Raw genomic sequence first — 144,179 nt, 5'->3', positions numbered from 1 at the left:
ACTGCCCCTATTTCTCCAATCCAGAAATAAATGTAGAATCGGCTTCCTATTTCGCAACAAAGCCTCCTTCACTCACGCTGCCAAGCATACCCTCGTAAAACTGACTATCCTATCGATCCTCGACTTTGGCGATGTCATTTACAAGATAGCCTCCAACACTCTACTCAGCAAACTGAATGCAGTCTATCACCATGCCATCCGTTTTGTCACCAAAGTCCCATGTACCACCCACCACTGTGACCTGAACGCTGTCGTCGGCTGTCCCTTGCTACATATTCGCTGCAGACCCACTGGCTCCAGGTCATCTATAAGTCTTTGCTGGGTAAAGCTCCGCCTTATCTCAGCTCACTGGTCACCATAATAACACCCACCCGTAGCACACACTCCAACAGGTATATCTCAGTGGTCTTCCCCAAAGCTAACACCTGTTTTGGCTGCCTTTCCTTACAGTTCTCTGCTGCCAATGACTGGAACGAATTGCAAAAATTGCTGATGTTGGAGACTTTTATCTCCCTCACTAACTTTAAGCATCAGTTATCTGTGTAGCATACCGATCGCTGCAGCTGTACACAGCCCATCTGTAAATAGCCCATCCAACTATCTACCTCATCCCCATATTGTTTTATTTACCTTTTTTGGTCTTTTGCACACCAGTATTTCCAATATTTCCATTTGCACATCATCATCTGCTCATCTATCACTCCAGTGTTAACTTGCTAAATTGTAATTACTTCGCTACTATGGCCTACTTATTGCCTTACCTCCTTATGCCATTTGCACACACTGTATATAGAATTTTTTATTGTGTTATTGACTGACTGGTTGTTTATTCCATGTGTTACTCTGTGTTGCTGTTTGTGTCGCCCTGCTTTGCATTATCTTGGCCAGGTCGCAGTTGTAAATGAGAACTTGTTCTCAACTGGCCTACCTGGTTAAATAAAGGTGAAATAAAAAAATAAAAAATAAAATACTCCTAGCATGAAACAACATACTGTTAGCTATCATACTCCTAACACAGTACTTGGATCCTGGCCTCAAATTATTGCTGTAATATAATCATATAATCGAAAACTAAAACATAATTTCCATAACCTGCAGCTAACAATAAGCATTGCTGTGTGATATTCCGCTGTCGGCAATTACATTTTTGTAAACTTGGCAGAATTTGACTGTTTCCACACAGTGATCATATCATATCATATATACAGTAAGTAGGATTACCTTCTTCCTTCATTTAATCAACTATTTCAAGCATGCTGTTGGATCATTCAGCAGTTTCTTCACATCACATCCATTAGGTCCTGCTGGAGTAAAACATCGATATGCCGTATGGACATCTTATTCCTACCAGTACATCAAAACATTATAGAGAAAGTACTTACCACAGCATTGCTTGACTCCAGAGGATCTGTCTTGTAGACTATCAAACAACCATACTAACCCATTATCTAGTCAAAGCCATTCAGACTCATGTCTTGTTCCCTCATGTCGGAAACCGATGAGTAGCGCTCCTCAGGACTTCTAATGTACAGACAATCTTGGCTAACAATGCTATTGCATATTTCCCTCTTTCTTTATTTGCCTGTTTTGTCTACTGAGATCAAATAAACAAATACATTTGTTTCCATATGCATCATGTTCTATATCCCTGTGTGCTCTTATTTTTGTTTTTAGCATTTCTAACTTTCAAGTCTGGAGAAAGCTCTCTTCCCATTGTTGCCAGGTCTGTTTCTTCCAGCAACCGTCTCAGAGCAATAATTATCTCTATGATAGAGGGAGTCTTAAGAAGTTCAACAAAGTTGGCAATGGGAGACTCTGTTATGCAGTAACATTACAGATTCAATGATCATGTACAGTACATAATATAGGTTACTATACAATCAATCCCATGCTACCAAAGACATTGTCTCCTTTTGAAATAAAAATAAGAGTACTATAGTTGTTTATGTATATTCTCATGCAATGGAAAATAAGTCATCCTGGAGGAGAGGACATCACATTTCAATTCAGTTATGAGAATCCCATTACGTGGGGTTTTAGGCTGGGTTTCTGTATAAGCACTTTGTGACATCTGCTGATGTAAAAAGGGCTTTATAAATACATTTGATTTGTTTTATCGCATTGTGCTAACACTTCTCCCCAAATCAGGCAAAAGTGAAAGTTTCGAAATATAACGTCCTTTGCTGCACACGCTAATGTTAACAATAGACAATAACTTGTTTCGTCTCTTAGACGATGGAAACATGCATTCCTCTGTCCTCTTCAACAAAGTGTTGAGACCTGCAGAGCCCCAGACTCCAGCCTCGTGGCAGCTTCATGAGAAGCGTTATTTCTAGACGTCAAACAACAGGAAGGAAAAATTGGGCCAATTCTACCTGGCAAGATGTGCAGGAGTGAAGACACACGCTCAGTAGAGTGTAAACAGAGCAAGAGGAATGGCCAGAAAGAGTGTTATGAGAGAGAGGGAAATAGAGGGAGAATGGGGTCTCAGTGTTATAGTCCAAAACATTTCCTTAGCCCTGAGCCAGTGAGAGTGCCCTATATGCCTCCCGATGTCTAAGGCAAGGGGAGAGTAGAGAGGGGATTCAATGAGATTTACTATGTAGGTCAGCCCTTCTATCTTACAAGTAGAAAGTCTGGGATAGCGGTTCTGTGGAGCTCTCTAGCATGGAAAATGTGCACCTCTGTGAATTGTTACAGTTTGCTGTTTACAGTTTAACTGGAAAGAAAAAGAGGCATAACATCACGTTACGAACAAAATGAGTGTTGGATTCAGGTCATTTAATACGTTTCATTGAGTGCAAAGAAGTCAAATTGCAATTCCGATTTTATTGTTTTGATTTGATTTATTTGACTATTTTGAAACAACCACACGTGGATACAGTACGATGTCTTTAACATCATAGAGGATGACACAAAAACAGTTTGAAAAATGTATTTCAACTATGTCTACACAAGGTTATAACATGAAAACAAAATACATCATAAATTCATCTCATCTATAGGGAGGAAACCGTAAAAGGAATACAATAGATTACGTTAATTGAAAGCAATTATACTTTCTTTAAGCCTGTGCAGTTGTAAAGCATTGCCTATAAACCTTTCCTTAACGTTTATCTTAAAACTCCCTAGTGGATTTTATATGATTGAACATGATTCCTAAGGTTAAAGACACATGAGGCTTGTCCTGCAACTCGTTCAGTTTTCATTTTCATGGTATTTGTAGTTAGTATAATCCGGCATTGGGAGATATTTGTTTGGTCTCCTAAAACCTCTGTGTCAAACCTTTTTCATCTCTCTAACCTCTCTGGTAGACTTCCAATATTATACCCACCCTGAGAAATACTACCATTAAAATGCAAGTATCATGGAGGCATCCAAACAGAGGCATATTTAGGGGGCGATATCTGTATATAGAGATTATTGAATCATTTATTTGGCAAATCCAATCTTGAGACTGCAGGGGACGCCTGCAAGCCGTGTGATGAGACCATGACTTAACAGGCTTAGGAAGCGATGCTGTGGAGAAGGCCTCTGCTGCTTCTCATTAGACCAGGGTATTGAGAAACGGATCTGGCTCTGAGTTCATTAGCGTACACACACCACAATGATTGTTACACATGGACCCTATAATAACCTCACCTTCACACACGGAAGTATTTATCAAGCGAAGAAGGGAAATGAATGGTCCGTCTCATATACACCTTTGATTTCAGTCCTCTGATTATGAAGGCCATTAGAAGGAAATAGTATTTTGTGCAATTAAATAAATGGTTCAGAGATAATCACCTGGTCCCTTGAGCTATCTCCCATTGATGTGGGTGAAATATGCATATGGGGAAGGTGGAGGCTCTGGATGAGGTTACCCCCTCTATAATTAAAGGAACATGTCCACAGTGAATCTGCTGTCATGGCAACCACATGATAGTGGAAATATAGTGAATTTAAAGGTCCAGTCAGAAACCTATAAAGGATTCTCATGGATATGACATGAAATAATACAGTAGGCCTTGACAGAAACAAAAACAACAAAGAAATAGAAAACATAGATTCTCCCACCCAGGTCACACCCTGACCTAACCAAACATAGAGAATAAATAAGGATCTCTAAGGTCAGGGCGTGACATTACCCCCCCTCCCCAAAGGTGCGGACTCCGGCCGCAAACCTGAACCTATAGGGGAGGATCCGGGTGGGCATCTACTCTCGGTGGGTGGCTCCCCCCACTTTGGTGGCGCCTCCGATGCAGGGATCGTCACCGGGACCTTTGGACCATAGATCATCGCCAGAGGCTCTGGACTGAAGACTGCCGCTGGGGGCTCTGGACTGCAGACCGCCGCTGGGGGCTCTGGACTGCAGACCGCCGCTGAGGGCTCTGGACTGCAGACCACCGCTGAGGGCTCTGGACTGCAGACCGCCGCTGGGGGCTCTGGACTGCAGACCACCGCTGGGGGCTCTGGACTGCAGACCACCGCTGGGGGCTCTGGACTGCAGACCACCGCTGAGGGCTCTGGACTGCAGACCACCGCTGGGGCTTTGGACTGCAGACCACCGCTGAGGGCTCTGGACTGCAGACCACCGCTGGGGGCTCTGGACTGCAGACCACCGCTGGGGGCTCTGGACTGCAGACCACCGCTGGGGGCTCTGGACTGCAGACCACCGCTGGGGGCTCTGGACTGCAGACCACCGCTGAGGGCTCTGGACTGCAGACCGCCGCTGGGGGCTCGGGACTGCGGATCGCCGCTGGAGGCTCCGGACTGGGGACCGTCGCTGGAGGCTCCGGACTGTGGACCGTCGCTGGAGGCTCCGGACTGTGGACCGTCACTGCAGGCTCCGTGCCATGGATCATCACTGGGCGTGACACACTGTCCTTTGTGAATATTTTTCTTACATTTCTCCTGAAACAGCTTTGTTACTAGTCTAAAATTCCACAGTAAGTAAGTTACAAGCATCAGATCTAGATGTCCCACAACTCTCCCACACTGGTTTATTTTTCTTGTTGCAAAATTATATCAATAAATAATTCCAGCGATATCAGCGAGTGTGACAGAAATGGAAATGAGATTTGGGTTCCCGCTGCCTGCCACATATCGCTGTGGGTTGGGTCTTCCAGGAAGTTATTTTTGAAGCAAATTTGGGTCACGACTTGCAAGGTGTTATTTTTAAGTATCGTCCTGTTTAGCTAACGTCTGCGAGCTACAATAAATGTAACCGTGCTTTGCGTGATTTGCATGTATAAAGGAAAGCAGAGGAGGGAGAATCAATGTGCTCTTTTGCTCTTATCTTTCCTTCTCATGTTTCACCGAAATGCTCCTCATTTCTAGGACAGCGGCTGGAGCAAGCCAGACATCTCCAGTCTCGGCTAGATCCTCTCTGTGATGGGATGAAGCATACAGTATTAAAAGCTATTCTGTATCTCTGTACTAACCCTCTCTCTCCCTGGCCTGCAGACTGAACTAGATTGGTTGACTGGATGTTTCTATTGCATTGTGCTTCACACCATCATGCTGTTATTGATTTCTAAGCTCCCTGGTGCACCTCCTGTTGTCTGCTTAATGTCGATACTCACTCTCATGCTAAAACCATTGTCTGGCGCACCACACTTAAGAAGAAGGCAGCTGTATTCCATGTTATAAACTGGGTGATTCGAGCTCTAACCAAGGCTTGGACATCTCATTTTTGGATTTCGGTTTCATTATGGAGTTACAGAGTCCAATTACTGACTTTTATTGGATTATGAGACTGCATTCTCAATCCTTTTGGAGGAATTATCACAGATATTTGTGAGAGAACTAAACAAAATTTTGTCTGTCATACATTATAGTGGGTAATAATGAGAAAAGCACAAAATGAAATGTAGTAATTGTTGGGCTTACATTATAATTTACTTCCCAAAATCCTAACTGAAAACACTGACATATTTAACAATTCAGCTCAACCTGTTCTGACACCCCTATCCAAGTCTGCCATTCGATTCTCACTGTTTATTGGCCTCATACACCACATCTTTCTATCCTAATATTTTATCCCAGTTTGTTTCTAGATGCTGTCAGACTTTACCATGGTAACACTGTTAGAGTGAAAAATGTCATCCAATCACAGTCCAAACTCGATTGGTAAATTGTAAATTCCATTTACACTGAGATCAAATATTTATAAACAGTATTGCTTTCCTATTGCCAAGAAAAATATCAAATTAGAAACCATATTGGCAAGGACTGCCAATATTTGTTTTTCATGCTATAGTAGATTTCATTTGTGGCATTTGAATGATATATTAATGAGCGTTAACAGCAGCCTTTGTTGGAGTCCCATTCCTGATGTGCATGGATGTCTCACCTTTCTTTTGCGTCATACGTTCAATAATTTGCTCACCGAATCACACATAGCCACTCTCAGTTCAATGAACATCCCTTAGGTTCAGTGAGAAAAATGTGCTCCTTGGAGCACGACTTTCAAGTTCACACAATGTTCCAACAATTCCTTGTTTTATTTTTTTATTTTGCAAGCTGGAGGAACAACGATTTGTGAATTCACCAATCACAAACAGCATGTGACAGTGGATATTCCAGCACAGTGGCCAGATATGTAAAAAATCTGGGAATGATTTGCTGGCTCCTCTATGCCAAGCAGAGTGATCTGCAAGTATAATGGTTCATTTCTATCCAAAGAAGGGAACAATTGAATGAATTTAAAGAACCCATTTAGTACTAAAGCGTTTGGATGGGAGCATCCATCATTCGGCGGACTATTCCTGATGGTCTTGTCTGTTTGACCATGATGCTGCTATAGTGTTGTCTGAAATGGATGCAATTAGAATAATCTCATTGGAAGGCGAAGCGTTTTGTTGGCCATGCATGTGATTCTTTCCTAAGGCGTGAACGTGCTCCTTATAGTCAAACAAGCTCAAGGTGAATCTCACTCCCAGTAGTGTTTCATGGTGCAGTTGAAAGTGATTCATGTTTGCTCTGGACAAGCAGTATTTCACTGTGCCCTCCTCCCACTCAATCCCTGTCTGTTGAAGCTCATTAAACATCACTGTTTTCCCCGTCGGCTCGGGAACCGTACAGACTGCATACGTCCTGCAGGAGCCGTGTGTGTTGTGTTCCAAAGGCATCACTGTAGCTGAGGAGGCACTTCCTCAGGGCACATTGGTCTGTTTGCTGTGGCCATGAGCTGTGTGTGTGTGTGTGTGTGTGTGTGTGTGTGTGTGTGTGTGTGTGTGTGTGTGTGTGTGTGTGTGTGTGTGTGTGTGTGTGTGTGTGTGTGTGTGTTGTGTGTGTGTGTGTGTGTGTGTGTGTGTGTGTGTGTGTGTGTGTGTGTTTACTATTATTATGGGAAACTGCCCAAAGGAACAGGAGAAAGGCAGGGAGGGCAGCTATTTTTACCAGCTCGTGCTCTGCCTTGATCCTCACTCCTCCCTTCCTCCTCTCCTCCTTCCCTCCCCTCATCCTTTCCTCCTTCCTCTCCTCCTTCCCCTCCTCCTCCCTCCCATCCTCCTCCCTCCGACACCTCCTTTTTAAAGCAAGGTGTGCCCGTGCCCTGTGGTGCCATGTGCTGGCCAGGCATGCCTGCAACATCTATCTCTCTACCCCCTGTTGTCTCTGCATCCATGTCCACTCCAGGTTTGATGTAATGCTAAAGCACCAGGTGCCAGCGTCCCTGCCTTTCCTCTTTCATTTTCCTCATCAGCCAGTATGGACGGGAACATAAAAGGCTAGGGGAATCACTGTTCTACGCGATACGAGCTATTTTAGGACAGCACTTTTAATCAGATCAAATCAATGTTATTGGTCACATACACATGGTTAGCAGATGTTATTATGAGTTTAGCGAAATGCTTGTGCTTCTAGTTCCGACAGTGCAGCAATACCTAACAAGTAATCTAACAATTCCACCTAATACACACAAATCTAAGTAAAGGAATGGAATATACACATGTAAATATATGGATGAGCAATTACCGAGAGGCATTGGCAAGATGCAGCACACAGTATAAAATACAGTTTATACATATGAGATGAGTAATGCAAGATATGTAAACATTATTAAAGTGGTATTATTAAAGTGACTAGTGATCCATTTACTAAAGTGGCCTCTTCAGCCTCTCTTTGTTAATGATGGCTGTTTGACAGTCTGATGGCCTTGAGATAGAATTCCTTTTTCAGTCTCTTGGTCCCAGCTTTGACGCACCTGTACTGACCTCACCTTCTGGATGGTAGTGGGGTGAACAGGCAGTTGCTCAGGTGGTTGTTGTCCTTGATGATCTTTTTAGCCTTCCTGTGACATCGGGTGGTGTAGGTGTCCTGGAGGGCAGGTTGTTTTCCCTCGGTGATGCAATGTGCAGACTGCACCACCCTCTGAAGAGCCCTGCGGTTGTTGGCGATGCAGTTGCCGTATCCGGCCGTGATACAGCACGACAGGATGCTCTCAATTGTTTTAGGTGACAAGCCAAATTTCTTCAGCCCCCTGAGGTTGAAGAGGTGCTGTTGCGCCTTCTTCACCACACTGTCTGTGTAGATGGACCATTTCAGTTTGTCCGTGATGTGTACGCAGAGGAACTTAAAACTTTACACCTTCTCCACTGCTGTCCTGTCGATGTGGATAGGGGTTGCTCCCTCTGCTGTTTCCTGAAGTCCACAATCATCTTCTTTGTTTTGTTGATGTTGAGTGAGATGTTGTTTTCCTGACACCACATTCCGAGTGCCCTCAGCTCCTCCCTATAGGCTGTCTCGTCGTTGTTAGTAATCAAGCCTACTACTCCCGTGTTGTCTGCAAACTTGATGTTTGAGTTGGAGGCGCGCATGGCCACGCAGTCATGGGTGAACAGGGAGTACAAGAGGGGGCTGAGCACGCACCCTTGTGGGGCCCCAGTGTTGAAGATCAGCGAAGTGGAGATGTAGGGCAGCCCGTCAGGAAGTCCAGGACCCAATTGCACAGGGTGGGGTTGAGACCTAGGGCCTCAAGCTTAATTATGAGCTTGGAGGGTACTATGGTGTTGAATGCTGAGCTGTAGTCAATGAACAGCATTCTTACATAGGTATTCTTCTTGTCCAGATGGGATAGGACAGTGTGATGGTGATGGCATCGTCTGTGGACCTATTGGGGCAGTACGCAAATTGAAGTGGGTCTAGGGTGACAAGTAAGGTGGAGGTGATATAATCCTTGACTAGTCTCTCAAAGCACTTCATGATGACAGAAGTGAGTGCTACGGGGCGATAGTCATTTAGTTCAGTTACCTTTACCTTCTTGGGTAGAGGAACAATGGTGGTCATCTTGAAGCATGTGGGGACAGCAGACTGGGATAGGGAGAGATTGAATATGTCCGTAAACACACCAACCAGCTGGTCTGTGAATGCTCTGAGGACATAGCTAGGGATGCCTTATGGGCCGGCAGCCTTGCGAGGGTTAACAGGTTTAAATGTCTTACTCACGTCGGCCACGGAGAAAGAGAGCCAACAGTCCTTGGTAGCGGGCCGCGCAATAGATGGTATAAAATACAGTATATACAGTTGAAGTAGGAAGTTTACATACACTTAGGTTGGAGTCATTAAAACTCGTTTTTCAACCACTTTTTTCAACCACACAAATTTCTTGTTAATGTAATATTTCAGTTTTTTATATTTAATAAATTTGCGAAATTCTTTAAAACCTGTTTTTGCTTTGCCATTATGGGGTAATGTTTGTAGATTGATGAGGGGAAAAAACAATGTAATACATTTTAGACTAAGGCTGTAACGTAACAAAATTTGGAAAAAGTCAAGGGGTCTGAGTACTTTCCGAATGTACTGTATATATGCTCCAGATGCTCTTGTTTAAATGTATGGGTATGCAGTAGATGGAGATGAGGAGAGCAGTTTGATGTTCATGGGAAATCCTTCTTAAGGCTCATGCACTGTCACTTGATTAAGGCAGAGTTTGGAGATAACACAAGGCATCACCCAAGGTCAACTCAATAATTGCAAGAGTGGAAACAAATTATGTTATCATCTGTCCCTTGCTAAATTGGAAAAACCACTGCATTTTTTATTGGAAGGGATGAAGAGGTGTTTTCATCATTAAAAGCGAACATAATCTACCATGTGGAGGACATTTACGATTAGTACTCTTAAGTAAAACCTCCACATTCCAATACAGAGTCAATGCCTCTCACAATATAAAAAAGGGGACACACAGAGCCGAAGGATAAATGTACCGTACATTTTTGGAACAATCAAAAAAAAAGAAAAGATATGGGATTACGATGGTAATGCTTTGGGGCCGAATAACCTTCCAAATCAGAAAATAAAAAATATATTTTCAACAAGGGAGAATTTATTGGTCAGAGAAAATTCCTTGCCTCTAGCCGCAAACTAATCTAAAGTCCCGGCTATTTTCCAGAGCAACTATGGACTGAGGCGTAATTGACGCAGTGTCCGGCCAAGCAAGATCATTTCTTTGACAAGCCCCTACCAAAGAAGAATGACAAGACATGAAAAATGTAGCACAAAGATGATACCCTTTGTCCTGACAATGTAACACTGGAACCTAGAAAATCCTGCATGCAGGGATTCTTTTTTGATATGGATGATCATATGCCTTCCTTCACATGTTCCTTAATGCACTTAATGCACATACAAAGGCTATAGCTCCATGCCTCAGTGAGCCTGGTTTACTCTAAAATATCAGCAGAGCTCTAAAAATAGACTCTGTTCTCATCAGAGGTTAAAGGAGCCATGGATTTCTCTGTGCTGTGACATTGTCTCTTGGAATGTAGCTATTGGACAATTATACGCATTGGCTTTTAGATAAATACCAAAGGTTGCTTGGCTCTAGTTTCCTCCCCCCAGTCAAAGCTGTGAGGCGTATGTGTTAGCACTGTGTAACATTGTCCACGGGTGTCTGTAAATCATGCTGGGGGCACAGCAGACATCAACATGCAACTACCATCCAGGCATTTAAACAAATCAATCAATTGATCCTTTCATTCATGAAGTCACCAAACCTCCTGGTTTTGTCCCCCTCTCTCCGCTGTATCCCCAAGGCCCAGCAGGACTAACATTACCCAAACTATTTAAGGTGTGTCTTATTCAAAGGCAATGGATTACAGTAGGATGGTCACAGTTTTGTTTTATTTTGGTCTCCACTTATACGAAACAAAAATAGATATTGTTTTTTTAGCTGTGTAATAAATAATGTCATATTATTTATTTTTTATTTATTTTTTATTTCACCTTTATTTAACCAGGTAGGCTAGTTGAGAACAAGTTCTCATTTGCAACTGCGACCTGGCCAAGATAAAGCATAGCAGTGTGAACAGACAACACAGAGTTACACATGGAGTAAACAATTAACAAGTCAATAACACAGTAGAAAAAAAGGGAGTCTATATACATTGTGTGCAAAAGGCATGAGGAGGTAGGCGAATAATTACAATTTTGCAGATTAACACTGGAGTGATAAATGATCAGATGGTCATGTACAGGTAGAGATATTGGTGTGCAAAAGAGCAGAAAAGTAAATAAATAAAAACAGTATGGGGATGATGTAGGTAAAAATGGGTGGGCTATTTACCGATAGACTATGTACAGCTGCATCGATCGGTTAGCTGCTCAGATAGCAGATGTTTGAAGTTGGTGAGGGAGATAAAAGTCTCCAACTTCAGCGATTTTTGCAATTCGTTCCAGTCACAGGCAGCAGAGAACTGGAACAAAAGGCGGCCAAATGAGGTGTTGGCTTTAGGGATGATCAGTGAGATACACCTGCTGGAGCGCGTGCTACGGGTGGGTGTTGCCATCGTGACCAGTGAACTGAGATAAGGCGGAGCTTTACCTAGCATGGACTTGTAGATGACCTGGAGCCAGTGGGTCTGGCGAGGAATATGTAGCGAGGGCCAGCCGACTAGAGCATACAGGTCGCAGTGGTGGGTGGTATAAGGTGCTTTAGTGACAAAACGGATGGCACTGTGATAAACTGCATCCAGTTTGCTGAGTAGAGTGTTGGAAGCAACTTTGTAGATGACATCGCCGAAGTCGAGGATCGGTAGGATAGTCAGTTTTACTAGGGTAAGTTTGGCGGCGTGAGTGAAGGACGCTTTGTTGCGGAATAGAAAGCCGACTCTAGATTTGATTTTCGATGGGAGATGTTTGATATGAGTCTGGAAGGAGAGTTTACAGTCTAGCCAGACACCTAGGTACTTATAGATGTCCACATATTCAAGGTCGGAACCATCCAGGGTGGTGATGGTCAGGCGTGCAGGCAGCGTGCAGGCAGCGTGCAGGCAGCGAACGGTTGAAAAGCATGCATTTGGTTTTACTAGCGTTTAAGAGCAGTTGGAGGCCACGGAAGGAGTGTTGTATGACATTGAAGCTCGTTTGGAGGTTAGATAGCACAGTGACCAAGGACGGGCCGGAAGTATATAGAATGGTGTCGTCTGCGTAGAGGTGGATCAGGGAATCTCCCGCAGCAAGAGCAACATCATTGATATATACAGAGAAAAGAGTCGGCCCGAGAATTGAACCCTGTGGCACCCCCATAGAGACTGCCAGAGGACCGGACAGCATGCCCTCCGATTTGACACACTGAACTCTGTCTGCAAAGTAGTTGGTGAACCAGGCAAGGCAGTCATCAGAAAAACCCAGGCTACTGAGTCTGCCGATAAGAATATGGTGATTGACAGAGTCGAAAGCCTTGGCAAGGTCGATGAAGACGGCTGCACAGTACTGTCTTTTATCGATGGCGGTTATGATATCATTTAGTACCTTGAGCGTGGCTGAGGTGCACCCGTGACCGGCTCAGAAACCAGATTGCACAGCGGAGAAGGTACGGTGGGATTCGAGATGGTCAGTGACCTGTTTGTTGACTTGGCTTTCGAAGACCTTAGATAGGCAGGGCAGGATGGATATAGGTCTGTAACAGTTTGGGTCCAAGGTGTCTCCCCCTTTGAAGAGGGGGATGACTGCGGCAGCTTTCCAATCCTTGGGGATCTCAGACGATATGAAAGAGAGGTTGAACAGGCTGGTAATAGGGGTTGCGACAATGGCGGAGGATAGTTTCAGAAATAGAGGGTCCAGATTGTCAAGCCCAGCTGATTTGTACGGGTCCAGGTTTTGCAGCTCTTTCAGAACATTTGCTATCTGGATTTGGGTAAAGGAGATCCTGGAGAGGCTTGGGCGAGTAGCTGCGGGGGGGCGGAGCTGTTGGCCGAGGTTGGAGTAGCCAGGCGGAAGGCATGGCCAGCCGTTGAGAAATGCTTGTTGAAGTTTCGATAATCATGGATTTATCGGTGGTGACCGTGTTACCTAGCCTCAGTGCAGTGGGCAGCTGGGAGGAGGTGCTCTTGTTCTCCATGGACTTCACAGTGTCCCAGAACTTTTTGGAGTTGGAGCTACAGGATGCAAATTTCTGCCTGAAGAAGCTGGCCTTAGCTTTCCTGACTGACTGCGTGTATTGGTTCCTGACTTCCCTGAACAGTTGCATTTCGCGGGGACTATTCGATGCTATTGCAGTCCGCCACAGGATGTTTTTGTGCTGGTCGAGGGCAGTCAGGTCTGGAGTGAACCAAGGGCTATATCTGTTCTTAGTTCTGCATTTTTTGAACGGAGCATGCTTATCTAAAATGGTGAGGAAGTTACTTTTAAAGAATGACCAGGCATCCTCAACTGACGGTATGAGGTCAATGTCCTTCCAGGATACCCGGGCCAGGTCGATTAGAAAGGCCTGCTCACAGAAGTGTTTTAGGGAGCGTTTGACAGTGATGAGGGGTGGTCGTTTGACTGTGGCTCCGTAGCGGATACAGGCAATGAGGCAGTGATCGCTGAGATCCTGGTTGAAGCCACGGAGGTGTATTTGGAGGGCCAGTTAGTCAGGATGACGTCTATGAGGGTGCCCTTGTTTACAGATTTAGGGTTGTACCTGGTGGGTTCCTTGATGATTTGTGTGAGATTGAGGGCATCTAGCTTAGATTGTAGGACTGCCGGGGTGTTAATAACCTCTTAGAGCCACTGAGACGCCAGCGTCTCACCTAGCCAACAGGAAATGGAAATGTGCAACGCCAAATGCTAATAGTACTCGATAAAACTCAAACCTTCATTAAAACACACATGCAGGGTACTCAATTAAAGCTACACTCGTTGTGAATCTAGCCAACATGTCAGATTTTTAAAATGTTTTTTGGCGAAAGCATGAGAAGCTATTATCTGATAGCATGCACCCCCCAAAATACCGGAACCAGACGTAAACAAAATAATTAGCGTAGCCGGCGCTACACAAAACACAGAAATAAAATATAAAACATTCATTACCTTTGGCGAGCTTCTTTGTTGGCACTCCAATATGTCCCATAAACATCACAATTGGGTCTTTTTTTCGATTAAATCCGTCCATGTATACCCAAAATGTCCATTTATGAAGCCCGTCTGATCCAGGAAAAAACAGCTTTCCAAAACGCAACGTCATTTTCTAAAATTAAAAAAGTTGCCTATAAACTTTGCCAAAACACTTCAAACTACTTTTGTAATCCAACTTTAGGTATTTTTAAACGTTAATAATCGATCAAATTGATCACGGGGCGATCTGTATTCAATAGCAGCAAGTCTTGAAATCAGGGTCGATATTCTCTCTTTCATAACTTCCCCCGGTGTACCCGATGACAGGAAGTGCCTATTCCTCATTTCACCAAGGATTAACTTTAACCCAATTCCCAACACTGGCGACATTGTGTGGAAGCTGTAGAAACTGTAAACTGGGCGCTATCTATTTTCCCTTGCCATAGACAATACAGAGAACTGGCGGAGGGATACTTTTTTTTGTGAACAGTTTTTCCTTGGGGTTTTGCCTGCTACACACGTTCTGTTATAGTCACAGACATGTTTTAGAAACCTCAGAGTGTTTTCTATCCACACATACTAATCATATGCATATACTATATTCCTGGCATGAGTAGCAGGACGTTGAAATTTTGCACGATTTTTAACAAAAAGTTGAAAAAATTCACCCGATCTTTAAGAGGTTTTTAAGCATATCTCAGTTTAGGTCACCTAACAGAACAAACTCTGAAGCTAGATGGGGGGCGATCAATTCACAAATGGTGTCCAGGGCACAGCTGGGAGCTGAGGGGGGTCGGTAGCAGGCGGCAACAGTGAGAGACTTATTTCTGGAGAGAGTCATTTTCAAAATTAGTAGTTCGAACTGTTTGGGTATGGACCTGGAAAGTATGACATTACTTTGCAGGCTATCTCTGCAGTAGACTGCAACTCCTCCCCCTTTGGCAGTTCTATCTTGACGGAGAATGTTATAGTTGGGTATGGAAATCTCAGAATTTTTGGTGGCTTTCCTGAGCCAGGATTCAGACACGGCAAGGACATCAGGGTTAGCAGAGTGTGCTAAAGCAGTGAGTAAAACAAACTTAGGGAGGAGGCTTCTGATGTTGACATGCATGAAACCAAGGCTTTTTCGATCACAGAAGTCAACAAATGAGGGTGCCTGGGGACATGCAGGGCCTGGGTTTACCTCCACATCACCCGCGGAACAGAGGAGGAGTAGTATGAGGGTGCGGCTAAAGGCTATCAAAACTGGTTGCCTAGAGCGTTGGGGACAGAGAATAAAAGGAGCAGATTTCTGGGCATGGTAGAATATATTCAGGGCATAATGCGCAGACAGGGGTATGGTGGGGTGCGGGTACAGCGGAGGTAAGCCCAGGCACTGGGTGATGATGAGAGAGGTTGTATCTCTGGACATGCTGGTTGTAATGGGTGAGGTCACCGCATGTGTGGGAGGTGGGACAAAGGAGGTATCAGGGGTATGAAGAGTGGAACTAGGGGCTCCATTGTAAACTAAAACAATGATAACTAACCTGAACAACAGTATACAAGGCATATTGACTTTTGAGAGAGACATACAGCGAGGCATACAGTTATCAATTAATTATCTGATTCTGTGTGTCGTTGATTATGAGTAAAACGGTGTCCTGTTTCATATTTCCAAAAGGGAGCAGCCGACTTTAACTGCATATGGATTATAAAATTGATCTCAGATGATCATCGTTTTGATTTACAGTCCATGGCCAGAGACACAAATCCCCCTCCATCTCAGCCAGCTCTGACCTTTGGGCTGTGTACAGGTTTCATTTATAACTAAAGTAAAAATAGAAATCTCTATAGATTTTCCACCCTGAAGAAATCAAGACGTTTAGCAGCAATACCCTGGTGGTATCTTGCTGGATGCTGGAGTAAATCCAATAACTTCAGTCCAAGGCATTTGAGGTGTCAGTCTGGTGCCATCCTGACTTTCAACCTCCCTTTTCACACCCCAGTTTATTCATGAGGTTCCTGATCTTTCCTGATGGAACTTCTCCATGTAGGCTGCACGTACCCTGAAAGCTTCTATTCTACCATTCATAATGATTTGATGTCTGTTCTTGGGAAGAATAGCCAGGCAGAAGGAGTGAGGCTAACCTCTTGCCTCTGGGGAATTGCTTGCTGACTTGGAGATGGAGAAGTAAACTTGGTATGCATGTATTCAAATACCACAAGTAATAAATATGATAATGGCAGCTTGGTCCTTCCATAAGTCAATCACGTTTAATTCAGGAAGAGCAGGAAAGAGCTTTTGGAACTAGCTACCACTAATCTTATTGAGGAAAGGAATCTTGAGACCCGGATTGAAGGACAAGTAGATAAAGTGCAAATAATCGGAATCTATAGGGGTGATGCCAGTCGCGTTCATCTTTGTTACAACTGAGAAGTAAAGGTGTGATAATATGGAATTACAAATCATATTTTTATGCAGAACCATTGAATGCACTGCGCACATACATAGTACAGCTATTACGTTGTAATCATGTTGTAATGCCTTGAACTGGCTTGTCCATTGATAAAGGACATGTGAACTAGACAGCATTGCTATTTGTCGCAGAGGTGATTCATGATGCACACTGTATACAGCACAAGGTGGGCTGTACGCATTCGCTAAAACACATTACATTTACTACCCAATTAATTATGGTACATGATATATTCAAACATCTAATTTGGTTAGACATTGAACTCGAGTTTCTTAACAAGGAAATTACAACGTAGCATGCAACCTGTCACAAAGCTTTAGTCAGGAGGGCCACCCACCAAATATCACACAGCTCATTATTGTGCCTTGAGCCACGGTTGCTGCACACTTGATGAACATAGCAGCTCAACATCACACAGGGAGACAGGTAACAAGCATACTTTATGACATACCTTGAATACGTCCTGTACTCCACCCACTGAATGAATCCCACACCACACTAGATCCACAGGATGAGAAATATAGGTACATTCATTTTGTATTGACTGGAACTCTTGACCTGGTAATGATTGTCATTGATGTGTGATTGAACTGTATCTCAGTATCATGTCATGGATAAGCTGTTGATACTCAGTGCTAAGGATTTATTTAACAAACTTTACATTATCTGTTAGCAACCAGTTGATTACGTTTCCTCAGTTGGGTGTGTTCAATTTCCCTCTAATCTTTGGGTTCCAACCTTATGACTACTGCTGTTTTATTTCAAGGCAGGTTCTGGAATCTGAACCACTGGTACAAACTGATTTGTGAGCCCACAAGACGGATTTCTTGGCACGATGCCAGCTCTGCAGTCCCCCCTCCTCTCTTTCTCTCTCTTTCCATCCTCCCCTCTGTGGAGACATCCTCTGTTACCGTCTAGATAATATCTGCCTGCCACTCCTCATGCCACCAGGCTTGGGAGAGTGTTTGGCAAACGGCACTGCAGAAGTTGCTGCCATGGGGGATCGGAGAATACTTATTTTGATCACTTGGCAATGCAGTATGGAGGAGTCACCGAATAAATTATATTAAGTTGAAAAGATTAGTCAAAATACAACTGCTTGCTCCTATATTGCTTTTCGTAGGGTGATTGTGAGTTCAGAGCCATAAACAATGCTTTACCATGTCGAAGGGAATGGTCCACATTAAGGCCCAGGCTGTGGCTGGCAAAACAACAAACATAGAAAATGATGTGCAATGCACCAAGTTCACAGTCTTCATGTGGTAGCCTTGACAACACAGTTAACTTGAACCACTGAACATATTTAGCGCAATGACCTCTCTGCTCCCATCAAAGCACAAATAAGAAAATAGCATATGGGTGGCATAATTATACCTGTCACATCCAACACTAAAAATAATACACTGGTTGAAGAACAAGCTCAGTCATATCATTCCCAAGTCATTGTTTATTTCAGAAACACACCCAAAACAGTTTGATCAAGGTAATAATGACATTACGTTATCTGCAGATTTCTAAGATAATAACTTTAAGTCTCAGGGAGAGGGCTGAAATGGGGTAGAAGAGAGATCAGGGCTTTAGATCAGAGCTTTAGAACAAGGTTTTTGCCTCTTTTCTGGGCTGCGAGAAAGGACATGGTTGGTAGAGAGAGAAAGAGGAGAGCAAATAAAGACATAAAGCAAGAGGGAGAAAGGAGGCATAGGATAGATAAACCCAAGTAAAGCAAATGAATGAAAGAGCGAGAGCGAGACAGAGAGCGAGAGAGAGACAGAGAGATGGTGCGAGAGCGAGACAGAGAGCGAGAGAGAGACAGATAGAGAGATGGAGAGAGAGCGAGAGAGAGACAGATAGAGAGATGGAAAGAGAGCGAGAGAGAGAGAAAGCTAAGCTCAAGTTCTCAGTCAACCACACTACCTTTTGGCTCCTGCAGAGGAGGGGAGAAATGTCTCTCCCCTGCATTAGCACTGCAATGTCAATGAGGACTATATGTCACTGACTGTATGAATGGATTTTTGCATATTCTGTCCAAGAAGCTATTTAAAAGCCAAGAAACAGCGTCCATTTGCTGAACAGTGTTACAGCCTGAGCTGAATTAAAGGACATGATAAATAGCTTCGATCTCAAGGCCATCAGACTGTTAAACAGCAACCACTAACACAGAGGCTGGCTGCTGCCTACATACAGACTTGAAATCATTGTAAACTTTAATAAAATGATCAATAGTCACTTTAATAATGTTTACATATCTTGCATTACTCATCTCATATGTACTGCTGAAGTCGGAAGTTTACATACACTTTAGCCAAATACATTTAAACTCAGTTTTTCACAATTCCTGACATTTAATCCAAGTAACAATTCCCTGTTTTATGTTAGTTAGGATCACCACTTTATTTTAAGAAACTGAAATGTCAGAATAATAGTAGAGAGAAGGATTTATTTCAGCTTTTATTTCTTTCATCACATTCCCAGTGGGTCAGAAGTTTACATACACTCAATTAGTATTTGGTAGCATTGCCTTTAACTTGGGTCAAACGTTTCAGGTAGCCTTCCACAAGCTTCCCAGAATAAGTTGGGTGATTTTTGGCCCACTCCTCCTGACAGAGCTGGTGTAACTGAGTCAGGTTGATAGGCCTCGTTGCTTGCACATGCTTTTTCAGTTCTGCCCAGTTCTATAGGATTGACATCAGGGCTTTGCGATGGCCACTCCAATACCTTGACTTTGTTGTCCTTAAGCCATTTTGCCACAATTCTGGAAGTATGCTTGTGGTCATTGTCCATTTGGAAGACCCATTTACGACCAAGCTTTAACTTGACTGATGTCTTGAGATGTTGCTTCAATATATCCACATAATTTTCCTACCTCATGATGCCATCTATTTTGTGAAGTGCACCAGTCCCTTCTGCAGCAAAGCACCCCCACAACATGATGCTGCCACCCCAGTGCTTCACCATTGGGATGGTGTTCTTCGGCTTGCAAGTTTCCCTCTTTTCCTCCAAACATAACGATGGTTATTATGGCCAAACAGTTCTATTTTTGATTCATCAGACCAGAGGACATTTCTCCAGAAAGTATGATCTTTGTCCCCATGTTCAGTTGCAAACCGTAGTCTGGCTTTTTTATGGCGGTTTTTGAGCATTGGCGTCTTCCGTGCTGAGCGGCCTTTCAGGTTATGTCGATGTAGGACTGTGGATATATATACTTTTGTACCTGTTTCTTCCAGAATCTTCACAAGGTCCTTTGCTGTTGTTCTGGGATTGATTTGCACTTTTCGCACCAAAGTATGTTCATCTCTAGGAGACAGAACGCGTCTCCTTCCTGAGCGCTATGCCGGCTGCGAGATCCCATGGTATTTATACTTGCGTACTATTGTTTGTACAGATGAACGTGGTACCTTCAGGCATTTGGAAATTGCTCCCAAGGATGAACCAGACTTCTGGAGGGCTACAGTTTTTTTCTGAGGTCTTGGCTGATTTCTTTTGATTTCCCCATGATAACAAGCAAAGAGGCACTGAGTTTGAAGGTAGGCCTTGAAATACATTGTAACGGGTGTCGTCCGAAGGATGAGACCAAGGAGCAGCGTTCTTTGAGTTCCACATAATTTAATAATGAAGTGAAACATTTTAGAAAAAACAAAACAATAAAGAATACAACGACCGAACAGCTTCGTTGAGCCAACTACCTGCACACAACCGAAAGAACAAGATCACACACAGAAGGAGGGAAAAAAGCTACCTAAGTATGATTCCCAATCAGAGACAACGATAGACAGCTGTCCCTGATTGAGAACCATACCTAGCCAAACACAAAGAAATAGAAAACATAGAAACATGAACATAGAATGCCCACCCTAGTTACACCCTGGCCTAACCAAAGTAGAGAATAAAAAGCCACAGGTACACCTCCAATTGACTCAAATGATGTCAATTAGCCTATCAGAAGCTTCTAAAGCCATGACATCATTTTCTGGAATTGTCCAAGCTGTTTAAAGGCACAGTCAACTTACTATATGTAAACTTCTGAACCACTGGAATTGTGATACAGTGAATTATAAGTGAAATTATCTGTCTGTAAACAATTGTAAACAATTACAAAAGTAGATGTCCTAACCGACTTGCCAAAACGATATTTTGTTAACATAAGTATTCAGACCCTTTACTCAGCACTTTGTTGATTCACCGTTGGCAGCTATTACATCCTTGAGTCTTCTTGCGTATGACGCTACAAGCTTGGCACACCTGTATTTGGGGAGTTTCTCCTATTTCCTCTGCAGATCCTCTCAAGCTCTGTCAGGTAGGATGGGGAGCGTCGCTGCACAGCTTAATTCAGGTCTCTCCAGTCTGAGTTTGCCACAGTCTGAGGTCCTGAGAGCTCTGGAGCAGGTTTTCTCTGTACTTTGCGCCGTACATCTTTCCGTCGATCCTGACTAGTCTTCAAGTCCCTGCCGCTGAAAATCATTCACATAACAGATATCAAAGGGACATTCACCTTTACCAGGCTTAGTGCTGTGGTGAACAAACAGTTATATTTATCATCAGCAGAGTTAGGTGCCCTCATTTAGCAGCATGATTGATGTAGACCTGTGGAGAACTGATGTGTTCCCCCCCACCTGACATATGATGCAATTTAATTTTAAAATGTTTAATTTCACCTTTATTTAACCAGGTAGGCCAGTTGAAAACAAGATCTCATTTACAACTGTGAGGTGTCCAAGATAAAGCAAAGCAGTGTTACAAAAAACAACACAGTTACACATGGGATAAACAAAAGTACAGTCAATAACACAATTGAAAAATCTATATACAGTGTGTGCAAAGGGACTAAGGAGGTACGGCAATAAATAGGCTATAGTAGCGAAGTAATTACAATTTAGCAAATTAACACTGGAGTGATAGATGTGCAGATGATGATGTGCAAGTAGTCATACTGGTGTGCAAAAGAGCAAAAAAAGTAAATAAAAACAATATGGGGATGAGGTAGGTAGTTTGATGGGCTATTTACAGATGGGCTATTTACAGATGGGCAGTGTACAGCTGCAGCGATCGGTAAGCTGCTCAGATAGCTGATGCTTAAAGTTAGTGAGGGAGATAAAAGTCTCCAACTTCAGCGATTTTTGCAATTTGTTCCAGTCATTGGCAGCAGAGAACTGGAAGGAAAGGCGGCCAAAGGAGGTTTTAGCTTTGGGGATGACCAGTGAGACATACCTGCTGGAGCGCGTGCTACGGGTGGGTGTTGTTATGGTGACCAGTGAGCTGAGATAAGGCGGAGCTTTATCTAGCAAAGACTTATAGATGACCTGGAGCCAGTGGGTCTGGCGACGAATATCTAGCGAGGGTCAGCCGAAGAGAGCATACAGGTCACAGTGGTGGGTGGTACATGGGGCTTTGGTGACAAAACGGATTGCACGGTGATAGACTGCATCCAGTTTGCTGGAGTAGAGTGTTGGAGGCTATCTTGTAAATGACATCGCTGAAGTCGAGGACCAATAGGATAGTCCGTTTTACGAAGATATGTTTGGCAGTGTGAGTGAAGGAGGCTTTGATGTGAAATAGGAAGCCGATTCTAGATTTAATTCTGGATTGGAGATGGTTAATATGAGTCTGTAAGGAGAGTTACAGTCTAGCCAGACACCTAGGTATTTGTAGTTGTCCACATATTCAGTCAGAACTGTCCAGAGTAGTGATGTTAGTCGGGCGGGCGGGTGCGGGCAGCGATCGGTTGAAGAGCATGCATTTAATTTCACTAGCGTTTAAGAGCAGTTGGAGGCCACTGAAGGAGTATTGTATGGCATTGAAGATCATTTGGAGGTTTGTTAACACAGTGTCCAAAGAAGGGCCAGATGTATACAGAATGGTGTTGTCTGCGTAGAGGTGGATAAGAGAATCACCAGTAGCAAGAGAGACATCATTGATATGTACAGAGAAAAGAGAGCCTGAGAATTGAACCCTGTGGTACCCCTATAGAGACTGCCAGATGTCCAGATAACAGGCCCTCCAATTTGACACACTGAACTCTATCTGAGAAGTAGTTGGTGAACCAGGCGAGGCAGTCATTTGAGAAACCAGTTGAGTCTGCCGATAAGAATACGGTGATTGACAGAGTCGAAAGCCTTGGCCAGGTCGAGGAAGACGGCTGCAAAATACTGTCTTTTATCGATGGTGGTTATGATATTGTTTAGTACCTTGAGCGTTGCTGAGCTGCACCTGTGACCAGCTCGGAAGCCGAATTGCACAGAGGAGAAGTTACGGTGGGATTCTAAATGGTCAGTGATCTGTTTGTTAACTTGGCCTTTGAAGACTTTAGAAAGGCAGGGCAGGATGGATATAGGTCTGTAACAGTTTGGGTCTATAGTGTCACCCCGTTTGAAGAGGGGATGACCGCTGCAGCTTTCCAATCTTTAGGAATCCCGGACAATACGAAAGAAAGGTTGAAGAGACTAGTAATAGGGGTTGCAATAATGGAGGCGGATAATTTCAGAAAGAGAGGGTCCAGATCGTCTAGCCCAGCTGATTTGTACGGGTCCAGGTTTTGCAGCTCTTTCAGAACATCTGCTATCTGGATTTGGGTGAATGAGAAGCTGGGGAGGCTTGGGCAAGTATCTGGGGGGGGGTGCGTAGCTGTTGGCCGGGTTCGGGGTAGCCAGGAGGAAAGCATGGCCAGCTGTAGAGAAATGCTTATTGAAATTCTCGATTATCGTGGATTTATCAGTGGGGACAGTGTTTCCTCACCTCAGTGCAGTGGGCAACTTCTCCATGGGCTTTACAGTGTCCCAGAACTTTTTGGAGTTAGAGCTATTGACGCAAATTTCTGTTTGAAAGAGCTAGCCTTTGCTTTCCTAGCTGACTGTGTGTATTGGTTCCTGACTTCCCTAAAAAGTTGCATATCGCAGGGACTATTCGATGCTAGTGCAGTACGCCACATGATGTTTTTGTGCTGGTCGAGGGCAGTCAGGTTTGAAGTGAACCCAGGGCTATATCTGTTCGTAGTTCTACATTTTTTGAAAGGGGCATGCATATTTAAGATGGTGAGGAAATTACTTTTAAAAAACAACCAGCATCCTCCCTTCCAGGATACCCAGGCCAGGTCGATAAGAAAGGCCTGCTCGCATAAGTGTTTTAGGGAGCGTTTGACAGTGATGAGGGGTGGTTGTTTGACCGGGGACCCATAAAGGATGCAGGCAATGAGGCAGTGATCACTGAGATCCTGACTGAAAACAGCAGAGGTGTATTTGGAGGGCAAGTTGGTCAGGATAATATCTATGAGAGTGCCCATGTTTACGGATTTAGGGTTGTACCTGGTGGGTTCCTTGATAATTTATGTGAGATTGAGGGCATCTAGCTTAGATTGTAGGACGGCTGGGGTGTTAAGCATATCCAAGTTTAGGTCACCTAACAGAACGAACTCCGAAAATAGATGGGTGGCAATCAATTCACATATGGTGTCCAGGGCACAGCTGTGAGCTGAGGGGGGCCTATAACAGGCGGCAACAGTGATAGGCTTTTTTCTGGAGATATTCATTTTTTAAATTAGAAGCTCGAACTGTTTGGTCATTGACCTGGAAAGTATGACAGAACTTTGCAGGCTATCTCTGCAGTAGATTGCAATTTCTCCCCCTTTGGCAGTTCTATCTTGACAGAAAATTTTGTAGTTGGGGATGGAAATCTCAGAATTTTTGGTGGCCTTCCTAAGCCAGAATTCAGACAAGGCAAGGACATCAGGGTTGGCGGAGTGTGCTAAAGCAATGAGTAAAACAAACTTAGGGAGGAGGCTTCTGATGTTAACCTCTTGCACATAGCTATCCCGGATCCGGGATCGTGAATACAGCCTCAAGCTCATTACCATAACGCAACGTTAACTATTCATGAAAATCGCAAATGAAATGAAATAAATATGCTAGCTCTCAAGCTTAGCCTTTTGTTAACAACACTGTCATCTCAGATTTTCAAAATATGCTTCTCAACCATAGGAAAACAATCATTTGTGTAACAGTAGCTAGCTAGCGTAGCATTTAGCGTTAGCATTAGCGTTAGCATTCAGCAGGCAACATTTTCACAAAAACCAGAAAAGCATTCAAATAAAATAATTTACCTTTGAAGAACTTTAGATGTGTTCAATGAGGAGACTGTTAGATAGCAAATGTTCAGTTTTTCCTGAAAGGTTATTTGTTTAGGAGAAATCGCTCCGTTTGGTGCGTCATGTTTGGCTACCAAAAAAAAACGAAAATCCAGTCATAAAAACGCCTAATTTTTTTCTAAATTAACTCCATAATATCGACTGAAACATGGCAAACGTTGTTTAGAACCAATCCTTAAGGTGTTTTTCACATATCTCTTCGATGATACATCGTACGTGGAAGTGTGCTTTCTGTCCTGAATCCCAGGAGAAAATGCCCGCAACTGAAGATTACGCACCAATTTAGACAAAGGACACCGGGCGGACCCCTGGAAAATGTAGTCTCTTATGGCCAATCTTCCAATGATATGCCTACAAATACGTCACAATGCTGCAGACATCTTGAAGAAATGACAGAAAGCGCAGGCTCGTTCCTGGTGCATTCACAGCCATATAAGGAGACATTGGAAAACAGAGCTTCAAAAATTCTGCCCATTTCCTGGTTGAAGTTTCATCTTGGTTTCGCCTGTAGCATGAGTTCTGTGGCACTCACAGATAATATCTTTGCAGTTTTGGAAACCTTAGAGTGTTTTCTTTCCAAAGCCAAATATATGCATAGTCAAGCATCTTTTCGTGACAAAATATTGCGCTTAAAACGGGCACGTTTTTTTATCCATAAATTAAAAGAGCGCCCCCTATATCCAAGAAGTTAACATGCATGAAACCAACCCTTTTACAGTTACAGCAGTCAACAAATGAGAGCCTCTGGTGACACACAGGGCCTGGGGTAACCTCTACATCACCCGAGGAACAGAGGAGGAGTAGGATGAGGGTACGGCTAAAGGCTATCAAAACTGGTCGTCTAGTGCATTGGGGACAGAGAAGAAAAGGAGCAGATTTCTGGGTGTGGTAGAATAGATTCAGGGTATAATGTACAGACAGGGGTATGGTAGGGTGCGGGTACAGTGAAGGTAGACCTAGGCATTGAGTGATGATAAGAGAGGTATCTGAGGCATGTTGAGTGGTGCTAGGGGCTCCACAGTAAAATAAAACAATGATAACTACCCTAAACAACAGTGTACAAGGTGTATTGACATAAGAGAGAGACATAAAGCGAGGCATAAAGCAATCACAGGTGTTGATTGGGAGAGCTAGCTCAGACAATAACGGGTAGGACAACAACAGTTAATCAGCTCAGACAACAACAACAGATAAAATGGCAATGAATGGGCAGAGAAGATCAGTTAACTACACACAGGGCCTGAGTTCGAGGCTGGGGCCGACAGATAAACAAAATAAACAAAATGGAGTACCGTGATTAATGAACAGTCCAGCAGGCATCAGCTATGTAACCAGGTGATCATAGGGTCCAGTGAACAGCAATAGATGAAACAAGGAAGCCGTTGGGTAGTTGTTACACCACTAGCAAGCGGGAGACACAGCGTTCATAAAGTTAGCAGGCCGGGGCTAGCAGAAGCATCTTCACTGACGTCCGGCAAAGGCCGGTTGAGGGCACATCGGACGGAATTACGTCGGCAGACCAGTCGTGATGGATCGGTGGGGCTTCGTGTCAACAAAGGGTCCAGGCCAATTGGCAAAAGAGGTATTGTAGCTGGAGTCATTTTGTTTGCTAGCCGGGAGATGCGCCTGGCTCGAGGTTAACTGGAGCTAGTTTCGGAACAAGGGCGTTAACCACTATAGCCACTCGGTAGCAGCTAGCTAGTTGCAATGATCCGATGCAAAGGTCCAGAGCTTACGACAAGAATCCGGTGATGTAGTGGCTTCTAGTCGTGTTAGTGAAGAGTCCGGGAGGCATCAGCTGTGTAGCCGAGTGATAATAGGGTCCACTGAGTAGGCCGGAAGATGGGCCTGGCTCAAGGCTAGCTTCTGGGCTGGGCCGGGGCTGGGCAACTCAGTAGCAGCTAGCTAGGTGCAATGATCTGGAGTAATGGTCCAGATCTTACGGCAGGAATCTGGTGACGTATTGGACAAAAGCAGTCCGGTATGCTCAGGGTTGATATCGCGCTGTGCAGACTGGTATTATCCAGGCTAAAAGTGGCTGGTGTCTGAGCTAAAGGTAAAGGCTTCTAGCAGTGGCTAACAATGACTAAATAGCTAGTATCTAATTAGCTGGTTAGCATCTTGTGGCTAGCTTCTGATGGCGGTTCTAGCTATAAGGTCTGAAAACAGCAGATCTGTATCACATTGGGTGAGGCGGGTTGCCGGACGGTATATTTAATTTAAAAATCGAAAAAGAGATTGAAATATATACAAAAAAACTCAATCCACACGGGACAACGACAAACATGTCTGCACTGCTACGCCATCTTGGATAAAGCGCCTGTTGATTTACAATGGCTCTCCTAGCTGTGGCATGCGCCTCGGAAAGCCTCACATCCCTCACTTCCCATTCCCTAGATAGGGAACACTTCATCAAGGGAGGGGTGGTGGGATTGGAGAAGGAGAGGGGAGGTGGCATGACATCAGCTACTCTTCCTGGGATCTACATTATCATCCATGACCAGCATTCACATGAATAGGCCTTAAAATGCAATGGAATCAATGCCAAGGAACGCATTCAAAGTGGGTTTAAATCCCAGGCTAATCAGCTAATTCATGGGGTTAAAGAAAGTATCCCAATTGGTGTCTGAGGATCCTCAAATGTCTTAATAGATACATAAAGATTGTTTTCTCTTTTCCCATTAACCACTTTTGCAGGGGGAAGGGTATGGGACAGGGTTGCAATCTGGTACAGTTTCTCTTTGGGAGAAACTTCCTTCCATCAAAAGAGGCTGCCCCTGTGGAATAGAGATGAAATTAAAAACAACAAAAAACAACAGTGGCACTTTGGGGAGTGGAGAGGAGATACTGAGCCAGGCGAGAATTCATAAGCACCCATTTGCATCTCTTAGTGTTGTAAACGGGCTATGCTAACATAGTAACATAGTTTGCAGTATATCAGTCGATATCTCTGAATTAATGGTTCACAAAAAATTAAGGACAACTTCCTAATATTGAGTTGCAACCCTAGCTTTTGCCATCACAACAGCCTCAATTCATCAGGGCATGGGACTCTACAAGGTGTCGAAAGCGTTCCACAGGGATGCTGGCCTATGTTGACTCCAATGACTCCCACAGTTGTGTCAAGTTGGCTGGATGTCCTTTGGGTGGTATACAATTCTTGACACACACGGGAAACTGTTGAGCATGAAAAACCCAGCAGCATTGCAGTTCTTGACACAAACCAGTGTGCCTGGCACATACTACCATACCCCGTTCAAAGGCACTTAAATCTTGCCCATTCACCCTCTAAATGGCACAGATACACAATCCAGGTCTCAATTCTCTCACGGCTTAAAAAATCCTTCTTTAACCTGTCTCCTCCCCTTAATCTACAGTGATTGAAGTGGATTTAACAAGTAACATCAATAAAGGATCTTAGCTTTCACCTGGATTCATGGAAAGAGCCGGTGTCCTTAATGTTTCATACACTCAGTGTATATCCAAACAATCCGTTCCCCAGGTAGGCTGTCATTGTAAATAAGAATTTGTTCTTAACTGACTTGCCTAGTTAAATAAAGGTTAAATGTAAAATGCTTAAAAAATGCAGCATTAGTATAAGCAGTATCACACAACACCTTTGAGAGGTATTTTTTGCACACACAAACATCCACACAAAGGTAAAAACAAAAAAACAATCAAATTAGGCTAAATGTATTTATTTGAGTAATTATGAATATTTTTGATTAAGTTATGCTTTCTGGCTATAAGAGATTGCATTTTCCTGTGCCTAGTGGTGCTGAAAATACCAAGCAATGTTGGGGGGAAAAAAACTTAATGTTGTGTGCAATGTAGTGGAAATTATTTTGAAAGAGATTGATCTGTTTACCTTGAATGCACCAGGCATTATACCACCCAGTGCAGAGGAGGCTGGTGGGAGGAGCTTTACGAAGACAGGCTCATTGTAATGGCTGGAATGGAATTAATAGAATGGAGTCAAACTTGGTTTCCATTATATGTTTGATGTGCTTGATACGGTTCCATTTATTCCACTCCAGCCACTACAATGAGCCTGTCTTCCTAAAGCTCCTCCCACCAGCCTCCTCTGACACAGTGGTATATTTTACCTCTCAAAGATACAACCATGAGATTCATCATAAACAGTGATCAAATTCGGCCTTTTTGATGATAATCTTCTGACTGATCCCTTTTGATCCATTCAAGCAGCTTACGAATGCAAAACAAAACATTGGTTCCAAGTTTGGCTCTTGATTCTGATTCAGTCATTTCCCTTGTCTTTAATCAGTGCATGATAAACATGTTCCGATTTTTCGCTCCCTCTCTGATTCTCTACCATGATGAAAGCTTCATGAATAAATTGAAAAGCAGACTCAGAGTAACATCTGCTTTTGAAGTCATTGGTCCTTTAACTGCAAGGAGTGTGCACTGTTCCCCAAATAAGATATGGGAATAACAAATGACAGAGAGAGAGAGTGAGTGAGTGAGTGAGTGAGTGAGTGAGTGAGTGAGTGAGTGAGTGAGTGAGTGGTGAGTGAGTGAGTGAGTGAGTGAGTGAGTGAGTGAGTGAGTGAGTGAGTGAGTGAGTGAGTGAGTGAGTGAGTGAGTGAGTGAGTGAGAGAGAGAGAGAGAGAGAGAGAGAGAGACTGCCAAACATTCACTAACCCTACATAGCAGTAATTGTGGAGCAGTGAACATGCATCTGAACAATCACTTTTCCTCTTGCCATGACTACATCATGTTGAGAGAGGCAGTAACAAAGGACCTTTTGGAAGAGAATACATTCATGTGATTGGATTAAAATATGCTGCCTGCATGTGGATGTGAGCATCACTAAAGGCCTGGCTGTGTTCTAGTACACAGGAGGGAATGCGCTTTACTGAGCTATAAACGAACATTCAACGTGGATCAATAGGCCGAGTGGCCAATGCTGACTCGGGATGCTGACCATAAATCTCCCAGGGCCACCCTCTCCCTCATTAAATTATAAAAGTTCTATGAGCCGTGAAACACTGACGGTGAAGGATCCCAGCAGTGCCTAAAAATAGAGACCAACAAAAGAGATTTTCAGTCCATATTGTTACTCAAGAATCCTTTTAAGTTTGTCTACAGAGCTCATGTACATCTGTGGTGCGTCAGCTTGTCAAGAAAATGCTTACACCTCTGTGTGATGTCAAGACCACGGAAATACGGTGTAAGAGCGACCAGAGGAACACTCGACAGGTACGTTCCTGAGGTCCGAGCTGCAGCTCAATGCTTGTTATATTCAAATTGAAAATCCACTGCAGTACATAAGTTAGGAGTGCTCGGAACTAAAACGGAAGCCATGTTGTGTCTGAAGCTTTTTAAAAAATCATGGACCTTGCACTTATGGAGATTACATTTTCATGTGGTAAAATAAAAAGAGTCCCAACACATCACCATCATAATTTTTAAAGGGGGTCTGTTCCCACAAATGGAATCCTAATGTCAAAAGTTATGCCTCATACAATACCGGCTCTGGGGGAATGAACGCAAGGACAGAACGTGGCACATTGTAATGCTAGCTCACCAATCAGTGTTGACAAGGACCTGTTTCCACACTAGTGAGTTTTCAGGGCCTGTATAAATATCAGCCATCTGCGAGACCATCTGCATTAGGGTGCTATATCATGCACTAAGGCTAAGCCACCAAACATAGACAAGTTTGCTTCCATGGCGAGGTCTGCTCCCCATTTGTGATGGATGACCTGCTGCATGACCATTAGTGTCTACCTCGCAATGTTTCATCTAACTGCATTACATTTTACTATTACAGGAGCAATTAGGGTTAACTGCCTTGCTTAAGGGCACATTGACAGATTTTTCACCTAGTTTGCTCAGGGATTCGAATTATGTCTAAATAGGACACATTTATGAATACAAAAACCGTATCCGTTTGTTTAAAATATGACAAAACTGCACATGCTATAGCACATGGACAGAGTGAGACAAAGAAAAGCACTTCTTCATACCTCTCCTGGCACATTGGCTTGATGTAGATGAAGGGGAAGGGGGCATTGTTTCAAGCTATCTAGATATTGTGATGGGAATGAATGGGGGTCTTGTGCTCAGAGATCCACTTCAGAGAGAATCAGCAGTGAGGGGAGGGGAGTGGAGGGCTGGCCTGGTGGCCACTGGAGACCCCAGACCTGTGTGTTATTTAAATAGATTGTTCAGAGACAGAAGAGGGGATTAATCTCAATGGGACACTTTGCTCCTTTGTTTATTTACCTCATGGGATGCACAGTCATACATTCCACATCCAGGGAAACCATGAATGGTTACATAAATATTATCTGGATGTGAACTATGCCTCAGGGATAATGGACACTACAAGCCGATAGTTATGTAGACAGAAAAACATTAGAATGTTGTGTTGAGTAGTGACATTTGTTGCAATTGTTTATAAATGCAAACATACAGTACATTGAATATACAGTACCAGTCAAAAGTTTGGACACGCCTACTCATTCAAGGGTTTTTCTTTGTTTTTACTATTTTCAACATTGTAGAATAATAGTGAAGACATCAAAAATATGAAATAACACATGGAATCATGAAGTAACCTATTTTTTTCTAAACAAATCCAAAATATATTTTAGATTTTTCAAAGTAGCCACCCTTTGCCTTGATGACAGCTTGGCACACTCTTGGCATTCTCTCAAACCAGCTTCACCTGGAACACTTTTCCAACAGTCTTGAAGGAGTTCCCACATATTCTGAGCCCTTGCTGGCTGCTTTTCCTTCACTCTGCAGTCCAACTCATCCCAAACTATCTCAATTGGGTTCAGGTCGGGTGATTGTGGAGTCATCTCTCCTTTCATCTGATGCAGCACTCCATCACTCTCCTTCTTGGTCAAATAGCCTTAACACAGCCTGGAGGTGTGTTTTGGGTCTTTGTCCTGTTGAAAAACAAATGATAGTCCCACTAAGCACAAACCAGATGGGATGGCATATCGCTGGAGAATTCTGTGGTATCCATGCTGGTTAAGTGTGCCTTGAATTCGAAATAAATCACTGACAGTGTCACCAGCAAAGCACCCCCACACCATCACACCTCCTCCTCCATGCTTCACAGTGGGACTCACACATGTGGAGATCATCCATTCACCTTCTCTGCATCTCACAAAGACACGGCAGTTGGAACAAAACATCTCAAATTTGGACTCATCTGACCATAGGACAGATTTTCACTGGTCTAATGTCCATTGCTCGTGTTTCTTGGCCCAAGCAAGTCTCTTCTTATTATTGGTGTTCTTTGGTAGTGGTTTCTTTGCAGCAATTCGACCATAAAGGCCTGATTCATGCAGTCTCCTCTGAACAGTTGATGTTGAGATGTGTCTGTTACTTGAACTCTGTGAAGCATGTATTTGGGCTACAATCTGAGGTGCAGTTAACTGTAAAGAATGTATCCTCTGCAGCAAAGGTAACTCTGGGTCTTCCTTTCCTGTGGCGGTCCTCATGAGAACCAGTTTCATCATAACACCTGATGGTTTTTGCGACTGCTCTTGAAGAAACTTTCAAAGTACTTGAAATGGATTTACTACCTTCATGTCTTAAAGTAATGATGGACTGTCGTTTCTCTTTGCTTATTTGAGCTGTTCTTGCCATAATAGGGACGTGGTATTTTACCAAATAGGGCTATCCTCTGTATACAACCCCTATCTTGTCACAACACAACTGATTGGCTCAAATGCAAAAAGAAGGAAGAAATTAACAATGCACACCTGTTAATTGAAATTCATTCCAGTTGACTACCTCATGAAGCTGGTTGAGATAATGCCAAAAGTGTTCAAAGTAGGCAAAGGGTGGCTACTTTGAACAATATAAAATAAAACATATATTTTGATTTGTTTAACACTTTTTTGGTTACTACATGATTCCATATGTGTTATTTATTCGTTTTGATGTCTTCACTATTATTCTACAATGTAGACAATAGTAAAAATGAGTAGAATGAGTGAATGAGTAGGTATGTCAAAACATTTTACTGGTACTGTATATATTGAAAGAAATAAGGAATTCCAGTCATTTATTATCCATTTCAATCTTTCCCAACATGTGTTACTTTTTCACTGCGCTGTCTCCCAATTTATTCCATACAGTATACACTATTGTAAAAATAATGCAAGAACTTAACATTTTCTTTAAAGCACTGAAAAATAGTAACCTATTACATAAACATTTTCATGGAGACATCTGTAGGGGGAAACATTGTTAACCTTTTTTTGCACTGCTAACGAAGTGGCCACCAAGTAGCCACCTCACAGTCAGACCAGCCCAAGATGCCTTTGTGGTTATACGAGGCGATGTGAGCACTTCAGACTCTAGAGGTCTCCGTCCATTATGCAGCAACATCCACCTATCCAGATTCTGCCCCTCACGTTCTAGTGCAGCGGACAACGGTATAGGAGAAGACCGCTCAGAGCCACGGAGACAGAGGGAACCTGAGGGATGCACGCTTCCCGAACGAGACAGAAAGAACGGGAACTTTGATTTGACGCGAGGCTGATAAAATTACGATAATATAGAGCTGCATTCCTTAGTGAAGGGATGCATTGACATGTTGAGTGTTCAAAAATGATGTCCTTGGTTCCCTGCTCATTGTAGATTATATTTAATGTATCTCTCCTATTTCTGATGTGCTACTTCATTGTGACTGTACACTTGGGTCACCCGCATGAATTTTAAGGCAACCGGAGCGCATTGTTTCCAGCTTCGTTTCATGGGATTTCCAGTCGTGTCGGGTGCCGTGATGTCTGCAACATTTCGCTCTTTGTTTCTGGGTAAGTGAGTTCCCAATCGCAAATATGTACTTATTTAATAGGAGAGTATCAATGTGACGATAAGTATTTAATCAGGTTTTTGTTATGAATTATTATGATTTATATAGAGACGTTATATAAATGTGTATTGTTCACAAAAAATGTACCATAGCTAACAGCGCTCTATTGTCCGTAATTTTATCCAGAATTATATCAAAATTAGCCTAACAATTATGTAACAAACTATTCATAATTGTTTATCTCACGTTCTTTTTGAGTAGCCTAGATCACTTTGACAAATTAGTCATTTTATCATGTAAAATCAAAAGTAAATGAGATGAGACTTAATTGCGATAAATTGGCTAATTCAAGTGAAGAATTAGTGTTAAGAAAAAAAGTTCACTTCGTTTAAAAAAAGAAACCCTTACAATGTGAATTGAAAGCTGTGTTAATGATCACTGTACAAAGGCTACACTTCAGGCATTCACTTGACTGGTGCTGGACAAAGACTGTATGTAGTCTGAGTGTATTCTAGGCTATTCATTAGGCTATTCATTGTCTGTTAATGGCAGATTAAACACAACTGCTTCTTATCAGAAAGCACAAAGACAGGGCACGCCACATATAATCCGAATCACAAACTAATGTGCTGTGACACCGATTGGCAAACAGATATTTCTAATAGACCACGGCGGGTGGTGAGCGAGCAGCTCGGCTGGTGCCCTTAAGAGGAATGAGGAAGCTGGATATCGCATGCCCGCGTGTGCCGGGGTCAGAGCTCGCAAGAGTGGTGCAAAGCAAACGTTGAAGATTCTCGGGCTTGTCTCCTTTGGTTAAATTCCAACAATTCCGTCCATCGTTGTGATGGTGCATTCCAGAACAATTGTTATGTCTATTGACAGTTTGTTAGCTATAGCCTTCTGTGTGTAGCCTAATGTGTCCAGCAAACTTAGACCTGTAATATACTGTGTATTTGATTTGCAATAGCACATTAAATGCAAATATATTTGGATGTTAAATTGGGCCCTAAAGTCTTCTTTTGTCCAAATTCAATGCAACGTCCACAATTCTTGCAGTAACCTCACAATGTCTAAATTGCACTGTGAGGTTTCTAAAAATTCAGGAAATACCATAGCTAGAGCTTTACATGTTCAAAGTACAGTAGCTATGCCTGAATGAGGTCTCAGTAGCCTGCCCTGCAAGTATGGGCGTATGAGTGAGGCAGACAAATGATGTGGGTTGTCGTCCATTGACCGACTTAAATAGTTGGACTGAGGATGGGACACGCCATAGCACATTAAGCCACTCTGTCACTGGGATAATGAGGATCATCATATAACCACTGTGTTCATTTTCTATAGCCTATAGGCTGGGGATCACTGGGTTGGCAGTCTAGACATGCAATAATAGCTTTAGTGTACTGTATTATCAGCTATTCATTTTGTTAGCTGGTGGTGATGATGGTGGTGGTGGTGATGATAGTGATGATGATGATGGTTATGGTGATGATGACGATGATAGTGGTGATGATGATGATGGTGGTGGTGGTGAGGATGATGATTATGGTGTGGGGGTTTTGGTGGTGGTGATGTTGATGTTGAGTATGATGGAATTGGTACACTATATATACAAAAGTATGTGGACACCCCTTCATATTAGTGGATTCGGCTATTTCAGCCACACCCGTTGCTGACAGGTGTATAAAATCGTGCACACAGCCATGCACTCTCAATAGACGGACATTGGCAGTAGAATGGCCTTACTAAAGAGCTCAGTGACTTTCAACATGGCACCGTCACAGGATGCCAGCTTTCCAACAATTCAGTTCATAAAATTTCTGCCCTGCTAGAGCTTCCCCGGTCAACTGTGAGTGCTGTTATTGTGAAATGGAAACATCTAGGATCAACAACGGCCCAGCTGCAAAGAGGTAGGCCACACATGCTCACAGAATGGGCCGAATGCTGAAGCATGTAGCGCATAAAAATCATCTGTCCTCGTTTGCAACACTCACTACCGAGTTCCAAACTGCCTCATGAAGCAACGTCAGCACAATAACTGTTCATCGGGAGCTTCATGAAATGGGTTTCCATGGAAGAGCAGCCTCACACAAGCCTAAGATCACCATGCTCAATGCCATGCATCGGCTGGAGTGGTGTAAAGCTCGCTGCCATTGGAACCGGAGCAGTGGAAAGCTATTTTTCATGGTTCAGGCCCCTTAGTTCCAGGGAAGGGAAATCTTAACGCTACAGCATACAATAACTTTCTAGATGATTCGGTGCTTCCAACTTTGTGGCAACAGTTTGTGGAAGGCCATTTTCCTGTTTCAGCATGACAATGCCCCTGCGCACAAAGCGAGGTGCATACAGAAATGGTTTGTAGAGATCAGTGTGGAAGAACTTAACTGGCCTGTACAGAGACCTAACCTCAACCCCATCAACACCTTTGGGATGATTTGGAATTAGACTGCAATGAATTAGACTGCAGGCCAGGCCTAATCACCCTAAATCAGTACCCGACCTCACTAACGCTCTTGTGGCTAAATGGAAGCAAGTCCCCGCAACAATGTTCCAAAATCTAGTGGAAAGCCTTCTGTTATAGCAGGAAAGAGAGACCAACTCCATTATTTTGGAATGAGATGTTCGACAAGCAGATGTCCACATACTTTTGTTCATGTAGTGTATTATTGTTTGTATTTGGCAGATTAGTGTAGTGCTGATGTTATCGTCAGATGGCATACATGTGGTTACATATCCCTCTGTATGGTCTTTAATAATGTAAAACCAGGTTGAAGGACATTTCCCTTATAATTATGAACAGATCAACACAGAGGCTGAGCTAAGAGAGAAGAGCTTATTCTATTATGGAATGATCAATACTCATTAATAGAGCTCATTTCCTTTTAATTTGTCTTTGGCCTTGGAAGTCCTGAGACATTCTTAATTTAATATCTGTGGGAGATGTAATATCCAGTGTTCCCTTTATAGATAAGTACCACAATTAAACACCACAGAAAACCTTAACTGCCTTTATCAAGGCATACATCACGAAATGAACAGAATAGTAGAAGGTCAAATAATGTGGTAAAGCCCTTAAAACTGCTGGAAGTAGAACCAGAGTAACCAAACCAAAGTAGTGGAGCTTAATGATGGATTGCCTGCCTGTCCTTCCCTCTGCAAAATATGGTATTGAATGGAAAATGTTAAATTACTGTCCATGAAGTAATAACAGATTGTAATTCACTTGACAGAAATGTAATGGGAAAAACGAGTAGCCTTTCTGTTCGAGTTATTCATTTCCAACCCCCAAACGCCCTCATTTCAAATGGAGCTTATGCGCTATGATATTTAGCAGTCTTGCATCTATGCTGCACTATTTGAGTTACATCCTCACGTCTAATCACTGTTCATCTGATCCACTATGTATGGAGATAGATACTAGGTTTAAAATGGGTTTCTGTTCCCATTCTATATTTAGCAAGTCTCCAGGGGTGGACAAAGGATCTCTCAAATGTGGAGATGACAGGAGCCTCCAGAGCCAGAGGTTATGAAGTGACATCTTGATGTGTTTGCTCCTAAATCACACTCCCACACATACTAACCCCCCCATATCTCACACTAATACAAACACACAGCCATTTAAAAAAAATCAGATGACCATAGAAAGCATTAAGGCTGTAGTTCTAGTTATTGCATATTTAGTCAGTATTCATCGACTAGGGGCTGTATTCAATCAAATCAGATGTTATTAGTCACATGCACCGATTACAACAGGTGTAGACCTTACAGTGAAATGCTTACTTACGAGCCCCTAACCAACAATGCAGGTTAAAAAAAAGAAATAATAATAATATTAAGAAGAAGAAATAAAAGTAACAAGTAGTTAAAGAGCAGCAGTAAAATAGCAATAGCGAGACTATATATAGGAGGGGGACCGGTACAGAGTCAATGTGCGGGGGCACCGGTTAGTCAATGTATCAAATTTATTTATAAAGCCCTTCTTACATCAGCTGATGTCACAAAGTGATATAAAGAAACCCAGCCTAAAACCCCAAACAGCAAGCAATGTAGGTGTAGAAACACGGTGGCTAGGAAAAACTCCCTAGAAAGGCCAGAACCTAGGAAGAAACCTAGAGAGGAACCAGGCTATAAGGGGTGGCCAGTCCTCTTCTGGCTGCGCCGGGTGTAGATTATAACAGAACATGGCCAAAATGTTCAAATGTTCATAGATGACCAGCACGGTCAAATAATAATAATCACAGTAACAGCACCTCAGGAGTAAATGTCAGTTGGCTTTTCATAGCCGATCATTCAGAGTATCTCTACCACTCTTGCTGTCTCTAGAGAGTTGAAAACAGCAGGTCTGGGACACGTTAGCACGTCCAGTGAACGGGTCAGGGTTCCATAGACCCAGGCAGGACAGTTGAAACTGGAGCAGCAGCATAACCAGGTGGACTGGGGACAGCAAGGAGTTATCAGGCCAGGTAGTCCTGAGGCATGGTCCTAGGGCTCAGGTCCTCAGAGAGAAAAAATAGAGAAAGAAAGAAAGAGAGAGAGAGAGAGAGAAAAAGCGAGAGAGAGAGAAAAGGAGAGGGAGAGAATTAGAAAGAGCATACTTACATTCACACAGGACACTGGATAAGACAGGAGAAATACTCCAGTTATAACAGACTGACCCTAGCCCCCGACACATAAACTACTGCAGCATAAATACTGGAGGCTGAGACAGGAGGGGTCAGGAGACACTGTGGCCCCATCCGACGATGCCCCCGGACAGGGCAAAACAGGTAGGATATAACCCCACCCACTTTACCAAAGCAAAGCCCCCACACCAGAGGGGTATCTTCAACGATCAACTTACTATCCTGAGACAAGGCCGAGTATAGCCCACGAAGATCTCCCCCACGGCACGAACCCAAGGGGGGGCGCCAACCCTGACAGGAAGATCACATCAGTGACTCAATCCACTCAAGTGACGCACCCCTCCTAGGCACAGCATGGAAGAGCACCAGTAAGCCAGTGACTCTGCTCCTGTAATAGGGTTTGAGGCAGAAATCCCATTGGAGAGAGGGGAGTCGGCCAGGCAGAGACAGCAAGGGTGGTTCGTTGCTCCAGTGCCTTTCCGTTCACCTTCACACTCCTGGGCCAGACTACACTCAATCATAGGACCTACTGAAGAGATGAGTCTTCAATAAAGACTTAAAGGTTGAGGCCGAGTCTGCATCGCTCACATGGATAGGCAGACCATTCCATAAAAATGGAGCTCTATAGGAGAAGGCTCTGCCTCTAGCTGTTTGCTTAGAAATTCTAGGGACAGTAAAGGAGGCCTGCGTCTTGTGACCCTAGCGTACGTGTAGGTATGTACGGCAGGACCAAATCGGAAAGATAGGTAGGAACAAACCCATGTAATGCTTTGTAGGTTAACAGTAAGCCAGTGTAGAGAGGTTAGCATTGGATAAATATTATCATATTTTTTGGTTCTAGACAAGATTCTAGCAGCCGTGTTTAGCACTAACTGAAGTTTATTTAGTGCTTTATCCAGGTAGCCGGAAACTAGAGCATTGCTGTAGTCTAACCTAGATGTGACAAAAGCATGCATACATTTTTCTGTATCATTTTTGGGCAGAAAGTTTCAGATTTTTGCAATGTTACGTAGTTGGAAAAAAGCTATCCTTGAAATATTCTTGATGTTCATCAAAAGCGAGATCAGGGTCCAGAGTAATGCTGGTCCTTCATGGTTTTATTTGAGACAACTGTACAACCATCAAGATTAATTGTCAGATTCAACAGAAGAGCTCTTTGTTTCTTTGCACCTAGAACTAGTGTCTCTGTTTTGAGATGTTCTAAAAGTAGAACATTTGCCACCATACACTTCCTTATGTCTGAAATACAGGCTTCCAGGGAGGGCAATTTTGGCGCTTCACCATGTTTCAACGAAATGTACAGCTGTGTATCGTCCGCATAGCAGTGAAAGTTAACATTATGTTTCCGAATGACATCCCCAAGAGGTAAAATATATAGTGAAAACAATAGTGGTTCTAAAACGTAGCCTTGAGGAACACAGTTGATTTGTCGTAGGACAAACCATCTACAGAGACATACGGATATCTTTCCGACAGATAAGATCTAAACCAGGCCAGAGCTTGTCCGTGTAGACCAATTTGGGATCCAATCTCTCCAAAAGAATGTGGTGATCGATAGTATCAAAAACAGCACTAAGGTCTAGGAGCACGAGGACAGATGCAGAGCCTCGGTCTGACGCCATTAAAAGGTCATTTAGCACCTTCACAAGTGCATTCTCAGTGCTATGATGGGTCTAAAACCATTGTTTCATATACATTGTTTGTCTTCAGGAAGGCAGTGAGTTGATGCGCAACAGCTTTTCTAAAATTTCTGAGAGGAATGGGAGATTCAATATAGGCCAATAGTTTGTTATATTTTCTGGGTCACGTTTTGGCTTTTTCAAGAGAAGCTTTATTACAGCCACTTTTAGTGAGTTCGGTACACATCCGGTGGATAGAGAGCCATTTATTATGTTCAACATAGGATTGCCAAGCACAGGAAGTAGCTCTTTCAGTAGTTTAGTTGGAATAGGGTCCAGTATGCAGCTTGAAGGTTTAGAGGCCATGATTATTTTCGTCAAGGTGTCAAGAGATATAGTATTAAAAAACTTGAGTGTCTCCCTTGATCCTAGGTCCTGACAATGTTGTGCAGACTCAGAACAACTGTGCTTTGGAGGAATTTTCAGATTTAAAGAGGAATCCGTAATTTTCTTTCTAATGATCATGATCTTTTCGTCAAAGAAGTTCATGAATTTATCACTGCTGAAGTGAAAGCTATCCTCCCTTGGGGAATGCTGCTTTTTAGTTAGCTTTGCGACAGTATCAAAAATACATTTTGGATTGTTCTTATTTTCCTCAATTAAGTTGGAAATATAGGATGATCGAGCAGCAGGGCTCTTCGACACTGCACGGTACTGTCTTTCCAGTTTGGTGTAGCACCATTACGTTCCAATTTTCTGGAAGCTTGCTTCAGAGCTCGGGTACTTTCCCTATACCAGGGAGCCTGTTTCTTATGAGAAATGTTTTTTGTTTTTAGGGTGCGACTGCATCTAGGGTATTATGCAAGGTTAAATTGAGTTCCTCAGTTAGATGGTTAACTGATTTTTGTACTCTGACGTCCTTGGGGAGGTGGAGGGAGTCTGGAAGAGCATCTAGGAATCTTTAGGTTGTCCGAGAATTTATAGCACAACTTTTGATGATAATTGTTTGGGGTCTAAGCAGATTATTTGTTGCGATTGCAACATAACAAAATGGTGGTCCGATAGTCCAGGATTATGAAGGAAAACATTAAGATCCACAACATTTATTCCATGGGACAAAACTAGGTCCAGAGTATGACTGTGGCAGTGAGTAGGTCCAGAGACATATTGGACAAAACCCACTGAGTCGATGATGACTCCAAAAGCCTTTTGGAGTGGGTCTGTGGACTTTTCCATGTGAATATTAAAGTCATCAATAATGTGAATATTATCTGCCATGATTACAAGGTCCGATAGGAATTCAGGGAACTCAGTGAGGAATGCTGTATATGGCCCAGGAGGTCTGTAAACAGTAGCTATAAAGTGATTGAGTAGGCTGCATAGATTTCATAACTTGAAGCTCAAAAGATGAAAACGCAGTCGTTTTTTTTGTCAATTGAAATTTGCTGTCGTAAATGATAGCAACACCTCCGCCTTTGTGGGATACGCAGGGGATGTGGTCACTAGTGTAACCAGGAGGTGAGGCCTCGTTTAACACAGTAAATTCATCAGGCTTGAGCAGTGGTTTCAGTCAGGCCAATCACATCAATATTATGATCCGTGATTAGTTAATTGACTATAACTGCCTTGGAAGTGAGGGATCTAACATTAAGTAGCCCTATTTTGAGGCGTGAGATATCACAATCTCTTTCAATAATGACAGGAATGGAGGAGGTCGTTATTCCAGTGAGATTGCTAAGGCGACCACCGCCATCTTTAGTTTTGCCCAACCTAGATCGAGGCACAGACATGGTCTCAATGGGGATAGCTGAGCTGACTACACTGACTGTGCTAGTGGCAGACACCACTAAGCTGGCAGGCTGACTAACAGCCTGCTGCCTGGCCTGCACCCTATTTCTTCATGAAGCTAGGGGAGTTAGAGCCCTGTCTATGTTCGTAGTTGAGATGAGAGCACCCCTCCAGCTAGGATGAAGTCCGTCACTCGTCAGCATGCCAGGCTTGGTCCTGTTTGTGGGTGAGTCCCAGAAAGAGGGCCAATTATCTACAAATTATATATTTTTGGGAGGGGCAGAGAACAGATTTCAACCAGTGATTTAGTTGTGAGACTGATCACTAGAGCTCATCACTCCCCCTAACTGGGAGGGGGCCATAGACAATTACTTGATGCCAACATATTTCTAGCTGATTTACACGCTGAAGCTATGTTGCGCTTGGTGACGTCTGACAGTTTCATCCTAACATCGTTGGTGCTGACATGGATAACAATATCCCTATACTCTCTACACTTGCCAGTTTTAGCCTTAGCCAGCACCATCTTCAGATTAGCCTTAACGTCAGTAGCCCTGCCCCCTGGTAAACAGTGTATGATCGCTGGATGATTCGTCAAAGTCTAATATTGCGGGTAATGGAGTCGCCAATGACTTGGGTTTTCAATTTGTCAAAGCTAATGGTGGGAGGCTTCGGCGTCTCAGACCCCTTAACGGGAGGAGGAGAGACCAGAGAAGGCTCGGCCTCTAACTCCGACCCGTTGCTTAATGGGGAGAACTGGTTGAAAGTTTCTGTCGGCCGAATGAGTGTCACCGGTTGAGCATTCCTTCAGTTTTTCCTTCCAGAAGCCATGAGAAAATTGTCCGGCTGCGGGGACTGTGCGAGGGGATTTATACTACTATCTGTACTTATTGGTGGCACAGATGCTGTTTCATCCTTTCCTACACACAAATTACCCTTGCCTAACGATTGCGTCTGAAGCTGGGCTTGCAACACAGCTATCCTCGCCATAAGGCGATCATTCTCCTGTATATTATCAGTACAGCGACTGCAATTAGAAGGCATAATGTTAATGTTACTATTTAGCTTCGGCTGGTGGAGGTCCTGACGAACCATGTCCAGATAAAGCATCCGGACTGAAAAAATTGAATGAAAAAGTTGTAAAAGAAGTGTAATATAAATGTTAATTAGAAAGTAAAAACCGTAGGTAGCAGGTAGCAAAGTAAGATTAGCAACAAACTGCACAACAGCACGTAAACAAGTCTACAAGTTGTGACTGGAAATGATGCCAAAAAACAAGTCAACTAATCCTCCGAGGTAACTGAGGTAATATGTACATGTAGGTAGATCATTAGTGTCTATGCATAGATGATAACAACAGAGAGTAGCAGCAGAGTAAAAGAGGGGGGGAGCAATACAAATAGTCTGGGTAGGCATTTGATTAGATGTTCAGGAGTCTTAGGCTTGGGGGTAAAAGCTGTTTAGAAGCCTCTTGGACCTAGACTTGGCGCTCCGGTATCACTTGCCTTGCGGTAGCAGAGAGAACAGTCTATGACTAGGATGGCTTGAGTCCTTGACAATTTTTAGGGCCTTCCTCAGACACTGCTTGATATAGAGGTCCTGGATGGCTGGAAGCTTTGCCCCAGTGATGCACTGGGCTGTACGCACAACCCTCTGTAGTGCCTTGCGATTGGAGGCCGAGCAGTAGCCATATCAAGCAGTGAGTGATGCAACCAGTCAGGATGCTCTCAATGGTGCAGCTGTAGAACCTTTTGAGAATCTGAGGACCCATGCCAAATGTTTTCAGTCTCCTGAGGGGGAATAGGCTTTGTCATGCCCTCTTCACAACTGCCTTGATGTGCTTGGACCGTGTTAGTTTGTTGGTGATGTGGACACCAAGGAACTTGAAGCTCTCAACCTGCTCCACTACAGCCCTGTTGATGAGAATGGGGGCGTGCTCGGTCCTCTTTTTCCTGTAGCCCACAATCATCTCCTTTGTCTTGATCACGTTGAGGGAGAGGTTGTTGTCCTGGCACCACACGGCCAGGTCTCTGACCTCCTCCCTATAGGCTGTCTCGTCGTTGTTGGTGATCAGGCCTACCACTGTTGTGTCATCGGCAACCTTAATAATGGTGTTGGAGTCGTACTTGGCCGTGCAGGATGTGACTGAACACGCACCCCTTAGGGGCCCCTGTGTTGAGGATCAGTGTGGCGGATGTGTTGTTACCTACACTTACCACCTGGGGGCGGCCCATCAGGAAGTCCAGGATCCAGTTGCTTAGGGAGGTCTTTAGTCCCAGGGTCCTTAGCTTATTGATGAGCTTTGAGGGCACTATGGTGTTGAATGCTGAGCTGTAGTCAATGAATAGCATTCTCACATAGATGCTCCTTTTGTCCAGGTGGGAAAGGGCAGTGTGGAGTGCAATAGAGATTGCATCATCTGTGGATCTGTTAGGGTGGTATGCAAATCAGAGTGGGTCTAGGGTTTCTGGGATAATGGTGTTGATGTGAGCCATGACCGCCTTTTAAAGCACTTCATGGCTACAGACATGAGTGCTGCGGGTTGGTAGCAATTTAAGCAGGTTACCTTAGTGTTCTTGGGCACAGGGACTATGGTGGTCTGCTTGAAACATGTTGGTATTACAGACTCAGACAGGGAGAGGTTGAAAATGTCAGTGAAGACACTTGCAAGTTGGTCAGCGCTGGCTCGCAGTACACGTCTTGGTAATCCATCTGGCCCTGCGGCCTTGTGAATGTTGACCTGCTTTATGGTCTTACTGACATCGGCTACGGAGAGCGTGATCACACAGTCTTCCGGAACAGCTAGTGCTCTCATGCATGTTTCAGTGTTATTTTCCTTGAAGCGAGCATAGAAGTAGTTTAGCTCGTCTGGTAGGCTCGTGTCACTGGGAAGCTCTCGGCTGTGCTTCCCTTTGTAGTCTGAAATGGCGAGAGTCAGAGCCGGTGTAGTACAATTCGATCTTAGTCCTGTATTGACGCTTTGCCTGTTTGATGGTTCTTCGGAGGGCATAGCGGGATTTCTTATAAGCTTCCGGGTTAGAGTCCCGCTCCTTGAAAGCGGCAGCTCTAGCCTTTAGCTCAATACGGATGTTGCCTGTAATCCATGGCTTCTGGTTTGGGTATGTACGTACAGTGGTTCCTTCTTTAAAAGTTGCAGCGTACAGCGGCGCAGCTTGCATGGTGCGGTAGAATTCTATGGCACGTTATTTATGTGTAAACCACTGGTTCCATTAATGCTAGTTAGTGCTAGTTTGACCACCAAATAATATATTTGAGAGGCATTTGATAGCCTTCAATAATGGCTGTACTAGAGAATGCGGGCAAGCGGGAGACCGGGGTTCAATTTCCCGACGGGGAGGAAGGAGTAGGCTGTCCTTGTAACTTATGAATTTGTTCTTAATTGATTCCATATGTGTTATTTCATAGTTGTGGTACAATGTAGAAAATAGTGAAAATAAAGAAAATCCCTGGAATGAGTAGGTGTGTCCAAACTTTTGACTGGTACTTGCTTAATTCATTTGATTAATATTATAGTGTTTTTATTCCAAGAATAACGAAAACCCTCTGGGTTTCTTTTTGGATGGAACAGAAAATATGGCGCTGTACAACGTGATGTCGGGAGTACAGTACTGAATCCCCATGTAGCCCACGGGGGGGGAAGGAATAGGCTGTCCTTGTAAATAAGAATTTGTTCTTAACTGACTTGCCTAGTTAAATAAAGGTTGCACTAAGAGCATCAAATTTCTGCACTCTAATTCTAGTCTAAACAATACCCAAGCGGAGATTAAGTGAAAATAAAAATCTCAATAATTTATCAAGACCAGTCCCCATGCTTGTCTCAGAGCAGTGTGAAACGGTGCTAAAATAGTTGTAGGCTTTTGCTTCAAATCCTATTGCCTCTAACTTCAATATGCTCTTCAAATAAATAAGACCTGCGCCACTTTTAACAGCACATTACTCAACATTAGTGAGACTCATGTCGCCTACGGTGGGCCTACAGTATATCGAAAAATATGACGTGACTCTCCACCAATAATTACATATAAAGGATTGGAAGATTGGAGCATATTTCTGTAATTCAGTGATATTTATTCCCATAGTAATTTGTTATGAATCCATAACTAAATAAACATTATACATCTGAAAGAGTATTTTTGTAATTATTTTATTAATGAAGGCATAAAGATGCCATTATTAGTTACATTGTTTGAACGTGCAGACTGGCACTAAGAACAGAACCCCTTCCTCCCTTCCCTATGGCTAGGTCAGTCTTCTGTGTGTGGCTCTGCGGCCCATCCCGTGCCCCCTGCCCTTGTGTGTTGCGTGCTTTCAGTGGATACAGCTGAAGAACTGCAAGGCAGTCCCATTGTGCGCCACTTGTCCTGCTAATAACAGGGTTAATAATATATCTATGAGAATTTCCAACAAGCTTTGTTTAAAAAATAACAATATTTTGGAGATTATTTTGTTTTCCAAAAACGTAAAATGAGCGAGAAAAAGGCCATTCTTGAACATGGGGTGAGACAATGTTACTAATTTGTAAATAAAGCCTGTTTGTTATTTATAATTATTTATTTCATGGGTCTCCCAGTCAACAGTATTGAACCAGCATCTGCAGCAACACAGCTTGCACTGCCATGCAGTGTCTTAGACCATTGCGCCACACAGGTACTGTACAATGTCACTGGTTGGGAGTGGGCTACAGTACTACAGTAAGAGAAATATAAGACATTAGTGTAACAACAGTTTTAGTAAGTAATACTGAAGTCGTGCACAATTATCAGTCTCTATTTAGGTTTATGTCGCCCATTCATTGTCAGTTAGAGACACAGTAGGACCCAAAAGCATAATCAGAGCTCTAACTGCTCCTTGCGCTGGTCTGGAGCAATGAACTGGTGACGCAGGGTACTGTACTAAACCACAAATTACCTCTAAGTCCTGCGGTGTAAACTCACAATTTTTAAAGGAGGAACCCCTGTGGGGTCACTGTGGGGACATCATCATCGATGCACTTATTGATGAAGCCAATGACTGATGTGATGTACTCCTCAATGCAATCAGAGGAATTCCAGAATATACTCCAGTCTGTGCTAGCAAAACAGTTCTGTAGCTTAGCATCTGCTTCATCTGACCACTTTTTTATTGATTGTCGAGTCACTGGTGCTTCCTGCTTTAATTTCTGCAAGTAAGCAGGAATCAGGAGGATAGAATTATGGTCAGATTTGCCAAATGTAAGGCGAGGGAGAGCTTTGTATGCGTCTCTGTGTGTGGAGTAAAGGTGGTCCAGAGTTTCTTTCCCACTGGTTGCACATGCTGATAGAAATTTTGGTAAGACTGATTTAAGTTTCCCTGCAATCAAGTCCCCGGCCACTAGGAGCACCGCCTCTGGGTGAGCATTTTCCTGTTTGCTTATGGCCCAATACAGCTCAATGAGTGTGGTCTTAGTGTCAGCATCAGTCTGTGGTGGTATGTAGAGAGCTACGAAAAATACAGATGAAAACTAGAGGTAGATAGTGTGGTCTACAGCTTATCATGAGATACTCTAACTCGGGCGAGCAAAACCTATAGACTTTCTTAGATATCGTGCACAAGCTGTTATTTACAAAAATACATAGTCCGCCTCCCCTTGTCTTACCAGACGCCGCTGTTCTATCCTGCCGATACAGCGTATAACCAGCCAGCTGTATGTTTATAATGTCGTCATTCAGCCACAACTTCGTGAAGCATAAGATATTACAGTTGTGAATGTCCGGTTGGTAGTTTAATCTTCCGCATAGGTCATCGACTTTATTTCCCAAAGATTGCACGTTTGCTAGCAGAATGGAAGGCAGTGGGGGTTTATTCGATTGCCTACGAATTCTCAGAAGGCACCCCGCCCTCCGGCCCCATTTCCTCCACCTTCTCTTCACGCAAATGACGGGGATCTGGGTGTGTTCCCGGGAAAGCAGTATTCACGTCGGGCTCGTCGGACTTGTTGAAGGAAAATAAGGATTCTGCAAGTTCGTGATGAGTAATCGCAGTTCTGATGTCCAGAAGTTATTTTCTGTCATAAGAGACAGTAGCAGAAACATTATGTACAACATAAGTTATAAACAACGCAAAGAAACAAAAAAAAAACACAATTGGATAGGAACACGTAAAACGTCAGCCTTCTTCTCCGCCGCCATCTAATCCGTATCGCAGAAGTTCAGCGTTACAGCGTGATTGAAATTTAAAGATAATGTTCCTGCATTAGCAGAGACTGCATTCACTTAAACACTGCATATTTCTGCTCAATCGGAAATTACCTTTACATTTCTTTACATTGCACAATCTGTAATGCTTCAGCCCTAGATACTGATTTCCATCAACATGATTTGACATTCATTTTCCATAAAGCCTACATTTTCTACTTGGAGGTTGTTTTGGTTTTTAGGGTTGGGTTTCACTTGGCAGTTTTGAATTTGTGGGACAAAAATCACATGGTATTTAACACGCTTGGCCTGGACTCTTGGCTGGACAGTGCTTTGGACATTCTTGTGGTGTTTGAGGGAGGAAATTATCTTGATTGTTTGACTTATTAATGCTGTTGGAAGTCGCCGTAATACAAACAGAAAGTACACTATGAATGACTTGCACCTTTGGCATCAAGAGCAAAGAGAGAACAGATATGATTTACCTCCAAGGCTGTGTTTTGCTTTGGCAAAACATTAAATAATAGTGAATCCAAATATTTCAAGCTCTTGGCTGCAGAGATACACAAATGATGGAAGAACCTTTTAGAAGACATGTGAGCACACATCTGATGATCAGCCTATTGAGAAGATGTTCGAGCACAAAGGTCTGTCACTATTAGAACGATACACCCATATCGCTAACAAACACGGATTTGCTTTTCTTGCAGTTTTTCTAGATGAGTTATGTGTTACTAGATTCCTATGGCCTTTTTTTCTGGCTAATACGCTTTTCAATTTTTTCCGCTGAAAGAACATTGTTTAATAAATTGAGGTGCTTTTAGGAAGGTTTTTCCATCCAGAGCAAGCCTAGGGCCCGATTCAATCAGATCCGCTTTAGCCGACATCCGCATAGTGTTTGTTTTGGCAGTGTCAGAGGTGGAAATTTGTTAGAGCTGTCAAATCCACAAGCAGCTCTGTGGGTTAAGGCCAGTTAAGGCTATTGTGGATCACTGCCATTGGATGCAATGAAACCACACCTGACTAGAAGTTCATGCATCCGCTTTACAAGTTCATACACTCTAATTAACTTATAGGCATAAAACCCCACATCCAAATGAACATAAAAACATGCATTAGTCTAACATCAATGGTTTGACATTTTTATCAGTCATTATTTCTACCATCGATAGAGCCTACACTTTCTAACGCCATTTTGAACTTCTAATGCAGTAGGGATAATAAGGAAGGGAGTGGCACACAAGAGCAGCCGCTCCACGATTTGTCAGCTCATACCCCAGTTACACCTCCAACACCATCAACACATCAGCTATGTAGATCCTCCCAACTCCGGTTAACGTTGGTTAGTGCTTGATCTGATTGAATCCAGTTCCTACTTCTGTGTTTTGAATGAGAGCGACTTTAGGTGAAATAGTGCCTATTTTATACCTGTTCTTGCTCTCTCTGTGGAACATATCCACTGTGTGTATTTTTTTTACACTCAAAGACATCCTCGGTACAAGTAAAGGTCATTCTGGTGGGATGAAATTGTATATTTCAGCATGACAGATTTCCTCTCTTTTCTAAATCCTGCCTATTTTAACTCCCAGTGTCTCTCACCATCTAATTTGCATCAATACACTACATTGATGTTGGACATCAATTTCACCATTGATCAATGTTTTTTCAAAATGTATGACTCAAATACAGTATGTCTTCGTTTGAAATACGATGTAGCATTGACATGGGCCACAAACGTCTGGACAGGTAGCTTTGTGGTTAGAGGGTTCCAGGTAGCCTGGTGGTTAGAGCATTGGGCCAGTGAACAAATGTTTACTAGATCAAATCCCTGAGCTCACAAGGTAAAAATCTGTTGTTCTGCCCCTGAACAAGGCAATTAACCCACTGTTCATAGAATTTGTTCTTAACTGACTTGCCTAGTTAAATCAAGGTTAAATAAAAAACAGTACTGGATTTGTGTTGTTTTCTGACCTATGAATCTCAGCCACTTTTGAACCTTCACTGACAAAATTACTTCCAGATTATTTTGGAACACATGAACAGGAACTGCCTAGTTCACTTTATGGCTAACTTTTGACAGATGTTCTGGAGAGGGTCAGATTCAAGTTAACTCAAGCCACCTGTATAGTACAGTAGGCTACGTTCATTCTTGAATACCAATCTCTTCTTTTTATGTTATCTATCAAGCATTGTTATCTATCAAGCATTTTGGGTTCATAAATGGGGTTCAAACATAAGAGTGCCCTGCGGCTTTCTCTAATCTCTGCCGCCATGGTCATTTACGGGCAAAGGTTTGACTTTCTGCACTATTTGCTGCAGTAAATAACCATGAAAGTCATTGGAGCAAGGACAATTATTGTTTCTTTTCAGAAAGGCTTTGCCGCTAGTAAACATAAACAGTTTGATGAGGGTCTCTTTGATTGGACGCAGAGATCTGAGGGTGAACAAGACAAATACTGATGTTTTCTGCCCTGATCTACAAAGGGCATGGTGCTGCCTTGCGGTGATTCACCTCACTAAAGCCATGGTATGATATTTTTGAAATTGCAGATAGATTGTGTGTTCTATCAATTTAATTATTTGCATAATTTCTAATCCCTGTTATTTTCTCTATATTTCTTCCATCTACCCTACCATGATTGGAATAAACTAATGGATAACAATACTTCTACTGCTACTTGTAGTTATTTTCTCTTACATGTACGGTACATGTACTTAAATAATTTTAGATATATTTCTAATTTCTTGTTTCTGTAAATTCACCCACAGTGACCAATCCACCATTAATTCTGATCTTAACTCCAACCCTCTGATGTCCAGAGATGATGCCATTTTGCTATTTCCTTTTGCAATACATCCCTCCATTTTACTATTATGTCTTACGGGGATCCTGAACCTCCCTATTTGTAAAATGTTTACCAATATTGTAAAAAATATATGTACTTTACCCAAGAGTATAACGATATTTCCCATTGACTGATTGTGGTTTTTCAGATCCCCTAGTAAGTTATTGTTGCACATCAGTGCTTGACACTGTTGAACTTTAACCACATCTTTCAATTGATACCTAGTGTATTGGTCAAGTGAATAGAGATTGATCAAAATCAACACTTCTTTTGAATACCATTTAAAATGATTCAATTATCATAATTCATTGTTGGGATGCTATCATTCCAAGCTCACTGCTCTGTTTTGCTTCTCTCAAGCATGCTCTGCCTAAGTGAAAACTGTCAGCCCAGAATAAGGCTGGCACGCTTGTCTACTCTGAGCAGAACATGCTTTTGATCTGTGTTCTCTCTTTGGAAACTAGGTATATCTGTTTTCAGAGAGGCTGAGTGATCCGACGCAAGTACAGGAAAATAAATATCTTCAACCCCCCCCCCAAAAAAATCCCTGTACCAAAGGTGTCTTTCAATTTCAAGCAGCTTAGCATACTGCTTACATCAATGACACAAAAAGAATAACAAGTGCTTACCAATGTATTTTAGATGTGCTTTGCCTCCATTGAAAAGAATGGAATTGTCATTCTGTACGTTCGTTCCTTGGCTGAAATTGGCCAAACCTTCTTTTTCTCAGAGGCTCTAGTGAGCGTTTCCTCTGTGTCAAATGCTCAAGCCTCCTGTCACCTGAACGACCATTAGCTTGACCTGAGGTGATCACGCTGCAAGGCTAAGATGATGAGTTGTGATTTGACTGTTTTATGTTATTTGTCAAATGTGCAAGACCTTGCAAAATATGCAGGGAATTGTTGATTTTGCCCCAAAAAATCTGTAGGGACTAACTGATTATTATGTCCAAATAGAGGCTTTGATGTTAAAAATGCTTGATATGACTGAAGATCTGAATCATTTGGGAATATTGCTCTCAGAAGAATAGGTTCTCACTATAAAGCACTCCATGATAGGGATTATCAACTAGGGCAAGTTTTTCTTCGCTATTTAAGTGCTAATATTGTCACCCATCAGACTATTCTTGATTTAGTCTTGTCTTTGCATATACTAAATAATATATGTGTGAAATTTGTTTTGATTTAGAGTGGACCATTACCAAGCACCTGTATCGAAACAGGGGCAGGGGAAAGACATGTATGCACTTAAATAGCGAATGGAGGACGCTATTCCAGTGGTTCATTTTCATTCCAGTCTGTTGCAATGAGAAGCAATGTGCTTAATATTAGGAACGTTTAGAAATAAATATAGTAGGCTTAGCCTATAGAACGCTAATGGGATCATTCTCTTTTTAATAGAGGCCATCGCTCACGCAATTGCGCAGCCTAATGTTGCGCAACATGAGCTCATGGGCTCTCATGAAGGGTTTGATTTGATTTTGGATTACATTTGCATTGATGTCAGTGATTAGAGGGACAATAGAATGCTGAATACCAGACAGTTAGCAAGTTTGGTAGGTTACTAATGACCATCAGCAGCATCAGAGCTTGGAGATGACTAATTACTCTGACTAATGGGTCACGTGGAATTTGACTGCCGTTATGACCCATGAACTGCGGTGTGGCGGTAATACGATCACCGTAACAGCCCTAACTAAGGATGGACTTCTTCTCCCACATATGACGTTAAGAAATTGATTACAGATTTTTTTTAAATATCAACCCATGATGCAAAAGCATATTTCACAAGGCAATGGCAACCCTGTTGTTTTTTCTCTCTCTCTTTTTGTGGAATGGGAGCCAACTGAGTGAACGGAGGAAATGTTCCACGTCTGACTATTTAGACGCCTGCTGTTCCTTTCAATTTGAAACAGTCTATTAGCTCTGCTAGCAGGCCACTCCATTAGGTGTTCTGAACCCACGTGCTCCATTGTCTCACTCCATTTCCCTCTTGCTGCTCTCCCCCAAGAGTTAGTGCCAGTAATCAGCCTCCTGTTCTTCTTGCATTCATCTTCACCCCCATTGGTCATCACCACTCCATCCGGAAAAGATCCAAAGATGGAGGGTTTTTGCAGGGGGTATTTGGTGACCAGTTATTAGTGCATTTAAAAGTAAGGAAGAAGGAATGGGTAACCTGCATGTAGCATCAACAACTTGAGCACCATTTGTCTTCTTACCTGAGTCCAAGTCCCTATTTGATTTGGAGGGGTTTTAAAATCTGAAGTTTGTTCATGGTTCAATACTTTTGTTTTATGTCTGTAATTAATTGATCAATAACATAACGTCCTGTAATTCAGATAGGTGTCAATTATTTTATTCGAAACATGAAACTGGCTTTATATGATAAACACATATACTGATGCTGATTCATTTATAACTAAGGATAAATGCATTGGTCATCACGACTGCAGATCTTTTATTGCTATTCAGTACAACTAACTGTAGAATGCAATATTTAGGTCCCACGGTAGTGGCTTGCTTTTATCTTGTACTAGAGGCGTCATGATGGATGGTATAATTATCAAGCAACAATGCCAGGCACTTGGCTGTTCATACCACAGCAAAAACATTGTAAACTGGATATCGCTGATCAATCGCTAGGCTGCCTGCAATTAAGTGTGTAATGCTGCTGATTACACTAGCCTGCAGTGTGTCACACTAACAGTGACTCAGCCTTTAGACACTGAGAGGTGAGATGCACTCAATGGAAGAAGTTTATGTTTGCATAGGAGATTAAGTCACTTATTCAAGTGCTTAGGCCAGGGGTGTCAAACTCATTTTGTCCCGGGGGCCTCATTCGGTAAGGGGGCGCTTAAAATTGGTTAGATTTCCTCACTGCCAGAATTAGTAAAAATGTTTCCCCTATCCATCGTTTTTGGAATTTTCGATGCTCCCTGACTGTCTAGGTTTCATTTCAGTGAATATTAACGAGCTGGACAGAGTAAAGAAACTACACACTTTCAATTTGAATTTTGGATTTTTGTTTGTATTTTTTATTTATTTTTATTTTTATACAAATAATGGAATGTATGTTTGGCACCCATGGCTTAGAGTTAGTCCATGGTGAGTGTACAGTAGATTGCCCTCCCTGCTGAAAAAGCCATTTTTTCCTCCCTTCCTGTGAAACTGTTCCAGAACAGATGGCATCACCACCTTTACTTTTACGAGTCGTTAGACTTGACTTGTTGATGAAATGGAGCCTTTCCGCTTTACTGCCCATGCAGATGTGTAGCTCTATGGTTTGATGTTATCCACCCTGTAGCATAGTGCTGTGCAGCAACAGCGATGTAATACACTGCCCAAACACCTATGAGCATTACATTTACAGGCTTCAGATATTGCCTTTCCAAAGAGGGCACATTATGTTTTCCCATGACTGAGATGGCAGCAGCACCAAGACCTGTGCTCTGATAAAAGTGTAATGTGGGGTTGTTATCCTGTACGCCTGAAATACACACACACACATTCACACTCCTTCTCTCAGACACACACACATAGCATTCCAGAGGGACATCAGAGACTGTAACGTTCTTTGCTTCACGGAAACATGGCTCACTGGAGAGACGCAATCCGAAGCGGTGCAGCCAGCGGGTTTCTCCACGCATCGCGCCGACAGAAACAAACATCTTTCTGGTAAGAAGAGGGGCGGGGGCGTATGTCTTATGGCCAACGTGACACAAACATACAGGAACTCAAATCCTTCTGTTCACCTGATTTAGAATTCCTCACAATCAAATGTAGACCGCATTATCTACCAAGAGAATTCTCTTCGATTATAATCACAGCCGTATATATCCCCCCAAGCAGACACATCGATGGCTCTGAACGAACTTTATTTAACTCTCTGCAAACTGGAAACGATTTATCCGGAGGCTGCATTCATTGTAGCTGGGGATTTTAACAAGGCTAATCTGAAAACAAGACTCCCTAAATTTTATCAGCATATCGATTGCGCAACCAGGGGTGGAAAGACCCTGGATCATTGTTACTCTAACTTCCGCGACGCATATAAGGCCCTGCCCCGCCCCCTTAAAAGCTGACCACGACTTTTTGTTGATCCCTGCCTACAGACAGAAACTAAAACAAGAAGCTCCCACGCTGAGGTCTGTCCAACGCTGGTCCGACCAAGCCACTCCAAGACTGCTTCCATCACGTGGACTGGGAGATGTTTCGTATTGCGTCAGACAACAACATTGACGAATTGATACGGTGTGCGAGTTCATTAGAACGTGCGTTGAAGATGTCGTTCCCATAGCAACGATTAAAACATTCCCTAACCAGAAACCGTGGATTGATGGCAGCATTCGTGTGAAACTGAAGGCACGAACCACTGCTTTTAATCAGGGCAAGGTGTCTGGTAACATGACTGAATACAAACAGTGCAGCTATTCCCTCCGCAAGGCTATCAAACAAGCTAAGCGCCAGTACAGAGACAAAGTAGAATCTCAATTCAACGGCTCAGACACAAGAGGTATGTGGCAGGGTCTACAGTCAATCACGGACTACAGGAAGAAACCCAGCCCAGTCACGGACCAGGATGTCTTGCTCCCAGGCAGACTAAATAACTTTTTGCCCGCTTTGAGGACAATACAGTGCCACTGACACGGCCTGCAACGGAAACATGCCTCTCCTTCACTGCAGCCGAAGTTTTTAAACGTGTTAACCCTCGCAAGGCTGCAGGCCCAGACGGCATCCCCAGCCGCGCCCTCAGAGCATGCGCAGACCAGCTGGCCGGTGTGTTTACGGACATATTCAATCAATCCCTATACCAGTCTGCTGTTCCCACATGCTTCAAGAGGGCCACCATTGTTCCTGTTCCCAAGAAAGCTAAGGAACTGAGCTAAACGACTACCGCCCCGTAGCACTCACATCCGTCATCATGAAGTGCTTTGAGAGACTAGTCAAGGACCATATCACCTCCACCCTACCTGACACCCTTGACCCACTCCAATTTGCTTACCGCCCAAATAGGTCCACAGACGATGCAATCTCAACCACACTGCACACTGCCCTGGACAAGAGGAATACCTATGTGAGAATGCTGTTCATCGACTACAGCTGTCAACACCATAGTACCCTCCAAGCTGTCATCAAGCTCGAGACCCTGGGTCTCGACCCCGCCCTGTGCAACTGGGTACTGGACTTCCTGACGGGCCGCCCCCAGGTGGTGAGGGTAGGCAACAACATCTCCTCCCCGCTGATCCTCAACACTGGGGCCCCACAAGGGTGCGTTCTGAGCCCTCTCCTGTACTCCCTGTTCAGCCACGACTGCGTATGCACGCATCCAACTCAATCATCAAGTTTGCGGAACACAACAGTGGTAGGCTTGATCACCAACAACGACGAGACGGCCTACAGGGAGGAGGTGAGGGCCCTCGGAGTGTGGTGTCAGGAAAATAACCTCACACTCAACGTCAACAAAACTAAGGAGATGATTGTGGACTTCAGGAAACAGCAGAGGGAACACCCCCATCCACATCGATGGAACAGTAGTGGAGAGGGTAGCAAGTTTTAAGTTCCTGGCAGACAAACTGAATGCCACTCACACAGACAGCATCGTGATTCAACCTCAGGAGGCTGAAGAAACGTTTGTCACCAAAAGCACTCACAAACTTCTACAGATGCACAATCGAGAGCATCCTGGCGGGCTGTATCACCGCCTGGTATGGCAACTGCACCGCCCTCAACCGTAAGGCTCTCCAGAGGGTAGTGAGGTCTGCACAACGCATCACCGGGGGCAAACTACCTGCCCTCCAGGACACCTCACCCGATGCTACAGGAAGGCCATAAAGATCATCAAGGACATCAACCACCGAGCCACTGCCTGTTCACCCCGCTGCCATCCAGAAGGCGAGGTCAGTACAGGTGCATCAAAGCTGGGACCGAGAGACTGAAAAACAGCTTCTATCTCAAGGCCATCAGACTGTTAAACAGCCACCACTAACATTGAGTGGCTACTGCCAACACACTGTCAATGACACTGACTCTACTCCAGCCACTTTAATCATGGGAATTGATGGGAAATGATGTAAATATATCACTAGCCACTTTAAACAATGCTACCTTATATAATGTTACTTACCCTACATTGTTCATCTCATATGCATACGTTGATACTGTACTCTATATCATCGACTGCATCCTTATGTAATACATGTATCACTAGCCACTTTAACTATGCCTGCCCTGGGATCTTGCCTGGGGCTATTCTTTATCCCCTTACACTGGTATGACAGTAGTTTTTTTTGTGCTCCTTATTACTGCATTGTCTGAGGATGCTTCCAATACACTGGGGAGTGGCAAATTAATGCCATCTACTTCCCTGTTCCCGGATGGACCAAGCTGCTACTTACATTTCCTGCAGATGCTACCATTTTCACTCCACTGTTTAGTCATCTTCTGCCCCTCCTGTGTCTTTCTTGATTCTTTACCATGGTCCTCCTCCAGCCTAACTGTAGCTCACTACGCCACCAGAGAAGACACGGCTTAGGACTGTGTTTAAAATGCTTGTCATGGTTTTGTGTTTTTGTCAAAACTGTCACATTTAATGTATCCCGTGCTGGTGCTGGACAGTTTGCTTCTGAATGAGATGTTCCTTTTCAAATATTTGTTCATTTCGGAGCAAAGGTTCAGTTGGGAGCAAATAGAACATGACGGGCACGGCTTGTCTTTTTTATATTAAATGTGAGGTTTTTAGCAGTACACATCATTTTATTGTCTGTGTCATTTCTGAAAGGGAAATCTGGGGTGTTAGCATTTGGCATGATTTGCCGTCTGGGTTCCAGAGTTGCTGTGGAAGAGGAATAGCAGCGTTTGCAAAATCATGCTCTTAAAATAATTAAAGTTGGCAATGATGACTGTGTATTCTAGACTAGTCCAACCTGAAATAGTACAGCGATGGGAAGTACTGTACCATCAAATGTATGCTATGTTATACATTTCTTTTAAATGGCATTGGGTTAGAATATAGAATACGAAGATGTGATTAAATGGATTGCAAATAGAGAATAAGGACATGCCTCATCTCCTTGGTTACTGGACCCAATTTAAAATTAAAATTAAAACATTTTCCCTATCTGCACTCTTGGGAAAAAAAGGTGCTATCTAGAACCTAAAAGGGTTCTTCGGCTGTCCCCATTGAAGAACGATTTTTGGTTCCAGGTAGAACTCTTTTCGGTTCCATGTAAAACCCTTTCCACTGAAGGTTCTACATAAAGCTGTGCCGGTCACGAAATTTCGCCGGTGATTGTCAAGCAAATAACTGTCGGTCTCACGGTAAGTGACCGTTAATTAACATTAACACATTTAGCATCTCCTGGCTTCCACACATACCCTACAAGCCATTTTAAAAAGTCTAATAAATCCATGTAATATAGCCTACACCTTCACAATAAGTCCATTATTTATTTTAGACAGGTCTAAAGAAGCATGATATGAAGAAAATGTAGTCTATTTCAGAAGAAAACAATGGCATACTCTGAGTTGTCCTTATGTTAGGTCCAGATGTGGCTATGCCAAATGGCTGTGGGCTACACTAGTTAATTTAGCAGACAAGATTTGCTTATTATTCTGTTGCATTATTTTATTGTATGAAGAATAGAATTGAACAAATCTGAAAAATAATATAAATATTTTCTCCAAATGATTTGAGGAATTGCGCACATGCGGTTATTCTGTGTTGAGCGGTTAACAAAGAAATAGGTACTCCTATATTCTTAATTTAGAGTTATGAATGTAACTTTAGTTGTTCTACAAACATTGAGCTATATGTTTAGATTTATTTTATTTTTAACACATTGTAAGGCTGCATGATGAGACTCTAATGATGATAGGAAAAAAGTTGCATGAGTTCTGTTTGTTTTTTTTGCGCAGGCTGTACACACTTCAATAGTCTCTCATTCACAATATGACAAGCACCTGATAATGCCTCGAATTTCACGGCGACATCCCATTAGTGGCCGTAATGCACCCTAAAAAAATCCATGCCTTTTGCGGCCCAGAGTGCTTTTGCGGCCCCTTCTCTCTGAGTGTGCTGCGCAGTCCGAAGCGCCTCTCACTCACATGGCTCTCCGTCACATGATCAGGTCTTTCTCACAGGCTACAAGTGAAGATGAACACATCAGGCATGCAACTGCGGATGTCCTTATACAATTCCAAGGTGCATGTTGAAGATATTGGAAGAACTGTCCATATTTACTTTTCGTCAGCCAACAAGAGTCGGAGTAGGCCTAACGAACAGCAAAATCCCTAGCCTATGTCAATCTACTATCCCCCATAGTACAAAAGTTGACCTATTCTATTCTGTGCAATAAATAAATATTCCAAACATAGTCTGGGACAGTTGTGGGATGCGATAGATCCCAAATTAATACAACCACTAGCATAAAATAACCTTTTTAATGCAATGTGGCTGACGCAACAGATCTGAACGTTTAGCTTAAAATGTTGATAAACTATTATGCTATTTCTTCACATTAGATGCGCAGCAATGTGTACATGGTAGTAGGCTATAAGCGTGAATGTTACATTAGCAGAAAAAACATTATGCAATTATGCATGTAATGCTTTTTTATAAAGGTGCATTTTTATTGTGAAAATGATCTTCCCCAAACTCATGCGCTGCTTATATATTAGTTAGGCTCTACGCTGTTTGTAAATTAAATTAATTTTAAGAAGCTATTTGGCCACTTTAGTTATGATACAAACCTTATTAAAACATATAGGCCTATGGGCTAGGCTACATGAGGTGTGCGAATATTATTCGAAAAAGTTTTTTTTTAAAGGCATTGTTTCTTATGCTCGGCATCATTCACAAGTGATAATATATAATCCACAAGTGATAGGCTAATATTGTCACCCATCAGATTATTCTTGATTTAATCTTGTCTTTACAAATACTAAATTATATATGTGTGACATTTGTTTTGATTTAGAATGGACCATTATCATGCACCTGTATTGAAACAGGGGCAGCAGGAAAAATACATGTCATCTATGCACTTAAATAGCGAATGGAGGACGCTTTCCCCCGTGGTTTATTTTCATGCCAGCCAGGTAGGCTGTACTCCTGTGGTAAATAGAAGCAATCTGCTTAATATTAGGAAAGTTGAGAAATAAATATAGTAGGCCTAGCCTATAAAAAGCTGATAGGATCCTCCTATTTTTATTAGCGGCCATCACTCTGTTTTCTCCCGCAATTGCATAGCCTTTGCATAGAAATGTTGCGCAACATGAGCTCATGGGCTCTCATGAAGTGTTTGATTAGATGTTTGAATGCTTTTGCATTGATGTTGGAGTGATTAGAGGGACAATAGACAATAGGCAGGCAGTTAGCAAGTTTGGTAGGCTACTAATTACCAGCAGCATCAGAGCTTGTAATTATGCCTAATTACCGTGACTAATCGGTCACATGGAATTTGACTGCCTCCATAACTCGTGGCGGTAATACGGTCACCGCAACTGCCCTATTCTACATGGAACCCAAAAGGGTTCCCCTATGGGGATAGCTGAATAACCCTTTTGGAACCCTTTTTCTTTCCAAAAAAATGTAGAGGAGAAGACACTATGTACCCTATTAGCCTTTCCTCTTGGATGCACTCTTGGCATTGAACAATGTGGAAGAGCCGACTCGCCACTAGCCCTTTTGCTAATCAGGCAATTAAGTCTAACCTGTCATAGTGCGGCACTGGGCTGAGTGTAGGGCCGAGAACTCATCTGCAGTCTCAGCAAACACCAAGCGTCTCATGCCCCCTGGCTGAAAACAGAAGGGACATGCAGGCCTGTTTGGTGGGATTCACTCCCCATCCATCCCCCTTCCACTCCTCCCTTCTTCTGTGGCCATCCCTCTCCAATGTGACCCTCACTCATCGCTTCAGATCACAAGCAGAGTCAGGCCACATTGAAGCCTTTGGTGTCCAGCTAGTAGCTTCATAGAATCACGTTATCCATGATTGATGCTTGTGCGCTTCCTGTTTGGCGATGGGATATGAAACAGTACATGGTCTTATAGTGTTGCTTCAGAGTGTTGACTGCTACTGCTGACCTGACCTGATTATAACATGGTGCAGCAGCAGCGTTTTCCTGTCCTGGCGCCTCGGCCGTTTGTGGAGTATTTACCATGTTTCCTTTAGTCCATGAGTTATTCATGCCACCAAAAGCTCCTCCTCAGGGAGGGGACCTTGTGCTGCAGCAGTGTGGATGGAGGAATCCTACTGCAGCTGGAGGTAGCGTGGTGCGAGGGTGCTTGTTTCTACTTTACCTCCCTCTCACATGACGCTCATAAATAAAACAAGTCCCACCTCTCCTTCACCTGCTCACTCATCACTAGATAATCCTGTGTGTTAGTGTGTGTATGTGTACAGTATGTGTATGTGTGTGTGTGTGTGTGTGTGTGCATGCGTACGTGTGCATCATGTGTTTCTTTAGATTGCATCTTCCTAGTGTGTTATGGGGATGTCTGTTAAAACATGTAAATTCATTCACCTCAAGGCTGTTTTGCTTATTCCCAGGCTAACGTTGATTGTTTAAAATTGATACTCCGTATTCCTCCTCTTGCCCAATTAAATTATAGTGACATCAGTTAGCATGCTTTTTCCTCCTCTATAGCTTATTGCTGCTGTGTCATGTACAGAATTAGAGCCTAAGTTAATGTGTTTAAAGGCAGTGATAATGGCAAGGCTTACGGCTGCTCAGAAAGGGATTACTGGACATCGTTTTCTGTCTTCAAATAGCTGGTTTATCCGTCAGATTACTTTCTTCTTCTCTGGTAATGAATCACTGGTGTTGCCTGACAGACGGCATGAAAGAAAACGTCTCACTCTGCGGAGAAGGAAGACTGCTGCTCATTAGCGCTGGAAAGGTATACTGCACCGCACAGTGCAGAGAGCGAGAGGAGACGTCCTGGCAGAATTGCTTGAAGTCTCTGAAGTCTCCTCTTTCAGGGCTAGTTGGCTAATGATTGATCAGAAACATTTGAGAAGCGATCCATATGTGATTTGTAATGATAGTGTTTGTGTGGACGTACAGGAATGTCCTCATGCATATACTAAAGCAATTGTACATGAGAGGGTGTGCTAAATGACTTTTTTTAGCATGGCCATGCTGCAGATATAGGTACGAGGCAGAGCGGAGTACAGTAGCTCAGCACAGCCGTGCTAAAAAAATAGGTTTGCACAACCTTGAGTGTAAAATTGCTTTTCTCCAATGGGTTACCAATGAAATAAAACACATTATTTTGATCAATGTATTCATAGGCTACTATTTTATCTCTCAATGAAAATATTGGCCTAGTCCCGACACATTCTATAGGTTAGGTTGCCAGAGACGTGACACAGTCGTTAAGTCTTTTTGTTCTATATCTATGGACGCAACCCAGTCATTCTAAATGTTCCATTGCCTTGCTGTCTGGCAACACTCTTATCCCTTGCTTGCTAGCTATCCAACTACGGCTAACACAGTCATGTCAAACCATGCAGCTAGAATAATAGCAAAGTAGCTGCATTTCATTTCACTTGTTTTTCAATAGATTTTTCATTGTATATACAGTATCCATAAAAATGCTCATTATGCTGGTTCATGGTTTCGACTGGCTGAGAAAAGATGTCCGTCTCGTCCTGACACGTTAATTCTCAATATGACAGTGGATTTCGAATTTCAATATTGAAGCAATGTTGCAAATGTCGAGAGACAGACAACAACATTTGTACAAACCCCTGTTGTTGCAAACCAAATGTTAGGCTAGAAGCAAGGGGAAATAATGTCTAGATGTTTTTTTACAGTGGAGATCAAGTTCATTCATTGGCTGACTGAGCTGATGGACACTGGATGCACATGAAATTCTCATATGGAACAGAAAACAAGATGCCCATTTTCGCATCATAGCCTTATCCGTGCTAAATGTTTTATTTAGTGTGGCTTACGATGGATCTCAACTAATCACAATGCTTGTTTTGACCAACCCGTTGTAGAAAGTAGATGGATGTACATGTATAAAACAACATGTTCAGTTGATTCCGTTTTGTAGAGAAAAGTCTATCAAGTCTATCAAATGGCAGTCCCTTTGTTTAGGGTTTCCACATCCTCTCCAGTTCTGAGAACAAACCCACTAAAGGGTGACATATTGTGTGTCAAGATCCATCTGCAGATCACGTGAGCGGATCAATAGCCAGAAACCACTCCTGCGAGCAATTGGCGCCTGTGAGGCAGCTGGATTGGAGGGTATCAGTTACAGGTCACCTGGAGGGTAAACTGACAAGACCTTACGAAAGTGCCATGTGAGCAATGGCCGAACGTGTCTGCTCTGTCATTGGCCGAGCGGAGTGACACCAGATCCGGAAGGAGACGTGCTTGACAGCACAGCAGCATGCTGAAGGATAAGTAATTCCCTCCCTTGCAGATGTAATCCTTTCCTCCAAATGCACTGCTTACAGGAACTTTATAAAGACATTAGACTGGAGAAATGACTCCGTATTCAATATTCAACCCACATAGCATGGCAGGATGAGACAGTGGTTTCTTACTTCCCTTGTTAGAGGAAATGTATTGAGTGTGCACCCTGAGGACTCACATCCCAATGTAATGCTGTCTGATGTTGCAGGCAGTGGCATTCTGCTTATGGCTGGAGCTGCACTGTGTTGTGTGTTTCAGGAGGCTAGCTAACGAGTGCTCACCAATAGCCCACGGTAACTGCACTGGTTATTGGATTGTCTTGGGCACGCTTTATCTGAAGGTATTCAATAGCTCCGGTATACCCCAGCCTATTCATCAACTGACTGGTTAGCGCCATTTTGTAATGAGGTTTTTGTCTGGTCTCCGTTACCTCTGAGGAGAGCCATACAGTTTGAGGGTGCATCAGTGGTTAATGAAGAGGGTTTATTCTAGCACTGTACTATCAGTATGACCCAGTTGCCTCACTAGTATGTCACTCTCCTTCTATCTCCCATCCTCTCCTTCAGACCATCCTCCCACCAAGCTAAACACCTCCTGCAATTGATTTCACAGAACATTTGTGCAGGAGGGAGGGGGAAGGCAGTTAACATTTGTGCAGGAGGTGGTGGGGCAGTTAACACATCCTGTCTTGGGGGCGGACATTTTGATGTATCACGCCATGCATCATCATTGGAATGCATTAGCATGCCTGGCCAATGGCGAGGCTACATGGGTTTTGAAAACCACCATTATTTCAACTTAGATCTTTCAGCAGCACGGTATTGAGATCTGTTAAAGTAATACAGTATATCTTCCCTACATGTATCATTCTTTTCACTGACTTATTCTAATTGGATTAGGGAGAAATAAGCAATGATGCCTTTTTATGCATCCCAAATGTCTTTTGTGTTCGTCTCCCTGCGTGCCGTTTGAATGGAACTGAAGGATGAATGATGTTTCACTCAGCTGACCCTACCAGACCATTCATCTTAATGTTTAGAGTGTAGCCACCACATACTCTCAGCCTTGGTTTGACTACAAGTCATCATAGCCAGTATCTCTGTGTGTTGTGCAGCAACAGAACCACTACACACGCAGAGCCATAGTCCATCAATCTATGGGACACTGCCATTTCTTTCCACCTGTATTGTTTTTGTTTCACGCCTCACCCCTCCCTCATCTTTTAACGACCTGTTTTTACTGTCCTTTACCACTCTCGGAGTAATGGAACTGGCTATGTAAGGCTAGAGCATCATGGACATGTAGCCACTGCAGGGTGTGATGGTTAAGGATACTGGCTATGTACGGCTAGAGCATCATGGACATGTAGCCACTGCAGGGTGTGATGGTTAAGGGTACGGGCTATGTACAGCTAGAGCATCATGGACATGTAGCCACTGCAGGGTGTGATGGATGACCACTCAACCATGTGCATCCTGCTCACCAGAGGCAGCTTATAAATTATGCTCTGAAGTAGAGTTGGGTCTGGGGTAGATGAGGGGTTGAGTTGGGTTGGGTTGGGCTGGCTGCAGGAGCATATTGGAGGCTCTTGCTTGGTAAAGGAATGCTCTGTAGGGAGACACTGGAGGACAGAGTCGGAGTGCTATAGGAAGAGAGAGAGAACCATTGAGAGAAATATAGAGAGACAGAAACAGAAGGAATGAGTCTGGGATAGTAAGCGAGATGGAGAGGGAGAAACAGCACTTGAGAGAGAAAAAAAGAGAGCAAGAGAGGGGGAAGGAAGGGAGAGAACGAGAGAGAGAGGCAGGGAGGATCCGTCATTGATCTTGTGGCATTAGCCAGGGCTGTCATAATGAGGCCTGTGCTGTGCTCTCTGCTGTGTGTGTGTGTGTGTGCGTGTGTGTGTGTGTGTGTGTGTGTGTGTGTGTGTGTGTGTGTGTGTGTGTGTGTGTGTGTGTGTGTGTGTGTGTGTGTGCTGTCTATGCGTGCGTGTGGGTGTGTGCACGCTGGGCCACAGTGGAGGGAGGCAGCACGACTCATCCATCATGTTTCCCCTTGGCCTATGGTGCCCTCAGAGGAGTGCGGCGCTGTCACGGTGACATTGGGCTCATTTTCGACCAGAAAAATGTAGAGTACACAACAAACGCCGCAGCCCATACACCCCAGCTCCAGCACCACCTGAACCGCCTCAGACACCACATTAATAATCCCTGTCTTAGTGGGTCTGGTTCTCAGTCTCGTCTTTGTGGCTGCATGTCCGCCGGGACAGATTGCTAATCAGAGATGTGTGAGGGTCTCCTTTGTCCTCCATTTAGACACCGCTTCAGGTGGGCTGTCCGCCGTTTAGACACCGCTTCAGGTGAGCTACTCCCTCAGATAACCTTGGGCCTGACTGAGAAAGGCTGAGGAGGGAGGACAGGATTAGGGTTGTTTATGAACACGGCACATTCCCCCCTTGTCTCCCCCTCACCCCCCTGCTTGCAAATGTAACGGGTGAGTCAGCATGAGCTATCCAATCAATCTGTTTATGCTCGCCTCTGAGGGGACAATGTGAGCGCCGTGCTGCCTGCCGACTGACTGCTGCTTCGTGACTCAGTAGCTTGCCAGTCCCTCCCCAACCTCAGTATGTGTGTGTATATGTGTGTGTGTTTACGTGTGAGTGCGTGTGCTTGCGTGCATACATGTGTGCGTATTTGTATGTTTGCATTCTGGGTGTATCTGTGTGTGTGTATGTGGGAGAGAACATAACTTCCATCAGAAGCTGCTGTACCGGGAGAGAGAGATAGATAGTTGTCAAGGTCAGGTGACATGTTGGGTAATGAATATACAATTCACTCGTCCCCGGGAGAGAGGGAACGGAGAGACGAGGAAGATGGAGAGGTGTGTGTATAGGAGGAAGGAAGTGAACACTGCCTGGTCTCAGGCTTTATGGAGAGTGGTGTTGGGTCTGTTACCCTCTCTGTGACTGTTACTCATCTACGTCACTGGGCCTGTCATATACAGTATCTCCGGTCCTTGTCCCACTCCATGGACAACCTTTGAAGTGGGCCCTGCTAGGATAAACAACCCCCCTCCCCAGCTCCCCCTCTGCCATTATGGAATGCCAGTCACCACATTTTAAGGTCATTCCTACAGAAACAGCACATCACACTGCTATAATCCATCTCCTGCATTTCTGGATGGGACGTATATGGGGGTAAGGTGTTGGTCGGTGGACAAAGGAAGGGAAGCGGGGATGAATTCACAGCACGTTTGCCCTGCCACTGCCCCGTGGCTGTAGTTATTTACAGTTCCTCATCGTCCCTACCCCCATCCCGCCTCACACACATGCACATACTGACGGACACACACACATACTGACGGACACACACACATACTGACGGACACACACACATACTGACGGACACACATACATTGACACACAGTAACCAGTCCCCAATCAGCCTATTTTACAGTAACGTATACGCTATCCCCATCCAACTGACATGAAATAACAGCACACCAATCCCAGTCCCTACTGAAGTGACACACGCGTCAACAGAGAGAAACAATGTCCTTCACTGTCCCAAGTCAGCATGTTCCTCTCGGTTCTGTTCTTTTGTTTTGAAACGGACAGATCTATTTCCAACAGCATGGTTCATTTAGAAGATGCTTGTGCATGGTGATTGATTGTTCCCTTGTCACCAGAAATCCATGGTCATCCATCGTCTTCATCACTGATCTCATTCCTCCATTTGCATTGAGCTCCCGGTCCAGTGACCTCAGGTTTCATTGAAGTGAGGATAAATGTGTACGCATGTTATTAATTGTGTGACCCCTCTCAGTTGAATGTACTATTGAACAGAACCCATGGCAGTATTGTATTTCATACGGCCCCAGGAATAACTTCAACTGACTTCCTTCCTTCGTATGAATCAATAGTATGGGCCCTAAGAAATATTATGCGATTCAATTTACAAAGGATATGAGTTCTTGAATACACCAACCGTAGCCATAATGGACATCCCACTGCAGATAAAAATGTTGCTGTTCCCGCTTTTGTAGCCGTTGTGGATGCTGCATACTTTTGTTTTCAGTGAAAGTGGATTCCTTTAAATGCAGTGTTCGCTGCACCAGAGGCTTTTGATGTGTACAAGTATCTTGCTCTTTTTCCTGACATAACTGAGAGGGTTTGTACTGTACTGTATTGCATCTTATCCTACTGGAGCCCGTCACCGTGAAGCTATTTTGAATAGCACATTTCAATAATTCTGTCACTGGAAAACTCGAGTCTTTCTCTGCTGCATGGCATATGTCCTCGACTTCCCCCTAATCCCTATTATGGTTGAGAAGCGAAGGTCATTGTCAAAGCGGATGAGTGATTAAGTTAATCCACTTGTTTAGTGAATCCGATTTACCTCATTTTCCAATCTAAGAAACAATGTTCCAGTACAAAGACATAGAAATGATAGTAGTGCATAAAGGAGGCCCAGGCTAAAAAAAATTATGTTATCTGTCTGCATTATCTGCATCCCTTCTCCTGTGTTTCCTAGTTATAGCAACCCAGTGGAATTTAAATGAATATATTCAAAGCTATCTGTGTCATGCATGCGAGAGAGACAGACAGACAGACAGACAGACAGACAGACAGACAGACAGACAGACAGACAGACAGACAGACAGACAGACAGACAGACAGAGACAGACAGACAGACAGACAGACAGACAGACAGACAGTGGGTGAGAGAGAGAGAGAGAGAGAGAGAGAGAGAGAGAGAGAGAGAGAGACAGACAGACAGACAGACAGACAGACAGACAGACAGACAGACAGACAGACAGACAGACAGACAGACAGACAGACAGACAGACAGACAGCAGACAGACAGACAGACAGACAGACAGACAGACAGACAGACAGACAGACAGACAGACAGACAGACAGACAGACAGACAGCAGAGAGAGAAAGAGAGGCTTTTGGGGCGGCAGGTAGCCTAGTGGTTAGAGCGTTGGGCCAGTAACCAGAAGGTTGCTAAATCGAATCCCTGAGCTGACAAGGTAAAAATCTGTCGTTCTGCCCCTGAACAAGGCAGTTAACCCACTGTTCCTAGGCTGTTATTGTAAATACAAATTTGTTCTTAACTGACTTGCCTAGTTGAATTTTAAAAAGTAAGTCAAGCTCATAATCATCAGGGGGGCAACACCTAATGTCTGGTTCTGTGTAAATTGCCTGACAACCTGATGTTTCTGGATTCTACTGACCTGCTGAGGGTGCCTTAAACAGTAGACATCTAAAAACCATGTCAGTCAGTCTTTTGCTATGTTATGGTTCTTCTCTTGCCACATGTTGTTCTCTTGATTATAGTGTTGCAGGTCTTTTGGATTCCATCGGTGGTGCCGTATGAGTGTGTTTGATTCGGATGTGGTGTGAGAGGAAGGCTAGTTGCTGGCTGTATCAGAGAGAGTTCACCAGTGGAGGCTGCTGAGGGGAGGACGGCTCAAAATAATGGCTGGAATGGAGTCAATGACATGGTATCAACCACATCAACCACGTCTTTGATGTGTTTGATGCCATGTCATTGACTCCATTCCAGCCATTATTTTGAGCCGTCCTCCCCTCAGCAGCCTCCACTAGAGTTCACCATTAAAAGCCCTTTCTCTTTCTTTCTTCTCTGTTGTTTTCAATCTCACATGTCCACGACTGACAGCCAAGATACTTTGTTTTCTGCCCTGCCTCTGGAGATTGTGTAAAGCACAGTCATCTCACTGGGGGTATCACGTAGACTGCAGAAGTTCATTCCCTTTCTCTATGTATTTTTTTCTCTCTTCTTCTCCACCACCCAGGGTTTCCTCCTGTCAGTTTCAAACGCAGAATGGAACTCACTAAACAAGCTCAATCCTCTGAACTCTAGTTGACTCCAGCTCATTTGAGGGGGAAAAGAAATAAAGAAAGTGAAGTCCTTGGTCTTCCAGAAATCCTGGTGGGTGGATTTCTGATTTCTTGCTTATTCCCTCCTGATTCCGGGAATCCTGGTTGGTGGATTTCTGATTTCTTGCTTATTCCCTCCTGATTCCGGGAGTCCTGGTTGGTGGATTCCTGATTTCTTGCCTATTCCCTCCTGATTCCGGGAGTCCTGGTTGGTGGATTCCTGATTTCTTGCCTATTCCCTCCTGATTCCGGGAATCCTGGTTGGTGGATTTATGATTTCTTGCTTATTCCCTCCTGATTCTGGGAATCCTCCAACTGGGATTTTGTGAAAACCAGGGAATTGATTGATTGTTCCCGGAATTTTGCAACCCTCAGCATACCCAATCTAAATACTTCATGATCCACATCCTTTAGATGACTCTTTAGCGGGGAAGTTATTTTCCCGCACTCATTAACACTCTTTCTCTCTCGCTGGGGTTTAACAAATCCCACGGTCGCATCCGTCATAATTAGGTCCTAAATGAGTTATTGCCTAGCATTTCATTAGGAAAAGGTGGACGCCAGCAACAACTTAATTACATGCCATTCCCTCACTTTATTATTTTCTGAAGGACCATTTGTAATGATGAAGAGATAGAGAGGGAACTGTCTAGTGGGGGAGAGAGAGATGATGCTTATCACTTTAGTTCTCATGGCACCAGCCAAATGTTGCCTTGTGGGGAGACGTAGTTCAGAGCACCCTCTCGCAGACTCCGGGTGATCGCTGTGTGCTATACTGGGATATACGTGCTATTGAAATGCTACAGATGTAGGATCTTAATTTGAGACATTTTGCTACAGCAGGAAAATAATCCTGCAGCAACAGGACATCTGAATTATTATGTGGATTATAATTAATAGATCATTTTTTAATTTAGGCAAATCAGTTAAGAACAAATTCTTATTTATGATGACAGCCTACCAGGGAAAAGTGGGTTAACTGCCTTGTTCAGGGGTAGAACAACAGATTTTTACCTAGTCAGTTCCAGGATTCCATCCAGAAACCTTTCTGGCCCAACACTCTAACCACTAGGCTACCCGCCGCCCCAGGGGTTGATACATTTTTCGTAAGGAAAAATAAAGTCTGAAATGACAAACTTTAGAAGTCTTTTTAAAACTCGAATACACTTCAAGTTTTCATTTCCTGCTTTCCAGGAAAATTCTCATTAACAAACGAGTGATCAAAATGAAGATCCTACATCTGTACTTAACAGCCCTTAATGGATTAACTGTTAAAATGCATTGTCTGCCTGCCCATTTCTTTGTGTTAGTTCACTGTTAACAGCCTGGGTGACCTCATTCAGTCTGTCTTATTCAAATTCCCTTTGATCCTCACTCGTACTATCCATCTCAGGTACATCAGGGATGGCTGGGAGTTTGAGTTCCTAAAGTAGTGAGATAGTGAGAAATTCCAACCCCTGGGGGATTATTTAAAAAGTAGCTTTTTTTCTAATGATGTGTTCCAGAGCTGTTATGCTATAGGTCTGGTCACACCATTTTTATATTCCTTTTTCTTTACCTTCAAATAACTCACCAAGCAGCCAGACTGTCTCAGTCCTCCTCTAGACTGCATGATCAGTGTCTGCTTGGAGACCTACCTGCCCATTCAAATTATCTCCTTGGAGCTTGGGCGTAATGACCCATTTGAGCAGGAGACACTCCCCTATTACTCTGAAATTGAACTTGGCACACCTCAGCTAGTCCTGATGACCACAGGCAGGGCAGGCCTCCTCTCATTGGTACAGTAAATAGCTTTTAAGAGTGTTCATCTGCACTAAATGAGTCTATCTGGGCACTTGAGCTGTTTCACCTGCTTTCCAATCATTTACAGCCCCTATTTGGTTTAGTCTCTATTTACAAAAGAGATTGTCACAAAGTTCTGTAAGGTTTGCCTGGGAAAATTGAAGGAGGCAAACTAATAGATAAAGTAGCATTACTCCTGATTCAGGCTAATAAGAAAAATAATCAGAATCAGAATTTCAGGGACTGAGAGAACCATTGATAGTCTATAGGACACATTTATTTAACCTTTTTTTTAACTAGGAAAGTCAGTAAAGAACAAATTCTTATTTTACAATGACGGCCTACCTTGGCCAAACCCTCCCCTAACCCGGACGACGCTGGGCCAATTGGGAGCCACCCTATGTGACTGCCAATCACAGCCGGTTGTGATCCAGCCAGGGATCAAACCAGGGTCTGTAGTGACGCATCCAGCACAGAGATGCATTGTCTTAGACCGCTACGCCACTCGGGAGCCCAATAACTAATAGAGAAAGGCTCCCACACTGTTTTATGATGTTTCTTCCTATCCTGTTCTCTGGAGGAAAGGGAGGGAGAGGGATTGAAGCTGGCTCAGCCTGAGGTGTGTGCTAAGTGCTCTGTCACTGTTTCATGAGGACAGGAGGAGATCAGCTGAGGCTCCAAACAGAGTTAGAATCTTCACTCTCATCAGAGAGAACCATGCACCTCCTCCATCTCTCTCGTTTCCTCTTTCCCTCTCTTTTTATCTCTCTATCTCTGTCTTTCTCTCTCTCTTTATCTCTCTATCTCTTAATTAATACTTTTCTCTCTACCTCTTTCTCTAATTAGAAGTAGTATTATAGTGTACCAAGAAATACTGTTATTATTCCTGTAAGTGTAATTCCTGTTATTATAAAACCAATGTCATAAATAATATAATGGAGATATGCGTTTGCACATGAACTCAGCAAAAAAAGAAACATCCTCTCACTGTCAACTGCGTTTATTTTCAGCAAACTTAAAATCTGTAAATATTTGTATGAACATAAGATTCAACAACCGAAACATAAACTGAACAAGTTCCACAGACATGTGACTATGAGAAATAATGTGTCCCGGAACAAAGGGTGGGGTCAAAATCAAAAGTAACAGTCAGTATCTGGTGTGGCCACCAGCTCCTTTAAGTACTGCAGTGCATCTCCTCCTCATGGACTGCACCAGATTTGCCAGTTCTTGCTATGAGATGTTACCCAACTCTTCCACCAAGGCACCTGCAAGTTCCCGGTCATTTCTGGGGGGAATGGCCTTAGCCCTCACCCTCCGATCCAACAGGCTCTTCGCTGGCCATGGCAGAACACTGACATTCCTGTCTTGCAAGAAATCACGCACAGAACGAGTAGTATGGCAGTCATGTCAGGATGAGCCTGCAGGAAGGGTACCACATGAGGGAGGAGGATGTCTTCCCTGTAACGCACAGCATTGAGATTGCCTGAAATGACAACAAGCTCAGTCCGATGATGCTGTGACACACCGCCCCAGACCATGACAGACCCTCCACCTCCAAATCGATCCCGCTACATAGTACAGGACTGGCAAAAAGTGCTCTTCACTGTCATGGTTTTGTCTCACCAGGGGTGATGGCGGATTCGCGTTTATCGTCGAAGGAATGAGCGTTACACCGAGTCCTGTCTGGTCTGTCTGGTCCAGTGATGGTGGGTTTGTGCTCACAGTACGGACATTGAAATGTATTTCCCTGGCCACATCTGCAGTCCTCATGCCTCCTTGCAGCATGCCTAAGGCACATTCATGCAGAAGGACCCTGGGCATCTTTCTTTTGGTGTTTTTCAGAGTCAGTAGAAAGGCCTCTTTAGTGTCCGAAGTTTTCCTAACTGTGACCTTAATTGCCTACCCTCTGTAAACTGTTAGTGTCTTAACGACCATTCCACTGGTGCATGCATGTTCATTAATTGTTTATGGTTCATTGAACAAGCATGGGAAACAGTGTTTAAACCCTTTAAAATAGATTTTTACAAATTATCTTTGAAAGACAGGGTCCTGAAAAAGGGACGTTTCTTTTTTTGCTGAGTTGATATGTTTGTGAATCAACTCAAATTAGCTTCTCTCTGTCACATTCTGATGAGTTGCTCTCTGTGTTTCTGGTCATTGTAATGATGGCGTGGTACATGAGAAAGCCCCATTGGAGGGAGGGAGGGAGGGAGGGAGGGAGGGAGGGAGGGAGGGAGGGAGGGAGGGAGGGAGGGAGGGAGGGAGGGAGGGAGGGAGGGAGGGAGGGAGGGAGGAAAACTGTGTCAATTGTCAATTTATGTGTGACTAGACCAAAATGATCTCTCTCTCTCAGGCTAAATATTAGAAATCTAAAAACCATGTCTGACAGTCTTCAGTCTCTTAAAGGCTGACATGATTGTTTTTCTATGCTATGGTGTAGAGTGGCAAGTATCCTAGTGGTTAGAGCGCTGGTTTTGAAAGGTCACTAGTTTGAAGACCATACACCTCCTCTATCTCTCTTTCTCTTTCCCTCTCTCTCTATTGCCTCCCAGGTGGCGCAGTGGTTAAAGGCACTGTACTGCAGTGCCAGCTGCGCCACCAGAGACTCTTGGTTCGCGCCCAGGCTCTGTCGTAACCGGCTGCGACCTGGAGGTCCGTGGGGCGACGCACAATTGGCCTAGCGTCGTCCGGGTTAGGGAGGGTTTGGCCGGTAGGGAAATCCTTGTCTCATTGCGCACCAGCGACTCAGGTGGTGGGCCGGGCGCAGTGCGCGCTAACCAAGGTTGCCAGGTGCACGGTGTTTCCTCCGACACATTGGTGTGGCTGGCTTCCGGGTTGGATGCGCGCTGTGTAAAGAAGCAGTGCGGCTTGGTTGGGTTGTGTATCGGAGGACGCATGACTTTCAACTTTCGTCTCTCCCGAGCCCGTATGGGAGTTGTAAGTGATGAGACAAGATAGTAGCTACTAAACAATTGGATACTACGAAATTGGGGAGAAAAGGGGGTAAAAATAAAGCAGATGTTAATGCGAGTGTAGTGAAATGCTTGTATAGCTGCTATAGCTGCTATTTGCTAATCACAAGAAAGCTGTTGGAAACACTGAACATGAAGTAAATGAGTGTCTCAAGACAATCTACAGTGTCTCTCCCAATGTGGATCCTCTGGCTGGTAATCAACAGTTCACACTGCTGGATGTTCCCAGTGCAGGTCTGTCTGTCTTACTCAGCTCAAACTATTTTTGTCTATCCTCTGTGACAGCTGAAATTCAATGTGAATCCCTATGAGCTCCAAATACTGGAGTTACTTTGACACAATTGTGACAATTACAACTAAACTGAACAAGAATATACATTTTACATTCAACAATTACAAAGACGGTTCAGGGTGGGCCTGGGAAGCCAGGCCTAGTCAATCAAAATGATTTTTTTTCCCACAAAAGGGCTTCATTACAGACATAAATACTTCTCAGCACCACCTCAGACGATCCCGCAGGTGAAGAAGCTGGATGTGGAAGACCTGGGCTGGCGTGGTTACACGTGTTCTGCGGTTGTGAGCACAGTTGGATGTACTGCGAAATTCTCTGAAACAACATAAAAAATGTAAAAAAATTAGATTTCACCTTTATTTAACCAGGTACCCTAGTTAAGAACAAGTTCTTATTTACAACTGTGACCTGGCCAAGATAAAGCAAAGCAGTGCGACAAAAACAACAACACAGAGTTAGTTACACATGGGATAAGCAAATGTACAGTCAATAACACAATAGAAAAATATATGTACAGTGTGTGCAAATGTAGTAAGATTACGGAGGTAAGGCAATACATAGGCCATTGTGGCAAAATAATTACAATTTAGCATTAACACTGGAGTGATAGATGTGCAGATGATGATGTGCAAGTAGAGATACTGGGTTACAAAAGAGCAACAAATAAATAACAATATGGGGATGAGGTAGTTGTGCTATTTACAGATGGGCTGTGTACAGGTACAGTGATCGGTAAGCTGTTCTGACAGCTGATGCTTAAAGCTAGTGAGGGAGATATGTCTCCAGCTCCAGTGATTTTTGCAATTTGTTCCAGTCATTGGCAGCAGAGAACTGTAAGGAAAGGCAGCCAAAGCAGGTGTTGGCTTTGGGGATGACCAGTGAAATATACCTGCTGGAGCGCGTGCTACGGTGAGTGTTGTTATGGTGACCTGTGAGCTGAGATAAGGCAGGGCTTTACCTAGCTAAGAGTTATAGATGACCTGGAGCCAGTGGGTTTGGCAACGAATATGTAGCGAGGGCCAGCCAACGAGAGCATGCAGATCGCAGTGGTGGGTAGTATATGGGGCTTTGGTGACAAAACAGATGGCACTGTGATAGACTACATCAAATTTGCTGAGTAGAGTGTTGGAGGCTATATTGAAATGACATTGCCGAAGTCAAGGATTGGTAGGATCGTCAGTTTTACGAGGGTATGTTTGGCATCATGACTGAAGGAGGCTTTGTTGCGAAATAGGAAGCCGAGTCTAAATTCAATTTTGGATTGGAGATGCTTAATGTGAGTCTGGAAGGAGAGTTGACAGTCTAACCAGACACCTAGGTATTTGTAGTTGTCCACATATTCTAAGTTAGAACCATCCAGAGTAGTGATGCTCGGCGGCAGAAATGAACATTAGGATATCTGGAAACGCTCCCTCAAAACTTGAGACATCTGTGGCATTGTGTTGTGTGACAAAACTGCACATTTTAAAGTGGCCTTTTATTGTCCCTAGCACAAGGTGCACCTATGTTATGATCATGCTGATTAATCAGCTTCTTGATATGTCACAACTGTCAGGTAGATGGAGTATCTTGGCAACTGAGAAATGCTCACTAACAGGGATGTAAACAGATTTGTGCACAAAATTAGAGAGAAATACGCTTTTTGTGTTTACGAAATATTTCTGGGATTTTTTCCCCCAGCTCATTAAACATGGGACCAACACTATACATGTTGTGTTCATATTTTTGATCAGCATAATATGCCACTTGCAGTCATAAATGGATGGATCTTTATTTATTATTCACATGAACCTCATAAAAGACTCATTCAGTATAACATTTGGCTCCAGTGAAAATTTCTATTTTCTACCATGATATTTCTTTTCACATTCTTTGGTCTGTTCCATGGACATGGTTAGCAATAAAGCCTTCACAGAGCCACCCTGTTCTGGTGTTATAGGGTGGGGAGTTAGTTTGTGAGTCTGCATCGACCAATCCCTGTGACTGTCTGGTTACAGTAAACGGGAGGCCTGGGTTCTTGGGATCTGGTTTCATAGTGCGGTTTGGACGCCAGATGTCCACAGATGTACAAGGCATAGGCGGGTCCCTGCTCCCAGATGTGAGAAAGCTTGGCACGACACAGACTGTTTTCTCCTTGGTATGATACAGTGTGGACGCCTCACCATCCTCAGCCTCAGTCCTACAGTACTCCCAGCCCCAGCAGTGCAGTCAGCAGCAAGATGCCAGAGCGACCAAACACTGATTACATTACTGAACTCTTTCACTCCTCCTCTCTTTCTCACCACAGCCTGCTCTTTACAACAGAGCACTCTTAAAAATAAAGCAGTTGTCTGAAAAGAAAGCAACACCAGTTAGTCTAAATGGTGCTTTTTGTCTACATGTTTAGTACAGTAAACAAGCTTTGCTGAATGTAATGACAGAAAAGATGTTAGCTAGCTAATTACGCCAATTAGCAATCATTGTTTTGATTACGTCTCTTCCTGATAATTTATTATAATGACATTCAGTTGCTCTGTGATTATAATTATCACCCCCAAGTGTGTTTTCCAGTGGTCCTGATTGCCTTGGTCCCATTTCATTTGGAGAGCAGACCATGGATGAGCTGAGGCCTCACAGATCATCATGTGATTGAGAGTCCCTGATCAATGAGGGAACAGGGCCAATGTCTACTGTCTCCATCCATCACACCCCCATATCCCAAGATTACTGAGTCTCTCGGCCTCAGATAGCTCATCCTATGTATATGGGCTTGGCTAAGGAAATATCATCCTGATAACCCTCTGAAGGGGTCAACCGGATGGTCTCTCCACCTGACCCTATGGACCCATGTGACCAAGCCCCCTGCTGAAATAATGAAGGAGGGCCTGTTAGCGTGACGGGGAGCACCCATGTGTCCCTCAGGCTGATTAAAACATGATGCTCTGTATTTACTGCCACAAGCCAAGGAGGCGCAACTCAGGAGGCTCTAAACTCCCCCACCCCATCGCATTACTGCCTTGTGGGGGGTTGAGCTAAGGACCAAGATGGCTGCTGCTGCTCTCCACCTCTGAAGGTGTATTTGTATTTATTAAGGATCCCCATTAGTTTCTGACAAGGCAGCAGCTACTATTCCTGGGGTCCAGCAACATTAAGGCAGTTATATACAAATTCAAATACTACTATGACACTTTTCACAACACATTGTGTTCCCTCAGGCCACCACTCTATTACCACATACAGTATCTGCCATACAAAATCCATGTGTACATGTGTGTAGACTGCGTGTCTTATCATGTGTATCTGTGTCTGTGGCTGTGTGTGTGTGTCTCTTCACAGTCCCCGCTGTTCCATAAGGTGTATTTTTATGTTTTCTTTCAAATCTGATTCTACTGCTTGTATCAGTTACCTGATGTGGAATAGAGTCCATGTACTGTAGCCATGGTTATATGTAGTACTGTGTGCCTCCCATAATCTGTTATTGACTTGGGGATTGTGAAGAGACCTCTGGTGGCATGTCTTGTGGGGTATGCATGGGTGTCCGAGCTGTGTGCTAGTAGTTTAAACAGAGATCTCGGTGCATTCAGCATGTCAACACTTCTTACAAATACAAGTAATGATGAAGTCAATCTCTTCTCCACTTTGTGCCATGCAAGATCTACATGCATATTATTAATGTTAGCTCTCCGTGTACCCCCAAGGGCCAGCCATGCTGCCCTGTTCTGGGCCAATTGTAATTTTCCAAGGTCCCTCTTTGTGGCACCTGAACACATGACTGAAAAGTAGTCAAGGTGCGACAAAACTAGGGTGACAAAACCTGCCTTGTTGATGGTGTTGTTAAAAAGGCAGACTTCTCCCCATCTTAGCTACTGTTGTATCAACATGTTTTGACCATGGCAGTTTACAATCCAGAATTACTCCAAACAGTTTAGTCACCGCAACTTGCTCAATTTCCACATTATTTACATATTACAAGATTTAGTTAAGGTTTAGGGTTTAGTGAATGATTTGTCCCAAATACAATGCTTTTAGTTTAAAAAATATTTAGGACTAATTTATTCCTTGCCAACCATTCTGAAACTAATTCAAACTCTTTGTTAAGTGTTTCAGTAATTTCACTTGCTGTAGTAGCTGACGTGTATAGTGTTGCAGTAATTTCACTTGCTGTAGTAGCTGACGTGTATAGTGTTGCAGGGATTTCACTTGCTGTAGTAGCTGACGTGTATAGTGTTGCAGGGATTTCACTTGCTGTAGTAGCTGACGTGTATAGTGTTGCAGGGATTTCACTTGCTGTAGTAGCTGACGTGTATAGTGTTGCAGTAATTTCACTTGCTGTAGTAGCTGACGTGTATAGTGTTGCAGTAATTTCACTTGCTGTAGTAGCTGACGTGTATAGTGTTGCAGGGATTTCACTTGCTGTAGTAGCTGACGTGTATAGTGTTGCAGTAATTTCACTTGCTGTAGTAGCTGACGTGTATAGTGTTGCAGGGATTTCACTTGCTGTAGTAGCTGACGTGTATAGTGTTGCAGTAATTTCACTTGCTGTAGTAGCTGACGTGTATAGTGTTGCAGGGATTTCACTTGCTGTAGTAGCTGACGTGTATAGTGTTGCAGGGATTTCACTTGCTGTAGTAGCTGACGTGTATAGTGTTGCAGTAATTTCACTTGCTGTAGTAGCTGACGTGTATAGTGTTGCAGGGATTTCACTTGCTGTAGTAGCTGACGTGTATAGTGTTGCAGGGATTTCACTTGCTGTAGTAGCTGACGTGAATAGTGTTGCAGGGATTTCACTTGCTGTAGTAGCTGACGTGTATAGTGTTGAGTCATCCACATATATTGACACACTGGCTTTACTCAAAGCATGTCTTTGGTAAAGAATGAGAAAAGTAAGTGGCCTAGACAGCTGTCCTAAAATGTCAAAAGCCGCACTGAAATCTAACAAAACAGATCCCACAATCTTTTTATCATCAATTTCTCTCAGCCAATCATCAGTCATTTGTGTAAGTGCTGTGTTTGTTGAATGTCCTTCCCTATAAGCGTGCTGAAAGTGTGTTTACAGTAAAATAGCACTGTATCTGGTCAAACACAATTTTTCCCAAAGGTTTACTGAGGGTTGGTAACAGGCTGATTTGTCAGCTATTTGAGCCAGTAAAGGCGGCTTTACCATTCTTGGGTAGCGGAATGACTTTTGCTTTCCTCCAGGCCTGATGGCACACACTTTCTAGCAGGATTAGATTGAAGATATGGCAAATAGGATATGGCAATATCATTCGCTATTATCCTCAGTCATTTTCCATCCAAGTTGTCAGACCCCAGAGGCTTGTCATTGTTGATAGACAACAATACTTTTGTCACTTCTTCCACAATCACTTTATGGAATTCTAAATTACAATGATTGTCTTTCATAATTTGATCAGTTATTCGTGGATGGGTAGTGTCAGCGTTTATTGCTGGCATGTCATGGTTAAGTTTGCTAATCTTGCCAATGAAAAATCATTAAAGTAATTGGCAATATCAGTGGGTTTTGTGATGAATGAGCCATTTGGTTTTAGGAATTTTTAAATTCCTCATCAATCCAAGGGGATTTAACAGTTTTACAGTTATTTTCTTAATGGTTGTATGCGTATAAGTAAATGAAATAAGCAATTTCATAAATGTGTCAAGTGCGACGTTTGGTTGCTCCTCATTACACACCACAGACCAACAAATATTATTTACATCAACAACATAGGAATCACTACAAAACTTATTGTATGACCTCTTATACACTATATTAGGCTCAGCCTTTGGAACTTTGGTTTTCCTAGATATGGCTACTATATTGTGATCACTGCATGATCAATACATGTTGATGACTTCAATCCTGTGCTGTTTGTACTGTAACTACCCTGGTTGACTGATAACCTCAACCAGGTTGCAGGCACTGGTTACAGTTGAAACAGTGGGCAGCTTGATGAAAGCCAATCAATATTTAAATCACCCAGAAAATACACCTCTCTGTTGATACGTCATCCAGATACTGACTGTTAGGACTTTGTGACATCCCTGGCAGAGTGGTGTCTAGGATTGGCGATGGTGAGTGTTTTTGTATCGTGAGAATTTGATGTATGGTTTGTGTGTCTGTTTGTGTGTGTGTGTGTGTGTGTGTGTGCACTAGTTTGTGTGTGTGTGTGTGTGTGTGTGTGTGTGTGTGTGTGTGTGTGTGTGTGTGTGTGTGCGTGCCTGCCTCCCTGCCTGTGTGTGTGTGCTTGTGTGTGTATACTCACTGTGTTACTGCAGCTGAAGGCTTGTCACTGATAGTGGCCCTGCTGTGAAGTGAAGGTCACTGTACTCTGTGGCTTTCATCTGGCCCTCTCCGAGGGACACCTCTGTGCATGTCAGCTAATGAGACAGGGGAGAGAGAGGTAGGAGGGGGAGAGAGAGAGAGAGAGGGTTAGGAGGGGCGAGAGAGAGGTAGGAGGGTGAGAGAGGGAGAGGTAGGAGAGGGAGAGAGGGAGAGTTAGGAGGGGGAGAGAAAGAGAGGTAGGAGGGGGAGAGAGAGGTAGGAGGGGGAGAGAGAGAGGTAGGAGGGGGAGAGAGAGAGAGGTAGGAGGGAGAGAGAGAGAGGTAGGAGGGGGAGAGAGAGAGGTAGGAGGGGGAGAGAGGGAGAGGAAGGGAAGAAGTAGTCAGGGGTGCGGTAGAGATTACTGCAACAAACAAGAAGATGGAGAGAAGAGTGGGTGCAGAAATTTGGGAGTCATATGGAGTGTGGTTGCAGAGTGAAGGCCTATCCAAGGCACAGTGGGAGAGGCCTCCTGCAGTCTCACCTACCATGGCTCACAGCACTGCTCCTATACCACCGAGCCTGCTGCTCTCTCACTGCACACTCCTACAGCAGGGAGAGAGAGAGAGCTCCCAGACATCGTCAGGAATGATGGATTGGGGTGGGATGGGATGGAGGGGGGGGGGTGCACTGCAGTGGATATGACAGATGGAACATGCATTATTTTCCCGGTGGGTTTGGCTTGGGCTAAAATGTATACCGCGAGCACAGTATGGAAAAGCCTCCAGTCTGTAGGATGAGGGCTCTTTTAGTGGTTGTTTTTTACCACTGAATCACAACCAGCAATTCATACGGTATGAATTACATCATGTCAGGGGCAGCAAGAAAGAGGTTGGCAGACAGACAACAGTTTACACAGCCATAGACGGTTGTTAGGTAGGCAGGAGGTTTGGATAAAGGAACTGTTTTAGAGATCTGGTCGAGTGTGCTAACTGAGTTAGCACACACAGACCAGGCAGATTTTGGCTTCAACATGTGCATAAAACTGACATTGTTTACAGGACTATATCCCAGATTTAGGCTTCAACATGTATATAAGGTCAGTCTCCATGGCAGAAACACAGTTTGGCTGCCCTAATGTTGATACATGACTCATCAGCCCTGTGACATCATTACACAAGCTTAGCCCCTGCTGTCATTCATTTACATACCGTATGCATATGGAACTCCAGCCACAATCCACAATCCACCATTTCCATTTAATTTTCCTCATGTTATGTGTGGTTTGTTTAACAGCTTAATTTACATAGTCATTTATGGACAAAACCCTCAAGCTGGTCACACGTCAATTCCCAATGCTTTCATAACATTTTACTTTGTGCATAAATCAATAGGCTTGACCATAATTCCCATGACTAGTTAAAAATAGTTCTAAACACCCTCCATTAAAGGATGTCAGTTGTGATGTGCATGTACACTGTATGTAGCAGTAGATATAGCTCTCTTCATTCTCTTCAAATGAGCCTGTTATGACTCACTGGAACCACAGTGGAGACTGGAGTCTTATTGTACGCTGAACTGGAACCTCCTGTTGGACAATGTATGCTGAGCATATACAGTGGATAAGGCCTAATCATAGCAAGGAATAGTGTTGTACTATACTTGATGTACACTATCGTTCAAAGGCTTGGGGTCACTTCGAAATTTCCTTTTAAAAAAAGAAAAACACATTTTTTGTCCATTAAAATAACATCAAATTTATCAGAAATACAGTGTAGACATTGTTACTGTTGTTAATGTTGTAAATGACTATTGTAGCTGGAAACGGCTGATTTTTAATGGAATGTCTACATAGGTCCACAGAGGCCCATTATCAGCAACCATCACTCCTGTGTTCCAATGGCACGTTGTGTTAGCTAATCCAACATTATCATTTTAAAAGGCTAATTGATCATTAGAAAACCCGGTTGGAACCGGAATTTCATTCTGAACAGAATCATTATTTTTTTGTTCCGTTCCACTATTCCGACCAGCAAAATAAAATTCTGCACCAGTTAACAAAAAACAAGTGATGGATTATATCGTTCCTTTCCGTTCCTTTTTAAACCTCTGAAATTGACATTTTGTTTACAATTAGCTTAACATAAAATTATTTCAGATAGAACACCTTGTTATGGAGCGGCTAGCTATTTACATGCATTTGGACAGATGAGTGTAGGACGCGAGATGCGACTGAAATGTTGTGGGTGGGGAGAGAGCGAGAGAGGGTGGAGGACAATGCTTGGCTTGATGTGCTGGGCAACTTGTTGTTTGCATTATCTGAATTAGGCCCACGGAATTATACCTACGGAAGAGCGGTTTCTATGAAGGAACTTTGAATGTCTTTGAACTTCTGAATGTGCGTTGGACCAGCTAGCTAGCTAACAAGCTGGTGTGGGCATACCGGCACCAGAATTAAAATATACATTTTAATAAATCCAATGTGAAATGTGATAACTATAGTGTCCTTAACTAGCATCAAAAAGGTTAACTTCTTACTGCTGAAATCCCGCTAATGGGATCAATATGACAACAGTCAGTGAAAGTGCAGTGCGCCAAATTCAAACAACAGAAATCTCATAAATAAAATTCCTCAAACATACAAGTATTTTACACCATTTTAAAGATAAACTTGTTGTTAATCCCACCACAATGTCCGATTTCAAAAAGGCTTTACGACGAAAGCACGCCATCTGATTATGTTAGGTCAGTACCTAGTCACAGAAAAACACAGCCATTTTTCCAGGCAAAGAGAGGAGTCACAAAAAGCAGAAATATAGATACAATTAATCACTAACCTTTGATGATCTTCATCAGATGACACTCATAGGACTTCATGTTACACAATACATGTATGATTTGTTAGATAAAGTTCATATTTATATCCGAAAATCTCAGTTTACATTGGCGCGTTACGTTAAGTAATGTTTTGCTTCCAAAACATCCAGTGATTTTGCAGAGAGACACATTCATTTACAGAAATACTCATAATAAACATTGATAAAAGATACAATTGTTATGCATGGAACTTTAGATAAACTTCTCCTTAATGCAACCACTGTGTCAGATTCTTTTTAAACCATGCTATAATCTGAGTACTGCGTTCAGAGACCAAAACAAGCCATACGGATATCCGCCATGTTGTGGAATCAACAGAAGTCAGAAATAGCATTATAAATATTCCCTTACCTTTGATTATCTTCATCAAAATTCCATTACAGTTCGTAGAAACATGTCAAACGATGTATAGAATCAATCTTTAGGATGCTTTTAACATAAATCTTCAATCATGTTTCAACCGGAGAATTCCTTTGCCTTTAGAAATGCAATGGAACGCAGCTACCTCTCACTGGAGCGTGCGTGATCAGCTCATGGCCTTCTGGCAGACCTTTTACTCAGTCAGCTCTTATACTCTCCTCCTTCACAGTAGAAGCCTGAAACAAGGTTCTAAAGACTGTTGACATCTAGTGGAAGCCTTAGAAAGTGCAATCGGACCAGATTTACACTGTATCTTGGATAGGCAAAGAGTTGAAAAACTACAAACCTCAGATTTCCCACTTCCTGGTTGGATTTTTTCTCAGGTTTTTGCTGCCATATGAGTTATGTTATACTCAAAGACATCATTCAAACAATTTTAGAAACTTCAGAGTGTTTTCTATCCAAATCTACAAATAATATGCATATCTTAGCTTCTGGGTCTGAGTAGCAGGCAGTTTACTCTGGGCACCTTATTCATCCAAGCTACTCAATACTGCCCCCAAGCCATAAGAAGTTCCTCCATTCTTTGCGAAAGAAAAATCTCACTCCCTAATTCCTGAATCACGCTTATAACGTCATTAGGCTACTAGAAGGAGCTTCGGAAGGAGCTGCCTACACACGCACAGGCAAAGAATTTCCATGGCAGACAGGCAGACACTGGAATACGTTTCTGAGTGACAGAATGAGGGCTTTGCATAGGCACTTTGTAGAATTTTTTGGGGGACTGGAAAAAAATGCCCGGAATGTAATGAACCTTTTTAACCGGTACCCGTGCATTTAAAATAACGGTTCTGATCCGGAACAGTATAAATCACTTTCGTTTGTGGTTCTGATTCAGTTCCTTGAAAAATGCCGTTATTTTCCGTTTTTTGGCTCTCTTCCCTGAACCGGTTTCAATCCCTGATAATGATATCATTGGGGTCAATTCCATTTCAATTCAATCATTTCAAATCATTGAAATGCATTGAGGAAAATTGGAGTTTCAGTTTACTTTTTGAAACCCAACCCTGATATGTACTTTGGAGTAGAATATTCAGATGTATTTTTGTTTATTCATCCACACAGTATAACCTAATGTTGCTTTGGAAGCAGTGAAACAATGCACCAGAGAATCAGCCCAATTGCATAATGGCTCGTGGTCAAAACCTGTCAGGTTTGGCTCTGATTCCCCCGTCATCGAACAAGTCTCTGAAACCACCGCCAACTCATTTGTTCCTTCCCATCCGTCGCTCCCAGTCACAAACAACACTGCCATTTTACTGGGCCAATTAAAAGGCAGTGACATTCAAGCGTGGGAGACGGAGTGACATTAAGATTAATTTCTGGTAAAAACCCAGTGACATTACTCTGCCGATCAGCCGGCGAGCACATAGGCACGCTTGTACCTACTGGCCAGGAGCACTACTACAGCATACAAATCCGCTGCTGGGGACCCGTTCTCAATATGAAGCCCTTCGAATGTCATTAGACATTTTTATTCCATGCATTTGGCAATTAAGCTGCTTTTCATAAAGTGAAAGGGAGGGATGGTCTTTTGTGCTTACCTCAGCAGCGATTATTATTCAGTATGGTTTGATATACCGAGCAGGCGAGTCTCTCTCTCTCTCTCTCTTTCTCTCTCTCTCATCCACATTCATGTAGATATCTGTCCCCCTTTGTGTTTGAGTGACAGGGGACCTAGCTTGTCATGAAGGACATCTGGGGGAGGAAGGACATTGTGGCTAGAAGGTTGCGCTATGGAGTCTGTAGCACTTCGCTAAGGGCAGCCTTACAGCTCCAGTTGCCTCCGTACTCATGTGTGTGTGTATGTTTGTGCATGCGTGCGTGTGAGCGTACGTGTGTGTGTGCGCCCTCCTAAAACCCTACTCCAGGCAAATATCCACTGATCATTAAATCATACAGGGCATTTCTCCCTCTCATCTACACCAGACCCATAATCAGCATGCACTCCCACCCTGAACCTCCCCAACTACTGTATGTCTGCATTAAGTACCAGGCACACATCTCAAACAGACTGAAGTCCTGCACCTGCCTGACCTCCCCTCCACCCCCTATTAGAGGAGTCTCTCGCGCAGATCAACTTGTGTCGCAGCACATCACTGGAATGCAGGTGGGGCTAATAGAAATATTAGAGTGAGAAAGATGGTGAAGGTTTTTTTCTGAGTTGACCAGATTAGACTGGACTAATCCGCCTGACGATTGGGAATATAAATTGCGCGCAGAGCCTGTGTGATTGACCATGGTGGGATAAATAAGACTGGAGCAGAGCAGGCCGGTCTGAAACAGATCCTGCTAACTCCAGCGCCGCCTGGCTCGCCTCTACTCAAATATGCTGGCTAGCTGCTCCAGCTGAAGACATGGACCGGGCCACTGCATGGCATCTGGGCCGGAACCGAAGCTGATTGAATCAGTTCTTGTTTATTGGATGCCTGGGAGAATATTGTTATTGCCCTGGCATTGGCCCATCCATGCATGGCAAGTGCATTATTCCCCTCCAACGAACAGTCGCCTTGCAGTTTGTGTTGTAGTGTGTGTTCTGTGTGTGCACTGTGGGCTTGTCTACATCAAGGCAAAAGGGGTGGGTGGAGAAGGTTTGGAGGAAGAAACGGTTGAAGGATGTGGGTTGAGATGAATTGAAGAAAGAACGAACGTCTCACTGCAGGCTCCTGAAAACATTCCCTCACACTCTTCCCCACAGAACCCTCCACCCTACCCTACCTGCATCACCCCCAATGCAGCAAAGAAGCCAGACAGGGATGGTGAATCTGGTTTGAGATGGTCATGTTCCACACAAAGGGAGTAGTATGAGAGTGAAGTGTACCACCACTAGTGATACAGTGCCTCTTAGACTGGGATGGATGGATGGCAGTCAGACAGACAGCATGACAAAGTCTCTTTATACAGTCTCACTTTGTCTGCCTCCAGAACTCACTCTAGTTCTGAATAGGAGGATACTGCAGTTCACTGTTTGACACAATCGTCTTTGAATGGTACGTTGGACAATGGTAGGATGCCAAATCTTTGTGTTATAGGCTTTAGTACATATTCTCTGTGATGTTTTATATGACCAGATGACGATGATGGGATCAGGCTCTCACCGGTTCACTGTGTTGTGAAGTCCTGACACCACGATGTACTCATCACACCCAGAAAGCAAAGCCCACAGTCTGCTGCTGTGGGATAGGGCTTATCTGGCACGGACATGGTCAAATGCAGAATTATATCAAATGGATGCCATGTTGTTATTATGTTTTACGAATATGGAGTACTTGAGTCTAGATATGTGTGTGATGCTGCATGACGCAGGGCGGCATATAAATGGCATATAAATCAACTCCTGCCCCTTGAACTCAAGTCAGCTCACAGAAACATAAAGGACATACAGTCCCAGATCAGCAGTCGTTTGTCCCTTTTTAGAACAGATGATATTCTATTCTAACGTGGTTGCTGCCCTTCAAAAACATGTTAACGGTATTATTTGGGGTAATGGTTTTCATTTTCCTGCTTGAAATCCGATTTGTCAGCAGGGGACAGAGAAAAAGTAGTCATTTTCAGATAAATTTGAGATCTACTTTTTATTTATTTGTTAGGAGGGTAAAAATGGGAGAGGAGGAGAGAAAGAATTGCTTCACTGAGTGAGCAGAACGTTCTGTATAGTGTGGCGCATAGTGAGGCTGTTCTTAACCTCTGTGTAGGATTCAAACGCCAAAGAGCCAAACGTCTTTCATTAATCTTGAGACAAAGTCCCTGCATCAGCAGAACCGCAGACTCCACGGCAGAGTGAGGATCATACCGAAAACTTTGAGAAGAAATACAACAAGAAACCCACCCGCCTTAACAGTAGCTATCCCTCCTCTGCTCCTTGCTCCCTTTTTAATTAAGAAGAAGAAATTACCCTAAGGGTTGATGCATAAGAGACAAAACACTTAGCATGTCTGGCCTTATATAAGATTCTACATTTTGTTGCCTAAAATAAATCAATTTATTCAGATCTCCAGGGTACGCTTTTTCATGGCTAAAAGGGTCCTGTGTTGATTCTAGTTTAGCTGCCACACCACTTAAGCACTCATCTAGGGCTGTGTGGCTGTATTTAAACGAAGGGATGGGAGGTATGAATTTATATAACATACCAAGAGAGGGAGGAAAGGGGTAAGACCAGGCTTGACAAAAGAGAAGAGGGAGAAAGCTCTAATTTCAGTCTCTGAAAAGCAAAAATGTAAGCTTTTGCCAAATGCTAAATTAATATCTAGAGTCCTCTGACATATCCTCAGATACTGTACCTTCTTGCACATTAATCATAATTGATACCCATTTGAAATTAGAGAGAGAGATAGAGGAGAAGGAGAGAGAGGGAGAAGGAGAGAGAGAGAGTGGGTAGGGAGGCTGTGTTCCTTTGTGTTGCTCACTCTGTCTCCCGTGGTGATGTCATAGGGGATCAAGTCATGGAGGCTCGGGCCTGGCTGATGATTCACACAGATAGATGAGGAAGCCAATAGGGACAGGGGAAGACCCAGGAGAGACAGGAGACAGGAGAGGAGTGGATAGCAGCAGCAGCTACCTCCCTGCCACATGAAGGGAGCCAGTTGATTAGGAGGAGGAGAATAATAAGCTTAGCCTGCATGTGTATCGTGTCAAGGCTGGCTGAGTTTAATAGGGGACTCACAGCAGGTAAACCACAACTAACTAAACTCACACTGCATCACTAGGAGCACATGTTCAACCACAGAACTAGCCTCTCCTGTGCCAGGTTTACCCCATTGTTCTGCTTTTGTTATTGTTTGTGTTTGCAGTGCTGGGTATTTTGTCATCTAAGTGGTTTGCTCTCTACTGGCTGAACTGTCTCCGGAATATATTACGTATGTTCAGTAGGTCCAGTGTCTTTTTAATGGCTCTCTTAATTAACTAACTGTAAAATGTTAGTCTCGTCAGAGAGGATGCCCAAGCATGCCATTTAGCCCAGGGTAATGAGATCAACCTCTTGTTGCCCAAGCAAACACAGATTAAACATTTCGTATTAATTAAATAGGACTTTCTTAGTGCAGGGCAGCAGCCAGCGAAGCTGCCACAATTCTTTCAGCAGTAACATAGCTGAAATGTCATGGGGATATGGAGTGTGTTTGGCGTTGGGCTGTGAGTGTGGCCAACCAGCTACATGTTAGAGGGAACAGGGATGGATCCTGGAGCAGTGTCTGGAAAATAGTATGCTACATTACCTCGTTCAGGAGGGCCATTGTGAACAACCAATGAAAGCAGACCCTTAATCACTCACACACTCTCTGCCCTGAACATGCACACACTCACACTCATACTCACACACACACAGTCTGAACACATAAACTGGGTGAGACAGAGAAAAAGGGACACGTGGCACGTTTAGCAGAGTCCTCCGCTGGCCAACAGAAAATCACCTCAAAGCTGGAAAAACAAGCCTTGTGCAGTTTGTTTGTTTTTTCTCTTTCTTCCCCAGTCCCCTAAACCACAGTCAAACACCCTCCAAGTTCTCAAATTCTCTGTGCTGAGCACATCTTATGTCCTGGACAACTGGAACATAGACTTTATATCACATTGCTGTAAAACATTCAAATTTGAGGGAAAGGCTTGAGTTATCGTATATTGATTGCATTTCATTGGACTTACAAGTCTTACATCTATGTTACACAGACAGTAGTTGCAGACAGGGGTATTAATGTGTCATTTTAATAACTCAACTATGCAATTATAATAAACTCTAAGGTATAATTAGTAACTCCAGCAATAACTGTGTCAGTTATTTTCACTCTTTTCACATGATCCATATAAACTCCTGGATTAGACGGGGATGTCTCTAGTCTTCGCTTTCTCCCATAATGTTGCAGTTTGCGCTCATTTTCTTTGGCACCGTCAGTTGTCACTTTCCACCCCATGGCTTACTTTACTGTATCGCGCAACTTTATTTCACACAAAAACACAACGTAAGGTGACAAACCCCTTTTAGGCAGAATCTAATTTCATTACATTCATCAGCGCTCCCATTTAACTGAAAAGTCTGAATCAGGGTCGATCAATTATTTTGTCTGAAGGAAATTCGGAGTGCATTCTTGATGTGTCTGGAAAGAACTCCTGAGACTACGGCGACAAATCAGAGAGACTGTAGGTCTGCCCTTTACCCTGTTGTCGCATTGAGCCCACGCCCTGCTCTGAGCACTGAGCTCTCAGCCTTGGCCCAACGAGCTCCGCATCTCGTTTAATCAGGCTTTGGGGAGTGAAATATGGGCCTGGCGAGCCTGCTGCACCAAAGTCCCATTCATCTGGTTTCAATCTCCTCTCCTCCCTCGGATGTGGCCGCGTGGGAATTCCTTATCTGGCTGACGGGCCGGGAGGGGCCACCCCGCACTGAGACTGAATGGGCTGAGCAGCCCAAAGGCCAGCCTTATTTATTGAGAGAGTGTGTGAGAGCTGTGAAGCTTTTGCCACATATGGATGCATGGGGACCTCTGCTCTGCTTTGCTGCTGACCCCTAGTGATGGGAGAAGGTTTTTGGCCTTTCCTGGAGCTCCATCTTTAAAGGGCTTTTTAGGCATGTTGTTAACTGGTGCTGTAAGATGCCTGGTTGCATCACATGCATTATTTTAATGGATATCTAGTATATGGCACATTACAAGTGGACAAAGTACAGTAATGATTCTAAATAGTTTACTGTTGATAGGCTGCTCTATTAGGCCTACTGAAATGCTTTCATTGTTTTCTTATGCCAGCATTTAGTAAGTAAAGAGATGCCTGTACTTTATATGTGAGTGATTGTGTATTCTGTGTACTCATGAGACAGAGTGTGTGTATGTGTGTCTAGCAGGCACTCACTGTCAGTCTGCTCCATTGGACCTGAGTAGCCAGCAGCACAGATGGTAACCTGGGCCATTAGTGATCCTCTGAGCATAAATGGGACCTTTCCTGGAAGCTCTGGCTCCTGTTTGCCCTCGACAGCAACAGGAGCACTTTGTCTTTGTCAGATACCTCACAAATCAACACATTTCACAAGCCGTGAAAGTTGCCATGGCACCTCTTCACCTCAGGGGATATCAAATCAAATCAAGCTTTATTTCTACAGCACATTTCAGACATGGAATGCAGCACATTTCAGACGTGGAATGCAGCACATTTCAGACGTGGAATGCAGCACATTTCAGACGTGGAATGCAGCACATTTCAGACGTGGAATGCAGCACATTTCAGACGTGGAATGCAGCACATTTCAGACGTGGAATGCAGCACATTTCAGAAGTGGAATGCAGCACATTTCAGACGTGGAATGCAGCACAATGTGCTTCACAGGAAAAAACAATGAAAAACAATGAAAATAAAAACGTGTATATTTACTACACAACCAACATAAGAAGATAAAAAAACTAAAGAATAACAATAAAAACGGAAAGATTAAAAAGCACCCTAAGGAAAAGCAAAGCTAAAAAGGTGTGTTTTAAGATCTCTTTTAAATATGTCCACAGTTTCGGCCCCCCTCAGGTTCTCTGACAGGCTATTCCGAGGCTGTGGGCATAGTAACTAAAATCTGCCTCCCCATGCCTCTTGGTCCTAGGCTTTGGGATAGTTAAAAGGCAAGTTCCAGAGGACTTGAGGGACCTACTGGATACATAACTTAAAAGCATGTCTGACATGTATTGGGGTGCACAATCGTGGATTAATTTAAAAAACAATAGAAGAATCTTAAAATGAATTATAAAACTCACAGACAGCCAGTGCAGAGACCTTAAAAATAGTGTAATGTGTGCTCTCTGTCTTAGTCAGTACCCGGGATACAGTGGAGGCTGGTAGGAGGAGCTATAGGAGGACGGGCTCATTGTAATGGCTGGAATGATATAAATGGAACGGTATCATACACATCAAAGATATGGAAACCACGTTTGACTCCATTCCATTTATACCATTCCAGCCATTACAATGAGCCCGTCCTCCTATAGCTCCTCCCACCAGCCTCCACTGCCGTGCTGCAGTATTCTGTATGTTTTGCAATTGACCAATGGCTCTCTTGGGTAGACCAGACAGGAGAACATGACAGTAGTCAAGCGTGACTCAAGCCTGCTTGTAATAAAAGCCTGAATGAGTCTCTCTGTATCAGCCTGAGAGAGAAATGGCCGCACCTTGGCAATGTTCCTCACGGCGGTAAAAAGCTATTTTGGTTACATGTGCGATTCAAAATTGAGTTCAAAACCTAAAATAGCACCTAGGTTTTTTACCTGGTGTTTTATCTTTATTGGCCTTGAATTAAAATATGCGGGCAGATTATTTCTCTGTGCTTTGGCTAAAACAATAAGTACCTCGATCTTGTCTTGATTTAGCTGGAGAAAGTTGTGAGCCATCCAAGTATTTAAATCACTAATACAGTCTAATAATATATCAAGTTGTGTAGCAAACTCATCACGTGGAGGAAAGCTCGTATAGGTTTGCCATGGTAGGATTTATCAGGCCATCAATGGTCGAGAAGAGCACTCTCAAATTATTCTGATTATTAGTCATCAAGTTAGAAAAATGGAGATGGGTCCCTCGACGTGCCCTTCCCAGTCATCAGACAGGATGGATAGGGTGACTCCACTCCCATGCAGTAACAGCAGCATCCTGTATACACTCCTGGTTTCATGTGTCGTGTATTTGTTATGTTCTGCTTAGTCGATCAAGTAAAAGGATGAATCAGATGCATACCATAATTCTGGAGACAGTGCGAATATGTTACTCTTGCTGGCGAACTAGCAGACTCGGATGAAGGGGAGGGAGTTAGTGTCCCGTCTGTTTTCAATTAGCTTGTTAAATGTACAACATGGAACTCACTCTGCTCTGTTGTTGTTCAGATCCTATTCTTCCATGGACAACAGCCCAGCTCTTCAGTGCCTTTGCTCAGATACGCTCCGTCTAACCCTGGGTGAACTCAAGGGCTTCGACAGTGACAAACAGTGGCAGTGGACAAACTAATGGAATTAAATGTGTGTTGAGAGGAGAGGGACCAGGAAAGTATCCAGAGGCCCAGCAGCATACTCAGGCCACAAAATGTAGCATGTCCAAACCCAGGCCGTTTTACACCATCTAAAGCCATGCTTTAGCGTTAGCATGTCCAAACCCAGGCCGTTTTACACCATCTAAAGCCATGCTTTAGCGTTAGCATGTTCAAACCCAGGCCGTTTTACACCATCTAAAGCCATAATTTAGTACAACTCAAAATATAGTCCAGGCTTTGATGTTGTTTTGAAACAGCCTTGTTTTCACGTACCACCACTAACCTTTGTATATACTCATGTGTTTTATTGTCTTACTTGTAAAAGGAGTTAGAGAGACTCCTTTAAAACATCATCATCAAAATATTGAATTGCATTTAATAAAAGTTAATGGTACAATACTTAAGGCAGACAGCATTTGATGTTTTTTATTGGTCGGTCGTACTGTATGCTGATATAGAGCATCCATCACCACAGAGACTGGGCAACCACCATGCATTCCACTTCTTGGTCATCCACCTAGTCAACTCTATTTTCCACCTAATTGACATAAAAAATTGCAGATTGCAGCTAAATGGACTTGGCAGCACCGTAGCATATTATTGATCTTCGGAGGTCAATGCACAAGTCCAGGCAGCACTGACAATGTGAGCGGAGTTCACCAGCAGCCAGCCACAAATGGAGATTATATTCATAAATAACAGGGAAATAAACATTGTCCATTTTGTGTCCTGGATAATGGAGAGACTTGCACACAGGTGCCTGTTGTGCCAGGTGAAGTAGTATACAAAAAGGTTATTGATATGAGTACTGTGGCAATTCTGTTTGGTCTCAGTGCTTCTCTATCTGTCTGTCCATTGCATAATTTAGTTTCTATCACACCAATACCCAACATGACAGCTCCTGTTTATCAGCAGCAGGTGAGGCAGTATTAAACAGTGCTTTAATTCATAAGGCCAGCTTCCCAGTTGACTGCACCATCTGTTTTGATGGCAGGGTCAAGCCGAGCCTGAACCCCATGGAGGCAAATGTATGACTGTTTTTCTTTTTCTAGGTATCGTTTCTTGTTTCTTCTCCAGCTAACTGTTACAGTATAAGTCCTCTGTTATTAATATTTCCTTTCTGTTTACACAATCCTGGAAAATAACCTTTCTGTTTGCCAAGAAAAATAACTTAATGCCACTCAAAGCGAAACATAGGTCGGGCTCAGAAAACAATAGTTTTGATGAATTCTTGGAGAAACTTTCCAAGTGCTTGATAAAAATAAATGTTTTCCTAATAGAGGTAAATTTATATAGTTTCTATGAAAATACATGTAATTTCTTAACAGGATGTAGAATTGTTTTCTTTGAATATCACGAATTGCTGAGTCTTTCAATTATTGCCATTGTTTTTCATCCTCACTTATTGTTTACACAACCACCTCACTGGGCAAATGATTTTCAGCAAAGTTTTCTAATGTTTTTATGGAAACGGCAAAAAGCGGTCTATTCTAGCCTGTTTGAAAATGTCTAACCTTGTCAAGGGATTTCAGTCCCCTGTCCATGAAATATGGATACTCTGCACTGTACTCGGTGGGGGTGGGGCATTGGAGGCTAGTAAAGTTTGTGCATGGGCGTGTGTGTGTGCATGTCTCTCTGTCTTAGTGTGAACACACACCACAACCACATGTGAAGCAAACACAGAGAGAGAGAGAGAGAGAGAGAGAGAGAGAGAGATGACCAGCACATTAGTCAAATCTTTTTGAGGACTAAGTCTACACCTCTCTCTCTTTCTATCATTCTCTGTCCTGGGAAGAGAGAACTAAGCACATATTGTATGTAGACACTCTGGTCATGTGTAGCAAAGCGAATGCACACACAGGCTGGTTTATTTTGGAGCGGCCAGATGTGGGGAGGATATATTGCCACAGCAAAGCAGAGGGTCTTTCTCCAAGCCCCACAATGCAGCTGACGCATGTAATCTTGCGCAAGCCAGACCATTTGATATTTGGGAGGCTTGTTTATTTAGAACGCATCATGGAAATGGGAGGTCCTTCACATGGTGTTATTTCAACCTGAAAATAACCCCTTAAAAGGTTTAACACCATACAGACTCCGCCGATTATCCTGTGAGGGAGCCTGGAGTCTCTTAAAATGCATTGGCATAATTAAAATGTAAATGGAGAACATCCATTCCAAATGATGAATTGGGTTTGAATTAAAACTCAACCAATGACTTTCAGTGGTGTCTTTGTGTTTGGGCCCTTTTAAGTCCTGTGCCTCTCTTTCCACTCTATCATATGTTGGAGCTGTGGTTTTACTGAGCCACATAAAGATAAAGGGAGGAAGGAGGAAGTGGGGCAGCGGTGGCTGCTTACTGGAACGTCTCGAGTACCACATGTGGTACACTCTGGAGCCCTGGTTGTTTAAGCTAACGGCTAAGCGGCTGATGGAACATCCATAGGATCTTGGATAACACCCGTGCATACAGTATGATTCCAACAGATGTAGGGTTTGGAAGATGTAAGCAGGTTTTAGTGACTTGGCGTTCCTTTGGGAAAAGTTGTAATTAGCTTTTTTTTTGCTGAGAGAGTTTATCGAAAACTTTTGGGGAATTAAAAGCCCTCGGCATGAAACCAATTTAGCATCTATTTTGGGATTCTGTCAGTGGGATGGCGTCCGTTTTTCGCTTGATGTGACATAGATGACAAGCCCCTGAAATAGATGCTAATGAAGGCAACAAGCGAGCTTGAGGTGAAAACGTACCACAGTGTCCTACATTCTTCAGACCTTAGTGGAATTTCATCTCCCATTCCGTATTTCCCATAGGCCCTCTCCCTTTACCTGTTCCTCTCTTCCAGGTCCAACAGATGATCCTGGAAGTGATTCCATTCCTTCTTTGCACTCGCCTGCTCTAGCCAGGCTCTTAGGAATCCATCATTGCAGACGAGTGCGGACACGACAGGGCCCTCATTTTAAACGTTTTTCCTTTCAAGCCCCGGCTCTCTCTCTCCATGCTTGAAGTGGCCCTGATCTTTAATAGTGCTGCAAGTGGCATGGAGAAAAGTTCCATGTCAGCAGAAGGGGTGTTGGTCACCGAACGCAATGCAGGGAAGGATTATGGGTACTTTATCCCTCCAAAAAGCAGCCTCCAGTCAGAGAAAACACAGCCCTCTTTGATTCCACAGGAGGAAAATATTCATGACTTGGACCAAGAATTAGGGAGTGCCCGCGACACGTGCGATTTAATGTTTGGGCGTGATCTCTGGGAGCGTTTAAAAAGATTTACCCCCTTCAGAAGAACTAATTAAAAAGAGCCTGTATAAGAGGCAGTATAAATAAAGGAGTCTCTTTGAGAGCTCTGACGAGGGTTGTTTTTGTAGCCTGTCAGTTTGTACTACCGTCTCAGAGCATGGCTCTTGTCTGGGGAGCCATCAGAGATGTGAGAGGATTTCAGTGTTTCATGCCTTCCGTCTCTCTGGAAAGCCTCAGAGATGGCAGTAAAAGAGAGAGCATATGCTTTACCTCCCTCTGTGCCTATCTCTGTGAAGAAAGCACCAATATACTGTATTTACCATTTGTATAGCCACAGCAACAGGAGGTCAACAAACCCACTGTGATGCAGTGTTAATTTCATTGATCTTTCTAAAAAACCAAGCTGCACCTCTGGCTGTGACCTCTGAATATTTCAATGTTTTCCATCATCTGAATGTTTCTCCAGCTCAACTAAAACCTGCTGTATGTCAGCTGTCACTTCTGATGCACTTCATACATATTGGTCAGTACAAAGAGAAAAGCCAAATAGAGTGCATCTGGTAACCTAGGAGGCTATTGTCTATGTCCCAGCCCAGTGTTCTCTGAGTAGTTCTCCCCATCCGCTCCCTCCTGCCAGAGGAGCCTGTCAGTGGCGCAAGCTAAAACGTTTAGTGTAGAGTGGCAGTGCTGAGAGATGAATGCTGCAGACCGCTCTCCCTGTCTGGACCCATACCTTGTGTGGAGCAGCTGGTAACTCCTATGCAATTTGAAACTCCATATGGCCCACAACTGCTATACTCTAATTCACATGTCTGCACAGAGGCATTGATTTACCGTCAATATGAGATAGCCTTGTTTTCCGTTATGCAGATAGAGGAGTATGGAAGGGCATTTCTGAGACAGCATATGTTCACATAAAGCATGCATCACACATATACTGTTCACTCTCACACGCAGATGCACTCTTATTACAAAGACAAATACTGTACATATTCTCTAAAGGAGTTAGTTCTGCATCCTCCACTTTTCCCCACTGCTTGTTCCTATAGCTAAGGTAAGATTAAAGCTCATTGTGGCCTTTTCCTCTCTTCTTTTTCCTTCACTGATCTCTTCAGTCTTAAGAGCCAGAGGTCAGGAGCTTTAGCGGTGCTGAGGCCCCAACCAAGTCAATGTGCTGATGGGATGTGGAGCTTGACTTTGGTAAATGTGAAAGATCTGGGGCCGCTGCCTGCCTACATCCCACTGCCTGCTCTATAATAAGATTGTACCGTTCTGTGGGGAGGTGGATTTACTGGAGCACAACTCCCCCTAGGGCATTTTTATAGAAATTGGATCCTCCACTACAGTCGCCCCAGCTCTCCCTCATTCGCTCTGTCTCTCACTCTCTCTGTCTCACTCTGTTTCTCTCTGTTCCTCTCTCTGTTCCTTTCTCTGTCTCTCTGTCTCTCTGTTTCTCTCTGTCTCTCTGTTTCTCTATCTCTCTGTCTCTCTCTGTTTCCCTGTCTCTTTGTCTCTCTGTCTCGCTGTCTCTCTCTTGCTCCCTGTCTCTGTCTCTTTGTCTCTCTGTCTCAAAGTCTCTGTCTCTCTGTTTCTCTGTCTCTCTCTGTCTCTCTCGGTCTCTCTATCTGTTTCTCTGTCTCTCTCTGTTTCTGTCTCTCTGTCTCTCTCTGTCTCTCTCTGTCTCTCTGTCTCCCTGTCTCTCTCTCTGTTTCTCTGTCTCTCTCTGTTTCTGTTTCTCTGTCTCTCTCTGTTTCGGTCTCTCTGTCTCTCTCTGTCTCTCTCTCTGTCTTTCTTTAGCTCTTTTCTTTGCGAGCTCCATTAAAAATGACAATGTGCAGCCGCGTTGATCACAGTCCAGAGAGTAGAGGAAATGAGGGGGGGTGTCTAGTCAGAGCCAGAAGTTATTAACATAGTTATCTTATCGCAAAATACCTCTTTGACTTACAGCTCTCAGTTTAGATGGCCTCCTTAACATGGCATTTCCCAGGGTCCTATGGAATGTCAAGAAGACGTGAATGAATAGATGCCTCGTGATCAGACATGGGTTCAAGTACATGTGTATTAGAGTATCTGGTATTTAAAATACTTTTTTGTGTATTTGACTATTTTCAAATACACAGCCCAAAACAAGTAATTGTATTTGAGTACTTGAATGGTTATTTGTAAAAACCAAATAGTATTGTATTTCAAATACATTGACTCAAATATACTCCCATGCAATTAACCCAGAAATTTGAAAATAGCATTTGAAATAAGTATTTGAAAATACTGTAACATAATTTCCAAGTGGATTTTCAAATATATTAAAATATTCAACCACCCCACTGGGCAAAGACATCAATTCAACATCTATTCCACATTGGTTCAACGTAATTTCATTGAAATGATGTGGAAATAACATTGATTCAACCAGTGTGTGCCCAGTGTGACTTTTCTTTATAAATATATTTGAATACTTACTTTGAATGTATGTGGAATTATTTGAGATATTTTAAATAGTATTTGAACCAAGGTCTGCTCATGATGGAACATGTTTCGAGTTTTGTCATGCCTGACTGTAGGTAATGTCTTAGTAAATAGTCTATGTCACAAGTATGCATAGTAATTCAACCATTTTTTTGCTTCTGTTGCCAGAAAGCTGGTTAGCAAGCTGTCCCCAGTTCTAGTTTGTATGGAAACGACCAAGTCAAACAGTATTATGCCAAGTTTTTATTTTGCAAAGGTAGCAGCCGCCAAAGGAGCAATTATGCTAGCAGAGCTTAAATGCGCCAAAGCCACAGGCCCTGATAATATTCCAGCAAGGTTTCTTAGAGATTCTGCTGAGCAAATTGCCCCTTGCATTACGCATATCGTTAATCTCTCTCTTGAACAAGGCATCTTTACCAAGGACATGAAACAAGCTAAAGTTATACCTCTGTATAAGAAGGGGATAAAGTCTGACCCTGGGATTTGTAGGCCTGTATCTATCCTCATTATTACATCAAAGATCCCGGAGAGAGTTGTACATGAACAAATGTATGAATATGCCAAACTAAGTCTAATGTATGATTTTCAGTCGGGATTTAGAAAAACATACTCCACTGATACTTTACCTGACTGACTTCATCAGGAAAGAGTTTGATGAGAGAAATCTTTGTGGAATGGTACTCCTTCCTCCTGGGGGGGAGCATGGCCAATAAAGTGCTAGGGAAGGTTCATTCCGGGACCAAGTTTCTGGCTAAAAAGTCCAAGCAGCTTGATAAGGACTCCGTGAGAGTGTTAGCTCTCTGACCTAATTCAATTCCATTTTGACTACGCAAATACTTCCTGGTTTGGGGTCTTGTCTAATCTTCTGAAGGGGAAGCTCCAGATTGCCCAGAATGAGCTGATCAGGACAGTATTGAAGGTGAGTCCACGTACTCACATAGGCAGGAGCTGCTTTCAGGAACTCAACTGGCTGCCTATTGAGGCTAGGGTGTCCCAGATTAGACTGAGTCTGGTTTCCAGGTGTATTTATGGTTCTGCACCCAGATATCTGACTGATTACTTTCCCCATGTTAGGGATGTACAAAACCACAGCACCAGATCAGGTGTTGCTAATTTGTGCTTCAGGAGTAATGCTGGGAAAGGTACTGTCTTGTATACTGGAGCCTCAGGGTGGAATGCCTTAAAAATAAAGTAAAAAACTGTTTGATGTCTTCTGTGCCCATTTGAATGTACCCTACGATGTAACTGCAATGATGTTGTTCTTCTTTGTTTTCATGCTTTATTGTCTCGCTGCCATACTCTGTCTCAAGAGGACCACAGTGGATATAAGTTCCTGACCTTATTGTGTGTCATCCTCAATGATTTTACTGATGTGCGTGTATGACTTCTTCAAGTTTTATGTGTGCTTGTTTTTTTAAATGGTTGAATTAATTAACTAAATTAAAGTATGCTGAAATATCCCACTATATTAAAACCATTGAAAGCCAATGTCATAAAACTACAGACTACCGGATGTTCCTATACAGAGTCACCATAGTCTGCTGTGACACCCCGGTATGCCGCATACTGGGCATCTCACAAATGCTGGTTCCCATCGGTCCAAACTGCCACAGCTGTGCACACTGTGAATGAGGCCAATCCAAATTTGAGTGCAAATAGATTTCAAGGCAGGCTTATTTTGGACCACTTTGTTATCCATTCCACAGCACAAAATCCCCTCTCCAAGACCATAAACTGTGGATGTAAAAGCTGACTGTAATGTCACTATAAAGACATTGACATCTTTGTCATGTTGTTGGCTGAAAGTTAGATAATTTCATATGTGGTAAATCTATTGACAGGTGATGAAGTGAAGCCTACTTCCAAACCCAAACTGTCTTTATTGGCTCATCGTGCTTGTTGGAAGGTTGTTGAGAGTTGGCAAAAGGAGTGAACAATATACAGCACAGTTAATTGCACATACAACACACAAACTTCCATATACCCCCTTTGATAACTAGCCCTACTTGTATTGCTCAAATGCAATACTCTCCCCTGCCTGTGAGTCCTCTGTCAAAGAGAGGGAGCAGGGAGGCGTGGACGGGCTGGCGGTGGAGAGGTGAGCCTACTAGCTGTTATCAGGCCAAGCACACAGAGCAGGGAGTTCAGCCCTGGGGTGACGAGTGTGGGGCACTGATTAGACAGCACGGCTTAAACAGGCCTTGTCTAGCAGCAGGCACTGGGTTCCCAACGGAATATCACCAGGCCCCAACACTCACACTCTCTTGGACACACACACTCCAGCCAACCTCTTCTTACCTCCTCCTCCTTAAAGTGATTAGGAGCTATGCTGAGAGGATACCCAGTGTCCTCTGTGCTGGCTGGATCCTTCTCTCCTAGGCTTCTCTCCATAACTTCCATCCAAAGTAATATCTGCGGGGAGCCCACAAGATGAATGGCTCTGCAAATGCTGCATTAAAAAGTCATGAACGGGGACACCTTCAGGGGTGCTGGGAGATCCTTGGCTGGGAAGAGGTGGCCCTTTTTTCTGCTGAGTAGTGATTTGAGCAGAGCAGGGGAGCGCAAGAGCAGTAGGAGGACCTCAGTAATGTGTCCTGTCAACAGGGTCGTATTCAGCGGACTGAGGGACCTGATATACTGTAATATGGCTTCCTCTCCTGTGTTGCTGGGTGCCAGTCAGTGAGTGCATCTGGGGTTGTGTCTAAGTGGTGACTCAGATGGATGTGAGTGATTGGCGTGGAGCCCAGGGTTATTGCAGCAGGGAAATGTGAAGTGAAGGAAACTTAAAGAGCTGCACACAAAGTTCACAGAGTAATGATGTCATCACTGTGAGTCAGTCAACCAATTCTGAATAAGCGGTTTACAGTTAGGATACCTTCCTCCCCGTACCAAATCAAATCAAATTTGATTTGTCACATGTGCTGAATACAACTGATGTAGACTTTACCATGAACTGCTAGCTTAGTAAGTTGTCACCATCTTTAACACAAACTTACACCAAGTCACATGTTTTATAGGGCAGACCAGCGACCATTCTCATTGGCGCTGACAGCTCATACGTGTGCTGTTCCTGAGGGGGTGGCAACTGAATAAGAAGAAAGGTGCCTATGACTGATGCATTGACCACATTAGGTGATCCATGGAACATTGACAACGTCATCGAGGGTGATAGGGCACAAAAGCATTCTTTCAACGAGTCGCTGTCTGTTGAATCACTCAAGCCCAGACATAACACACTCAGGGCTAGGCAACAGGCCATACAGTGTTTGTGTAAGTATGTATACCACACTGTATATTTAGTGATTTTTTGAAACACTCAGCACCTAATCAGCAACATACCACTAAGTAATGTAAAGGAGATAATATAATGTTTACATGACCAGGACATACGGCATCCGAACAAGCATTTGGATAACTTTATTTAAAGCTATTTGAAGCCAGGCTCTTAGCCCGCTCTCTGCAGTGACTAAATTAAATGTGATAGTTAGGTTAATGCTGAGGCACCAACAATATCTCTCGCATTTGAGCGAGTAAGCCCAGTGGGGTTGTGGAGCCTGTGCATTGTTTTCCCTATGCCGGGTCTACCAGGTGGAGGGAGTCGTATGTCCCCTTGGCCCCCCTACGGCCCCCCTAAGCTTCATCCCACTGCAAATCCCCCCGACGCCTCTCCCTAATTCCCCTCAAGCCAGTGGGGCTGTCCAGCATCCTCCAATAAATTAGCCCAGCGGCCCCCGCTGCGTAATAGGCCCTAACAGTCTGGCTTCTGGCCAGGGGCCGAGTCACAAGCCCCATGTATGCTACTGACTGAACCTAGTGTAACCCATACCCTGTCCTACAGCAAAGAACCTGACAGCTAGGTCGGCTTGGGAGATGTTGACTAGTTATAGTCTTTGTCTCATTGTGGTTTGGATGGTTTTTATTGTTTGATTCTGTTTGTTGTACATATTATGTCCTAGTAATTCTGATTCTGTTTCCTATCTCACTAGGTTTTTTACTCCAGCTATATTCTGCCTGTGGCTGCTGTCTGGCGGTGTATCTGGTTCTAGTTGTCTGACAGTGTTTCTGTTCTCTCTCTCTCCAGCGCTGCTGAGCCTGCTGACGGCTGGCGCCCAGACAGAAATGAAGAGAGTTGTTGGAGACAACGCCACCCTGCCGTGTCACCATCAGTTCTGGCAGTCCAACGCGCAGTTGCTCGACATCGAGTGGCTACTGCAGAAGCCCAACTCCAAGCAGAGAGTGGTGAGGAAGCTGCTCTCTCTCTCTCTCTTTCTCTCTCTCCTGTCTTTCTTTGTCATTGTCTCTCTGTCCTTCCTTCTCTCTCTCTTTCTTCTCACTCCTTTTCTCTTTCCCCCCCCCCCAATATCTTTGTTGCAACCAATATGGTATCATTTGAATAGCTTTTTCAAAGGCACACTTACACAACACAATGTTCCTCCAATTTGTTTCCTTCCCATCTCAACCGTTTTCTACTTCCTGCAGTTTACTCTTACTCTCTCCCAATTCCTCTATCCTCTATTTATTTAATCTGCTCAGGGTTTTTTTCATAGGCTTTTTCAGATTCCCTGAAGTGTTACAATGTCGACAGAGATACAGTAGTAAACAAATTACTGTGGCTGAAAGTCCACCAGAGACACAGTTAATAAATAAAGCCTATACATCCTACCAGCTGTGAAAATAGAATACCTAGACCTTCCAGTCCCTGACAATTGAATTAGACCACATCAATACTGCCAGCTCTTAATAGGATAAAAATGGATCCATCCTATCACCTACCTTGAATCATTTACCCGAGTCTAAAAACAGCCCTAATCTAATTACTTGTGTTGTAGCTCTCAGAAGATGTTAGAGTATCAGTTTCTGTTTTGATTTGTTCCTGTTTTTTCTTAATGAAATGCAGTATCTGATAACAGTAAGACCATGGCATCTCAACAGTACTCATCAGAACAAAGAGATTTCTTCTCTCTTTGGAAGTCATTCGTTAACACACTGATCTGTTGATTAGCAGTGAGAGATTTGGTTCCACAAGAAAATGGAGACAGGACAAAGGGGAGGAGGGAGAGAAGGGAGATGGGAGAGAAGGGAGGAGCGAGAGAAGGGAGGCAGGAGATAAGGGAGGAGCGAGAGAAGGGGAGAAGAGAGTAGGGAAAGAAGGGACGAAGGGAGTAGGGAGAGAAGGGAAGAAGGGACGAAGGGAGTAGGGAGAGAAGGGAGGAGGAGAGAAGGGAAGCGGGTGAGAAGGGAAGCAGGTGAGAAGGGAAGCAGGTGAGAAGGGTGGAGGGAGAGAAGGGAGGAGGGAAAGAAGGGAGGAGGGAGAGAAGGGGAGAAGAGAGTAGGGAAAGAAGGGAGAAGGGACGAAGGGAGTAGGGAAAGAAGGGACGAAGAGAGTAGGGAGAGAAGGGAAGAAGGGACGAAGGGAGTAGGGAGAGAAGGGAGGAGGAGAGAAGGGAAGCGGGTGAGAAGGGAAGCGGGTGAGAAGGGAAGCAGGTGAGAAGGGAGGAGGGAGAGAAGGGGGAGGGAAAGAAGGGAGAAGGGACGAAGGGAGTAGGGAGAGAAGGGAGGGGGAGAGAAGGGGAGAAGAGAGTAGGGAAAGAAGGGAGAAGGGACGAAGGGAGTAGGGAAAGAAGGGAGAAGGGAAGAATGGAGTAGGGAAAGAAGGGAGGAGGGAGAGAAGGGGAGAAGAGAGTAGGGAAAGAAGGGAGAAGGGAAGAAGGGAGTAGGGAGAGAAGGGTAGAAGAGAGTAGGGAAAGAAGGGAGAAGGGACGAAGGGAGTAGGGAGAGAAGGGAGGAGGGAGAGAAGGGGAGAAGAGAGTAGGGAAAGAAGGGAGAAGGGACGAAGGGAGTAGGGAGAGAAGGGAGGAGAGAGAGAAGGGGAGAAGAGAGTAGGGAAAGAAGGGAGAAGGGAAGAAGGGAGTAGGGAGAGAAGGGTAGAAGAGAGTAGGGAAAGAAGGGAGAAGGGACGAAGGGAGTAGGGAAGAAGGGAGTAGGGAGAGAAGGGGAGAAGAGAGTAGGGAAAGAAGGGAGAAGGGACGAAGGGAGTAGGGAGAGAAGGGAGGAGGGAGAGAAGGGGAGAAGAGAGTAGGGAAAGAAGGGAGAAGGGACGAAGAGAGTAGGGAGAGAAGGGAGGAGGGAGAGGGGAGAAGAGAGTAGGGAAAGAAGGGAGAAGGGACGAAGGGAGTAGGGAGAGAAGGGAGGAGGGAGAGAAGGGAGGAGAGAGAGAAGGGAGTAGGGAGAGAAGGGAGGAGGGAGGAGGCAGAGAAGGGAGAAGGGAGGATGGAGAGAAAGGAAGAAAATGTAAAACAAATGTAACACTTTTATTCCTTTGAAGGGGCTGGCACATTGCATTGACTATTTAACGGGGAGATAACATTGAAGGCACCATTAATTAAAATCAAATGTCTGATAATTTGGTTAGGAATGAGACTGTGCCTGTGGCGGAATGAATAACTAATTATTTTATTTCCGCTGAAAGGCCGTGTTGAAATGGAAAAGAGCAGCTTGTCAACATTTAGCCTCTGTTGCCGAGCGTACAGGCTACATGTGTCAGGAGCACAGAGGGGAGAGAAAGCCTGAGCAAGGGCAGAGTTCACTTGTGCTAACCTGGGGATGCGTATGCTAATGATAATGGTGGTAACCACCCATAGGCCCATATACTGAGGCCTTCCACAGACATGGAAACAAACAAAAATTTGACCAACTGGGGACATTTTGTTAGTCCCCACCAGGGATGGGGAGTAACGGATTGCAAAAAACTAGTAGCTGTAATCCGTTACATTACAGCAAAAATACCAGCAATAATAAAGTAATCAGATTACAGATACTTTTGAAAAACTAGATGATTACTTCGAGGATTACTTTTAAATTCAGAAATTTGCGAAAAAAATATTTGACACTTCTCGGTTTTCTCAATAACATTCAAATCAGTTTGTTCACCTGAGTGAGTCTGACCACAAGTCAGAGAACACTATGATGACACCCCAAATGTGGCTTATGGATTGTGGGAAAAGAGCAGGGATAGGCTTTTGTAGGCTACAGCCAAGCTATGTCTTCCAATGGTGCAACTGCTGTCGGCATCCAAAATTATACAACTTGAATAAACACTTGGAGGTAAGGATGACAGTAGTGGTGTAGTCTACGGCGATACGGATATCACTTATTATTGATATCTACATAGCGCATTGATGTAAATCACACTGCTACTCTCTGATATAGCTATTTGAGCTTTACAGATTGTGGTTGTTATGGATGGCTGTTCACAGTTCAGAGTGAAAGAAAAGCAGCCAACGGGTGCTCAGCATATGTGGGTACTCCTTGGAAAATAATTTCAGGTGAAGCTCGTTGAAGGAATGCCAAGAGTGTGCAAAGCTGTCATCAAGGCAAAGGGTGGCTACGTTGAAGAATCTCAAATCTCAAATATATTTTGATTTGTTTAACACTTTTTTGGTTACCACATGATTCCATATGTGTTATGTTTTAGTTTTGATGTCTTCACTATTATTCTACAGTGTAGAAAATAGTACAAATAAGGAAAAACCCTTGAATGAGTAGGTGTGTCCAAACTTTTGACTGATACTGTCTATTAATGTAAAGATATAATTTAATGTAGTGGAAAGGGATGGGTTAGAAGAAACCAACATAATCAACCCATAAAGTAAAATGTAACATCTTATAGGGCCAGCTATGTAAACTTTAACATTGATTTATCCTGCAATAGATGTCATTCAATTGGTAACATATATTTTTGTATTTTCTAATGCCTCTTAAGGGAAAAGTAATCTAAAAGTAACAGAATGTAATCAGATAATGTTACTGAGTTTGGGTAATCAAAAAGTTACATTACTGATTACAATTTTGGACAGCTATCTAGTAACTGTAGCAAATTACATTTAGAAAGTAATCTACCCAACCTTGATCCCCAAAAGGTCAAATGATATTTCTAGGGGGTTTAGGGTTAAGGTTAGAATTAGTGTTAGAATTAGATTCAGGGTTAGATTTAGGGTTAGGGTTAAGGTTAGGTTTTGGGGTTAGGGTAAGGGTTAGAGTTAGGGTTAGGGGAAATTATTTTGAATAGGACAGAATTTTGTCCCCACACGGTTAGTTGTACAAGACTGTGTGTGTGTGTGTGTGTGTGTGTATGTTTGTGTGTCTGTTTGTGTGTGTGTATACTGTAAATGGCCAGTTGTCACCTGCAAGCACAGCAGGTAAACCCAGCTCCTGTGGCACTGATGTGCTGTGGCACCAGCATTTAGCAGTCACCATCTGCAGGCTCTCAGTTGCCCTGAGTAATAGGCTGCTGTGACAGCTGTGTTTGATAGTGTTGTTGTAGTGTGTGTGTGTTTACAAGGGAGAGAGAAAAAAGACAAAGACAGGGTACATATCTGTACTGTATGTGTATGTGTCTTTATGAGCAAGCAGTGTCCAATGCATGTGTAAATCCAGATACAGATCTGATCTCTTTACATATGTCTCTGCATTTACAGCTCTCTCAGTGTGTCTCATTGTCGCTCTCCCCAACCCAGATCATTACGTTTTTCGGGGGCCAGGTGTACACCAATGAGGTGACCAGCGAGGCCAGTCGTCTGTCTTTTGCAGGGGACTACCTGAAAGGAGACGCCTCCCTGCTCCTCAGTGACCTACAGCTGACGGACTCTGGAGAGTACTACTGCAAGGTCAAAACGGGGGGAAAGTACCACTGGAGCCAGGTTAACCTCATAGTGCTGGGTGAGTCTGCTCTCCAGCTCTGTCTCTCACACACGCTAATCAATAGGGAATTAGCAGGCACATTTCCTCTCTCATGCTAACTGATCTAATGATTCAATTTGATTTAGACGGAGTGATTCGATTTAGATTTTTTTGTTTGGCCTTGTTTCTCTGTTGCGAGGGTCTCTGAGATGTGTGGTTGTTGAGGCATATACAGTGGAAGTAACATATCATATATAATATACTAAACTCAGAAAAAAAAGAAATGTCCCTTTTTCAGGACCTTGTCTTTCAAAGATAATTCATAAAAATCCAAATAACTTCACAGATCTTCCTTGTAAAGGGCTTAAACACTGTTTGCCATGCTTGTTCAATGAACCATAAACAATTAATGAACATCCACCTGCGGAACGGTCTTTAAGACACTAACAGCTTACAGACAGTAGGCAATTAAGGTCAGTTATGAAAACTTAGGACACTAAAGAGGCCTTTCTACTGACTCTGAAACACACCAAAAGAAAGATGCCCAGGGTCCCTGCTCATCTGCATGAACGTGCCTAAGGCATGCTGCAAGGAGGCATGAGGACTGCAGATGTAGCCAGGGCAATAAATTGCAATGTCCGTACTGTGAGATGCCTAAGACAGCGCTACAGGTAGACAGGGCGGACAGCTGATCTTTCTCGCAGTGGCAGACTACGTATAACAACACCTGCACAGGATTGGTACATCCGAACATCACACCTGCGGGACAGGTACAGGATGGCAACAACAACTGCCCGAGTTACACCAGGAATGCACCATCCCTCCATCAGTGCTCAGGCTGTCCACAATAGGCTGAGAGAGGCTGGACTGAGGGCTTGTAGGCCTGTTGTAAGGCAGGTCCACACCAGACATCACCGGCAACAACGTTGTCTATGGGCACAAACCCACTGTCACTGGACCAAACAGGACTGGCAAAAAGTGCTCTTCACAGACGAGTTGCGGTTTTGTCTCACCAGGGGTGATGGTTCACGTTTATCGTCGAAGGAAGGAGCGTTACACCGAAGCCTGTACTCTGGAGCGGGATCGATTTGGAGGTGGAGGGTCTGTCATGTTCTGGGGCGGTGTGTCACAGTATCATCGGATGGAGCTTGTTGTCATTTCAGACAATCTCAGCGCTGTGCGTTACAGGGAAGACATCCTCCTCCCTCATGTGGTATCCTTCCTGCAGGCTCATCCTGACATGACCCTCATCCTAACACGACCCCCAGCATGATAATGCCACCAGCCATACTGCTCGTTCTGAGGGCTAGGGCCATTCCCCACAGAAATGTCTGGGAACTTGCAGGTGCCTTGGTGGAATAGTGGGGTAACATCTCACAGCAAGAACTGGCAAATCTGGTGAGGTTCATGAGGAGGAGATGCACTGCAGTACTTAATGCAGTTGGTGGACACACCAGATACTGACTGTGACTTTTGATTTTGAACCCCCCTTTGCTCAATGACACATTATTACATTTCTGTTAGTCACATGGAACTTGTTCAGTTTATGTATGTTGTGGAATCTTGTTATGTTCATACAAATATTTACATATGTTAAGTTTGCTGAAAATAAACGCAGTTGACAGTGAGAGGCCGTTTCTTTTTTTGCTGAGTTCATGTCAAGAAATGACATTGGGGATTGACCTCGTCAGCTTGAAACAGATGATGCAGAATTTAGTTGTTAAAGCGGAAGTTCACCCATTTTTACAAGTGGCCTTATTTTCACTTTTTCTGTGCTTGTAGTTGATACCCCAAACCATTTTTCATATTTTGTTTCGTTACAGAGAAAATTGATTGTCATATTTTGCTGAGTCATTACTTGCCTTAGACTACAATGCATTATGAAAATGTGTTTAAGCATGTTATAAAATGCTCCAAATCCCCTTATATTACATCAGAATCTCATTCTGGATAACACCTCTGTACTCAATTTTAGAAAATGTTTTCCACTGTCCCATAAATCCATATTTGCATATTTTTGTTGTTGTTAACAGCATCCTTCAAACATGGATTTATTGCATGGTGGAAAGACAATCCCAAATTGAGTGCAGAAACATTATCCAGAATGAGATTCTGATGTAATATGAGGTGGTTTGGAGTGTTTTCGAGCATTTTATAACATGTTTTAAACACATTTTCATAATGCATTGTAGTCTATGGCAAGTGATGACTGTGACAAACAATTTTCTCTGTAACAAAACACATCTTTAAAAACTGTTTGGGTGGGGGGTCAGCTACAAGCACAGAAAGAGTGAAAATGTGTGAACTTCCCCTTTAAACATTAGGAAAAAATGTTGCTACCATGATAAGAAAATACTTTTTCTGTCATTATACGGCAGACAAGCTCTTTATGATGATTTAATATGTGTTATATCTGTTTTTAATTATTAAACACCAGACAGAGTTCTGAGCCGTAATTCAGCTCTCATAAGTATGATGGCAAAGCCAGTTGGGCTGCTTTAGCAGAGGCAAAGACGCCATTGTTGTTTTATTCTCTGTTCGGTTTAGTTTCTTCATTGCCCCAATACACAGAGGCTTGGCGGATCTGTTTTAAATGGTTTAGTTTTAACTGTCTCTGTGGTAAATGCGTCTCTGTATATCATCGAATAGACAAACAGCTTTGAAGGACAGACAGGCAAATGGAGAGCAGCAATACCACAAAGCCGTCTAGTAGTCCAATGGGGGAAGTGAGATCATTCTCAATGTCAGAAACTATGCAATTTATTAAAACATCATGGGAGATTAGTTCAACCGGCAGCTATTGGTTCTTTAATGGAACAGTCTTTTAATCCTTTCTCTCTTTTCTCTCTCTCCTCCATAAAGACATTTCATTGAGTTAACGCTTAGATTTTTACAAATTGCCATCAGCTTTGCAGTGACACTTTCGATTTTGAGAGACGAACATTTGCATTTTTCTTTCGCAGTCCCAATGTTAATATAATGGGTTGGCAGAGGAGCTGGCTGCTGGCTGGGTCTGGGCCTGGGCCTCTGTGTCAGTGTGTGTCCTCGCTCTGGCTGCTCCTGTTGCAGAGAGAGCGGCCTAACTGGCCCTGACAGAGCTGTGAGATGAACTGCAGAATCCCCGGCACTCTCCTCAGCCCCCTTATTATATCCCTTACTGAGTGTGTGAGCAGCATGTTCACCAGGCCGGTTAGACTAGAAGGGAAGGGATGGAGGGAAAGGATGGACGGATGGAAGGAGGAAGAGATTGAGGAATGGGTTGAGGGATGGTGGGAGAGATATAGGGAGGACTGGAGCAGCTGCTGTGAAGCAGCCATAGAGCTTAGAGCAGGGCTGGCCATCTAGTGACCTCCAGGCCACAGGAACTCAGGAGCACAGCGCTCTCTCCTGACCTGTCTCTGTTTGCAGGCTTTCAAAACCAACACACAGTCACTTATTGATCTTGGCCTGGGCCTTTAATACTACTCTTAATCCCAGCATTGGCTTCCATGAGAAACAAACAAGCTATTGTTACACTCAAGAATCTTTTTTGTAATAATTCACATTTACACATGCTGCTACAGTATGTCATAGTCTGGGCTAAACAGCATATTATATGAATGAATCATTATCCGTATTAGGTACCATCCTGTTTGATTTTTTGTATAATAGTGTTATTTGTCATGTTATGTAACTACTGTTCTGTTGTTTCTACAGTGAAGCCCTCTAAGCCACGATGCTGGATGGACGGCAGGCTGTTAGAGGGCAGTGACGTTAAACTGAGCTGCAAATCCAGTGATGGCTCAGACCCTATCAAATACAATTGGGGGAGGGTGCTGGATAAGGGAAAGAGTGTTGGGAAACTCCCCCTACTGGCACTGAGAGGTAAGTAGATTGTCCACAAGTACACATGTGTATGTGTAACACGGGTCCCCTAAAGAGGATATTACATAGTATATGTTACTTTGATGTTAGTATTTCCCAGAAGAAATTTGATCCCCAAACACCTAAATTCCAGTCTGCCTCCGAAACAGCAAAATGTAATGGAGATTCAATACAGCACGACAAAACTTCTTCCATTCTTCATCCACTTCCAGACCAGGGTTCCCAACTGGTGGCTGGATTTGGCCACCAGTTGGGATTTTATTTGGCACCCCAAGTTTAAAAAAATATATATATATAAACATATAAAAAATGGGGACATAAATGACTGTAAAAACACCAGCAAATCAGCTCCAAGTGATATTTATTTAGAACATTGGTCCAAAAGTATTCCCACGCATAATAGAGGGATATATGTGATCGTATACAAATGTAAGCAAGGTTTTATATCTGTTTGGGCTTCTTGCGGTCAATTTGCATTCTAAAAATTATTAGTAATTATGTTCCCGAACCCGAACAACAAGCCTTCATTACATTTCATTTTTACCACCTATTTTCCCCACTCAACTCGCATTAGCCATGGCATGTGCCAATGCCAAAAGCCTAGAAGTTAATGACCTCCATGAAACAACACTTGTACAGTCGAATTCGTTTTCAGTGGGCGATAAAACAAATTGGCATGGGCCATTATTTATTGGTAGTGGTGAATGGTAATATTACGTGGCTGTTGTAACGGGGATGACTAAACGACTCTTAACCCAGTAAAGCTCAATCATTCTCTCAGACAAACTCTTTCAACTCCCCCTAAATTCCCCCAGTGTCTATGGGCCCGCTCTTCAATCACCAGAGCCACTCTTGAGTCTGAGTATACTCAATCTCTCAGAGGCCAAGATCAACATTTGCGAGTTCATCTCCTGCTCTGTCCCACAAAGTGTGATACATCAGAGCTGACACACTATTACAGACAGGAATGGTTAGCCCAAAACAGACCTGAGTCAGATCCAACTAGGCTCAACACTCATCAATACAATTTCACCTCAATACTAGATTATCATAGAATGGAGTGGATCAGAGCTAAGTAGACTTTGATATGAAGTACAGTACATCACTGCAAGGATTTACTACATGCTGTTAATCAAATTACTCTTCAAGGTCATGCTACCTGTAATTGTAATGTAAATACATGTACAAACTGCACCACAGACAAATCAAATCAAATTGTATTGGTCACATACACATGCTTAGCAGATGTTAATGCAAGTGTAGCGAAATGCTTGTGCTTCTAGTTCCGACCGTGCAGTAATATCTAGAATATGTACATGTAAATTATATGGATGAGTGATGGCCGTGCGGCATAGGCAAGATGCAGTAGATGGTATAGAGTACAGTATATACATATGAGATGAGTAATGTATGGTATGTAAACATTATATAAAGTGCCATTGTTTAAAGTGACTAGTACATTTATTACATCCAATTTTTTATTATTAAAGTGGCTAGAGATTGAGTCAGTATGTTGGCAGCAGCCACTCAATGTTAGTGATGGCTGTTTAACAGTCGGATGGCCTTGAGATAAAAGCTGTTTTTCAGTCTCTCTGTCCCAGCTTTGATGCACCTGTACTGACCTCACCTTCTGGATGATAACGGGGTGAACAGGCAGTGGCTCGGTTGGTTGTTGTCCTTGATGATCGTTTTGGCCTTCCTGTGACACCAGATGGTGTAGGTGTCCTGGAGGGCAGGTAGTTAGCTTTCTTGGGAACTGGAACAATGGTGGCCCTCTTGAAGCATGTGGGAACAGCAGACTGGGATAGGGATTGATTGAATATGTCAGTAAACACACCAGCCAGCTGGTCTGCGCATGCTCTGAGGACGGGGCCAGGGTTGCCGAGGGTTAACACGTTTAAATGTTTTACTCATGTTGGCCGCGGTGAAGGAGTCCTCAAAGCGAGCAAAGAAGTTGTTTAATTTGTCTGGGAGAAAGTCGTCATGTCCGCGACGGGGCTGGTTTTCTTTTTGTAATCCGTGATTGACTGTAGACCCTGCCACATACGTCTCATGTCTGAACCGTTGAATTGTCACTCTACTTTGTCTCTATACTGATGCTTAGCTTGTTTGATTGCCTTGTGGAGGGAATAGCTATACTGTTTTGTATTCGGTCATGTTTCTGGTTGCCTTGCCATGATTGAAAGCAGTGGTTCGCACTTTCAGTTTTGCGCGAATGCTGCCATCAATCCACGGTTTCTGATTGGGGAAGGTTTTAATAGTCACCGTGGGTACAACATCACCGATGCACTTGCTAATAAACTCGCTCACCGAATCAGCATATACATCAATGTTGTTGTCTGAGGCTATCCGGTCCTCTCAGATTTCCCTGGTTGAGCAGGTTCTTAAATCACAGCCTATCTATCTCTCCTACAGATCTGAAGAATCCAGAGATCGTCACCCTGCGGAACCTGACGAAGGACAGTACAGGTTTCTACAAGTGCACCGCCAGCAATGATGTGGGCGAGGAGAACTGCATCATCGAGGTCACCATGCAGTGTGAGTAGCGAAAGCTGCTCTCCGGCTCCGCACCACACCGTGCTACAATGGTGATGAATGACTGTAGTTTCCAACAGCACCTGAAAATTGGTTTCCCCTCCCTCTGCTCCCCTCTGCCTCAGTAAACCAACACTGGGGACGGTACCGTTTAAACATTGGCCATTGGTCATCAGCTTCACCCATACAGCCATGTTTCAATGTCACAGTAATAGAATTCCAGAAAGGCACAGGAATTGTAGGGTCACAACAGAGTAAACTGTTGGGGACATGATTTATAAGTTAACACAGCAACAGAAATGGTTTGATACCATTTTGTTAGATTCATAGCTTTGTAGGGGACTGAACACATAAATACACACAACACCAGCAAAATCTATGATCTACAAATTTACTGGATTTACCTATCGGGACTAAACCATTATTTTCAAATGGATTGTTTATGTGAGAAGCATCAATATTTGCATGTGTGCACAGTACGGTATGCATACTGTATGTGCAGGTGCATTTGTGGTGGTTTTTCTCTGCCCTTCTGATGTCACAGATGTGTGGTGTTCCACAGATGTTCGAGGGATGGGCGTGCTTGCAGGTGCCGTGGTGGGCGTCTCCTTTGGTGTTCTCCTCATCATCCTAATCATCTGGCTCGTCTTCCGCAAGAAGGAGAAGAAGAAGTATGAGGAGGAGGAGACTCCCAATGAGATCAGGTCAGTTATTTTTCTTCTGGTTCCTCTCTCTTCTTCTGTTATTCTTTTGCTCTTTTTCTGTCTAACTAAAGTACTAAAGCAAATCACCCACTTCTGTGCATGTGTATGTACACATGCGTGTGTGTCTGTAATAAATCCTTCATTGTCAAGCGTAGTATTGATTGGTTTCTGAGAGCCTTCTTCTCACACCTCTCTGCTCCCGTGCCCAGAGCTTCTCTCCTTTCCAGAGCAGGCCTTAGAAGGCGGCAGGGCCTAGGTGTGGATTGAGGCCGTGTTGATCTACAGTAAACTGGGGCCTCCAGGCTGCTAATGGCACGGCTAGTTACAGCAGCAAAAAACAAATGTCACAGCTTGGAGGCTGTGTAGCTGCTTATTTGCCGGTGTTCAGATGAATAATGCAGCTTGGTTGGGGATGACTGTGTAGTAAATAATGCAGACTACGGGGAGGTGTTTCCTGTTTACATGCCATGTTTAGCCACTGAGCGGGCAGGAATGGATGGAGCTCGCAGGCTAGGTGATGTAGTTTTCTGAAGTGGGCTCGGTGACGGTGGTGCCGATGTAATGTGGTGGATTTAGACCCAGACGAATTAGAATATATTTAGTTAGACACTGTGTCAGACCCAGATGATAATGCAGTGCAGTGGAGCATCACCAAACCCTTTTCCCTGATTGTACAAGAAGGTTTTCTCCACTGGCTCTCCTCAGAAAGGCTGTAGAGTTTGTCTAAGTTTATGTTTGTCTCTGTGTGCATGCTTGAAGTCACGACTGGTCGAATCTAAGTAGCTCTTGTTTGTTTTTGCTGTGTGTCTCCATACAGGGAGGATGCAGAGGCTCCCAAGGCCAAGCTGGTGAAGCCCAACTCCCTGTCCTCATCCCGCTCTGGCAGCTCCCGCTCCGGGGCCTCCTCAACACAGTCCATGGTGCACAACACCGCACCCCGCGGGCACCGCCCTCGCCTCCCAGCCATTGCTGCCCTTAAGGAGAACGGACAGCCCCCTGACTTCCCACAGTCCCCCCCAGCCTACACCACAGTGGTACCACCCAACAAGACCCCTGAGCCCCCGGCACCCCCAAATACAACATCAACTCCAGGAACCAGATCTCTGGGCCCACTCCCCCAACTCTCATGGTCCCTGCCCAGAACAAGGCCTTTCAAACTGTGTAGGAAGTAGAAGAGAGTCCATCCTGGCTGTGTTGAAGCATAAGACCCACCCCTCCCCCACCCCTTCAAAGACACAAACTCTTCTGTTAAACAACGAAATGCAACTAGTAAAAGGATGTAATTAAAATAATAAATAATAGAAATCCCAAAACTTTTAATGAATGCATACTTAAAAAGGGAAAATAAGAAATGCTTGCCCCCTACTGAATAAAAAACAACTAAACTAAACTAAAAACCTGAGACAGAACATTTCTGTTTATGTCTCTCGGCTAAAGAACTTATTTTTACACTTTTCTTTCAACTTTGAAGGCATGGGAAGCAGTGAGCGAGCACAGCGCTGTGTGCGGTGAGGTGGAAGGAAAACCAGAGTGGAGCTTTTATTTATTTATCAAATCAAAAGGACGGGAGGAGTGCAGAGAAAAAGGAAGAAAGAATGGATGGGATGAGAAAAGAGAGATCCAAAGTCAGAGCCAGGTGCTGACGGAGGGATGAGGGCATGGAATACTGAGAGAGAACAAGCCTCTTTATTTTGGCCTTGTGGTGTCTCTGACTCATCCAACCACACCAATCCAAGCAGGCAGACACATTGGAGCTTCCCGCTACAAACAACAAACCCAACAACACCCCTATCCCTCTGACAGATAGCCGACTGTTTTCCCTGTGAGGAGAGAAACCGTTAGATCACCCCTCCAAACCACAGGCGGCCGGTGGCACCTTATTTGAGGAGGACGGGCTCATAGAAATAGCTGGCATGGAATAAATGAAATGGTATCGAACACATCAAACACATGGGGAATTTCTCAATATGCATACTACCGTACTCTACACTCTCATGCTCCGAGTGATGTTCTCTCAAGTACGTTCTTGTGAGGACGAGAGTGTGGAGAACACATAAAACATTATATTTGAGAAGCACTCCCACTCCCCCTACTGTATTACCTCACACTGCATCTCCCCAATCACTGAACCTTTTCCAGCCAGGACAATGGCAACAATAGACGCAACAAGATATACATAAAACAAACGTTTTACCTAATAATTATCAACCTAGATATATGTGAATCGTAGTACTCTAGTTAGCCACATAGTTTAACAGACAAAAATGACCTAAAACGAATGTTATGCAAGGTAGATGTTCCAATTCTTCGTGGCTAGCTAGCTAGCCCTATTAAATGACTATGGATTTACCCATTCACTGAACCTTCTTCCAGCCAAGACAATAGAGATTAAACAAGATATACACAAAGCAAATGTTTTACTTCATAACTATCAGCTAGCTATATGTGAATCGTAATAATGTAGCTAACCACATAGTTTAACAGGCAAAAATGACCTAAAGCTAATGTTATGCAAGGTAGATGTCAATTCTTTGTGGGTCGCTAGCTAACAATCTTCGTGGCTATCTGGAGGGGCTAACAGTAGTAGCTAACCAGTTTGCCCTATTGACTTATTATGGGCTTGCATTCTACGATACGTAGGGAGGTAAACATGCCAAAAATAACACAGCATGTATTTATTAACCTATCAAGATAAAATATTGTAGTCATGCAACATATGAGATGAGAATAGGCAACATTTAATTCTGAAGTCGGAGTGTATTTTTTCTCGATTCAGCTCAAATAATGGATTTCAAGAAATGTTGTGTCATTTTTTACATGGTTGCGTCATATTTCTTTGCATCATTTCTGTTGAAGCTTGCATCGATGCACGCTTCCAACTATGTACAAACTCATTCGAGAAGTGCCCTCTGTGCTCCATTTCGCATACTTTGATTTGGAATCATACTCCGACTCTCCCCTTCTCCAATTTGCGACCTCGGAGCATGGTAGTATGTATTTTGAGAAACACCAATGCTTTCCATGTGTTTGATACTATTCAATTCACTCCATTCCAGCCATTATTTGGAGTCGTTCTCCCCTCAGCAGCCTCCTATGCTGCAGACGGTCTGTGATGCTTTACGGACTCCACGACAACATCTAAGACACACCATGTTCCATGGTCCTGGCCCCATTCAGAGAACAGCTCATCTGCTTTTCTCAACAGGAGAAACTTTAGCCACATTCATAGGATGTATCACTGACATGGTAGCTTGAGTTCTGCTGAAACTTGTATTTTTCTCCCCACATCCTCTCTCTCAGCTCTGTGGATATTCTACATCAGTGATCGGCAATTCTGGCCTCCCGGGTCTGTAGTGGTGTCACACTTTTCCCCCATCCCTAGCAAACACAGCTGATTAAACTAATTGCGTGTAAACTGAAGATCATGATTAGTTGATTATTGGAGTCAGGTGTGTTGGCTGGGGCTGGGGAAAAAGTGTGAGGACTGGAGTTATCATCCCATATAGTATGTAAACTCCTCCCCAAATTAACATATGGGTGAATTAGGTGTTAAAGTACAGTACATAGAGATACATGACTGAGTATACTGGATAAGAATAGCTTTAAGACAAGGGGGCATAGTATCTCTTCTATTTCTATTTTACTCCCCCCACCCGGGCATGTCTGGACAGGTTGTGAAGGGTGACACAGTTTCAAATAAATCAATCAAATTGATTTATAAAGTCCTGCTTACATCAGCTGATGTCACAAAGTGCTGTACAGAAACCCAGCCTAAAACCCCAAACAGCAAGCAATGCAGGTGTAGAAGCACGGTAGCTAGGAAAATCTCCCTAGAAAGGCCAGAAACTAGGAAGAAAGCTAGAGAGGAACCAGGCTATGAGGGGTGGCCAGTCCTCTTCTGGCTGTGCCGGGTGGAGATTATAACAGAACATGGCCAAGATGTTCAAATGTTCATAGATGACCAGCAGGGTCAAATAATAATAATCACAGTGGTTGTTGAGAGTACAACAGGTCAGCACCTCAGGAGTAAATGTCAGTTGGCTTTTCATAGCCGTTCATTCAGAGCATCTCTACCGTTCCTGCTGTCTCTAGAGAGTTGAAAACGGCAGGTCTGGGACAGGTACCACGTCTGGTGAACAGGTCAGAGTTCCATAGCCGCAGGCAGAACAGTTGAAACTGGAGCAGCAGCATGACCAGGTGGACTGGGGCCAGCAAAGAGTCATCGGGCCAGGTAGTCCTGGGGCATGGTGATAGGGCCCAGGTCCTCCGAGAGAGAGGGAGAGAAAGAAAGAAAGAAAGAAAGAAAGAGAGAAAGAAAGAAAGAAAGAAAAAGAGAGAGAGAGAATTAGAGAGAGCATACTTAAATTCACACAGGACACCGGATAAGACAGGAGAAATACTCCAGATATAACATATTGACCCTAGCCCCCGACACATAAACTACTGCAGCATAAATACTGGAGGCTGAGACAGGATGGGTCGGGAGACACTGTGGCCCCGTCCAATGATACCCCCGGACAGGACCAAACAGGCAGGATATAACCCCACCCACTTTGCCAAAGCATAGCCCCCACACCACTAGAGGGATATCTTCAACCACCAACTTACCATCTTGAGACAAGGCCGAGTATAGCCCATAAAGATCTCCCCACGGCACAACCTTAGGGGGGCGCAACCCGGACAGGAAGATCACATAAGTGACTCAACCCACTCAAGTGACGGTTGTGTCTCAGCCTGAAGAAGTGCCACCAATCCCCAGGATGGGTCATCATTGCTTTTTTAAACTATTTTATTTACCTCCACTGTTTAGCAATGTTACTGAAACCAAAGCCTGTCAAAAACACCATGAATGTGTGTTGAACAAAGATGGTCACTACGAGTATTTGCTTTGCTTTATAAGGTACTGAATGGAAGGAAGTCAAAGATTGGTACAGAGGCACATATTACCTTGAAGTTAATCCCCCAAATACTGTGGATGAGGGAATGGAGGAAGGAGTATGACTTTAGTGACTTGTATTGTACAGTGTGCATGGTTCCACCCATGGAAGGTACTCTCCTTGGATCCACAACAACAGAGTGGCACTCAATTACTGTCTCATTGTGTTTATGGCTGCTCAGTACGTTGGCCAGGCTTTGGCATCAGCCATCCCATTTGTTGTACAGTGTAGTTTGAATGAAAGTTTAGAAAAAAAGGACAAGTAGGCAATTTAGTGTGCCTTTGCAATCCCTATCCCCTTTGACGGTTTCTTTCTCTGTCCTTATCGTGAATGCACAAGTGGTTTGAGTTATCTGTGTTGATCCAGCTTTGGGAATCTACAGCCAAACTAGAGGGGCATAAGCCGAACATGTGTGATTATATGTAACCCAATCACAATGCAGAGTGTACATCTCCTTAACGAGACAACGATCTATGCCAATGGAGTAATGTACATTATGTAGTCATAGTGTTGTTTTATATTGTACATACAGATAGATGTATGCACATGATGTCATTTAATTTAATAGACAAGGTGGTGGTGGTGTTGCTGGTGGTGTTAAGATGTCCAATGAGGAAAGAAATGCCTTTTCAAAGAGAACAAGATGGTTTGTATTGGGCCAGGGAAGCTGATGTGTTTTAGTTCGATACAGGCCTTCAGGGCCTCACCCACACATTCTCATGTTAGCCGCTCATTCAAAGGAGTAGGATAGGGGGACCAGGCAGGCATATCCTATCTGAATGGATAAGGCATCAGTGCAGACACAGTGTTTATTTTAGTTTCTGTGACAGTATAGTATATGCCTATTATTGAATTCAATTCAGTTTCACAGGCAGCAATCTTGTTTTCGCTAGTGCTAGTGGTGTCTCGAGACAATGCCTGTCCATAATTCATACTCATCTAGTCCTCTGGAAGCCGCTCGCATGCTATCTGCCTGGTAATGCTGTCTTTTAATATAGCCATGCACTGGTCTATTTGTGTATTGACAGCTTCCCATCACACACACACACACCACACAGTACACAGTGAACCGAAAGCCGAAATAGTCAGACTTGTTATTTCTGTTCCTTTAGAATAAATTTGATGGAGGGAATGTCGGGGAGCATTATGACTGACTGATGGTCCTGCCCATCAAAGGGAGCACAAAAATAACTATTGCATAGCCCAGGAGACAATATACACACACACACACACAAACAGTGCTATGTGTCTTATCATTCTCAAAAACAGATGCTCTTACACAGTTTTCAAGGGAACCTGAGAGAGTAGTGGGAGAGGAGGGGACGTATAACAAGATTAAAATCGAGCCAGAGCTCTAGGCTCCTCCATTTAAATTCCCTGCACTGCCTACAGGAGCAGCCCGGTGGAGGATAGAATACTTTGTCTTAAATTCCTCCGGCTTTTTGATTTGCCTTCCAGCAACTGGAGGTCTCAGGTGGCAAATTCCCCAGTTTACGAGCCCTCACGTTGCTTCTCCTCATCTGTGCCAGCTTTGTGGACTGTCAAACCTACTTCTCCAAATGAATCCTGATAGGCTTTTGTCTGAGCAGTCAGGAATTTAAACTAGGCTCTCTCTCCACCCCAGATTTGCAACACACTCCAAAATGGTTCTTAAAGTGGCACCACTCTAATGTTATCAGCATTCAAACGTAAGTGATTCATGATTCTGATTATCCTGCATTATATTATATGAATATGAATCTCATGTAGCCACCATGTTTGTGTTCTTTAGCAGTTTTTGGGACAAGCAGTCCAGCATGACAGATTGAAGCTCAGACTGTGTTTGGCCAGCCTCTGGTACAGGAACATGATGCATTGTGACATTCTGAAAGTGGAGGGGTGGAAGTCCATCTCAGAAAGGAGGAACGCTAAGGGAGCTGCATGTCAAAGGTCATCGAGCAGATGAGGGGAATGCTTTGCTTTGATGTAAACTTATACCTGTATTTGGCTAAAATCATGTTATTGTAAATATATATCACAGAACGTTTTATGAAGCTTTATTTTGTTTTCTGTTTTGGTTCTTCTGAATCCATGTACTTTTCACTTTTGTGTGCTGTGCTCATCGTGGGTGAGGGTTGGGGGATGGGGGGTTTGGCTTTGTCTGTAACGACCTTGTCTGGATGTCAGACAGACAGCTCAGCACGGCATGATAAAAGGAAATATAAACCTCTCTTTACTTTTCACTCATCTGTCATCTTCTTCACAGTCGCTTCTCTTTGGTTTTTTAAAGCGGTACAGTTTGTTTGACAAAAACAATCCATGTAAATATCACAAGTAAAAAATGTATATTTTTACGACTTCTGAGTTATTACTATTTCCTTTGCAAATAAAATATACAATGACAAGTTATATGGCTTTTTTTGCTTCAATCAAGGCAAACGCTAGCAGTGAAACTGACATTCGATAGCAGCTGCCTCTCATGTGTGTGACATTGTAATGGTATTATACTGGTGACTCAAGGTGAGAGAGCTAGGGACCACATTTCTCTGTGTTGCTAATAGGGCTCATGATCTCCAGTTTCCCAGTGACAGAATGGTAATCGACGGCAGTAGCAGAGGCTTCACCCTAAGTGCTACTCTCCAGGCCCATGGATGTGACAGTTATGCCTATTGCAGGAAAATCCACGATATCTATTGACCTGTCATCCTTTTATTGACTGACATTTATCATTTTCCCTCAGAAAATGTCTTCCTATGTTGACAATTTATTGAACTGCCAAAATGAAGTCTACATGTCTAACGGATCCATAGATAATGGGAGAATTTTATATATTTTTCAAGGAACACAGGTATCGTACAAAAATATGTTAACAAATCACGACAAACAGTGATTATGGAATATATTCCTCAAGTAAATGGTAAGAGATATAAAAGTGAATGTACTGTAGATATGAAAGCAATAAAATGGGTATTGGTTTGGCTACATACCACATATTAGACTGTGTTATCTGACATCTGCTTGTTGCTGATCCTATTTGTTTAAACATTAGCATAATTCCAGAGCCCCTCATGCATATCCAACAAGATTGATTCAGATTTTCAAGCTGACATCACATTTCTCTACTCTGCTCCATGCCTCTGTGCTCTTTGATTCCACAGGATTAACAGTGTGTGATGACACTCACACACCCCTTCAGACACAGAAGAACATATGTACACATTATGTAAACACATGTACACATACATACACACTTCAGCATCAAAATCAAATTATCTGGCGTAAAAATCAATAACACAAGCACTGGCCATTGTATGTCTCTCCTTTTAGAAAAATGTAATTGAAAATGAAAAAGGCGATTCTAGTCCTAGTGTGGAATACTATAATGGATTACCACGGGAATAGAAAACACAATGTTACTCTAATGGGTTCAAACATAACTATGATAAAGATGAGTCCTTGTGTCCTTATCTCGATTTTGTGATAATAATGTGATATGTGATAACAGCCATGCGCATTTTAAACCAAGAAAATCAGCCAATAACATAAATGAGCCACTTGATCAGTGACCACATATTACTATGTAGACTACAGTATGGTGGTGGTGGTGGGAATTGGGATGGAAACAGTGACGGCATGAATAGCTTTGGTTGTGGCTCCCTCTGGTGGTCCATAATATGGCCACCTCCAGAGGTATCATGGTTATCACAAACCACGTTTCCATCCAACCATTTCATGCAGATGAATTACCTGCCGCATGAAAAAAGTCACGACCGGGCATATCGAAACATGAAATGCCTGTACAATTTTATAATAGAATGGCATTGATAAGAGCATGATGATATAGGCCTAGTATGTACCCACTGGGCACACACATTTACTTTGACAACCCACATGCAACTATCATGGTCATGTATCTATCAGGACCAGAATATTTTCTTCCTAAAGGACAATTGGTAGCCATCTGCCATCTGCCCATTGATTCCCATCTAAAATGGTAACTGCTGCTGTATAGAAAACAAAGCCTCACTCACCAGGGTTATAGCTCTGTATAAAAGCCAAAAAGGTGGTGAAAGAAGACTATTGAGCAATTGATACATTTGTCTGAAGGTTGTGTCAAACTTAACACACACATCGTAGACTTTTAACGATGTCTGTCTGCTTCTCAGCGATTCTCAGTGGATAATGGGTATTGCACTGTGACCCGCATCTCAAGCACATTTCACTGTCTGACGACTACACTAATTACAGCGCTGCCATAAAGTCAAATGGAGAGGTTAATAGGATGCTATTTTTAACATCCACTTGGCATTATAATTCCCTTTTTAAATCAAGAGTCCCCAACTCCCCCTTCATCCAGATGAACTGTGCAGACAACATTCCAGTCTGAAGACACTCAATTGCTCACAATTTACTCCTTGATACTATTCTTCTTGATTCTGCCCTGCTCATAGTGCTAAAAGGAAGATAATTACTTGACTTATTCCTTTTAGATCTTAGTGGAGCAATGTGCATCAATGGTGCATCTCCAGCTAACTTTGTTCTGGGTAGTTTTTATGACCTTATTCTAGGTGGTTCCTGCCTTATCTCTTCCTCATTCGTCCTTCTCCTTGGCTTCTTTGGGTGGCCAACATTCCTTTTGACCTGTGTGTAAACGGCACAATATCGGGGAATCTTTTCCAGCTACAAAAGTTTTGTTTCCCAAGATGTTCTTTTGGGCAAAAGGATTGCCCATGGGACTTTTAGGAGCCATTGGTCAAACATAAATGTGCTTTAATTAAGCCATTGGCGTTAGGCTTCATCTGTGAGATTCTAATTAATTCACAAAACCTTATTGATGCTAAACAAAAAAGTAGAGCACTTGTTACATTAAGATCTATAAAGTTAAAAAAAACATTGTTTGTGTGGCCTAATTATACATTAAAGCAGTGAATAAAATATCCTAATGTGGCAGAGTGCAGAAAAGTAAGAGTAGGCTTAGGCCAAATTGGCATGCCATGCGGATTCATAATCAAATTATTCTGGGCCCTTAAGACGTGTATTTGGCAGATGCTGAGCTGACTCCATGCAGTTCAATGGAGGAGAGCTAATTGAATACAAGTGATGACCAGGCTATCCGCCCACAGTAAAGTAATTGATCTGAGACTCCTCAGGAAAACTACAAAAATCAGCAGAGCTGTGAGGATTACACTATTAGTGACAGACTGCAGAATTCTGTATGAGAAGTGTTCTATGTTCTAACCATAGGCTAGTCTATGACAGATAACATACAGTATGTCATGTGAGGTACCGCATGGGTTGATTCTGGGTGTGTGTACAGATGTACGATCTTCATTTGATCACGCTGTTGCAGGAGAGCTTTCCTGCAAACTTGTAGTATATTTGAAGTTTACAAAGGCTTCTGAAATTTGTAATTTCCACTTTGAAATTTCAGTCCATTTATTATAATTCACAAAATAACTCACATTTCCTGTTGTTAGAGGATTATTTTCCTGCTGTTGCAAACTGGCTCAAATTAAAATCCTACATCTGTTGGTCCACCCATGCTCACAAACTGGACAAAGCTAACCCTTGGAGAGTGAGGGTCATGCTGACTAGCCAATCAGGGCCTGAAGAGACAGCATGGCTAGCTTATATACAGGGGTGAGGTGAATGGGGACTGTCAGATTGGCTAAGGCTAGGAGCTGATAGCAATTTCTTACTTGAGTTGGAGAAGAGGTTAGGATGGGTGAGAGCTAGACAAACAATCAACCCACACACTGGAAAAATGTCCAAAAGCAGACAATTGGATTCCATGAAATTTCAACACCTACAGTAGGATTGGGGTGAGTACCAGAAGTGTTGTGAAATCCAATATGTTGCTTTCGAATTAGCTAGCCTAGCATGAGGACGAAAACGCAAGTATAATTAAAAACTAGCAGTGTTTCTATCTTCTCGATTTTGCATTTCAGATAATGGGATAATTAGGTGTACAGGGACATCTTCCATCCCTGGATGGAGGTACGTTTTCTAGCCAAATCCCGCGTTCATTAACATGGTGCAAACATAATGGGTGAGAAGCATTTAGACCTGAAGGGATTCAGATGTATTTAGAGTTATTGGCTGAATCTCAGGTCGAAACATAAAGGAAAGTCTGTGGTAGCCTACCTTATGTCAAGTTTGGGATGACAGACAGCATCAGGTCAAGCAAATAAGAATTGTTTAAATAAACATGAATTTACATTTTCAAAGTTCTAACGAAATCAACATATTTGAAACAGGGACTCATCAGATCCATTAACAAAGAAAGAATTCTCACTCTACAGTGGCGCGCGGTCCTCTATAATGATTCTGTCTCATCATTTGGAATAAGTGGTTGCACGACTCCAGTGAAGCGTTTTGTGTGACGCGTGGCACCAACTGCGCCTCAGCGTCCCAATTATACTTTTCGGCGGGGAGTAGAGCGTATAGGATGCTGTGACAAGGAGCTTGGATGGAGGGACACCACAATATAAAAGCGACAGTACCAACACTCATTTTTATTAGTCCTTTATAGCGCGATAGGCTTGTCTCTCGAAGTGCGCCCTCGTCATCAGTAGGCTGTTTGTAAACACAGTGTGCATGTGTTGCGATAAACATCATGGCCTAAGGACACCTCATCCCGCAACTGAGGCTGGAGGAGTCGACTGAGGAAGGTTTGTTCAAGAGCATATTCTTCCCTCTTTCAGCAGGGACAAAACCAATACGAGTAAAATTGTACAATTACGAGCCTAGTTGGTTTAGCCACGGAAAATGTAAGGAACCTTCCCGCTAGCCATGATTTGTTAAGATAATCGATGGGCTGGACTTGCCGGGAGATGAGTTTGGATTGGTCTGCCATGTAGCATGTTTCTGTCTATAACGTGAGCTGTTCAGTATGTGTTGACAATGCTTACTACCGCACCATGTTTGAAAGATATGACGTTAACGTTAGCCATCGAGAACTACAAAAGATTTGCTACTTTTCTCAACAACATTGATGCCCTGAATTTAGCAGGCGCTATCAACAGATCAGTTGGAAAAAGCGATGGACTACTTTCTGCACACACCACTGTCAGTGTGAACCGGAGTGACAAACAAGAGTCAAATGGTTCCAGTCTACCGTTAAGGGTTCATCCATGTATGTGGGTAAGAGTCTAGCTACATTTTCAGATAAGTTTAGAATTTTGTCAGAAAGTCCTTTTTATTGGAAGTTAGTGTACTGTTAGTTAGCAAACATTAGCTTGCTGTTTCGCTAGCTAACGTTACGTGCATGTGTAACAGTATAACTTTAGACCGTCCCCTCGCCCATACCCGGGCGCGAACCAGGGACTCTCTGCACACATCAACAACTGACACCCACAAAGCATCGTTACCCATAGCTCCACAAAAGCCACGGCCCTTGCAGGGCAAGGGGAACTACTACTTCAAGGTCTCAGAGCAAGTGACGTCACTGATTGAAACGCTATTTAGCGCGCACCGCTAACTAAGCTAGCCGTTTCACATCCGTTACACATGATCTGTGTAGTAATATTATTTTAATCAGGAATCCATTTGCTAGTTATTGCCTAATATTAGCTAGCTAACATTGAACCAATTTGTTTGCGTTAGCTACCTGCAGATTCATTCTACAGCTATGAAAATGTTTGTATTGGTAGTAGTATGAGTTGGGATTATGCCGGTTCATTGTTTAGCTAGCTAGCTACCTAGCTAGCTACATGTCTAAACAAAAGACTCCACTTCGGCCAGATTATTACGTGACCCATCAAATTAGCCAGATGTGTCTGGGTGTGATTACGGCCATGACACAAGTGTGTCAGGTAAGAATCATCTAATAAGGATTAAATATTTATAAAATATTTTTATCTGGACACTGTTTTTGATATTGCTACTATGCAAGTAACCATTTCACTGTACCGTTTACACCTTCTGTATGATGTGCATGTGACAAATAAACATCGATTTTTATTTGATATAGCTTGTGTTTACCACATTGTGGTAACCACAATCCTTAAAAATATGGGTGGGGCTAACACAGAACCCAAACCGGCTGCGCACGTGCGCTATCGTGCATACATTTATTTTGTCCCCCTACGCGATCACGACACGCAGGTTAAAATATCAAAACAAACTCAGAACCAATGACATTAATTTGGGGACAGGTTGAAAAGCATTAAACATGTATGGCAATTTAGCTAGTTAGCTTACACTTGCTAACTAATTTGTCCTATTTAGCTAGCTTGCTGTTGCAAGCTAATTTGTCCTGGGATATAAACATTGAGTTATTTACCTGAAATGCACAAGGTCCTCTACTCCGACAATTAATCCACACATAAAACGGCCAACCGAATCATTTCTAGTCATCTCTCCTCCTTCCAGGTTTTTTCATCTTTGAATTTATTTGGTGATCGGCATCTAAACTTTCATAGTATTATCACTACGACCGGCAAAACAGTTTGTCTTTCAATCACCCACGTGGGTATAACCAATGAGGAGATGGCACGTGGGTACCTGCTTCTATAAACCAATGAGGAGATGGGAGAGGCAGGACTTTCAGCTCGATCTGTGTCAGAAATAGAAAGGAGTTCTATTTTAGCCCTTGGCATCACAGATGCTCGTTGGTACGTGTGAGCAGTGTGGGTGCAATAATTGAATAACATGGATTTCTAAATTTATTTTGCGACGCACGCGACGTGTCCGGTCTGGTCAGCATGTAAGGCTTAAGAAAGTGTGAACGATGTTGACTGGGTGTAGACAAAGAAGAGATCTCCAGTAGGTGTACCAAAATATTCAAGGGACATTTTCTCAAAAGTGGGGTTACAAGTTTATCAACTTTCAAAGCAGAATTACTTTCCTATTGTTTCTCAACTGCAGTGTATAATACACCATTTGGTAAACAAGCAACATCAAATAAAATCTAAGTTTATTTGTCACATGCACAGGATACAGAAGTTGTAAACGTTACAGTGAAGTGGTTTCTTGCATAGTAGCAATATCAAAAACAGTGTCCAGATAAAAAATATGTTCTAAATATTTCATGATTAGATAATTCTTACCTGACACACTTGTCTAAATTGATGGGTCATGTGAAGGGTCTTTGTATCTAAACCAAAGTACTGTAGATTCTTTTAAGATTGTTTTATACATCAGTTTGGGTCTGTATAAGCTACAATAATTATGAGGTCCTAAACCTAACATGAAAGGTCATCCTTGCATCTGTGTGGGCTAATATAGTCCAAATGTTTGCCTTAGGGTAAGTTGAGCCAATGGCCACCATACCCCATACGTGATGATTACATTTAGTCTGCACAAATACTATGCATTTTATGCATAAAACAATGTGTCATTTATATGAGCATTTTTAATACAGAGCAGATATCATTGTGCCTTGTGTATAAAAATGTAAGATAAGCAGGGATCCAACCCCCCTTGAGGTTGTTGAAAGGGCAACCAAGGAAGTGAGAGAAAGAAAGAAGTCCATTCGAACAGCAGCAAGGGATGAAACATTTAATGAATGACTATGAAGAGGTAAATTGGCAAAAAAGAAAATGAGTGTACCTGTGTGAAAGAGAGCCTATGATAGAGTAGCAGAGGCACACAAGGTCTTATCTGATGACATGGAGCCTGAGCTTGTTAAACATGTATCACGTTATATCATGAATATCACCTTCCAGTTTCATGAGCTTTAGTAGCCTCAAATGCAGAGAACTAGCCTACGAATTGGTACATCGAAACAGCATCCCTGTCCCAGACCATGAATTCAACTTTGACTTACCAGCACCATCTCCCACTGTCACAGGACACCATCCAACTGGAAGGACGTCTTTGAATGGATTTACCCCAAGGCGGCTCAACTTACCCTGTCCCTATGCTCAACTTATCCCATACCTGGTGTATGCTGTGCAAAGAGACCACTTTTCTGTACAAGCTATGTTTTCAAAACTGTTAGACGTTTATGAATTCTGATTATTTCCAGCGATACACAAACATCCTAAAATATGTAGATATCTTTGTTAGACTATATTTCCCTTGACGTAGTGATGCTGAATGTAATAAATGGCTCAACATACCCCACTCTCCCCTATATGTTCCTTCAATCAGAAATATCAATAAATGATTCTTAACCTTTTACTGCAGTGGGCTAAATCAGGGTCACACAGAGCATTTCTCAGTAGTCTTAAACAAATCTACTTTGGGCTTAGAAAAAGATGGCACCTGTACCATGTCAGATATGGAGTTGAAATGTATTACATTTTTGAGTTTTCACCCCAATATTGCAATTTTATATATGTACATCAAATCGAATCAAATTGTATTTGTCACATGTGCCAAACCCACAGGTGTAGACCTTACCGTGAAATCCACAGGTGTAGACCTTACCGTGAAATCCATAGGTGTAGACTTTAAACAGCAATGCAGTTCAAGAAAGGATGAAGAAAATATTTACTGAATAAACTAAAGTAAAAAAACATTTTTAAAGTACGTTCATCTCTAGGAGACAGAACGCGTCTCCTTCCTGAGCGGTATGATGGCTGCGTGGTCCCATGGTGTTTATACTTGCGTACTATTGTTTGTACAGATGAACGTGGTACCATCAGGCGTTTGGAAATTGCTCCCAAGGATGAATCAGACTTGTGAGTTCTACAATGAGGTCTTGGCTGATTTATTTTGATTTTCCCATGATGTCAAGTGAAGAGGCACTGAGTTTGAAGGTAGGCCTTGAAATGCATCCACAGGTACCCCTCCAATTGACTCAAATGATCAGAAGCTTCTAAAGTCATGACTTAATTTTCTGGAATTTTCCAAGCTATTTAAAGGCACAGTCAACTTTGTATGTAAACTTCTGACCCACTGGAATTGTGATACAGTGAAATAATATGTCTGTAAACAATTGTTGGAAAAATTACTTTTCATGCACAAAGTAGATGTCCTAACCGATTTGCCAAAACTATAGTTTGTTAACAAGACATTTGTGGAGTGGTTGAAAAAACAATTTTAATGACTCCAACCTAAGTGTATGTAAACTTCTGACTTCAACTGTGGGTATGGGTAAAGTGACTATGCATAGATAATAGACAGTGCATAACAGTGTAAAAACAAATGGAGTGAGGGGGTGTCAATGTAAATAGTCTGGGTGGCTATTTGATGAATTGTTTAGCAGTCTTATGGCTTGGGGGTAGAAGCTGTTAAGGAGCCTATTGGTCCTAGACTTGGCGCTCCGGTATAACTTGCCGTGCGGTCGCAGAGAGAACAGTCTATGCCTTGGGTTGACTGGAGTCTTTGACAATTTTTTGGGCCTTCCTCTGACACCGCCTATTATATAGATCCTGGATGTCAGGAAGCATACCCCCAGTGATTTACTGGGCCGTACGCACAACCCTCTGTACGTCGTTACGGTCAGATGCCGAGCAGTTGCATACCAGGCGGTGACGCAACTGGCCAGGATGCTCTCGATGGTGCAGGTGTAGAACTTTTTTGAGTATCTGGGGACCCATGCCAAATCTTTTCAGTCTCCTGAGGGGGAAAAGGTGTTGGTGTGCACTCTTCATGACTGTCTGGGTGTGTTTGGACCATGAAGACTGAAATATAACAAAGCAGTTTGAAATAGAAACACCAGATTTTTAGCCGTTTTTAACAGTGTTTATTGATTATGAAATAGCATTCCACCCATGAGGCCACTAGGTCATTTGACTACAGTAAAGGGTTTTAATTATATTGGGTCAATTTAAATGTATGAGTATGTAGGCCTACAGAATGCATTATTACAAGAATAATAATGGACAGCACAGGAGGTTGGTGGCACTTTAATTGGGTAGGACTGGCTCGTAATGACTGGAACAGAATAAGTGCAATGGTATCAAACACATGGTTTGATGCCATTCTATTCGCTCCGTTTCAGCCATTATTAGGAGCTGTCTTCCCCTCAGCAGCCTCCACTGATGGACAGGTAAAGGTTAGTTTAACCTTCACACTAAGGATATGATAACCATATCAAGTGGGCTTCTTGTGTGCTGCATCATGGCACTTTTATCTCTTGTAACTAGGCCTATATTGTATTTCAACTCTTTGGCAAATTTTAAGGATGAACTTAATTCCCTGACCTCAGACCTCTCAGGATCTTGACAGAAGTTGACTATAAGGCCCTCGCTTCCTGTCTCTGAAATCCTTGGAATAAACAGAAATCTAAAAAATTCAGAAATGTCCTGCACTATGCTCTTCTTTCCTAAAATAAATGACCATATAGGTACTGTAGCAGAGGTTATTCCAATGGCACCTTACCAGTCAACTTGGCTACCTGTGCATCTATAAAGCTTTACAGGCCACTTCTAGGTTTGCAAAGGGAGGGTATATTACTGGAAACTTTCAAGTATACCAGTAAACTACCAGAATGTTTGATTACATAAAATACTTGAAAGATACAATCACAGGACATCTAGTGACCCCTTTGGGTACTTCAGATTATCACAGGTTGGTGTAATTATCTCTGGCCCTCTCTCTGGCCTTATCAAATGTAAAATATATGAACTAATTAAATAAGCTGATGGAAAAAGTGTATTGACAAAGCTGTAAAACATTATCCTAAATATAAATCATCAACTTAGTGAATACCATCTGTGTTTTAATATGAGGGTTTCAGAATGAAATAGCCTTTATATTTTTTTTTACAGACTTATTTATTTTGCTATGTCAACATGTATTTTCTGTCAGAGTTTTGCTGTCAAACTGGTGGCAATAGTTGGACAAGTTGCAAAGATAATTGAAAATAATGCCATTGATTCGATTTTCTTTTTTTCCCTTCATTTATTTAGGCTATTTTCTTGAATCATATGGTCTATCTATTACAAACTCATGGACACAGATTATAACAAATGAATACTGTATATGAATAAAAAAGGTAAGTTATTCAAGTATAAATTACCAAAGTTATCATAGATTGCCATAGATCTGTTAATTACCAAAATTACTGAAGATTCCGGTAACTTTGGTAAATTACCAGTAGCTTTGCAACCCTAGTTACTTCATACAGATTGTGATTACTTTCTCACTGTCTGTAATGTAGGATGTTATCGTAGTAAACTTTTATGTGGGGAGAGAGGTTTTAAGTCATATGGATAAAACACCACAGAACCTATGATGTAGCTGCTGCTTTAGATACACGTTTGATAACACTGCAAAGTAAATGCCGGCCATAAACAGGCGTTGCAAAGACGATGGATATGTTTTAAAACATTAATCATGCTAAAGCCAAGGTGCAGTTGAGTCATTGATAGGCCAGAGATTGATGGGATTTCCATCCTTGCTCAGGTCCCTCTCTTTATCCAGTTGCACCAAGTACCAGACTATAGCGTATTTAGCACTTGATGAACAATTAACACCATGGTATAGCAAGATTTCTTTATCAGAAGTAATACAGTATGTCTCTGGAATTGCAGTCGGGTGCTTGCTAAATGGTGTCTAATATTAGTGGCAGTGGTGGTTAGCAGGGTGGTGGTCTCTGGATAACCTATTAAGAATCCCTCCCTCTCTGTGGCCACGTATCACACCTCTAGGCCTACTGCAACCAGTGTGTCTGTCCGCTGACTCTCAGAGCAAAAATGATGTATGACAACTGTGTCACAGCCCTGTGTTACTGTGCTAAAAGGCATCATTCTAATAGGAATACTAAAGAAAAAGCTTCTGAAAAATAGGGTCCCTTTGTGGCCATCCAGTTGTCATTCATACTCACTCAGACACGCGTGTTGCACAGATACAGAATGTATGAGTAACCAGATGTGTGATGTTTCATGGGGGACCTTCTTGAGCTATAGTTCTGTTGTCACTATAACCAATTTACTAGATGGATGTTTAATTGTCCCCGTAACACCAGGTTGAACCTGCCCTTGCCAGGACGAGATGGTGGCATTGTTTTACTACAGAAGACTGTGCATGTCATGGCACAGTGACGGACATCACAACTGCTAGAGCTACAGTAGGAAAGTGCTTGTCAGTTGTCAGGCTTCTGTACTCCTCTCTGTAGTAACAGGAAACATTTGAGTTTCATGTCAATTTAAACTGTAGCCACAGACAAATGGCAAACCTTTGTGCAGTTATTCTGGCTATAAAATTAAATTAAAAGGGTGTCGTCCTCCTGACCTCCTTTTGGCTTACAGTTCTAGTGGATTTCTGCCTGCTTTTTTGGCATTCCAAGCTTTGACCTTTTCTTCTTCTATTTGATTGGTTTAACAGACCTGTTGACCATAAGACGGACTGTCAAATACATGTAAATAACTGGATGAGATTAGTTAAATGCGATAAGGCAGGTTGGGGAAGGAGTACATGATAACAACAGTGAGAGAATGAATCATCCTTTCCCATACATTGACTATGTTTATATGCACGCTAATAATTTGATATTAAACTGATTATGGCAGTAGGCCGAGTGGCATTAGTCATATAAACACCTTACTCTGCTTATCTTAATCAGCAAAAGGTCATAATCGAAGTAAGCATTCGCTGATTAAAACACCTGGTTTTCTGAGCAATCCTTCAAATTATTAGAACATGTGAACACCTTAATCGGCGTTTCAGTGGAGTATTTGATTTGCACATGTGCTAGCACCAGCCGAGAGCCTCTCTTTAGCGTGAAGTTAGTTAAGAACAACTGAAAGTAAGCATCTTAGAAATAATTTTCACATACAAACATATGTCTGAACTCAGAATCAAATAGGCTTCCCAAAAATAACATGGAAGCTGTGGTAGAAAGTTTATTTTGATTTGCGATTTTCTGCATTTTTTCAAAGTCCCATCAGGTAGCCTGATTTCAGATGTGTTAGGGAAATCATTCTTCTTGCAAAGCTTGTAATAGTTTTAATCAAACTAATATATTAATCTAATAATTAATATTATGTAACCGTGTGATTGATTGCACTCATTGATACACCATTACTGTGGCCATCCAGTGGGTGTGTCCATCTCTCCACTGCTCTGCTTGGTCGTCAGTTTAATTTTCACTGGCCTTTTCCAGCTCGCTGATTTATATGCTATAGGGAAGCAGTAATAAAGAACTCATCTGGCTCTGCCATCTAACACTAGTCTACTCCTGGCTCCCATCCAGATGGATGAATATGTATGCATTCTTTATTCCAGCGGCTCATTTAGAATGGGTGGAATCAAGAGTTACTGCAGCCAAGGGTGATGTAATGACTGGTGTGGATGCTGAAGATGTGCAGTATAATTAAAAGCTTTTTGGAGCTGTGATCCATTAAGTTTTAGGCCTTCATAAGTTTTATAGTCTGCTAATATTATTCTCCTCTTTTCCTCTACTATTAGTTACTGCTTTGTCTTATTGTAGGTAGTCATGGAAGATATAATGATAGTATACTGTGTGCATTATTTACATTTTCCAGCATGCTTGCTGATATGGACTGATGTGTAAGGTATGACTATATTTAGACTAGAGCAATTTATATTCATGGCAGTTTGATACCTTTCCAGACAGCTCAGTTCCCTCTGAAACAGCAAGAGGCTGATTGGAAAGATGAAATCTTGTTCCCAAAGCGCACACAATGATGGAAATGATAATCTCTCACAAATACCCACCATCTCCCCTTTGACCATCCATCCTCACTCTCCATCCCTCATTCAAGCCCCCTGTTCATTATGCTGGATGCCATCAATCATTTCTAGCATATACTGTATGGTCTTCACTCAGCTCTGTCCCAGTTTATAGAGTAGTCTGTCGTTTTTTAGCCTGATGTTAGCCTGATGTTTATATCGTAGTCTGTAGTTTGTTAGCCTGCTGTTTGTATCGTAGACTGTCGTTTGTTAGACGGATATTTGTATCATAGTTTGTTAGCCTGATGTACATTTTGTACATACTGCATGTGGATTGTGTACTGTCTGTCTATATTCTGCTTGTTTATTGGATGTCTGTATATTTTGTTTATTGTGGCAGCACCATTTTACCGTGTCAAATTCCTGTACATGCAAATGTATTTGGTGAATGAAGGTGTCACGTTCTGACCTTAGTTCCTTTGTTTTGTCTTTATTTTAGTATGGTCAGGGCGTGAGTTGGGCTGGGCAGTCTGTTTTTCTATGTTGGTTTCTGTGTTCGGCCTAGTATGGTTCTGAGGCAGGTGTCGTTAGTTGTCTCTGATTGAGAATCATACTTAGGTGGCCTTTTCCGTGGGTGTTTATTTTCTGTCTTTGTGTGTCGCCAGACAGGACTGTTTCAGTTTTCGTTCATTCACTTTATTGTTTTTTTGTATTTCAGTGTTCAGTTTGATTCATTAAATAATACATCATGAACACTTACCACGCTGCAAATTGGTCCTCCGATCCTTCTCGCTACTTCTCCTCAGAAGAGGAGGACGAGATCCGTTACAGAAACACCCACCAACCACGGACCAAGCAGCATGGTATCGGGCAGCAGCGATCTCCGGACTCCTGGACATGGGAGGAGATACTTGACGGCAAGGGACCCTGGGCACAGGCTGGGGAATATCGCCGCCCCAAGGCGGAGCTGGAGGCAGCGAAAGCTGAGCGGCGGCGATATGAGGAGGCAGCACGAGAGGCAGCCCCAAAACTCTTTTGGGGGAAGGCACACGGGGAGTGGGGCAGAGTCAGGTTGGAGACCTGAGCCCACTCCTCGTGCTTATTGGAAGAAGTGCAGTACTGGTCAGGCACCGTATTATGCTGTCAAACGCACGGTGTCGCCAGTATGCGCTCATAGCCCGGTGGGCTATAGGCCAGCCCCCCACAAGTACCATGCGAGAGTAGTCATCCAGCCAGGGCGTGCTGTGCCAGCCCAGCGTGTTTGGTCTCCAATACGCCGTTACGGTCCAGGGTATCCTGCGCCAGAGCTCCAGTGCTTACCCACAGCCCAGTTCAACCTGTGCCTGCACTCGGGAGGGTCCGGGCTAAAGTGGGCATCCAGCCTGGAGGAGTGGTGCCAAGGCTGTGCACCAGAGCTCCAATGTTCCCCCACAGCCCGGTCCATCCGGTGCCTCCTCCATGCACCAGGCCTCCTGTAGGTCTCCCCAGCCTGGTGGGCCCTGTGGCAGCCCCACACACCAGGCTCTCTCTCTGTCTCCTCCTTACAGGTGCTCCCGCCTGTCCGGCGGGAGCTGCCGGAGTCTCCCGTCCATTCGGGATCCGTGGCTTGGGTCCCCAGTCAGAGGTCGGCGGCGAGGGTCGCTGTTTTTAAGACTCCACGGAGGCGGATAGAGGCGGAGAAAAACTATGTTGAAGTGGGGTCCACATCCCGCGCCAGAGATCCGTTACAGAAGGTGATTCTGATTCTGAGTGCCTTGAAGAAGGAGTAGTGATTGCAGTGCCATCCGGTTCACAGAAGGCACAGGGTGGCGTGTACCTGTCAGGTGAGCCGGCAGCGATGACCCCCTTTGTATTTTAGCTGTATGGTGCTTTTGATTTAAACACCACAGGCTTATCAAACAACCGTAATGTGGTATGTCAATGAAAAGGTCAGCAAAGTGGAAGTTTTCCCAATGGCTTCTTTAGTTGGCTAAGGACTAGGCCAATGGCCTTTCTTTCTCCCAAGGAACAGTTCCCACCTCCTAGTTTCTCTCTGTTGACATGCCTCCTAATGAGGACAATCAAAACTGTGCTAGTAGATGAGGCAAATTGGAGCCTTGGTAAAATGCTAATTAAAAAAAAAAAATCCCTGTGAGATCTAGTGCACCAGTTATCTCTGATTATCTCAAGCCACTGCCTAGATCAATGCAGCCTGGCACATTTTACAACTATTTTCAAAAGCAAGGGGACACATACTCCCTCATGCTAAGTGAGCACGGGGATTTTTACTTACTGGGAAAAAATGACCTAGCCTATATTTTCATGGACATTTTCATTATGTGAGATTGAAGTGAGATGAGACGGAGTGGGCTTTTTGGATGCTTTTTCATTTGATTTTTTTGTACCAAATGGAAAAGGTTGAGTCTTATACTTAGATATAGAGTATTGCTCATGTGCTGTGCTCACTGTAATTTCAGTCAAAGATCTGGCACATCTTGCTGTCCCCAGATTACAAATCACCAAGCTCCCAACCCCGTACTTGGGTGTCCTGTGTGCATCCTTGTCTTCACAACTGGGTTAAACATCACGTTGAGTTTCCCATGTCTGGGCCATGAGCAGTGTTCCAGGCAGGTGCTTGGAACACATCACTACACCCTGCCTGTGAAACCTTAACCGCAGTGTTCCAGGCAGGTGCTGTGGTTAAGGTTTCACAGGCAGGGCAGACCAGGCCAGGCAGGGTGTAGTGAAGTGCTTCTTATCAGACATTGTTCGGGGCTAGGGCTGCCACACTCCTGTTGTTTTTTCCCCAGGCCCTCAGGCCCGGAATCCTCCCAAAAGGCCAATACACAGTAACAGGATAGTCTCTCTGGAACCCAGACTGTTTCCATTATTCCATACAGGTCCACAGACCAACAGACACACACACAGCTCTCGTCTTGCTTTTTGGGGATGTAACTCCCACTTGTACAGCACCAGTGAAGTGCCTTCAGCTGTAATGTGTTTAGATATGGTGCTTTCTTACTGGCCTGAGGCTTACTGTGATATCCCTACGCTCTTCCAAATCAGTAGATTCAATTTTTTACAGCGTTGTCACCTAAGGCATTTTCAGTCTGCCCACAATGGATACACTTATTCAGTAGCTAAGCCTATACTGTATAACTAGTTGATTTGATGTAATCACCAGAAAATCTATATTGATGATAATGGATCTGCTTTGCTAGTCTGATGTTTTACCCCTCCAATGAGTCTTAAAGCTGCAATATGTAACATTTTGGCCAACCTGACCAAATTCACATAGAAATGTGAGTTATAGATCTGTCATTCTCATTGAAAGCAAGTCTAAGAATCGGTAGATATGTTCTATGTGCGCTATTTCTATTCTCTACGTGCTTAAGTTTAGTTTTTGCATCTTTAACTTTTGGTTTTGTACACCAGCTTCAAATAGTTGAAAATACAATATTTTTGGTTATGGAAAATATATTTTACAGCGTTTTAGATGGTACAAAGATTCTCTACTTTACACATGCTTGTTTTGTCACATGAACTGAAATTCTGTGAACTATTAGAATTTTAGCAAACAGGAAATTGCAGAGCAATTTCTGCATAGTGCATCTTTAAACAGTGTGATATTTCTATCCTATGTGTTCAGCAGCAGCAGCAGAGCAATCAGGCCCATACGCTGCTGTTATTAAGCTGTCCTGTCTAGGTAATTAGATCCAAATCGTCCTTATCACAAAATCCCTAATCCCTCTGATATATACAGCATCCTGGTGTTACTGAGAATGTTGTCGCTGAGCTCAGCCCAGTTGACAAACTGCAACATGGAAGGAAGGCAATATTCACAATGTTGGTAATTGGATCGCATGGCTGGAGTTTAGCAACATTACTGTCCCGAGGCCGCCATATGTCATGATTGGTCTGGAGATGTGCCTTGCAGTCACAGTGTGTCTGTGTGTGCATGTCCGGTGTGTGTGTCCGGTCATGGCTTCCCCCCAACCACTCAGTGCAGACCAGATGGTTAGATTAAATCACATGAAGGTGTTTCTTGCTAAAGCCCTGTTCAGTCAAGTGTTATCCCTGGGAAAATATCAGTTTTGCTTGGCATTAGTTTTAAGGCATCTTGTGAAACCTCCAACCAACTATATATTTTTGCATTGAAATGTTCATCATTGATTGCACTGCACATTTGCTTAAACACCTCCAATACTGAACCCTTACAGAACCCTACGCTCCTCTTCCAGGGCCTGTAAATGAGCATCCATCCTCTGAGCACACTGCCACTGACTGAGCTCTCTGTCTCTCTCTCTCCATGGAGCACATCTCACCCCAGGGCTCCAGCTAATGAGACAACACAGGAAAATTGATTTAGCTCTGCTCCCTCCCTATCTCCATCTCAGAGGCCAGAGATAAAACAGAGGTGTCCCTGGGATCAGGTCTCAGTCATTTCCTCATCTGACTGACTGCACTGAAGAGTTATTTCCCTGATTTGTCTACAATTAAATAAGTGAACATCTAACAATGGTATTGTATTACAGGGAAGTAGGTGTTCTGGTTTAAGGTGCATAAAATTGTTAACAGGTTTTCTTTCAAAGAAAGAACAATACAAAGAGTCTGTTTTCTCTGATCATGTGAGACTCTGTATGGCTTGCATGCAGGAAGACTCAGTTGTGCACTTGCTTGTTTGCAAATGCAAACAAATGAATGTTTAGGCAAACATTGGAGTTCTGTCTGAACTAATCAGAATTGGAATGGCCCACTGGTACGTTACAGTATTCACTGTCTCTGTGTACTGTAGATTTCTTCCACGTGGTGGCAGGATTGCACTATTTCAGGATGAAGTGGTTTACCTGAATCAGATCCCAATAAGAATAGGGTCACATTCTTGTATTTGGCTGTGTGGAAAGCCAGGAAAAGTTCAGATAAAGCAAGATCAAACACACACAGGATAAGTGATGCCATTTTAAAGTGAGACCCTTTCAAGGACTACTCCAAAAGGTTCACAGCTCCCAGAGTCAACAGTGAGAGAAATGTGCATCACAGGCATCACAGGGGACATGCTCTGACAGGAGACATCAACTATATCATTCATGCCATTGTTTTTGTAAATAAATGCACTGCAAGGACAAACATGAAGGATAGACACAGTACCATATAATTAGGAATTTGAATACTAGAATTGACAACCCTTATGACAGCGTGGAAAGTGTTCACGAGTTTTATTTTCAAAAAACACAAACAAAATAACAAAAGTGAAAACGAAAGCGCACAGTTCTGTCAGGCAGAAACACTAAACAGAAAACAAGATCCCACAAAACGCCAAAGGAAAATGACAACTTATACAGTGGGGCAAAAAAACTATTTAGTCAGCCACCAATTGTGCAAGTTCTCCCACTTAAAAAGATGAGGCCTGTAATTTTCATCATAGGTACACTTCAAGTATGACAGACAAAATTAGAAAAAAAATCCAGAAAATCACATTGTAGGATTTTTAATGAATTTATTTGCAAATGATGGTGGAAAATAACAAAAGTTTATCTCAATACTTTGTCATTGCCAACAAGGGGTATATAACAGAGGTCAAATGTTTTCTGTAAGTCTTCACAAGGTTTTCACACACTGTTGCTGGTATTTTGGCCCATTCCTCCATGCAGATCTCCTCTAGAGCAGTGATGTTTTTGGGGCTGTTGCTGGGCAACACGGACTTTCAACTCCCTCCAAAGATTTTCTATGGGGTTGAGATCTGGAGACTGGCTAGGCCACTCCAGGACCTTGAAATGCTTCTTACGAAGCCACTCCTTCGTTGCCCAGGCAGTGTGTTTGGGATCATCATGCTGAAAGACCCAGCCACGTTTCATCTTCAATGCTCTTGCTGATGGAAGGAGGTTTTCACTCAAAATCTCACGATACATGGCCCCATTCTTTCCTTTACACGTATCAGTCGTCCTGGTCGCTTTGCAGAAAAACAGCCCCAAAGCATGATGTTTCCACCCCCATGCTTCACAGTAGGTATGGTGTTCTTTGGATGCAACTCAGCATTCTTTGTCCTCCAAACACGACGAGTTGAGTTTTTACCAAAAAGTTATTTTGGTTTCATCTGACCATATGACATTCTCCCAATCTTCTGGATCATCCAAATGCTCTCTAGCAAACTTCAGACGGGCCTAGACATGTGTCCCCCTGCTTAAGCCAGTACGTCTGGCACTGCAGGATTTGAGTCCCTGGCGGCGTAGTGCGTTACTGATGGTAGGCTTTGTTTCTTTGGTCCCAGTTCTCTGCAGGTCATTCACTAGGTCCCCCCGTGTGGTTCTGGGATTTTTGCTCACTGTTCTTGTGATCATTTTGACCCCACGAGGTGAGATCTTGCGTGGAGCCCAAGATCGATGGAGATTATCAGTGGTCTTGTATGTCTTCCATTTCCTAATAATTGCTCCCACAGTTGACGAGTGGAGGACAGAGGTCTGTGAGAGTCAGAAATCTTGCTTGTTTGTAGGTGACCAAATACTTATTTTCCACCATAATTTGCAAATAAATTCATTAAAAATCCCACAATGTGATTTTCTGGATTTTTTTTTCTTCTAATTTTGTCTGTCATAGTTGAAGTGTACTTATGATAAATTACAGGCCTCATCTTTTTAAGTGGGAGAACTTGCACAATTGGTGGCTGACTAAATACTTTTTTGCCCCACTGTATATGATCCCCAATCAGAGACAACGATAGACAGCTGCCTCTGATTGGGAAACACATGGCCAAAAACAAATAAATAGAAAACAGACTTTCCCACCCGAGACACACCCTGACCTAACCAAACATAGAAAATAATAAGGAACTCTAAGGTCAGGGCGTGACAGTTATGTCCTTCATGGTGTTATCAGAATTGTATGGGAAGCTCTGCTCAATCTATGAGTACAACCAATTGATTACAGATTTGCCCCAAAAATGGAGGAGGCGGGTGGAGGTAGGGAACTGGTCTGTCTGCCCAATATAAAGGATCACAACTGGCGGAGGAATAAAAATAGCATAAATGGCAAAGTATACCAGTTTCATTTGAGGACCAGGATGTTGACAACTGTGCCATACAGATTGCAAAATAGTTGGGAAGATATTTTTGATGTACCGATTCCATGGTACAGGGTGTATGAGTTGATATATTAAACAATGCAAGACTTCGAGATTTTCATATAATAATCAAATTATTATATAGAATTCTTGCCACCAAAACAATGTTGAATACTCCCGGATACGCACCAGGTTATACGCACTCCTGAGATCCAGTTTCGTGAAGAAGCGCACCCCATGCATTGACTCAATCGCCGTGGCGATAAGAGGTAGCAGTTAACTGTACCTCACCGTCATTTTGACTTGTTTTAAGGACATTACATCAAAGTTGGATCAGCCTGTAGTGTGGTTTTCCACTTTAATTTTGAGTGTGACTCCAAATCCAGACCTCCATGGGTTGATGCATTTCATTTCCATTGATAATTTTTGTGATTTTGTCAGCACATTCAACTATGTAAAGAAAAAAAGTATTTAATAATATTTCATTCATTCAGATATAGGATGTGTTATTTTAGTGTTCCCTTTTATTTTTTTGAGCAGTGTATATTTACCGCCACTGTCTTGATCGCTGTTTTTTGTAGAATTGTCCGTCTCTCTCGCTCTGTCGTGGTTATAGTGGATAGTTCAGTAGCATTCATTCATGTTGTTGTAGAATGAATGTTTCGCCGGTTGTTGTTCTTCACGTTCAATTCATCCAAAAGGTGATCAAGGGGGTTGAGGTCAGGGCTCTGTGCAGGCCAGTCAAGTTCTTCCACACAGATCTCGACAACCATTTCTGTATGGACCTCAGTTTGTGCTCGTGGGCATTGTCATGCTGAAACAGGAAAGGATCTTCCCCAAACTGTTGCCACAAAGTTGAACCACAGAATCAAGGGGCATAGAGTTAAGGGGCATAGCCCGAACCATGAAAAACAGCCCCAGACCACTTTACAGCTGGTGCTATGCATTCGGGCAGGTAGATTTGTCCAGGCATCCACCAAACCCACATTCGTCTGTCGGATTGCCAGATGGTAACGCGTGAGTCATCACTCCAGATTGGAGCAGTGGAAACGCGCTGAGTCCAATGACGGCGAGCTTTACACCACTCCAGCCGACACTTGGCATTGCGCATGGTGATCTTAGGCTTGTGTGCGACTCCTCGGCCATGGAAACCTGTCACGCCTGCTCCCTGGTGCTCGAGGGCGCCAGGCTGCCCATCATTACACACACCTGTCACCATGGATTTGCGCATTAGCGCTTCATTGGACTCCCCTATTTCTGTCTATTCCTCAGTTTCATCCCTGTCAGCATTAATATCGTTATGTTTCCCTTGTTCAGACGCTGTCCGTGTTTTTCATGTCTGTTATTTATTAAATATTGACTCCCTGTACTTGCTTCTCATCTCCCAGCATTTGTTCTTACAGAAACCAATTTCATGAAGCTCCCGACGGAAAGTTATTGTGCTGACGTTGCTTCCAGGGGCAGTTTGGAACTCAATAGTAAGTGTTGCAACCGAGGACAGACTATTTTTACGTGCTTCAGCACTCGGCGGTCCCCCTCTGTTAGCTTGTGTGGCCTACCACTTCGCGGCCGAGCCGTTGTTGCTCCTAGAGGTTTCCACTTCACAATAACAGCACTTATAGTTGACCAGGGCAGAAATATGACATCCTATGATGTTGAAAGTCACTGAGCTCTTCAGTAAGGCCATTCTACTGTCAATGTTTGTCTACGGAGATTGCTGGCTGTATGCTCGATTTTATACACTTGTCAGCAACAGATGTGGCTGAAATAGTGGAATCCACAAACTTGAAGGGGTGACCACATACTTTTATAAATATATAGTGTATAAAAACCATCATATCGAAGTAAACTTAGTCATGCAATGATATGTTGTGTGGTCCTCCCACTACAACTCAGAAAAGCATGCATTTATTAGGCTACAGATTAAATAACTTATGATGAACTTCACAACGTGGTGAAAGTGGACAGTGATGCGCTTGATGCTCCTTTCCAAAAAATATCTCATTCTGGTGACATGATTTATGCTTGGCTGCTGTTTGACAAGTAAAAATGATCTTGCTCTCATCCATATTAATTTTATCATGTAGGTAGCCTATCCGCACTGTATCTGCGAGCTGTTGGCTAGACCAAAGTGTGCACATTTGCAATATAACTCAACACTTTTTGACGCAACCATCAGTAGAGTGGAAAATGCAATGGAAACCCACTTTAACTTGTATTTTTTATTAGGTACATGGGAATTTAAGTGCAAAAGTTATTTTTATGTGCGCTACGCCATCACACAGCCTGTTATCTGCAATAAGTCAGTTTGATGGAAACTACAGAAACCTACAGTACCAGTCAACAGTTTGGACCCAACTCATTCAAAGGTTTTTCATTATGTAATATTTTCTACATTGTAGAATAATAGTTAAGACATCACTATGAAATAACACAAATGGAATCATGTAGTAACCAAAGAAATGTTAAACAAATCAAAATATATTTTAGATTTCAGATTCTTCAAAGTAGACACCCCATGTCTTGATGACAGATTTGCACACTCTTGACATTCTCTCAACTAGCTTCACCTGGAAG

The 144,179-nt window shown here is 43.2% G+C and overlaps 1 protein-coding gene across 2 annotated transcripts; it reads left to right on the top strand.

The window, feature by feature from the left end:
• The first annotated feature begins 33,165 nt into the window (after positions 1 to 33,165).
• Positions 33,166 to 116,348, top strand: clmpb (CXADR like membrane protein b). 2 transcript variants are annotated; one of them, XM_024443101.2, is made up of 7 exons: positions 33,166 to 33,698; positions 102,422 to 102,579; positions 106,857 to 107,058; positions 110,716 to 110,883; positions 113,299 to 113,421; positions 113,981 to 114,122; positions 114,940 to 116,348. In XM_024443101.2, exons 1-7 carry the CDS (start codon positions 33,593 to 33,595, stop codon positions 115,292 to 115,294), a joined length of 1,254 nt encoding a protein of 417 aa, XP_024298869.2. In that variant the 5' UTR covers positions 33,166 to 33,592; the 3' UTR covers positions 115,295 to 116,348. The 2 variants fall into 2 exon arrangements, with proteins under 2 accessions (XP_024298869.2, XP_024298870.2); XM_024443102.2 differs by lacking the exon at positions 33,166 to 33,698 and adding an exon at positions 102,135 to 102,197.
• Positions 116,349 to 144,179: the final 27,831 nt, after the last annotated feature.

The sequence above is a fragment of the Oncorhynchus tshawytscha genome, linkage group LG13 (genome assembly GCF_018296145.1).
Source record: "Oncorhynchus tshawytscha isolate Ot180627B linkage group LG13, Otsh_v2.0, whole genome shotgun sequence".
In the NCBI taxonomy this organism is placed as follows: Eukaryota; Metazoa; Chordata; class Actinopteri; order Salmoniformes; family Salmonidae; genus Oncorhynchus; species Oncorhynchus tshawytscha.
Note: the sequence above shows the minus strand (reverse complement) of the source record. Positions and strands in the feature narration are given on the sequence as shown.

Bases quoted from the DNA above. Each gene is read 5' to 3' on its own strand.
- clmpb (XM_024443101.2), top strand. From the start codon at position 33,593: ATGAATTTTAAGGCAACCGGAGCGCATTGTTTCCAGCTTCGTTTCATG. The intron at 113,422-113,980 runs GTGAGTAGCGAA...GGTGTTCCACAG, and splicing joins CATCGAGGTCACCATGCAGT to ATGTTCGAGGGATGGGCGTG. The intron at 114,123-114,939 runs GTCAGTTATTTT...GTCTCCATACAG, and splicing joins GAGACTCCCAATGAGATCAG to GGAGGATGCAGAGGCTCCCA.